The sequence below is a fragment of the Ahaetulla prasina genome, chromosome 1 (assembly GCF_028640845.1).
Source record: "Ahaetulla prasina isolate Xishuangbanna chromosome 1, ASM2864084v1, whole genome shotgun sequence".
Classification (NCBI taxonomy): Eukaryota; Metazoa; Chordata; class Lepidosauria; order Squamata; family Colubridae; genus Ahaetulla; species Ahaetulla prasina.
In genome coordinates, this window is record NC_080539.1 from 303,489,513 (window position 1) to 303,633,691 (window position 144,179).

The 144,179-nt window shown below is 37.6% G+C and overlaps 4 protein-coding genes across 11 annotated transcripts; 3 read left to right on the forward strand and 1 right to left on the reverse strand.

Moving 5' to 3' along the window:
* Positions 1-1,190: 1,190 nt before the first annotated feature.
* GANC (glucosidase alpha, neutral C) lies at positions 1,191-30,363 on the reverse strand. 5 transcript variants are annotated; one of them, XM_058162009.1, is made up of 24 exons: positions 30,293-30,363; positions 28,902-28,964; positions 22,924-23,032; positions 21,565-21,692; positions 20,279-20,461; positions 19,985-20,033; positions 19,563-19,629; positions 18,684-18,780; positions 16,194-16,374; positions 15,786-15,936; positions 15,353-15,591; positions 14,824-14,950; positions 14,405-14,484; positions 12,788-12,931; positions 11,846-11,942; positions 10,231-10,332; positions 9,675-9,918; positions 8,320-8,384; positions 7,820-7,896; positions 5,809-5,883; positions 5,027-5,140; positions 4,419-4,531; positions 3,334-3,437; positions 1,191-1,745 (listed from the first exon to the last, which is right to left on the reverse strand). In XM_058162009.1, the coding sequence occupies exons 1-24, from the start codon at positions 30,316-30,318 to the stop codon at positions 1,633-1,635; spliced, it is 2,748 nt and encodes a 915-aa protein (XP_058017992.1). In that variant the 5' UTR covers positions 30,319-30,363; the 3' UTR covers positions 1,191-1,632. The 5 variants fall into 5 exon arrangements, 4 of the variants coding, with proteins under 4 accessions (XP_058017992.1, XP_058017993.1, XP_058017994.1 ...); XM_058162010.1 differs by lacking the exon at positions 12,788-12,931; XM_058162011.1 differs by lacking the exon at positions 22,924-23,032 and having other exon boundaries at positions 30,293-30,358.
* Positions 30,364-34,498: 4,135 nt separating this feature from the next.
* Positions 34,499-65,473, forward strand: TMEM87A (transmembrane protein 87A). 2 transcript variants are annotated; one of them, XM_058162017.1, is made up of 20 exons: positions 34,499-34,833; positions 40,647-40,704; positions 42,011-42,108; positions 42,953-43,069; positions 44,549-44,596; positions 44,690-44,734; positions 45,043-45,202; positions 46,673-46,734; positions 47,361-47,544; positions 48,011-48,110; positions 48,972-49,065; positions 53,660-53,728; positions 58,644-58,752; positions 59,297-59,355; positions 59,661-59,764; positions 60,133-60,206; positions 61,599-61,660; positions 62,880-62,935; positions 64,169-64,199; positions 65,292-65,473. In XM_058162017.1, the coding sequence occupies exons 1-20, from the start codon at positions 34,672-34,674 to the stop codon at positions 65,331-65,333; spliced, it is 1,734 nt and encodes a 577-aa protein (XP_058018000.1). In that variant the 5' UTR covers positions 34,499-34,671; the 3' UTR covers positions 65,334-65,473. The 2 variants fall into 2 exon arrangements, with proteins under 2 accessions (XP_058018000.1, XP_058017999.1); XM_058162016.1 differs by lacking the exon at positions 53,660-53,728 and adding an exon at positions 49,884-49,955 and having other exon boundaries at positions 34,500-34,833.
* A 2,623-nt stretch (positions 65,474-68,096) lies between these two features.
* On the forward strand, positions 68,097-94,085 carry VPS39 (VPS39 subunit of HOPS complex). 3 transcript variants are annotated; one of them, XM_058162014.1, is made up of 25 exons: positions 68,097-69,393; positions 70,335-70,400; positions 71,460-71,524; positions 72,381-72,423; positions 72,890-72,984; positions 73,583-73,681; positions 74,874-74,966; positions 75,321-75,504; positions 77,350-77,470; positions 77,620-77,740; positions 79,043-79,172; positions 81,253-81,395; positions 82,166-82,309; positions 83,114-83,255; positions 83,704-83,790; positions 84,661-84,734; positions 85,798-85,896; positions 86,143-86,260; positions 86,552-86,680; positions 87,430-87,532; positions 88,245-88,290; positions 89,861-90,010; positions 90,358-90,492; positions 90,685-90,770; positions 92,138-94,085. In XM_058162014.1, exons 1-25 carry the CDS (start codon positions 69,321-69,323, stop codon positions 92,211-92,213), a joined length of 2,622 nt encoding a protein of 873 aa, XP_058017997.1. In that variant the 5' UTR covers positions 68,097-69,320; the 3' UTR covers positions 92,214-94,085. The 3 variants fall into 3 exon arrangements, with proteins under 3 accessions (XP_058017997.1, XP_058017996.1, XP_058017998.1); XM_058162013.1 differs by having other exon boundaries at positions 68,103-69,393; positions 90,679-90,770; XM_058162015.1 differs by lacking the exon at positions 71,460-71,524 and having other exon boundaries at positions 69,340-69,393; positions 90,679-90,770.
* A 16,193-nt stretch (positions 94,086-110,278) lies between these two features.
* Positions 110,279-135,869, forward strand: PLA2G4F (phospholipase A2 group IVF). Its single transcript, XM_058162018.1, has 20 exons — positions 110,279-110,926; positions 112,646-112,718; positions 115,125-115,261; positions 116,203-116,328; positions 117,208-117,248; positions 118,420-118,462; positions 119,263-119,329; positions 120,527-120,696; positions 120,778-120,891; positions 121,189-121,226; positions 122,064-122,199; positions 122,397-122,533; positions 124,167-124,389; positions 125,138-125,252; positions 125,626-125,763; positions 127,182-127,289; positions 129,238-129,432; positions 129,727-129,893; positions 131,940-132,126; positions 133,854-135,869. The coding sequence occupies exons 1-20, from the start codon at positions 110,816-110,818 to the stop codon at positions 134,090-134,092; spliced, it is 2,565 nt and encodes an 854-aa protein (XP_058018001.1). The 5' UTR covers positions 110,279-110,815; the 3' UTR covers positions 134,093-135,869.
* Positions 135,870-144,179: the final 8,310 nt, after the last annotated feature.

The window sequence follows — 144,179 nt, forward strand, 5'->3', positions numbered from 1 at the left end:
TTTTCCAACAATCAGTTCACCAAACTGCTCAGAAAGATAACAAATGGTTCTCCCGAAGTGGTGCAAACTGGCTGAATCCCACCACTGTTTCAAACTATATTTTATCATGCAGAATATATTTAGCAATAATGTTACACCACTTTTACATGATTCTAATAGCTATATCTTTGCTATGTAGGACACACCACCATACAATAGAAGAAAATACACACACACATCAGAGGTGGGTTTCAGCAGGTTCTGACCAGTTCTGGAGAACTGGTAGCAGAAATTTTGAATAGTTCGGAGAACCAGTAGTAAAAATTCTGACTGGCCCCATCCCCATCTATTCTCTGCCTCCCAGGTCCCAGCTGATTGGGAGGGAATGGAGATTTTGCAGTAACCTTCCCCTGGATTGGGGAGGGAATGGAGATTTTACAGTGTCTTTCCCCTGGAGTGGGGTGGGAATGGAGATTTTACAGTATCCTTCCCTTGCCACACCCTCCAAGCCACGCCCACCAAGCCATGTCACGCCCACTAAATCACACCCACAGAACCGGTAGTAAAAAAAAAATGGAACCCACCACTGACACACACGTTCATTGTATGGTGTAAGTATGTATGTGCGTGTGTGTGTGTACTTTTTTCTTAGGTAAGTTCTTCCTCAATAAGCAGGTATGTTCTGAAAGAAGATGCATTTGTTGTGAAAACATAAGACTGAATGTTTTGGACCTTTCTAAAATATGGCCCTTTTAACACTGAAATGGCAATTATGCTTCTCTGCTCTGCAAACAGAAAAAGTTACTTTTGGTAATTTTTTTCCATATGAAATATTAATTGTTCAGCAAAATAAAGCCTGAATTGATTTCCTTATTGTGATACTGTTTTGCCATTCTCTTTCAGTTTATCATATCATTGATCTGATTTCTTTTTGTACATAATGGGAGGATGATTCTTACAATTTTTATGGGGATTCTATAGTCCAACACATCTGAAGCCACAGCTAAAAGAAGGCTAGAGTTCATTAATTCAAGATGTCTTTACTCTATATAAAAATGCATTTATGCTTTATGAAGCAGAATCTCTCTGTGGCAGATGTATACCTTTTATAACTATTCTCATTCCCATTTCTTCTTTCTAAAAATTTCTTGGCAGAATTAATGTGTCAAATTGCCAAACAGAATCCATCAAGAAACAGAGCAGTGCACCAATTAAAATATAAGCGGATAATTTACTGCAAAAGTGTTATAAAAGCAAGAGAACCATTGCACGGATATACAAAAAATATAAACATTTAATACAGAACTGCAAAATCCCGGAAAAGACCAATTTTCCCAAGAAACAGTTTGTGCAAATAATATCAAAAAGTTTTCATCCATGAAGAACATTTTGAATGTGAATCAATTAAATTATACAAACAGTAGTTAGTGGGTCACATTTGAGGTTTGGTCTACTTCAAAAAAATCCATTAAAAAAAACCCATGCTAAATTGTTCAAAGTATTATTTTTCAGTTTTTTATCTGCATTTCTGAATAGCAATAGCACTTAGACTTATAGCATTTCTGAATAGCAATAGCACTTATATACTGCTTCACAGTGCTTTACAGTCCTTTCTAAGCAGTTTACAGAGTCAGCATATCTGAAGCTGTGCTTTCATTTGATACGAAGTTCCCAGTTATTGCCAATGTTTAAGGAAAGTTTTTGAAGTGTCAGCACAGAATTTCTGCTATCATATGTGAAAGCCACTGTCTTGTCTTCTTTTCCATCTGAATTGAAATTAAAGAAATACAAATAAACATTTATTTAAAGTAAGCCATGCATATTGATGTTGTCATATATCTGCTCAAAAAAACAAAGTTGTAATCAAGTTTTCTGTTCTGAAGCAAATGCTTCTAGAGTGAGCACTTGTTAGGACTATCTTCTGTTCTCCACTTTAGGAGAATGTTCTTGTGGTCTTTTGAGATATGTTGGTGAGATATGGGCAAGTTCAGGACTTATTAATATTCAAGCATTCCTTCCAACCTGCTCTGCAAAGCAACTCAAAAATTTACATCTAGTGGATGAAGAAAAGCGGTTGAACTGCTCCAACAACAAAAGTAGCAGCACAAGCAGTACTGGCATGTCCTGTGATATTAATCTGTCATTGCTGCTATATAAACTGCATTAGCTCCAGTTTACTTTTGGAAGCAATTCAAGATGTTGGTTATTACATATCAATTAAATGTTGTCCTCTTCTCTTTAGGAAACAACTTATGAATGGAACTTATTAAAGAAGAATTTTGTTATAGAAATTGCAGGAGTTCCATTTAATTCAGGAATTGTCATCTAGTGAGACCTAGGAAATAGCTACCTTCCAGAATATCGAACCACACAAGATTTAGTTGGCCTCAACTCTGCTCACCTTTAGAAAGCCTTGAAGCTTTCAGTGCAGCCTACAGTGCACTGTAATACAGCATCAGTGAGCCTACAGTGTTGATGAATTGTGTCTTTGGCAACCACTCTGTATTTTAAGTGATTGTGATATTTAGTTTTGTATTGTTTCTGCATTATATTTTTTAAAATCTTTGTCAGCCACTCAGAGTCATTTTTAAGAGCAGGGTGACCATATAAAACAATTAAAATAAATAGATACAGTTTCTTCCAATGAGAGAAATGCAATGCTTCAAATACCCTAGAGCCATGATGGCAAACCTATGGCACGCATGCCACCATATTAGTGGGCATGCGAGCTCAGCTCCTGATTTTCATGCCTTCTGGGCCCACTAGAAGTAGGGAAACAGGCTGTTTCCTGCCTCTGGAGGGCCTGGGGGTGGTAACGAAGGCCCGTTTTTCTCTGTCACCTGGCTCCAGAGCCTCTCTATGAGTCTGGGGAGGCTCTCTGGAGGCCAGAAACTGTCAGTTTCCCAACTTCCAGTTGGACAGGAAGTGACTTTTTTGCTGTCCCCAGCCTCCAGAATCTCTCTAGGAGTCTCTGGAGGCTGGGACAGGAAAAAAGTCACTTTCTGTCCTACCGGAAGTTGGCAAACGGGCAGTTTCTGGCCTCCGGAGGGCCTCAGGGTGTATGTGTGTAAGGCTGTTTTCGCCATCCCTAGACTCATAGAGAGGCTCTGGAGCCAGGTGAGAGAGAAAAACAGGCCTACTGGGCATCACATGCCAGGACTGGGGGGGACTGGGGGGGGCGCACACACATGCATGGGGGCAAGGTGCATAGAATTATAGGTGTGGGCACACGCACGTGCGACCACTCCCCCACCCCCCAGCACGCGATGGCAAAAAGGTTAGCCATCACTGTCCTAGAGAGTCTAGAGTAGAAACAAAAAATAAGCTGGAAATTGGATTATTTCCATCTCTTACCAAACATGGTTGTTGTCACAACAGAGGGCTCCTTTTTTATTCCCAAAATCAGTATCTGTTGAACTATACATTTTGTCTGGAATATCCCTTCTTTACTAGCACATCTGAGAAAACAAAGACAGTGCTTTAATTATTAAAATGTCAACGTCTTTTGGCAATGTTCCATAGGGAATATAGTACCTTCCGTTCTAAATGGTGGCAGGCAAAAATTGAGAACGTTTGTTAACTTGTCAAACTTTTGTAGACTTGGTGCTGCTTTGGAGCTGCCAAGAGAATCTCCAACATAGTGTACATACCCAAATTTTATATGCTTTGGAGGGAGAAGAAATAGGTATAAGTACATCGCTGAAAGAGAACCTGGCTGGAAGACAAGATGAAGGGGATTTTATGGTTCTTCAACAGACTGGATTCATACACCATAGTTGGAATAGTTTGTATGATTTTCAGTGAGTGTGAGGAGAATACCAGCCAATTAAAGGTAGTCCTCCACTTACAACGGTTCATTGAGTGACCAAAGTTACAAAGGCACTGAAAAAAGTGACTTATGACCATTTTTCACACTTACAACTATTGCAGCATCCCCATAGTCACATGATAAAAATTCAGATGTTTAGCAACTGACTCATATTAATGACAACTGCACTGTCCCAGGAATCATGTGATCACGGTTTGCGACCTTCTGACTAGCAAAGTCAATGGGGAAGCCAAATTCCCTTAACAACCGTGTTACTAACTTAAGAACAGCAATGATTCACTTAACAACGGTGGCAAGAAAGGTCATAAAATGGGGCAAAATTCACTTAACAAATGTTACACTTAGCAACAGAAATTTCGGGCTGAATTGTGGTTGCACATCGAGGACTACCTCTATAACATAGAAAACCAAGCATAGTAAAACAAACAATGATTCAAAATAGGTGAAAGAAAGTAATCCTAACAATTCATTTTTAGGAGAAGGAACTGAAAGTTGCAGTTTGGTGGCCTTTATAAGCTAAAGCATGAAACTGATGAGCAATGCAAATGTAAGAGCCTATGATGATCAATACTTTCTGATTCTTCCTTACATATTATAGAATATACTTCACCTGGAGGAGAGGATATTCTCATGGAAGCTGAACTTTCTGAGCAGGAACTGTTTCTCATGGAGATAATGAAATGAGTGGCCATCATCCAGGTATAGTTTACCTGTTGCACATCCCTATATATCAGGCAAAACACAGAACTATTTTATAATCAAATTCACCATCATTTGTTGTACCTTGTTGTACCTTGATGAACGTATCTTTTCTTTTATGTACACTGAGAGCATATGCACCAAGACAAATTCCTTGTGTGTCCAATCACACTTGGCCAATAAAATTCTATTCTATTCTATTCTATTTAGTTATTTTGCCCAGTTGCACATCTGGGCAAGACATGCCAGCAAGCATGCAGGTGCACACAAACACATACACAGATAGACACTTTATTGGGAAAATTTATGATCCCCCCCCCAGCAAAATCCACTTTGATTTACTTTCCTGTAGTCTTAGTTACTGATAATTAAAGAAATGAAAACAAAAATCATATTGGCATTAAAATGGAGAATGAGAGATCAGTACTGAAAAAATGATACTTATTCATTTTAAATAACTTTATATACATTTACAATTAACTATAAATAATAGTGCATACAAAAATAGTTTCATAGGACCTTATAATCTAGGGCAGCACGCAGTTCATATGGAACATCTACCATCCATTCTGTGGATTTTCCTACAGAAATCTTTAGAGGTATAATAGTCCCACCACGTTGAAATACAGGAATCTGCAAAAAGAAAATAAATAATGGCTGGATTCACACATTACACTAAAATGTAATTCATAAATCAAATCACAATGTCTCTGTCACGTTCCTATCATTAACTATCATTAAGTATTGTACCTTAGAATTCTTGATGAACGTATCTTTTATGTACACTGAGAGCATATGCACTAAGACAAATTCCTTGTGTGCCCAATCACACTTGGTCAATAGAAAATTCTATTCTATTCTATTCTATTCTATTCTATTCTATTCTATTCTATTCTATTCTATTCTATTCTATTCTATTCTATTCTATTCTATTCCAAGTTCATAAAATATACAAATATATACTGTATATATATATACAAATATACAAAGCCAAAGCCATACAAACTGTGGCTTAAAATATTGTATGAACCCAGCCAGTAAATAAGTACAATAAAATACTTTTTGGACAAAGGAAGTAAACAATGAAATACTTTTTTGTAGTTAGCTCCTGCTTAGCATATGCTATTTGATTCAGAACATTGGTAGTTAACACGTTTTAGATTTAAATCTTTATAAATTCTACCTTTAAATAAACAGCATTCACTAAACTAGAATTATTCCATTCTCTTTACAGACATCCAGTTTTAATTAAATTAAAGTGAAGATAAAGCTTTAAAAAAATTCTTAAAACAAGCATATACATTGTTCAATGTTACTGGGATCTTCAATATGCCATGACCTTCCAGATGTCTAAATTTTCGGAAGTCATACCAAATCTGTCAAATAATAAAAAGGAAAACAAATGAGCAGGAATTACATTTTAGATACAGAAATCCCATATGAACCCTTATAGAAAAACAAATCAATAAATAATGCATAAATCTTAAACAATTTAGAAGTAGCAAGCAACACATAAAAATAGCATTAAGTTGAGAGTAGTAAGTTTTCACTAAAACAACCAGAATCAATGAATCCACCCTTTTTTATTTTTCTCAAAAACTGATATACATTTATTCAGCTCAAAACTCCCACTCAACAATTTAACCAATTGGCCAGAAATGGGAATCCAGAAAATAAAAACACTAGTCTTCCTAACCCTACCCTGAAGTATCAGCCACTTATCCTGATTTAGAGTTAGCTAGTACAGTAGAGGTACTTTCTGAAGTACAAAAGGGATGCTTTTTGAAGAGGAAGAGAAAATTACTGCCTTATGAATAACCTTTGCTCCTTTCTGTTAGGGAGCAGTGATGAAATCCAAATTTTTTTACTACTGATTCTGTGGCTCTGGGCGTGGCAGAGGAAGGATACTGCAAAGTCTTCATTCCCACCCCACTCCAAGGGAAGGATACTGCAAAATCCCCATTCCCACCTCACTCTGGGGCCAGGCAGAAGTAGTATTTGCTGGTTCTCCAAACTACTCAAAATTTCCGCTACCGGTTCTCTGAACTGCTCAAAATTTCCACTATCGGTTCTCCAGAACCTGTCAGAACCTGCTGGATTTCACCCCTGGAAATGAGGCTACTAGTTTTATTGGCAAAATATGATAAAAGTAAGCTGCATAGAAAGCAGTTTTCATATTAGTATATTTTCCATCCGTTTCAAATAGAGGAGGAAAAGCATATTATTGCTGCTGTCTGGTTGAGCTCCCAGAGATTTTGGAAGTTGAAATCCAGCGATGTCTGGAGTGCAAAAAATTTCCTATCCTGAAAAGTAACCACGAAAAAGAATCTGAACTTTTATGTTGCTTTCTCTTTTAGTAAGTGAGAGGTGTTTCCTGGAATGAGCCGGTTCAAGCTCTAAAGGGCTTCAAAGAATCAAAGCCTTATGTTGAACTGGGCCCAGAAACAAAGTGGTCTTGTCAAAAGCTTTTCGAATTCAATACTGATGGTGGGTATAAGGCATTATAATGATTGCCATAGTTAATACCTTATTCGAGTATCAAGGAAAGCATTTTCTGAGGAATCACAATTCTTTATATCTCCAAGATTATTCTAGAAAAAATATAGGTCTATAAATAATTTAATTAATATGTTATCTAGAAATTTATTTTTATTTATCAAATTTATGTACCACCCATCTCATTATCTAAGTGACTTTTTTTACAGATTAGAGTCATGTAAAAATAGTTAACAAGACAGAATTAAAAACTAAACTTAAAAAAAAGCAGACGGAGTGCTCTCAAGCCACTAACCACCCCTAGGATCAGATACCATTCTTGGATACCCATGCTAGTTGGCAGAAAGATTTCTCCAGAAACGCCCTTCCAGAAGGCTAGAACAGTGGGGGCCAACCTCACCTCTGGGGGCAAGAAGTTCCATAGGTGGGGCAATGACAGAGATGGCGCTCTTCCTAGGCCCTGTCAGTCAAAATAATTAACTGATGGGGTTCATATCATACCCTGCCTGACCTAGAAATAGATAATATAGGATGTTACTGAAGGAACATTAGTTCATATTACTCTACTTTTCACTCTTATAATTTTAAAAATTATGACCAAGTACTGCGTAAGTTTCTTGATAGAAAAACAAAAGTTGGCATGAGGTTATAAAAATAATAGCGCAAGGTACTATTTGTACACTGATAATTTAATTATCTTAACAGAAATGCCTAGCTAACTAAGCTTGGTCCAGATGTTAATGAAAAAATTGTGTGTGTGAGTATTGCATGTGATGTGTGTTTTTGGGAAGGTGGAATTAATTCCATTTCTCTTACCTCTTGTGGGCCTGGCAGAAAGACATTGACTGTACTGATTTTTGGAGCAGTGATTGGATGTACCAATAATGCACTTCCTAAATTAAAAACATAAAAAAGCATCCGTTACATTTTTCTTCTCCTATAACTAGCAGAATTTTAAATACTTGTTTATAAATGTGATCTATGATTCTAAGGAAGATCTTTCTGTTCAGGTTCTGTGTCCATCACTGAACGTCTTGTGCTACTTCATTACATATGCCACCCAAGGAGACCGTTTGTAAATACCACACAGAAAAAAAACAATCTTACATCTATAATACAGAATATAGAATATGCTGAAATAGCAATGCCTCAGCCAACTCAGAGGAGCCATAATCAATATAATGATATGCATTTCCTCCAATTCTTATAAAATTGGCTCTATAAATTGGAATTATAAACAAATTAGGAAAAAAATGGGGTACATAAGGCTGCAACTTCAGAATAAATAGTAGACATTATGGATAATTTAAATTTACCAAGCATGTACTCATCTTCAAGGCCAAAAGTTTCTAACTGCTTTGGAAAGTCCACCCAGAGAGGCCTATGAAAAATAAAGGCATTTTACTATTCATACAAATGCCAAGGAGCATAATTTTCTCTCCTATACTACATCTATTTATAGCTTCTTAAGTTCATGCTTTGGATGTGGGTATTAAAGTTGCTATTTTAACTATTTAAAATATCTTCATTTGTGTGTGTGTGTCTCTGTGTGTATCTATTGTTTATATCTATATCTATAGTTCCATTCTCACTGGAAACCGAACACATAGAACAAATGCTGTGTTTTCAGTTTAAAAGATGCACTGACCAACAAAGAGAACAGCTGAACCCTTTGAATGAATTGGGTTGGGAGAGTTTGATAGCTCAGTCATTCAGCTCAAACATCCTTGGCTGAGGTGGCCTAGAAGCAGCTCTCCTGGATTACTGGTAAATATACCTTAATCACCACTATACCATATGAGTTATAACAATTATAATTATAAAATTATAATGCAAATGTGGTATAAGTAGGAAGTTATTAAATGTATAAGAAAGAATCATAAATGATATTTTATCAACTTTATTTACATATTTAAACAAATCAAATTTAGCTTTGATCCTATCCTTTCCCCTGACTTTTCCTGGTTCAACCAATTTTTTTAAATTTGGTCCCTGGTATGCCAGTCAAAGATCAAGAAAAGCCACCCGTCCCCACAAAGCTAATTTACAATAGTTCCAAGAGCATTAAATGGAACGTTGATTTAAAAATCATTTGCTACCACTTCCTACAGCAAAACTCTGGGAAGCTGTATATATAGAGAATAAAGAAGATGATGGACATATTCAGACTCTGTTGCCAAAGCAACAGGGGATAAAACATTAAGTCCAGAACATCCAGAACACACTGAAAAACAACTCAGATACCCTCCTCACTATAAAAGTCAGAGGAAGTAGTATAACACAATCAGACTTGCAGGACTGCTATCAGCCCTAATAGATAAACCAGGTCAAGAAATCATTACCACAGATAAGCACTGAAACGATCTTTATTGAGATTAAGATAAAGTCTTGAAAGTCTGATTAGGAACTGTATTCCAAACCTCATTTAATCCTATACAATGCAGAGAGTTTCAAGGTAACCCTACCATTGGCTTGTTTTTTTACCAGCTCATGATAAACAAATGGTGTCCTAAGAGATCACAACTAAAATAGTGAACTAGCATCTATGTTAGCCCTGCATTTCAATAATATTTCATTAACATTTCTATGTGTTGTCTAACCATAAACTCTAGATCTGTTACAAATATTTTGGCATAAAACAGAAATTAAATCTTTTCAATGACCGGCTTACCTCATAACTGGTTCAGCCATGCTGTGTGCCTGATAGAACAGTGTATAAAGGTAAGGAAGCAGGGAATAGCGCTCCTTAATAGCTTCCCTGATCATCTTTGTGTTGTTCTCCCCAAATAGCCAGGGTTCACGACGTTTGGTATCTATACTGGCATGGCCGCGGAAAAAAGGCTGCAAAGCCCCAGCCTGATACCATCGAACCAATAGTTCTGGTTCTGGATTTCCAATAAATCCACCTACATCCGCTGGACATAAAAAAAAAAAAAAGATTATTTTGTCAGAAATTGGTGAGAAATTCAAACTTCTTGGGTTGTCCACATTTATTAATGGAGTTATATGCTATGTCCTAAGACCAAACAGATTAATTTTCAGAAAAATGTATACATGTTTTAATTAAAAACAAACAACTTTTGAAATTTCTGAATCTCTTTTTAGACTTCAGAAGCTTCACCTACTACTTTTTATTTTGTTTTAATGGACTGTAGTATGCTATCTGAAAGAGGAAAGGATGTCATTTGTCCAGTTAAATGGAGTTGATAAAGAAATATATATCTTACCTCCACAGAAAGAAATTCCGGCAATGCTGATTGTCAGCAACATTGGAATGGAGATTTTCAAGTAACTCCAATCTGCTGTATTGTCTCCAGTCCAAACTGCACCTTCAAATCACGGGGCAAAATGTTAACACTATCTGTATTTAGCTATAAGGCCAACTGAATTGAACGGGCTTTGCTTGCAAGTATATATCATACTTTATGTCACTACAGATATATGTTGCCTTACAATGTTACATGCCTTACAGTGTTAATGACTAAGTGGAAATTGTATTGCCATGAAAATTGTGTATTGCCATGGATCCACACAATTGCAAAAGTAGAACAGCAAGGGGGGGAATCAGCTGTGGGGTGCAATTTAGCTTTGCTAGAAAGCAGGAAATCCTGCTTTCTAACAAAGCTAAATCACGCGGCACAGGTTATCATTGGATCATAGCTTTTTTAAACTACCAGTTCGCCCGAACCGATAGCTAACTACCGGTTCGCCCGGTAGTTTTTAAACATGCAGCACGTTTGCTGCATACTGCGCATGTGCACACGTTTGGTGTGCATGCACGGCATGCGTGGCCAGCAAACTGGTAGCAAATCAGTTCAGATTTCACCACTGCTGTAAGTATATTTTGGAAAATAATTCAGCAGAGGCCTCTTTGTGCACATTTGTGTTTCTACATGACAAAAGCAATGTTACACTAATATGACACAAATTCCACATCTTTTGTCTATGTGACACAGCACAAATAAGACGAAACCGTGGAATTCACAGTCCGTAAGATCCTGTAGATGTCTCTATAACTAAGTGATTTTCACTATCTTTAAAATCTGACCATCCTAAAAGATTGGAATTTGCTCTCGCATTATTTTTTAATAATTTTCATTATTTATCTCTTCTTTATTTAATTCACATATTTATTTAATTTATATGCCACCCATCTCCCATGGAGATGACCCTAGCAGCCTATAATAATTAAGGTCCAGGATGGATAATACTTTTATTTTTTTAAAAAACCATTTGCCATGTAAAAAGAGGCTAAAATACAACAGCAAAGCATTTATCATACTCTCCATCTGTCAACGTGTCAGGTGCTTTGCATGCCTTCACATTTCAAATTCAACATTTTACAGTGTCTTGCATAGCATAACTGTCATAACTACGGGGACAGAGAGAGCATGATTTATCAATGCATTTAAAAAAAAAAAAGCAATTAAAAAATGAAGTTCACCAATACCCTTCAGAAATAAGCAAACAGAATGGTATGGATCTCATTTGGACTCAAGCCAGTGGATGAAATAAATCCGTATTTTAGTTTAACAGCCTAAATTGTTCTAAATCTGATTAACCAAAGTTCCCTAGAGGTCATATGATTTAACTGTGGATCAGAGTAGGATTAAAGGGGATATGTGCACAGAAAAACGATATACTTGCATCTCTTTTACTTTCAAGCATAAACAATTGTTCAAACCATTGAATAGCCTAGACCAGGGGTCTCCAACTTGGCCACAAAGCTGGCTGGGGAATTCTGGGAGCTGAAGTCCTCCAGGCTTAAAGTGGCCAAGGTTGGAGACCCCTGGCCTAGACAAAGGCAATACCAGACAAAAACCAGCCTTCCTCGACACTTACCATACTTCTGCGATCCAGCAAAGAAAGAGCGGGTAAGAACAAAGGGTCTCTCCAGTCCTCCAGTTCGTTTCACCAGCCCTTCTGCGGTTGCCATTTGCTGAAAAAGTTAATATTACCACTATTGTTGTTATTATACCATTAATATATTAGACATCCCATCTTTACTTTGAACAACTCAGGTTGGTTTATTTTCCTCACAACTGTCCCAAAGGTTCTTGTTCAAAAGGCAACTGGACTCAGTTCAGAACTGAAGAAGCTTCTTGGGTGAGAAACAAAATGTCTTCAAGGAAAAGCAAAGAAAGTCCAGTGGCTTTTTGAAAAAGCACCTTTGGGACAACCATGACCTGGATGACTGAGAATATCTGTAGGCATTTTATGCACAACTGTGAGGTGGGTTGGGCTGAGAGAGTATGACTGGCCCAAAGTCATCCAGCTGGCTTTCATGCCCATTTTTAAGGAGGGACTAGAACTCACGGTCTTCTGTGTCTTATTCAGCACTTTAATCATTATGTAGCACAGTAATGGTAAGCAAAACATTTTTAGCAAATGTTGCAATGAGATTGGAATTATACAAAAGTGAGGGCCAGGAATGATAAAATACAGCAAAAGATATTGAAAAGATATTGAAGCATAGAAGTGACACATTTTAGGAACAAAAAGAAAGGAAAGAATGACATTGTATATAATAAAGTAATGTACTTTCTTTGTAATGTTTTGGAATAAAACATGATATTGCTGAAGTTTGTTTTTAAGTAACATTAATAGTTACAAAGATTTTAAAACAAATTATTATTGTGATTATAATGGCATTGGTTTTTTTTATTAATGAATTTATAATACACTTTGGTTAAGACAACTATAGACAAATTTCAGCAGCCACAGGCAATGCAATAATAAAAACTACCAGTATTTTAATTGTTAATTCAGTTGTAATTGTTTTACCTGGTAAAAGCCATAGAGATTATGAACATCTCGATGTTCCCATTTGCCATAATGTATAGCGTCTTTTGACATGCTTTGTTCTATCCCTTTGAAGACTGAAGGTTCATTCATATCATTCCAGATAAAAACAATTTCAGAAGAACTCTGTAGGCCAACATTTAAGTTTCTTTAATGTATTAGTTCAGTACAAGAACTGTATCTAAATACATTCGAGACAATGACGAATCCGCATATAGACGAGAGGTCGAACGACTAGCCTTGTGGTGCAACCAAAACAATCTGGAACTGAACACACTCAAAACCGTAGAAATGGTGGTAGACTTTAGGAAAAACCCTTCCATACTTCCACCTCTCACAATACTTGACAACACAGTATCAACAGTAGAAACCTTCAAATTTCTGGGTTCTATCATATCGCAAGATCTCAAATGGACAGCTAACATCAAAAACATCATTAAAAAAGGACAACAAAGAATGTTCTTTCTGCGCCAACTCAGTAAGCTCAAACTGCCCAAGGAGCTGCTGATCCAATTCTACAGAGGAATTATTGAGTCTGTCATTTGCACCTCTATAACTGTCTGGTTCGGTTCTGCAACCCAACAAGAAAAACACAGACTTCAGAGGATAATTAGAACTGCAGAAAAAATAATTGCTACCAACTTGCCTTCCATTGAGGACCTGTATACTGCACGAATCAAGAAGAGGGCCGTGAAAATATTTGCAGATCCCTCGCATCCTGGACATAAACTGTTTCAACTCCTACCCTCAAAACGACGCTATAGAGCACTGCACACCAGAACAACTAGACACAAGAACAGTTTTTTCCCGAAGGCCATCACTCTGCTAAACAAATAATTCCCTCAACACTGTCAGACTATTTACTGAATCTGCACTACTATTAATCGTTTCATAGTTCCCATCACCAATCTCTTTCCACTTATGACTGTATGACTATAACTTGTTGCTGGCAATCCTTATGATTTATATTGATATATTGATCATCAATTGTGTTGTAAATGTTGTACCTTGATGAACGTATCTCTTCTTTTATGTACACTGAGAGCATATGCACCAAGACAAATTCCTTGTGTGTCCAATCACACTTGGCCAATAAAATTCTATTCTATTCTATTCTATTCTATACTTGTACTAATTTATTTTGTTCACGCTGCTTTGAAAGGTGTGCTTTTTTCTTTTCCTTGGTCTCCTTGCCTGTCTCTTGTAGCTGAGATCCAACTGAACAGAGAATGATAATCAGATATAAAGGTTTCCTTCTTGGGGGTTATTCAAAATTGGGATATCTCACTTAACTTCTCAATTCAAATAGACGTTAAACCAAATAAAATATTTAAGATGGTACATTCCTTTTATTTCCAACTTTATCTCTAATGGAATTTGCATGAGCTAAAAGTTCTCTAGGTATCTTATGCAGAGATGACTATGCAGAAGATGTCCATCAATTTATATTTTGGATGGATTTTATTTATAATTGCCAAAACTATTTAGATTTTGTTTTTTTCCATATTTCCAAAATTAAGCAACCCAGCTTGTATAAAAATCACATTAATAGATAGTAATCTTCTGTGGAACCTGACCATATCATTACAAAACACAAACCTTGTATGTTTTGAAGTCAAATTGATCTGCATACCATTGTCGGACTTCAGGATTGGTAAAATCCAGGTATGATGACAGACCTGAAGATGTTAAAATTGTATTATATTTGCAGGAAGAAAAAGCAAAACTGGCTTTTCCTTGTGTGTCGTATCCCATTACAGTAATAGAAAATATTAATGTTCAAACCAATGTAACAATACATGAGACAGATATTTATTATTGTCATTTCTGGTTCTAACAAATGTTAAGATAAAAATAAGAAGAGAGGCAGAAATAGAGAGAAACCTGTCAATCGTGAAGATAAGGAACTTATCAATTGATTTCAAATAGGTCAATTACAATTAATGAGAAAATCCATTTTGATCTAACCTCCTATGTGCTTCTTCGAAGTGATTTATAAAACAAAGAGAGTTTATTACCTGGCCAGCAGAGGCCCTCAAAATCTTCACCATTACGATCTTTTATGAAGAATCCTTTCGCTTTTGCTTGTGAGTAGATAGTGTAAAGAGGATCAACCTTAAGATGTGGGTCCACAATGACAACCAGCTGCCAACATGAGAGATAATAACACAGCCTTATTGTTGACTGAATAATATGTTGTGGGAATGTTTAGAATAGCCTTCCATAAGCTGATATTCTCTTCTAGATGCTTTGGATTCATAATCGCCAGAATTCCCAATTAGACTGGCTTTCAGCAAATTAAAGCAGATGGAAAAGCATATGTAAGAAACCAAAAATCTTCCCAAGTTAGCTGGGGAAAAACAGAGAATGCTTTAGACTGTTAAAGGGAATTTGCTAGTATGATTGTTTTCTTCCGTAGATGTATTTCTTTCCAAACAATATTTATTTTAAAAATTTCAAGGAAATGGATGCTTTCAGTAGACACCAATGGATACAAAAAGCCGAGTAGCTACATTACTTTCCCTCTATTTTTAGTGCATTACATACCTTGCGTTTTTTCTTCATAAGTATCTGCTTCTGCATCTTCTCAGGATTGGGAAATCTCTTCTTGTCCCAAGTGAAGTACCTTTTGCCATCAGTGTGCTCAATGTCTAGCCATATGACGTCATAGGGGATGTCAAAGGTATCAAAACCTGCATCCACTTTTTCTACATCATCCTCATCTTCATAATTCCAGCGGCATTGATGGTACCCAAGAGAGAAGAGGGGAGGCAGAGCCTGAGTGCCTATGAGGAAAATAGGGGGGAAAAATTGTGCTGCGATTCAAAATATAACTAAAGTTATATTAAATGATAAATATTTCATTTTTATTCTTCCACTTTTTATAAATAATCAGGGCAGGTTTCCATGTCATATGTTGTATAGTTGATAGATTAATTATGGAAGACTACATAAAGGAAATTTCTTCATAAACCAATACCTGTTAGCTGTCCATACTGCTTAAAAATATCAAAAGGACTGGGTCCCTTTAAGATGAACATGTCAATGATTCCACTTTCTGACATCCAGTGCACATCAGTTTGAGGCACTACTCTCTGCTTGGACATATCTGGAGTTTGGGAAGGTAAAACCTTTAAAACAAACATATACGAATACTTAAAAATAGTGTTAAATGCATTTATTAAATAATAATAAAGGTAGGATTAAAAATGATAAAAAAAAGTTTTCCAGCATTAATGATAATTTCCAGTGACAAAAATGGCTTGAGGTGATGGCTGATATTGTCCAACTCAACATGAGATTTCCAGGTTGGTAGAAGATACTTCAAAAAGCTATTAATTCTTACGCAATGCAGCAGTACCTCTATGCAGAACATATTCCATCTCACCTTCATTGAAGCTTTTGTAGAAATCTCCACCAACGTTTCTGAGGAATTTAGCCAAAAGACTCCAATTGTCTGATCAGGCTTATGGGCTAAGATTAAGGGCACTGAACCATAAATGCCCATTTTGCTGTGGATGGTGTACCCGAAGACATCCAGATTATAAAGCCGGTAGACATCATCATCACTGGAACAGAAAGACAAATGAATTGCTTGTAGAGATATTATTTTATGTCATCCAGTGTGAGAAGAGGGTATTATATTGCAGCAACTGCCTTGTGGTGCTATGGAATAAGTTGTCCACAGTAATAATTTATACAACTTTTCTTTGTCCCAATGTTTTTCCAGTTGTGTTGCAGTTCAGTTATCATAACACATAGTGCATAATGTGACAGCCAGATCGCTGAGTAAGATGTCTGGCTCTGATCATCCATCTATCTGCTCACCCCATTGGATTTATATCCTAACTTTCTATATCGCTGTTGAATCAACCAGTCTGGCTTTCAGTATTCATCTACCGAGACCATTTTATGCAACATGCCTGTATTTGCTCCTCCTTCTCCTTGCTCGCTCACAGCGTATCACATGGTGTCAACTTGATGGTGAGGCTACTTGCAACAGTGGGCACTCTTCAGTGGTGGGTTTCAATTTTTTTTACTACCAGTTCTGTGGGTGTGGCTTGGTGGGTGTGGCATGGCTTGGTGGGTGTGGCAGGGGAATAAATGTATTTTTATTTTTTGTTTATTACAACCAATCTGTCATTTTGTGCACACTTAAAATATCAAAAAAAGTCCCCAACTTGAATGGGCATAATGAAATGCAGATAGTCCTCGACTTACAACGGTTCATTTAGTGACAATTCGAAGTTACATCAGCACTGAAAAAAGTGATTTTTTCATACTTACGAGTATTGTAAGCATCCCCATGGTCACATGATTTACATTCGGATGCTTGACAACTGACTCACATTTATGGCATCCCAGAATCGTGATTAACTTTTGTGATCTCTTGACAAGCAAAGTCAATGAGGAAACCAGATTCACTTAACAACTGTCTTACTTACCTGGCTGCAGGGATTCACTTAACAAATGTGGCAAGAAAAGTAATAAAATGGGGCAGAGCTCACTTAACAAATTTCTCACTTAACAACATAAATGTGTGGCTCAATTGTGGTCGTAAGTCGAGGACTACTTGTATGCATTTTAGTTTTCAACAACAGTTAAGCAAAGCTGTGGATAATGACACAACGGAATATTGAGGATCATCTGTCCGTGTTAACATATTGCTGTTGTGTACATTGTGTTTTGTAAATTGGTTCGAGATATGCTTTTGTATGGAAGCGGCACAAGTTATACTAAATCAGGGGTCTCCAACCTTTAAGCTTTAAGCCTGGCGGACTTCAACTCCCAGAATTCCCCATCCAGCTGGGAGTTGAAGTCCGCCAGGCTTAAAGTCGCCAAGGTTGGAGACTCCTGTACTAAATAATATCAGCTAGGGATTATACAGATTGCTATCCTATGTATTTGGAGGTCAGCAAAACAGGAAAGGGTACTTCATGCTATAAATAGCACATTATTTAGTGAAGTTATCTGACATCAACATCTCATGTCACTGCATGGGTGAATGCTGTTCATACTCTGCTATTCTACAACAGGCAGTGCTGATGTCAGATTATAGTTGGCTGGATGTAGTATAGTAACTCTGGTTATCAGGGAGATCATAACTGTTCTGGTTTAACAATGACAATCCGAATATAAATGTGTTTATTCAGAAATAAATCACACTGTTCTATAAGGCTTGCTTCCTAGCAAACATACTTAGGATAGCAATCTTGGAATTGTATATAGCCCCTTTTTTCTTGTAAAAACTTATACATGTCTAGGCTTTTGTAGGTTTTATAAAGGTATTTGTATAGTCCTTGATTTAAGACCACAATTGAGCCCAAAATGTCCATTGTTAAGCAACAGAGATGTTAAGTGAGTTTTGCTCCATGTAATGACCTTTCTTGACACAGTTGTTAAGTGAATCAATGGAGCTATTAACTTAGTATCATGGTTGTTCAATGAATCTGGCTTCGCTATTGACTTTGCATGTCAATCACACCTGGCCAATAAAGAATTGAATTGAATTTTTTTTTTTTTTGCATTTATATCCCGCCCTTCTCCGAAGACTCAGGGCGGCTTACACTATGTTAGCAATAGTCTTCATTCTATTTGTATATTTATATACAAAGTCAACTTATTGCCCCCAACAATCTGGGTCCTCATTTTACCTACCTTATAAAGGATGGAAGGCCGAGTCAACCTTGGGCCTGGTGGGACTAGAATCTGCAGTAATTGCAGGCAGCTGCTGTTAATAACAGACTGCATTAGCAGTCTGAGCCACAGAGGCCCCTGTGAATTGTGTTGAATTGAATTGAATTGAATTCTATTCTGTTCTATTCTATTCTATTCTATTCTATAAAATTTCACTATCTTTTGATCCTTATTTCATTACCTGGTATTTTTCAAGAGGAGGGTTTCTGCATGCTGAGGTATTCCATAAAGATGTTCAAATCCATGCAAAGAAACATCTAAGCCAACACTGCTAGGACCTGTATTAAGACAGAGTAGCACTGTGAGGAAGTGAAAACATAGGGGAGCATGAAAGAGTAAATTTGAAGCAACACAAAAATCATCGGTCACGCTACCACCCGCCATGTTCATGAGTTCATCAAAGCCTGGAACTCTACAAGCAATTCCATCAACAGTCACATTGAGTTACAACCAGCCTACAAATCCCTCAGAATCCAAATCAACTGCCCAGCCAACCAGAGACAGCACCAACCCTCAACCAACCCATGCAATTCCGCCCCCACCCAGCAGTTCAGCTCCCAGCAATCCTGACCTGAGGTAATCTCATTACAAGACCCATTACAAGACCTATCACAAGACTCACTGATAACTCACAGATGACCTATCCCAAGATCAAATGATTTGACATGTTCACACCTGAAGCCCTTATAAACAGAAGAACACTGACACTGATACCTTCTAAACTCTCCTTAAAATGTTACCTAGCCTGGTAATGAAATGTCAAGAAACTAACCCATAAGCTCAAAGAACGAACCTTCACCCTCATATATTAGTATGATTGAGAGAAAGGACAACATTTTCAATTATTAGACAATAGCTAAACATTGGCAACATGACATGCTATCCTCATTATCCCAAGGTAGCAAGCAATGATCCCCAATATTTTTATAATTACTTTTACAAAAATGGAAATGACCCAAGCCTGCATGATATCCAGGTTTTCACATAAAAACTGATGAGATTTCAATCAAACTGATCATAGTCAGAGCTGAAAAAGAATGATGGTCTCTGAGCCACTTACCATTAGCTTTAATATCTAAAAAGTTGCCAATTTTTTCTTCCCATAGACCTAAATATTCTTCAGTTTCCTTAGATAAAAGGAAAAAAGATGTAACTCTATCATGGACTAGCCAACCGAATTTAGCATTGTCTAATAATACAATCAGTTTACAATCTAGCTCTGAATTACAACTACCGGTAATTCCAAGCAATAGTCTACAATGAAATCACTGAATATTTCAGACCATGTCCTAGTTAATAATTGCCAGTAATTGGCTTATTTCTGTTGTACTCAAATAATGCACTGATCCCTTCCAGATTCATATTATTATTGTTTAAAGCATTTTTTAAATCAAAACTTATCATTTCCACCACAGAACTGATTTGTCCCTTGGACAAACTGACCAGACAAAAATCCATATGTCTATAGTAGATTAAATTTACCTTAGAAGAGTCTGCCAATCCACTTTCCTTTTCTTGTGAAGTAGATTTCCTTTAAAAATCAAATGTATTCAGTGTATAATTACAAGCAGATCCTCAAAAAAATAAATAAAATAAAATTAGAATACAAATCTTAATTATCCCAACCTATAATAATTGATCTGTACTTAGATAGATCAGCACAGATACTGATATTGCTTTCTGTATGTTTAATGATATATTTTTGTCTTTTTTCTGTTTGTTCCTTTTCCTTTTTTATTTATCCCCTTTCTTCTGTATATTGAAGCAATACCATACCTGCTTTGAGGTGGTGACTGTAGGTGTTCCAAATACAACAGGCCATTGGAATTCATGCTCAATAAAATTTCATCCTTAGAAATAAGCTGTATTTGAAAAGGTTTTGCCATTATATGAATCTGCTGGTCTTGCTCAGCACCTATCAGCACAAGTTTGTCTCCATCTTTCTCTGATACCTTCAGCCTTAGAAATGGAAAAAGGAAAAAGACTGGCATGGAGAAAATCTTTGATAACACTTTTCGTTCAAATTACAAATAATAGCAAATCTGGAAACTGTAAATTCCTGTATTTTTGGATATAAGTACCAGATAGTTTTGCCACTTTCTTTTAGAAAGAGAAAAAAAGCATATTGTAGCTGGGAATGGCTAAACATTCTGGGAAAAAAAGAGCTATCAGTTCTAGCAAAAGAAACATTAAGCATGGAGTGTACATATAAAATTATTGGGTTATGATAGAAAAACTGCTCATGGATTGTTTATCAGCTGAATGGGAAGACTGACCAAGATTATTCAGTGTACCCAGGATTAAATGCTGTCTTTAATAACTGAGGTGTTTCCTATATGATTAATAATGTGGATATTTTTAGTTAGTTTTCTAACTGGTCCTCTTTTTCTTTCTGTATTTTTCTCTTCACATGTTAAAGCAAATAAAAATTAAAAATTGTAATACAAGGAAAGGACAAAAGTTCCTCACTATGTACTAGTGGGTGAAATCACTTTTGCAATATTATAAATAAATAATTAAATAAAGCATGCCAGATTCTGCTTGGCTGTGAGTCCTTCCAAAAATCCTTCAGATGTTTTGAACTATAGCACACATTATGTAAAGTATAAGGGTTATATAAAGTATTAAGTATAAAAGTATAAAGTAAATTAAGTTTTTGCTTAATTTTTATTAATCTCCTTTTAAGATCACAGGAAGTGAATTTTATTTTATTTAAAGCAATTTAAATGACAGGGGTGCTAAATAGGAAAAAAAAATACTAAAATGCTAATGTGAAAAAACTCTCAAAATACTATATATGAAGAACATAGATGTATCCTACACAAAGCTATGTGTACTGTTCAATAATAAACAACATGTATTTGAATGATGAAGACCCAGTGTAAGGTCCATATTTATTCCATATGTAATAAAATATCTGACACAATATTCCTTCAAAAAATTCTCCTGATATTTTTCTAAACTGGAGAGCTAAAACTCAATTTATATAAATGCCCCAGTGGCAAGAAGAGGACTTGTTCCCAATCTACATCTGATCTAAGGTATCACTTCCCATAACTTACCTCAAGCTAGCTGGTTCCTTTATGAGAACATCAGGGACTTCGTATCTTGGCTTGAGTGGATTTACCTCATTTATTTTAAGTCTGAAAATATTACCCTCTATTTCATAAATTTCTACTGAAAGAGTTACCTAGTAATTGAATAAACACAGGAAAACGATTAGAGAATACTAATATGCTACACTAGACAAAACACCAATTTCTCACAAAACATCAATTTTGTTATTTTTTTATTATTTATTCAAAATAATAAAAAAGACAGTTTCAACATACTGTAAGTTCTCTACTGAATAAAATCTTATTTGTGAGTGTTTGTTACAAAGGAGATTAGCAGCAAATCAGTAATAACGAAATACAGTACCTAATGGCATTCTAAACTGTTTTCAGCAAGAAAGTTCGCACTGAAAACTTTATACTTTTCTGACCATCTTAAATTAAATGGGAATAGCTATAGCGTTTGCTATTCTAAGTATTTAATACTGTGATCTTCTATATATTCAAACAGGAGCGTGACTGAATTCAGTTGACCAAATATCTGAATAGATATGAACTGCATTGCATTAGATATTTCTATCTATCTATCTATCTGTATGTCTGTCTGTCTATCTTACTTTTATGTCGCCCATCTCCCTTATAAAGTGATTATGGGTAGCTTACAAGTTTTAAAGTAAGTAGAAAAATAATTAAAGTATTGAAACATTTTAGACTCTAGGTTCCCATATTTCCAATATGGGAATATTACCATTCCCATAGTAATATTCTCCTTGTAATTAATCAGGACAAAGAACAATCTGCTGAAGGCACCATTCATGGCTTTAGTAGACTTAAGAAACATCCCTTGAAATCCCTGACCTTTTCTAACTTCAAAGCTAAATACTGCTCTGATTTGTATGCTTTGTTCAACCATATTGAACAAATTAATATTTGGGTTTCCTAACATAACTCTTAAATTTTGATGTACAGACATAATATATAGGTTTCCACAACTTTCTAAGCCCATAAATAAATTGTTTTCTGGCTTAACACAAACATGGATCCAACCATGGTGTTTGGTTAGGCATGATGAAAAATCATGAGTTTCAAAATGATGATGCACACACCAGAATAAACAGGGCCTTCTTTCACATGCTGGGCTTCTTTCATGAAAGAAGGCCCTGTTTATGCTGGTGTGTGCATCATACCACCGCATCTTTGTCATGCAAAGTTCTCAAAGCTAAATAAATACTAGCTAATATTATTTAAATACTTCCCAACATGACGTAAAATACTATCTAACATTCACCAAATCAAAAAGGTAGACTAATTTTACATGCAAACTGAGCATCCATGTTTTTGATCAATCACACTGAGAGGTACTCCTACCTTGCTATCTTCATTAAAAATTTGGAATTTGACATTGCTGTTGAATAGTTCCACAGTTTGTAGTAAGGCTTGGTACGGGGACTTCCCAGGACATAAACGTTTCTGACGCCTGATGTACCCAACAAAGAACATAAAAATTTATATTACCTGTATTATAGATGAGAATGTAATCATATTCAAAGAGTTGACTAAATCCCATGTGATCATATTCAAAGAGTTGACTAAATCCCAAGAGTTGACTAAATCCCATTAGACCAAATGGTCTAAATTACATAATTTCAAATCAATATTAAAAAGAGGCATGTTTCATCTTATTTTTATTTCTGATAGGTGGCCATTCTAATTGAATAAATAAATCTGGAATACAGGGTAGACTTCTGTTATTCAACAAATAATAAAACAGCACTGGATAAAATGCAGCAGAGGGCAAATAAAATCTGATTATTGAACAGATGAAAACAGTTCATTTATTCATTAATTCATTTATTTGATTTTTATACCGCCCTTCTCCCGAAGGACTCAGGGCAGTGTACAGGCAAATAAAAACAGACAAGACAATATTCTATAAAATACAACATTAAAAACCTTATTATAATTTGCCTAAAAATTTAAAATATATAGAAATTAAAACCCCGTTTAAAATTAATAATAAAAACTATAAAATCCATAAAATTTAAGCCAGCCCCGCGCGAATAAAAAGATGTGTCTTCAGTTCGCGGCGAAAGGTCCGAAGGTCAGGTATTTGGCGTAAACCCGGGGGAAGTTCATTCCAGAGTGTGGGAGCCCCCACAGAGAAGGACCTTCCCCTGGGGGCCGCCAGCCGACATTGCTTGGCGGACGGCACCCTGAGAAGTCCCTCTCTGTGAGAGCGTACGGGTCGGTGGGAGGCATATGGTAACAGTAGGCGGTCCCGTAAGTACCCAGGCCCTAAGCCATGGAGCGCTTTAAAGGTCATAACCAAAACCTTAAAGTGCACCCGAAAAGCGACAGGTAGCCAGTGCAGTCTGCGCAGGAGAGGTGTTATGTGGGAGGTACGACTCTCCCTCTATCACCCAGCAGCTGCATTCTGGACTAGCTGAAGCCTTGAGTGCACCTTAAGGGAGCCCCATGTAGAGAGCATTACAATAATCCAAGCGAGAGGTAACGAGTGCGTGAGTGACTGTGCACAAGGCATCCCGATCAAGGAAGGCGCAACTGCCGAACCAGGCGGACCTGGTGGAAGGCCCCCTGGAGACGGCCGTCAAATGGTCTTCAAGCGACAGCCGCTCATCCAGGAGGACACCTAAGTTGCGCACCCTATCCTTTGGGGCCAATAACTCGCCTCCAACAGTCAGCTGCAGCTGCAGCTGACTGAATCGAGATGCCGGCATCCACAGCCCCTCCCTCTTTGCGGGATTGAGCCTGAGCCTGTTTCTCCCCATCCAGACCCGTCGGCTTCCAAACACCGGGACAGCACTTCAACAACTTCATTGGGGTGACCTGGGGTGGAGAAGTACAGCTGAGTGTCATCAGCGTACTGATGGTACTTCACCCCAAAGCCACTGATGATCTCACCCAACGGCTTCATGTAGATGTTGAACAGAAGGCGAGAGAATCGACCCCTCGGCACCCCACAAGTGAGGGCCCTCGCGGTGACCTCTGCCCCCTGTCAACACCGTCTGCGACGGTCGGAGAGATAGGAGGAGAACCACCGATAAGCGGTGCCTCCACTCCCAATCCCCCAGCCGGCGCAGCAGATACCATGGTCGATGGTATCAAAAGCCGCTGAGAGGTCTAATAGGACCAGGGCAGAGGAATAACCCTGTCCCTGGCCCTCCAGAGATCATCCACCAATGCGACCAAAGCTGTCTCCGTGCTGTAACCGGGTCGGAAGCGGACTGGAGCAGGTCTAGATAGACGGATTCTTCCAGGTATTGGGGTAACTGACGCGCCACAGCACTCTCTACAACCTTCGCAACAAAGCGAAGGTTGGAGACTAACGATAATTTCCCAAAATAGCCGGGTCCAAAGAGGGCTTCTTAAGGAGGGGTCTCACCACCGCCTCTTTCAAGGCGGCAGGGAAAACCCCTTCCAACAAAGAAGCATTTATAATCCTCTGGAGCCAGCCTCGTGTCACCTCCTGAGTGGCCAGCACCAGCCAGGAAGGACACGGATCCAATAAACATGTAGTGGCGCGGAGCCTCCCCAACAACCTGTCCACGTCCTCGGGAGCCACAAGGTCAAACTCATCCCAAACAGAGTCGACAAGACGTGCCTCCTCTCCCTCGCTTGGATCATCCCAATTTCGGTCCAGACCATCCCGGAGCTGAGCGATTTTGTCGTATAGATAACCACTAAACTCCTCGGCACGTCCCTGTAAAGGGTCATCCCGCACCTCCTGATGAAGGAGGGAGCGGGTCACCCGAAACAGGGCGGCCGGGCGGTTATCTGCCGGCGCAATGAGGGTGGAGGCGTAGGAACGCCTCGCCTCCCTCATTGCCACTAGGTAGGTCCTAGAATAGGACCTAACTAGTGTCCGATCAACCGAACGACTGGACCTCCAAGTGCTCTCTAGGCGTCTTCTCCGGCGTTTCATCTCCTCAGCCCCTCGGAGAACCAAGGGCGGACGAGATCTCGCCGGGCCAGCGGCCGCAAAGGCCCGACACGGTCCAAGGCCGGGGCCGCGGCCTGTTCCCAGGCCGCAACTAGTTCCTCAGTCGTGCCGTGGGCCAGATCCTCAGGGAATGGCCCAAGCTCCGTCAGGAACCTCTCCGGGTCCATCAGGCGCCTGGGGCGGAACCAGCGTATAGGCTCCGTCTCCCTGCGATGGTGGGTGGCGGTTCGGAAGTCTAGGCGAAGGAAAATGATCGGACCATGACATTGGTTCTGTTACTAAATCGTCTAGTATCAGATCATTTAACCACTGACCAGAGATATAAATCAGATCCAGCGTGCCTCCCCATGTGCGTGGGGCCATCATTTACTCGAATCAGGTCCAAGGCCGTCATGGAAGCCTGGAACTCCCGAGCTGCAGTCGATGATAAGCCAGCTGATGGCAAGTTGAAATCCCCCATAACTATAAGTCTGGGGGTCTCAACTGCCACAGTGGCAAATAACTCCAGCAGCTCGGGCAGGGCTGTGGTCACACAGCAAGGAGCCAGGTACGTGATCAACAAGCCCAACTGATTCCTATGGCCCCACCTCACATAGAGGATTCACAGCCGGCAATCTGAGGAACAGTGGCCTCCTCGGCTCTAGATCTTCCTTAATGACAACCGCCACCCTCCACCCCTACCCTGGGCCTCGGCTGATGGAATGCTGGGAAACCTGGGGGGCACAGTTCAGCGAGGGGCACCCCCCCCCTGGCCCCAACCAGGTCTCCGTAATGCCCATAAGGTCCGCGGACTCCCCTTGAATAAGATCGCAGATCAAGGGGGCCTTATTTGCCACGGACCGGGCATTACATAACATCAGCCGAAGATCCAGGCTCTGAGGATCACGGCCGCCCGAGGAACGGGTAGGGACTAGGGGGCCGGAGCACGTGATCGCTTTCAAACATCGCGCACGTGCTCCCCAAACTCGATACGGCCCCCCCCCTCCGCCATATCTGCCTCTTCCACTCACCGTACAGATTGAACCACCCTCTAGTCCTGGAACAAACCCCTCCCCCCCTGCCTTCAGACCAGGTTATGATATCTGGCACTCCTATCGGAAAGAAGAAAGCACACCCAGGGTTTTAAAGTCATTCATGGCATGGAAAAAGTGGACAGGAGAAATATATTGTCCTTTCTCAAAATGCTAGGAAGAGGAATCATCCAATGAAGATGATTGGAAGGAGGTTTAAAAAAACCAAAGGAAAAAAACATTTCCACAGCTGTAATTTAATTGTGGGATCATACAGGTATATTACTGTACTAACTTGCAACTGCCCTTGCAATATGAGGGCTCTGCATCAAAGGCAGAGATGGGGCCAGGGCCATCTGGGAGCGATGCGTGGACTCCGAAGCCTCCAGAAGCAGACAATAGAGAGGCAGAGGAACAGGAGGAGTCTGTTCCTAGTGCACGCATGTGAAGAGCTGCCAGAAGGCAAGAGCAGCTGAAGGAAAAAGAACAACAAAAAGGCCAGAAGATGATTGGCCACTCCCATAAGGCTTAAAAGAGCAGCAACAAGCTATTGGGTTCTTTGTAGAAAAGCAACGTTGATTTCCGTGTTTCTTGCCAGTGTCTCTTGAACTTTGCAGGGGTTTTGCCAAGAAAAGCCTTTGGCAGGTTGCCAAAGACATCAAAGGTTGGTGATAAGGCCGACGGACTGATTATTAAGAATTTTGTTTTGGATTAAGCTGAGAATGAATTAATTCTCAGCTGTTTTAATATAATAAGTTTGTTGAGGACTGAATTATGTTTAGTAATCACTACTTGGGCCTTGGTCACAACAATATTTTAATATTGTTAAAATATTAACAATATTTTAACGGCCGTCTCCAGGAGAGCTTTCCACCAGGTTCGCCTGGTGCGCCAGTTGCGCCCCTTTCTAGACCGGGATGCCTTATGCACAGTCACTCACGCCCTCGTGACGTCTCGTCTGGATTACTGCAATGCTCTCTACATGGGGCTCCCCTTGAGGGGCATCCGGGGGCTTCAGGTAGGCCAGAACGCGGCTGCGGGTGATAGAGGAGCCCTCGTGGCTCCGTGACACCTATCCTGCGCAGACTGCACTGGCTACCTGTGGCCTTCGGGTGCGCTTCAAGGTTCTGGTGAACGTCTTCAAAGCGCTCCATGGCATAGGGCCGGGCTATTTACGGGACCGCCTACTGCTGCGAATACCTCCCACCGACCCGTGCGCTCTCACAGAGGGACTCCTCAGGGTGCCGTCGGTAGCGACAGTGTCGTCTGGCGGCGCCCAGGAAGGGCCTTCTCTGTGGGGGCTCCCGCCCTCTGGAACGAACTCCCCCCGGGACTCCGTCAACTTCCGGACCTCCGAACCTTTCGTCGCGAGCTTAAAACGCATTTATTCATCTGCGCAGGACTGGGTTAGTTTTTTAAATTTATGGGTTTTAATTGGGGGTTTTAAATGGGGTTTTAAATTGTATCTAAATTTTTAGGCCGTTATTGAATCAGTTTTTTATATAGTTTTTAATTTGTATTCTATGTATTGTGTTTTTTATTGGCTGTGAACCGCCCTGAGTCCTTCGGGAGAAGGGCGGTATACAAATATAATAAATAAATAAATAAATAAATAAATATGTCTGTATCTCCTGCTTTCAAAAGGCAGTTGGCTGGCCATTGTTCGAAACAAATTACTGGGGTAATGTCAACCCTACGAGGTAGTCCACATCAGGAACCGGACTCTATAGGAAGGCTAGAATTGTGTTGAGGTAGACTGTAATAATATAATGTTTCTCAGATACTCAGATACTTTGGTGATACTCTCTTCACTAAAGCATTCTCAGTGTGAAGATTGGAAGATTTTTTTCCCCTCTTCTCCCCCCTTTTTAATTTATATGTTCGAAAAACACTTTTATATTGTTATTTTATATTGGTTTGAGGATTTCTTCATTGTATATTTCACAGTTGTTTTGATTGTAACCTGTCTTGGGAGGCTTTGGCATTTGAGGAAATACATAAAGGGATTAACTATATTTATGAAACGAATTTAAAATTAGAGGTAGAAGATCCTGGCCAAAAAACCCTGGACCACCACTAAACGGCAGCAAAAATTAAGGTGAGGTTTTTTTTATATCTGCATTGTAAACCATCCAAAATCACATTGGTAAGATGGGCAGTGTAGAAATTTAATAAATAAATACATAAAACTCTTTGCTGCCATGTAGAGGTCATATGATTTTTTTTGCAGCACAGATCTAGTAGCCCTTATAAAATTCCCCTCAATGCAAACTTCGCACTATAAGATATATTGCTGCAATTGCTCTTCGGTGAGATACTTTGTGATGTTATATGAATACAATATTTGTAGATAACAAAATATTCATAATCTTTACCTGTAAAAGGCAATTTGCTTGCATGTCTTGAAATGGCTTTTATCCACAGCCTCATCTTGAACGCTAAATACAAGAAAATATAACATTTCTAAAAAGTATAGTGAAGAAACAAAGATTATTTCCTCCTCAGCTATAGACACCGGAACAAGCTTATTCTGATGCATATAATGGAAAGTTCTGAAATAATTGCCTGTATTAATTGCATACTGGTCACACTAAGCAGCTACATGAGAAATGGATTCTACATTATACATAATATTTGCAAGAATGACTCACTTTCAGTTTGTCAATATTATTCCAAAACAATAAAGTGAAACCTTTATTGCCAGTTGACTGAGAAAATCTAAGTCAATTAAGTCAATTAAATGAAGATATTCTTATGTCCTTTTAAAATTTTCTAACGGATTATCTTCTTTTAGCAGATATTGCCTATTCATTCCAACTCTCAAGTATCCAAACCTGCAAAGTCAGCTCAACCAGTAAACACATGTCCAAGGCTGGTATAATGCTCCTTATAAAATTAAGCACTGAACTAATCCATCTCATGTTTTTAATAACATTGTGTTTTTAATATCTTTTTTGTTTTTTATTTTATGCTGCCCATTCTCAATGGTAGTAAATATGGTTGATAAACAAACAAACGAATATCATATTTCTTCACAATTAGGTCAAACAAAACAAAAATAAAACTCTTGTAGGGTAGTAAAATGTATGTTTTCTCACTGCAAGAAACACTAATTCTACTATAATTAAATCAAGGGGTGCTGATTTGATTATATACACACATAGAAAATATTCTGGCATTGCCACTTAGAATTCAACAAGCCAAGCATAAGATTGATTGAAATAGAGAAATGTGAATAAATAATTAACTTCTAAAACCCTAAACAGCTTTGGACCACTTCAACTCATACATCTGCACAACCCTTCGTGTCAAATGACTGCATGCAGTCCATTTCAAAAATATTTGTATTTGTATTGACACGTTGTGCAGATGTATGAGTCTAAACTTTCATTTTCTCAATTAAACTGCTTTTCCAAGTGTCGTGATTTTGTGTTTATGAAACTTCCTCATACTTTATACTTGCTAGTATATTATTTATTTATTTATTTATTTATTATTTACATTTCTATACCGCCCTTCTCCGAAGACTCAGGAGAGAGAGAGAAATTCTCCGTCATTTATTACGTATATTAATTAGTGTCAACGCTGTAAATGTATTATTTGCATTCCATCTATGTTTTTATTCCCAGCTCTGTTCTGTAAGTGTATAGTCTTAATTTCTGTATGAATTCAAACTAACATTTCAGAACTAAAAATTATTCGGATTCTTTTAGAATCATGCACTGTGCTTAAGTAAGATTTGCAAATCATATATATAAATATCTACCTGATTTCTTGACTGCTTGATTCCATGATCCGGAGTGAGCTATTTTTGAACCACTCGTTACGAGACGAAGAGGAAATTCTTTAGCCAATAAGTTTCTATTTCACAGTCCCTTGTTGCATGCTGGGAAATGGAGTTTTTATTTCTGATAGTCCTGCCCACTTCACCAATAACGCGGAAGAGACGGCATATGCTTTGCAGCTAGTATTTCTGTAGTGCTGAGAGAGCTGCATTTATGATAGAACTGAAAAAGTATTACTTCCTATTACTGTTTTCTTCTTAAATCGGTTTAATTGTACAGGAGTAAAGTAAGTTATGCCAATTCCTAGTTCCAAAAATATGAATAAAAACTAAGATCTACTGAGTATTTTGTTCAAATATTAAGGAGATCTCTTAGTTTTTATTCATCTTTTTTTTACCTCCTTGTTTAATTCTATTGTGACTCTGCTTCTCCCTTCTGACAAATTTCCAAGTAATTTCTGTCTGTCCCTTTTGGCACTTTTAAGAGACCATCTGCTATCAACATTTTAGAAAGGCAATTTTCACTGTGCTACCTAAATGCAAAACCATCCATTATGCTTTTAAGTAAGATATGGATGGTTTCAAACTGAAGGCTGTTTTAAATCTACCATAAAAATACTGAATGGGATTAATTACCCAGCTGTGTCACCATTTATAGAAGTCAATAAAATGCTGTCTGTTGTATAGACCAGGGGTCTCCAGCCTTGGCCACTTTAAGACTTGTGGACTTCAATTCCCATAATTCCTCAGCCAGCAAAGCTGGCTGAGGAACTCTTAGAAGTTGAAGTCCACAAGTCTTAAAGTGGCCAAGGTTGGAGACCCGTGGTATAGACAATCTGTTGGATCTGTTAATATTTTATTACAATTCTTAATTACCTTTAGACTGAGTGGATGCAACTCACCCATTCTCCCCCAAACAAGTAGAGGGTCATGTTGTGTTTCCAGACGTGGTAGGATTGAATCCCTAGCCAAGTCTGCACACCTTCCAGGCACTTGGAGAGGATCTTGACAGTCTCACTTTTAAACCTGGGGCTCCAAAATATAATTGGATTAGTAGATGACCTTACCTGGTGGTTCCATGTAGATCAGTGGTAGTCAACCTGGTCCCTACCGCCCACTAGTGGGCGTTTCAGCTTTCATGGTGGGCGGTAGGGGTTTTGTCCGATACTGAAGCACTTTCCTTTTTTTTAATTTAATTGACTTTTCAAAAAAAAATTCATAGCATTATTTAAAAACATTTTCATTAGGTTTTCATAAAATTCCCCGTGACAATTTAAATTGGAACGCTTGGTTCGCCAGTTGCGTCCCTTCCTTGACCGGGATGCCTTATGCACGGTCACTCACGCTCTGGTCACTTCTCGTTTGGATTATTGCAATGCTCTCTACATGGGGCTGCCCTTGAGGTGCACCCGGAGGCTGCAGTTAGTTCAGAATGCGGCTGCGCGAGTAGTAACGGGAGCCACTCATTGCCCCCATGTAACACCACTGCTATGCAGTCTGCACTGGCTTCCTGTAGTCTTTCGGGTGCGCTTCAAGATTTTGGTTACCACCTTTAAAGCGCTCCATGGCTTAGGACCCGAGTACTTACGGGACTACCTGCTGTTACTTTATGCCTCCCACCGACCCGTACGCTCACACAGAGAGGGTCTTCTCAGGGTGCTGTCCGCCAAACAATGTCGGCTGGCGGCCCCCAGGGGCAGAGCCTTCTCTGTTGGAGCTCCTACACTCTGGAACGAACTTCTCCCTGGCCTACGCCAAGTGCCTGATCTTCGGACCTTTCGCTGTGAGCTAAAAACATACTTATTTATTCAAGCGGGACTGGCTTAATAGTTTTATTAAATTTTAATTGGGGTTTACTGTTTTAGGGTTTCTAAATTTTTAAATTTTTAAATTTTTAATGTTGGCCTTTTGTAATATGCTCTGTTTTAAATTTTTGTTTTTAATTGTATATATATTTAGTTTTTTATCTTTTTGGCTGTACACCGCCCTGAGTCCTTCGGGAGAAGGGCGGTATAAAAATCTAAATAAATAAATAAATAAATAAATAAATTTCTGAAAATATACTATTTGTATCGCCCGCGCATAAGTTTAGTTCACGTTACGTAAGTGAAACTAAATGGTGCTATAGTATGACCGCAAACAAAACAGCCTCATCCCAACTAACTGTGAGCCTATCCGTACCAAACCCAATCCACGATGCGCGAGAGGTATGCGCAGACGATGATACACAGCGCAGGCTCTTTTGTTTGCAGTCGCACTGGTCAGTACGCAGTTAGATTTGTGATAGTGAGCATGAACTGGTGGGCGGTTAGAAAATTTTACTACTAACAGAGATACAAAAGTGGGCGGTAGGTATAAAAAGGTTGACTACCCCTGATGTAGATATTAAGCAGGAGGGGAGAGAGTGTTGAGTCCTGTGACATTCCACAAAGGAGCATTGTAGAGTGAACTCTTCCCCTACCAACATCAACTGGAATAAACCCACCCACCCACCAAGAAAGTAGGGAATCGCTATGCCTACAATTCTGAAACCTGAGAGTCAGTCCAGAGGGATACCATGGTCAACAATATCAAAAACCTCTGAGAGATCAAGGAGTGCAAGGATGGATGCATCACTTTGATCCCAGGTCCACCGACCGTCAACAAGCATGATCAAGACTGCCTCCATATTGAATCCCAGCCTGAAACCTGACTGAAACAAAGTGCACTAAAACAGTGGTTCTTAAACTGACTCAATTTACCCCTTTTCTTGCTCTTTAATATCATTATCCCCACAAAACAAATAAACAAACAACATCCCAGACTGTTTTATAGAGATGACTCAGCAGCAGCGGTCCCAAATTGGGTCCTCCACTCAGAAACAAGGAATTACAAATTGCTCAATTACCCCCAGGTTATGTCCCAATTACCACCAAACTTGATTCAGGATTAGCCACCCTAAGAAACCAGCCATTTAAAGCCTCATTACAAAGTTTGTCAGTTGAATGCCTCCATTAGGAAATGTCTGTTCAAAATTTCTCTGTAGAATTAGCACAGAGTGGGTATTTTTTAAGAGTGGATAGAACAGCTATTTTGCACTGAATTAAACTTAATTCTGGCTCCAGATCAAAGCTATGTTGTAGAATAGCCTGTTGTAAATAAATTTTCTTTGGATCCTGCCTGATTTCTTGTGACTTCATGGATACAGCCAAGTACAGATAGTCCTTGACATACAACAGTTTGTTTAGTGACTGTTCGAAGTTATGATGACACTGCAGAACTGACTTATGACTGTTTTTCACATTTACAAGCATTGCAGCACTTCCATGATCAAAATTCAGGAGCTTGGCAACTGACTCAAATTTATGACGGTTGCAGTGTCCTGGGGTCATGTGATCATCTTTTGTGACCTTCTGACAAGCAAAGTCAATGGGGAAACCAGATTCACTTAACAATCATGTTACTTAACAATTGCAGTGATTCACTTAACAACTGTAGCAAGAAAGATCATAAAATAGGACAAAACTCACATAACAAATGTCTCACTTAGCAACAAAAATTTTAGGCTGAAATGTGTTCGTAAATCGAGGCCTAGCTGTAGTTTCCCTAACAACAATGCTTCCGTGGTAGTAGACATCCCTTTTTCCTGGGATATTTTTCATGTCCCATTCTAGCTCACAGCTCATAGCTGTAAAATTTTGCAATGTTCTCCTTTCCAAATACTAACCAGGTCTGATTCTGCTTAACGTTTGGAAAATAAAAAGTAACAGTAACAGAGTTGAAAGGGACCTTGGAGGTCACCTAGTCCAACCCCCTGCTCATGCAGGAGACCTGGGATTTGAACCACCAAACTGCCGACCTTATTGATCGTCAAGCTCAGTGTTTTAGCCAGGCAAGTGGTGGCAAGAGGCCTCAATCTCTCCATAAACATGGATTTTATTCACGGTACAGATGACGCTCACATGAAAACAAACTATTTAGAGGATCTGCCCTCTTAAAAAACGAAGCACTGTACAGAGATTCTGCTTGTTTAATGGAACAAATAATACAAAGGATGCAACGTCAGCATTCTCCAGGACTCCGCTCGGAGCAAATCGAACACGGAACAGAATACAAGTAATCCACGCTCGCCCTCCGCAGAACTTGCTCCCGACCCAGCCGCGCGGAAAGAAGGCAGCATCTCGGCCGCCACCGCCACTCTCGCGAAAGCCCCGTTGGCTCTGCAGGAAGAGCCGCGCTCCCCGCCCATCTCGCCTGGGCGCCGGAGCCAATCCGGCAGTGCCCCATCACTCGCCCTCGGTTCGGAATCTCGGCGGAAGAGCGGAAGGGGAGGCGAGCGCTCCGGAGCGGGTTCGTTTCCTTGTCGATTTCGCCGAGAAGGGATGGCGGTGCCAGGCGCGTCGGGAAGGATGCTGCCGCTGCCGCTGCTGCGGGGGCGCCTCTCTGTAGGACTGACCCTGCTGCTCCTCCAGCTCCTCTTTGCGGAGCTGCCGTGCCCGGCTGGAGCCAGCCAGTTCTCCAAGTGGGAACTGCCGCTGCCCATGGTGAGCTCGCAGGGCAGCCCACCCCGCCACGCCGTCCTTTTGAATGGGCAGGGCGAAGAGGAAGGCAGGTGGCCTGGATCTGAGGGGGCTGGACGCCCCTGCGCGGGGCAGGGTTGCCGTGAAGGCCAGGGTGGTCGGTTGGAGGCTCTGGAGTCACCTGGAGCCTTTCCATCTTTCCTGTCTTCCTGGAAAGCTGCCTTCTGGGATGAGGCAGTTTGGGGCAGCTTGTTGTTTGTTTTGGTGTCCGGTTTGACACATCGGGGCAGGGTTTTTGCCTTTGTTTCGATTTGTAATAACTGAGATTGAACTGGGTCATCGGGAACGATCCATTTTTCAAAATCCTGCCATGTGCCTGTGAATGAAATAAGTAATCCGGGAAGCAGGCCACTGAGCTTCCCATACATTATTATTATTTTTATCTCAACGCTATTACCTACAGGTGTGGGATAGGAGATTTGGTTAAAGAGGAAGAAGATCTTGTGGTTGAAAGGTTGCCCATCCAATTAGAAGGCTAGAAAGGAGGCAGTCACAAAATTGTTCCAAAAAAATCTGTTAATAAAGAGAGTGCATTTCATATTCTATTGCTGAAAAGATTAATCTTAGCAGCAGTATGAGCTAATGCTGATGACATTTGCAGAAAGATTTTAGCATCTACTTCTGTTTTATTCATGGGATGAATGCTATCATAATCTGGGAACTTCCCCTATCTTAATTTCTCACACAAGAAATGGTATAAGAGTTGTATCTTGAAAGTAATTATTATTGGTATCTGATAACAAAATACTGGAACAAGGGGGTTTCAGAACGCCAGTGTGGTGAAATATTAACTAAAAGCTGGTGGCAGGCTATCTGAGCCCTTCTCTGGTTTGGAATTCAGATAGTATATTCTTCCTTGCTACAATCTTTGTGACATATATTAAACTCATTGTGTGAGTTATTGGCTCAAGATAGCAGAGATAAGGGATCAGAACAAGGATTTGAACTTGAACATCAGGATGCTTTCAAATAGACATTTGATGAAAGCAACATGCACTTTTTTCTCTTTAGTTGATTGTTATTTGTGTGGGGAAAAAATCTATAGAAAATTTAGTATATACTGACTGGACCTTCAATTGCAAATTAGACAAGCAGTGCAGGAAAATCATATTTGGGAGTATTCAAAGTACCTATCACACCATGTACTTACGGTATATATGTTTAGCTAAAGCAAATTTTCAGTTTTAATTGGGTGCCATTTTTAATACATTGCACCTACAAAGATCTTTCCCCGCCAAAGGATCTGATATGTATTTTTCTCAGTTGTCTTAATTAAAAGAAAAAAAAAAGACTTATTCAGAGTTTAACTGAACTATTCAGTTTTCAATAGGGTTTGCTTCTAGGAAAGTATGAATAGAATTATAACCTCAATATGTGTAATAATGGGTATTATAAGAGAACTTTATGCACTTCATTTCAGTGAAGCACTTACGGTATGATTTCATATGAAAAATCCTGTTGGTGAGTGATAGGTTTGTCTAAGCTACCCATGAATGATTCTGTGTAGCCTTATCTCTGTTTCTTTCTTTCTTAGTTCGTAATATTTGTACGATCGCCCATTTTACAGACAAGTGACTTTGGGTGGTATACAGTAAAGCTTATATCTGCTTTACTGTATGCCATCAAGCCTGATGAAACAAGCAGATTGTCAGGGATGTCCAGAAAGTTAAAAGGGATGAGCCTTGCCTCACTTCACGGGGAAGAATGTTCAAGGGGCCACAGCAGAAAAGGTCCATCACTAGGCCCCACCTAATGAAGCTTAGCCAATGAGACCCGCAGCATGTTTTTTTCTGCTGGATCTGATGGAACAGGCAGATATTATCTGGGAGAAGCAGTCTTTCAAATAACCCAGTATCATGCAATGCCTTTAAAAGTCAAAACCAGCCATTGGACCCGGAAGCAAACTGGTCACCAATGCAGCTTGTGGCAAATATTTATTTATAAGTAAGTCCAACTAATAACAGGTTTATTCCCAGAAACGGCAGATAAGATAACATTAATATTTACCTTTTATGACAATAATAGAAGAGTATATCTATGTTTTGTGAAGATATATTTTAGGCTAGGGGTTCCTAACCTGTGATGGATGAACTATTGATGGTTTGCAGAGGTACTGTCGGCGGTCCTTGGTTGTTGTACAACTGTTCAGTCATTTCTGATTCTTTGTGATCTACTGAATGTCATTTCAGCAGGATTGTCTATCGTTAATGGCTTTTAAATTCTTCCAATTCATATTTGTTTCTAATCTTGTTTTTTGTTGGTTTCCTTTTCAATTAGCTGGGCATTGGATCTTTTTTTTTTTTTGCTAATGACTGCTGCCTTCAAGATTATGTCAATATCTAAAATATTTAAGCTTTAGTTTAATTATTGCTGCTTCCAGTGAGCAGCCTGGCTTTACTTCATTTACTCTTTTTCATCTTGCTATCTAAATTATTCTCAGCAATTCCTTCTAACACAAGAATTCAAAGGCATCACTTTTTTCTTTGTTCAGCCATTTTGATGGTCTAGTTTTCCTCGCCACATGTGTTGCAACTGAAAAAAAAATGACTCTGTAATATGTATATTTAGTGTTAGTGATTTTCCTTTACAGTTTAACATTTTGTCTAGAAGTGTCATAGGTTTTCGTATAAGTAGACATCTATGGCTACAGTCACTATCCTTTGAGTGTAGGAAGTTAAAGTCTGTTACTTCAGCTTCTCTGCCTATTTGCACTTGTTTGGCCTATTTGCACTATTTGCACTTGTTTGGCCTATTTGCACTATTTGCACTTGTTTGGCATTGCCTGTTGACATAGCCTTTTTTAAAAAAAGAATAGTTTTTTAAATATCAAGTATCAGGCTGGTTTTTACATATTCTTCTTTCACCTTCAAGAAGATATTCTTTAAATATCTTATCTGGACTTAAATATCTGGACTTAAAGGAAATAGTCATTGAACCTTTGTCATGGTCAGATCACTCTCTTCTTCGTCTGGACTTTCTGACCGCCATTCACCACCGCAGGGAGACGGAGCCGACACGTTGGTTCCGTCCCAGGCGCCTGATGGACCGGAGGGTTCGGACGGAGCTTGGGCCATTTCCTGAGGTCTGGCTCACGGCTCGGCTGAGGAACTTGTTGCGGCCTGGGAGCGGGCGGCGGGGCCTTAGACCGGGTCGTGCCTTTGCGACCTCTGACCCGGCGCGGGTCCCAACCAGCTCCTTGGTTCTCCGAGGAGCTGAGAGGATGAGCGCGGAGAAGGCGCCTAGAGAGTTCCTGGAGGTCTAGCCGTTCAGAAGCTGATCGGACACTAGTGAAGTCCTATACTAGGGCTTACCTAGTGGCAATGAGGAAGCGAGGCGTACTCGCCTCCTCCCTCATTGCATCGGCAGATAACCGCCCAGCCGCCCTGTTTGGGTGACCCGCTCCCTCCTACACCAGGGGAGGCGGGATGACCCGATGCAGGGGCGTGCTGAGAGTTTAACGGTTATCTATCGATAAAATCGTTCAACCGGGATGGTTTGGACCAAGATTGCGGTGATCTGGTGAGGCGGCTGAGGGTGGTCTTGGTGACATTGTATGGGATGAGTTTGACCCTGTCGCTCCGAGGACATGGACAGGTTGTTGGGAGGCTGAATGCCACCACATGTTTACTGGACCCGTGCCCCTCCTGGTTGGTGCTGGCCACGCAGGAGGTGACACGAGGCTGGCTCAGGCGATTCTGGCGCTTCTTTGGTGGAGGTGTCTTTCCGGCCGCCTTGAAAGAGGCGGTGGTGAGGCCCTCCTCAAGCCTTCCTGGACCCGGCTGTTTTAGGTAATTATCGTCCGGTCTCAACCTTCGCGGCGAAGGTTGTAGAAATATGGTGGCATATCAGTTTCCCTTGCACCTGGATGAAACTGTCTATCTAGACCCGTTCAGTCCGGTTTCCGACCGGTTACAGCACGGAGGCGGCTTTGGTCGCGTTGGTGGATGATCTCTGGAGGGCCAGGGATAGGGTTGTTCCTCTGCCCTGGTCCTATTAGACCTCTCAGCGGCTTTCGATACCATCGACCATGGTATCCTGCTGCGCGGTTGGAGGATTGGGAGTGGGAGGCACCGTTTATCGGTGGTTCTCCTCCTATCTCTCCGACCGGTCGCAGTCGGTGTTGACAGGGGCAGAGGTCGGCCCGGGCGCCTCACTTGTGGGGTGCCGCGGGGTCGATCTCTCGCCTTCTGTTCAACATCTACATGAAGCCGCTGGGTGAGATCATCAGTGGTTTGATTGTGAAGTACCAGCTGTATGCGGATGACACCCAGCTGTACTTTTCCACACGGACCACCCCAGCGAAGCTATCGAAGTGCTGTCCGGTGTCTGGAGGCCGTCTGGTCTGGATGGGGAGAAACAGGCTCAAGCTCAATCCCTCCAAGACAGAGTGGCTGTGGATGCGGCATCCCGGTACAGTCAGCTAAATCCGCGGCTGACCATCGGTGGCGAGTCACTGGCCCGATGGAGAGGGTGCGCAACTTAGCGTCCTCCTGGATGAGCGGCTGTCTCTAGAAGATCATTTGTGGCCGTCTCCAGGAGAGCGTTCTACCAGGTTCGCCTGGTGCGCCAGTTGCGCCTTTCTGGACGGGAGGCCCTATGCACGGTCACTCACGCCCTCGTGACGTCTCGCCTGGATTACTGCAACGCTCTCTACATGGGGCTCCCTTGAAGGGCATCCGGAGGCTACAGTTAGTCAGAATGCGGCTGCGGGTGATAGATGGAGCCCTCGTGGCTCCCGCATAACACCCATCCTGCGCAGGCTGCACTGGCTACCTGTGGCCTTCGGGTGCGCTTCAAGGTTTTGGTGACCACCTTTAAAGCGCTCCATGGCATAGGGCCGGGTTATCTGGGACCGCCTACTGCGACCAGATACCTCTCACCGACCCGTGCGCTCTCACAGGAGGGACTCCTCAGGGTGCCGTCAGCTAGGCAGTGTCGTCTGGCGGCGCCCAGGAAGGGCCTTCTCTGTGGGGCTCCCGCCCTCTGGAGCGAACTCCCCAGGACTCCGTCAACTTCCGGACCTTCGAACCTTCCGTCGCGAGCTCAAGACACATTTATTCATCTGTGCAGGACTGGCTTAGATTTTAAATTTTATAGGGGTTTTAAATTGATTTTAATATTTATATTTCTATTTTTAATGATAGGGCATTGGAATAAGTTTTTTAAAGATTATTTTAATTTTGTATATTGATGTTTTATATGCCTGTGAACCGCCCTGAGTCCTTTGGGAGATAGGGCGGTATATAAATTTAAATAATAAATAAAATAAAATAAATAAATCTTTCATGCCTGAAATCATCAGAGTGCTATTGGTTTCCAGTTACTTATATTTCTCCCAGCAATTTTAACTCAAAATTCTGCTTTTTCTCATGATCAATAATGTTTTTCACAATAATCAAAATCTCAATAGATGCCCAAATGTTGTAAGATTTTATATTCTTGCTTGAAATCTCAAGACATTTGACATTCCTGCAGACTTTGGCCATTAAAAAGGGTATTTATTTATTTTAAAGTGTTACAGATAACAACTGGAAAAGGTATGTATACAATGTCACTCGTAAGTGCCAGATTGCTGATCTTTAGCTTATGTACTGGTTGGTTTTAAAAGCTGTGGATAATGCTAAAGTCTTCCATATAATAGAAAGGTCAATGCTTTAAAAATTAAGTAGCTACTTGAATTTTGGGAAAACGCATATCTGTCTAGTACAGGTTCCCCTCCAATATTGATGAACGTTCATATCTAGATAGTGATTCTCTTTATTTCTTTTCTCTTATAGAAGACATATTTTCATTTTGGAAAACTTCTCTTTAGCAACACTACTATTTTCCTAAAGTGTAAGTACAGTCATATTGCATCTTGAAGTGTAATAGCTTATTCTTTCATAACAACTAGGTTAGAGACTATGTGTGATTTAGGATGACTTAATGACTTGGGCCTATAAAATTGCAGAGCACATCTTTTTAAAAATCTCTAACCTGTTTTTCCATGGTTGAGATTGTAGTGTCGTAGATTCACAAAGGAGTCATAATATAATGGTGATGAGCTTCTATACCAGTAGACCATTGTCTAATTATTTGGTACAGTATTCGAACATTTCATTAACAACTGTGGCTGGCAGCTTCATAAGTCAGAATGATTGACTTTGTAGTATGTTTTTTGTTTCCTGTGAGCTTGTTTAAAATTGGTAGTATAGTATGAAGTGTAATGATTTGTCATTAGCTGAGAGATATTATGGATGTTGGATCATATATTAGATTGGATGGCAAAATTCTAAATGATCACTAGATAACAGTAGAGACACATCTTTGTTACTAAATAAAGACTGTCTAACACTTATATGGAAGTAGGTCCCATCTATTCAATGTGACTTAGTAGAACTATATAAAATTCTGGGTAGAAGCTCTTTATAAAATAATCTGCCTGGTCGTCTTGAATGCAGAGGCTCACTAACACAGGGGAAAAGGACTAGAGTCACTAGACTAGATAGTTAAACAGTATCATTGTGAAGTAGTGATTTCTTTTCAAATAGTACCTCAGCACTAGAAATTACTTTTTGCTTTCTGGCCTTGCAACACTATTAACTTTAGCTTTATAAAGCTGGTTTTTAAAATTTAACTGAAATAAAAAAGTAGTTACTTCCCAATCTAAACTATACTTTTACAGTTGTAATTATTTGCAAGGCTCCGTTATCTTATAAATTCTTTCCCCTAAATGTAATGCTATATTGTAATAATAATGTAATAATAATAATATATTGATAATCATGATAATAACCTTAGGCATTTTATTATTGATTGATTGGTATGAGATTCATGCAGTTGGTAATATGAAATAGTCCATGTAATTTTCTACCATAATACAGTTGTGCAGTATTTGCATCTTAAGCAAGAAATATGCTTTGGATTCAACTAAGCATGTTTCTTGTATCTGCCTTTGGTATAACTTCTTCAAGGAGTTGATAACAAATACAGGAAGTTCATGCATACTGTATACCTGCAAAGTACCTTTCCTGCTTTGCATCTGAATATTGTATACATCTAGCTGTAATAAATGCTTTAGTCATAAGGTGCCACAAAATTCGCTGTTAGTTTGGCAAACAGTATTTCCTGCATTTCTTACATATTTTTCTTATTTGTTTAGTTAGTGGCAATGAAAGCGCCTGTGATCCTTCTCAAAGTTACACTGTAAGCTGGTACTTAAGATACTCCTATTGCTACAATGAGGTCTTCAATTTTGGGGTAAGAAATTGGTTTTAAAAAGTAATTTAGCCTTCCACATTATGATCCACGTTATACTACTGTACGGGAAAATGTTGCTGACCCTTTACGTAGGGTCTGTTACTTTTGTTTGCTTTTCTTCTCAACAGTTGTTTTGGCTAGCAGTTCTTAATCCATCATACATGAGCTCTGATACATTTGGAAAATGGTGATGTTTGACTTTGCTATGATTTACTAATATTTAAAAATATAATTAGCTCTTAGAATGACAATCGGTATTGACATTTAGGAACATGGACTTTTTTTTGCTTTCCAGTTTCCTCTAAGTAGAGGTAATAATCTTTACTCTTTTGCATGTATACATGCAATGTTTTTTGCATCCAAAGCCAAAAAGAACTTCAGAATGGGTAAAGGAACTCATGCTACACATGTCAGCACCTCTTCATTTAAAACACACTGACTTAAGGAAGCCTTTCTTCCTTCACTTAAACATATTTTCCTGGAATCGAGCAGCTACTATGAGAAGGGGTCGATATGTTTGATGTATGCACCCTTGCCTGCTCTAAAGTATATTTTTGGTTTTAGATTTAATGTATTTGTTCCTCAACAATGTCAAGACAGGAGTATGGAAATTGGCCCCCATATCATTAAATTATTTGTATGTTCTTATTTAACTGACTCCCCTAACTGAATCTTTTCAAGGCATAAAGCGAAGTCTTTCGTATAGTGTATTGCTTGCTCTTTTTAATTGGAGATGCTCTGAATCATTATTTTTAATGAAAAACATTGTTATATTTGTTTTCAGGTTTTTTAAACTGACTTTTGATAGATCAACTAGCTCAAATCATGTCATCTGTCTTGACAGGATGAACAGGCAAATATATATTTTCAAAGCAGAACAGAACAACATCCAAGTTGGGCAGGATACTATGCTATGTCTGAACTCTATTTCCCCAATTGTAGTGAGCTCTTCAAGCCACAGGTATGCTATGGGGACAGTGCAGAGCCTACGGGCAGGTTTATTGAGAAGTGCATTTGTTAGTTAAATCTTAATACAGATAAATCAAGGCTATAGTATATATCTATTAGCTCTTCTACTGGTATTTCTCTATTTGTCTGAAAATCCATGTCCTTTTTTCCCCAAGAACATATCTGAGATACTGAAGCATTTGAGCTTTTCAGGAGGTGAAATAAAACTTTTACGTTTGTAGAAGTTTATGCTTGCAAGATTATTTGGATCTGTTTGATTTTTAATTTAATACTTCTGAGCTCAAGAATTATTACTAAAAGGACTGTATACATGTCGTTATAATGATATATCTATGTAGCAAATATATTACAGATGTTTTATTACCCATCGGTTAGCACTGATGATGTTACCAAGTGTAAGTAATGAAACATGTGCAAGAAAACAAAAAAGGTTGAGAGAGACCCCTCATTTTAATCTTGAGCTGCAAATATTCTCCTCTGTCAAATACCGGTGTATCAGAAATTCTTTCCTGAACTGACCAAAACTAATTTATGATCTAAAATCACTCCATCCTACATTAGTTGTCACCCATATGTTCAATATATTTAAGATCATATTGTCAGTAATCCAGAATTGTGAAGCTCCATTGCATTTGTTAGCATTGTATTGTTTCAAATTCAGCCTAATATATCATTTATGTCTCTTAGGCTATGATTATATTAATGTCCATTGATTCATTCATTAATTGTTGTGTTTGTTCTTGCTTATTATCTGCTTATTACCATCTTTTCACAGCAGATTTTAAAGTTGTCCAGCTGATCAAGTCAGTGTGGCCAACTTTTTATATCTAAAAGAGTTTTTAGAAGTCAGGAATCTGAAGGACCAGATTTCTATTTTTCTGATTATAAGATTTGCATTTTCCCATTGTCACTAGTTGATCCTGATTGGGGAAATAGATACTATAGGTCTTTCCAAAGACTGGGCGGAAGCTTCTTTAAGTAAGAAATTAAAGAAATGCCTGCCATATACAAAAGTTCCTTGCCATATACAAGAATGTTCCTTGTCATCCTTGTTTTATAGTACACATTTGGCTGTAAGCACATGATATACTCTGTAGCAGAAAAGGATCAGAAGAAGTGGGCAAAACATGACTGTAGCAACTGATCTATTCATGGATCAATCTGGGTCGGTCACTGGGACAAGACCAACCAAGGTTCTGGACTTGTGCTGGAGCCCATCCTCAGGAACTTCTCTCTCTGGTGACATTCCCTGATTATGAATGCCTGCATGGTAGAATTGCTATCTCAGACCAACATCTCATGTTGTGTCATCAGATTTTAAAATATACACATGAACATAAATACATTTATTTCCTAAATTCAGTTCTTTGTAGCTCTTTATTGTTGTAATCTCATTAATATTATGTTCTACCTATCGGCTATATATGTGTATATACAATGTAACTAAAAACCATTGTTTATCTTTTATTAGAATTTCTACAGTGAATTTGTTCATCCCGTCCTCTTAGGCAGTAAAGAGGTATTTTAAAAAAAAATAATATTAATGCTTGCAAAATTTTGATTTACAAATATATTTTGGACTTTTGACCAAATCTACTTTTGCCTTAAATAGGATGGGAAAGAGAATGGAACAAACACTACTGCAGTAGAGAATTTTGTAAGTATGTGAAAAGCAATGTATGTGGAATATGGTGTTATATTTGTGTTTGGTTAAGTAACTCTGCTATTTCCATGATTTATTGACTACAGGAGATGCATCCTGTAACTTCTGTACATCTTGCTTCCCAATTAAAATCAATAGTATGTAAATGTTTAATGTTGACAATAAAGAACACCTAATAGAATAACACAACTTACATTGTTTTGTGGTTTAGGTTACATCTGATTTCCTGTTGACACAGGAGAAATGTGTATTCTTTGAAATCTTGCATTGTGTAGTGACTTACAATTGTGTGTTTGTTTTAGGCAATGAATGCTGTAATGCAAACATGGCAAGACGGGCCATATATCTTTATTGTAAAGGTTGATATTTCACCTTCAAAGGATGGAGTGAATATTAAAGGAACACATGAAGAATTGCCGAATGTTATGGCTTCTTCCGATCAACCCAAAGCACCATTAATCAGTGAGCCCTGTGTAGTTCATTTATTTTGGAATTTTGCCTAAACACTTAGATGTTACATGCTAATGTTTAAAAGTGTGTCTTGGAGTTACAGGGATACTTTTGCTTGGTTAGATATAGAAGGAGAAATAAACAAGAGCTTTTGTTTATTTCAAACCAGACTATAGGTGTTTATATATAGCAATATCTGCAAATTGCTTTTCTCTTGTTTTCTCCATGTAAGACTCCTTTTTATCTCTGAGCAAGAGAAAACGTCCTAACTAAATAATGAGATAAAGAAGGTTCCCAGTTTTTTTTTTAATGTGATGTTTATACTGGAGTGTCTAGAAAAAGCTGCTTACACTAACCTTGGCAGTCCATTGCACCACTTGTGTCTTAGGACTGGCAATAATAAGTGAAATTTTCATGATGCCTTTGGTGATTTTTAAAAGAAAACGCCATAGCAAGTAAAAGGGCAGAAAAAGGAAATCAAAATTATTATGTGCTTGGAGTAACTTTCAAGCAAACAAGCAAACTATTTGTGGGACTTTTAGTTCAGTAAAAAAGCTGAGGTGGTAAGATTTTATTCTGTCAAGCATGGTGAGAAAAAAGTGAATATGATGAATTCTTCTTACCTGTACTTCACACTTGGGAAAAGTCATAGGGAAGTAATCTTAGCAGTCACTTGTACGGTTTCTAAATATTCCCCTTCTATTCCTCCTCCATCTTGGGAAGATCTAATTCAGCTGAACAGAGAGGAATTCCAGACCCCAAAAGCAGAGGTGGTATTCAGCCAGTTCTGACAGCTCTGGAGAACCGGTAGCAGAAATTTTGAGTAGTTCAGAGAACCAGTATATACCACCTCTGGTTGGCCCCTCCCCCATCTATTTGCTGCCTCCCGAGTCCCAGCTGATTGGCTGGGTCTTCTTTTGTTGCTCTGCACAGGAGAACAGAGCTGGAAAGCAGGTTAGTGGGGTGGGGAGGGAATGGGGATTTTACAGTATCCTTCCCCTGCAGTGGGGTGGAAATGGAGATTTTACAGTATTCTTCCTCTGCCAAGCCCACCAAGCCACACCACACCCACCAAGCCACGCCCACAGAACCGATAGTAAAAAATTTGAATACCACCACTGCCCAAAGCCATATATTTACTAATGAAAAAACATTATTTAGCCTGTGTGAACGTGGAGCCACAACATATGATGATGATCATCTATTCAGATAGTTTTAAAATATTACCTGAGATAAGGCTGTTGGTGGCTAGTACACATAATAGTCATATAATCCCACTCATGTCAGAGGCAGCATGTGTTTGAAGTTGCTGACGTTGGAAGAATTCTGTTCCCTTATATGTTTCCCACTGACATTTACTTTTTGCTTTGAGAAACAAGTTGCTGTATTTAAAAGATGCTACTACAAAAGGGCTACCATCAGGCAGAGCTATTATTCTATAGTCCTAATTTCTTGTTCTTTTCCATGGTTGTTTTCTGACAGTGACCGTGGAAGTGATTGGACCATATGAATACCTTTCTCTAGCAGATTATCCTCTTATGACTGTAAGTTAATGCAATTATTTGCTGTAAAGTATGTTTAGTTGGATTCAAGTATAAGCAAACTTGAATATTAAGCTGTTGTTGTTGTTAGTTGTGAAATCGTGTCCTACCCATCACGACCCCATGGACAACGTTCCTCCAGGCCTTCCTGTCTTCTACCATCCTCTGGAGTCCATTTAAGCTCATGCCTACTGCTTCAGTGACTCCATCCAGCCACCTCGTTCTCTGACGTCTCATTCTTCTTTTGCCCTCAATCTTTCCCAGCATTAGGCTCTTCTCCAGTGAGACCTTCCTTCTCATTAGGTGGCCAAAGTATTTGAGTTTACCTATATTAAGCTTACAGAGGGTTAAATCACATTTTTACCACATCTGGAAAGAAGATACATATTAATAAGAATAGCAGCTGTAATTCTGCTGGATTTTGTGATCTATAAAACTTATAAACGATTTTTACTGTTATTGAATTTAATAATTTAAATTTAAATGATCATTAATTTAAAAAATTAAAAATTCTATTAGTATCAGAATTAAAGAAATCTAGGAGGAATCTATCCATGTAAATAAGCAGCTAGAAAAAAGAAGTTTGCAATAATCCTTTAAACTGCATCTCATTTTTCTTTCTCTAATAGTTCTTCATGGTGATGTGTATTGTATATGTGTTGTTTGGCGTTCTGTGGTTTGCATGGTCAGCCTGCTACTGGCGGGATCTCCTAAGGATACAGTTTTGGATTGGTACAGTTATCTTACTTGGAATGTTGGAGAAAGCTGTATTTTATGCAGAATTCCAGAATATTCGCTATACAGGAAAATCTGGTAGGTGTGAAAAGCATTTTTAAATATATGCACAAGTACAAGAAAATGAATGATTTTCTACCTGACAGAAAATATTTTCTGTCATCCTTTCTAGGTCATATCTGTCAAATGGAAAATGTTTAACTGATAAAGTCCTTAGAGCATGCATTAAAACAAACAAAAATATTTCTGAAGTTAATTTTTCATCAGCTCAGTCTCAGTACAAGAGATAATAACTGACTCAGATAAATATTCTAAAGATTAATTCAAAATGATGATCATTTAGTTCAGTTGAATGTATTTCATTTTTAAAGCATAGTTCTCATATTTTCTGTATTTTTCTAATGTTATTCAAAAAGACATGTCTTTTCCCATTTATTTTTTCTTTAATATTCAGCCTTTCTTAAATTAATATTTGTTGCAGTACAGTGCAAGATTTAAATGCTAATCAATATGTTCAGGAAGTGTCCTGTCTGTTTATTTGCAGTCCGAGAGGCACTAATCCTGGCTGAGCTACTTTCGGCATTGAAACGTTCCCTTGCTCGAATTCTTGTTATCATAGTGAGTCTGGGATATGGCATAGTGAAGTAAGTAATCCTTGTGTCCCAATTTTTTTAATTCTGTCAAATGACACACTTGGAATCCCTCAACAGCTTTTCCGTATGCTTTATTTGCAATGATTAAACCACAAAATGTCAATCTTGCTACTAGTTTTTCAAGGGGATACATGCACACGGGCATCACATCTTGCAAAGAGAGAGAGAATACCTGAAAGGGTGTTCTGGGAGGATCAGTAGGCCTCTTCTCCAGTAGGAAATTATGTTATTTTTTCTGCTAGTTTTCTTTTTTTGGTAGGGAAAATGCCTTTTGAGATATGCAAAATTTATGATTTAGGAACACAACATTTTGGAGAACTCTGAAATACTCTATTTCCCTCTGGACAATCCTGAATTTTCTTCTGGGCCATGGTGATCTGGGGGCAAATGTGGAAAGAAGTCCAGAAGTTTCTAGAAACAACTGAAGTAATTTACTTCTGGAAACTTCTGAACCATCCCTGGATGGCAAGATCTGGGTAGAGGTTCAGCAGGGTCTAAAGGGTAATGGAATGTTGATGGATTTTGCACATCCTAATCTTTAACATAGTCACTCAGCCCATTTTTGTTTGTTCTCTAGTACCTCTTCTGGGGAGAGGAATATAGGATGCAGAAATTAGTAGTTTGAGTGTGGGCAGCCTGCTTGAGATAAATTGACCACATTTGTTAAATTTGAGATGTCTCGCTAAACACCAGCGAAGTTAGAAAAATAACAGAGATTTACAAATAATATTGTAATAGGCTCACATTTCTTTGATGGAGAAATGATACTGTTAGATAAGTAAATGAAGTGTCATTTGAGAAACCAGTCTGTGCTTTCACTTTCTTTTAAACTTCTTTTATTCCCAATTGCAGACCTCGTCTGGGAGTCACTCTTCATAAAGTAATTGCAGCTGGAGCCCTTTATTTGTTATTTTCTGGCATGGAAGGTGTCCTCAGAGTCACTGGGGTTAGTAATCACTTGTTTCAGACTTTTTTGTATCTCTCATATTCATTAAGCTGGTAGATTTCGCTTGCTGCAAACAAGTTTTGTATAACATAAAATAACCGATTTGTTGAATATTTATGGTTGACATTCTTGACGGTGGCACCTATTTTGTGGAATAATGTCCTCTCTGCAGCAATAAGTTTCTGTTAACTCTCAGAAATAGATCTTTTTTGATTGGCATTTCTAAATTTTTGTGTGTGCCCTTTATAATATTGTGCCCTTTTTAAATTTTTATTAATGAAGTGGATAATACATCCTACTCAAAGGAGTTTTAAAAAACTATTCCTTTTTATAATTTCATGGGCTATCAAATGTTGGATAGGTTAATCTTGACTACCGTATTGTTGGTTTGCATAGTTGAGGTCTATTAACATTCCCAACTCAGGGTATCTAGGTCCGGGGTAAGTTCTACTTACCTTTACTACCGGTTTGCATCGTGCCCGTGCGCTTATGCACATGCGCAGAAGAGTTTTGATGATGTTTGGGTCAATGAGTGGAGCCTCCTGCTGGTTTTACTACCGGTTCTATAGAACTGGTCCGAACCGGGGGCAACCCACCACTGATCTAGGTGATGCATTTTTCTAGGCCACATGGCAATCTCTGACCTGATTGTTATTTCTCCATATTGTTCAGTGTAGACTATGTATATTAAGTCCCATTGAGTTTTATTTTGTATCTGGTAGGGCTAATATTCCTTGTTCCTATGCTGATCCATGTTTAAAAATATTTTTTATTGTATTTGTAATATAAAACCAATTCTCTTTCTAATGCTTTTTCAGTCTTTCCATGGTGTTACAGCTGCTGTAGCTAACTTCGGACTGTCTATCATTGACTCCTGTATTATTTATTGGATATCCTTTCAAAAATTGAGTCTAATGTTTCTAACTTATATCATTGCAATATGTATCCTGGATTTTTAATGGATCGAAAAAAAACTCAACTGTAGATGTATTTGAAAAAATAGTGAACAAATAGTTACATTATCTAAAGTTCATCCTCTCTTTGTTTTTAGGATTCAGCTTTAGAAAAAACACCTTATAAAAAACTTCCTTTTTATGACCTTGTAATCCGTTAATTCGGGGTATGACTTGCTAATAATGTGAGCAATAAAAAGAGGACCCATCTCACAAATCTGAATATCACCAGAGTTATCTCAAAGGTGCTTTTTCAAAAGTCAACTGGACTTTGTTTTTGCTTGAAGACTTTTCACTTTTCATCCAAGAAGCTTCTTCAGTTCTGACTGAATGGTGATAAAAGGAAGGATTTATATTCCTTGCAGTCATTTGGTTGTTATCACTCTTTCTGAGAGTCATTGAGGCCACTTGCACTATTTAGGTGACCCTGAGGGTACAGATAAACCTCCAAGTGTCTTCAAAGACTCTCAGAAAGAGTGCTAAAAACCAGATGACTACAATGAATATAAATCCTTCCATTCTATATATGCTCTATATAATTGACGTTGTCCTCGTAAAACAAGTTTTATGCATCTATTCAATAATATGCCAAAATAAGTTTGTTTGTTTATTTATTTATTAATTTATTAATTATTTAAATTTATATACCGCCCTTCTCCAAAGTCTCAGGGCGGTGTACAGCATGAATAAAACAAATGTACAAAAAGATTAAAATACAATATATATTTAAAAATCTAATTCCATAAGCCGAGAATTTAAAATAGGAAGATAAAATTATAAAATAGCCCTGCTAAAACCCCACTAAAAACCCTCAATTAAAATTATCATTAGGCCAGCCCTGCTTGATGAAAGAAAAAAGTCTTGAGCTCGCGCTTAAAGGTCCGGAGATCGGGGAGTAAGCGTAGCCCCACGGGTAGTTCATTCCACAGGGCAGGAGCCCCCACAGAGAACGCTCTTCCCCTGGGGGCCGCCAGCCAACATTGTTTGGCTGACAGCACCCTAAGGAGGCCCTCCCTGTGAGAGCGCACAGGTCGATGGGAGGCTACTGATGGCAGTAGGTGGTTCTGTAAATATCCCGGTCCCATGCCATGGAGTGCTTTAAAAGTGATGACCAAAACCTTGAATCGCACCCGAAAGACCACCGGCAACCAATGCAGTCTGCGCAGGAGAGGTGTTATATGGGAGCTACGAGATGCTCCCTCTATCCCCCGCGCAGCTGCATTCTGCACCAGTTGGAGCCTCCTGGTGCTCTTCAAGGGGAGCCCCATGTAGAGAGCATTGCAGTAATCCAGGCGGGAGGTAACTAGGGCATGAGTGACCGTGCATAAAGAGTTCTGGTCCAGGAAGGGACGCAACTGGCAAATCAGGCGAATCTGATAAAAAGTTCTCCTGGCGATGGCCGTCAAGTGATCTTCTAAAGACAGCCGTACATCCAGGAGAATGCCTAAGTTGCACACCAATTCCCTGGGGGCCACCAGCCGACATTGTTTGGCTGACGGCACCCTAAGGAGGCCCTCCCTGTGAGAGTGCACAGGTCGATGGGAGGCTACTGGTGGCAGTAGCGGTCCCGTAAATATCCCGGTCCCATGCCATGGAGCGCTTTAAAGGTGATGACCAAAACCTTGAATCGCACCCGAAAGACCACCGGCAACCAATGCAGTCTGCGCAGGAGAGGTGTTATATGGGAGCTACAAGATGCTCCCTCTATCCCCCGCGCAGCCGCATTCTGCACCAGTTGGAGCCTCCTGGTGCTCTTCAAGGGGAGCCCCATGTAGAGAGCATTGCAGTAATCCAGGCGGGAGGTAACGAGGGCATGAGTGACCGTGCATAAAGAGTTCCGGTCCAGGAAGGGATGCAACTGGCAAATCAGGCGAATCTGATAAAAAGCTCTCCTGGCGATAGCCGTCAAGTGATCTTCTAAAGACAGCCGTACATCCAGGAGAACGCCTAAGTTGCGCACCAATTCCCTGGGGGCCAACGACTCGCCCCCCACAGTCAGCGATGGAATTAGCTGACTGTGCCGGGACGCTGGTATCCACAGCCACTCCATCTTGGATGGGTTGAGTCGAAGTCTGTTCGTCCCCATCCAGACCCGAACGGCCTCAAGGCACCGGGACATCACATCGATGGCTTCGTTGGGGTGGTTCGGGGTGGAGATGTACAGCTGAGTATCATCAGTGTACAGTTGACAACTCACCCCAAAACCATGGATGATCTCCCCCAGCGGCTTCATGTAGATGTTGAACAGGAGACTGAGTTTCCCCTCTTCACGCAAGGTTAATTCAACCTTTTGTAGAACACTGGAACATTGTGTCCAGTTTCATCTCAGGAAAGAAGTACATATGTTGCTTCGGCTCTACTAAAAAATATTTTAGATGCTCACTTCTAGTAGCTTGTTTGTTCCCTACAAGCCAATGATCAAAGGAGGAAAGTGTCTAGGCAGCATATTGTTGGCTCATTTAGCATCTGTTCCATCAGGTATCATTTTTCATTTTGTAATGGAAAGCTAGTGTCTCTGCAGCTTTAGAACTAAGATAATCCTTCTGAACATTTCTGAAGTTTCTGTTGTGGTCAACTCTGTGGTTATGAAGCTTATAAAACAGATATATTTTTAGAGGTGGCCCTTAGCTACACAGTTTAATAGAAAGTTTGTAATGTGCTTTTGATCACTTTGTAGAGATACTGCTCTAGGACATTCTTTCGTATCAGCTCTCCTTCGTTGATAGAGAATAAAAGTTGTGTTTACTGAGAAGTGGAATTCCGATTTGCAGAAAATGGAGCTAGCAATGTTGCCTTCTGCTTGGGGGGTCAGATTGCAGCAGTGACGTTTTGGGGTTCTTATCATTCTTTCTCCTATCTGTTCATTCAATATTAATTATTGCAATTGCTTTTAGCTATGGGTCTTATGTACAGGTAGTCCTTGACTTATGACCACAATTGATCCCAAAATTTATCTTGATAAGTGAAACAGTTGTTAAGTGAATTTTGCCCCATTTTGTGACCTTTCTTGCCACAGCTGTTAAGTGAATCACTGCAGTTGTTAAGTTAATGACACAGTTGTTAAGTGAAGCCGGCTTCCCCATTGATTTTGCTTGTCAGAAGGTCGCAAAAGGTGATCACATCATCCCAGGACACAGCAACCATCATAAATATGAGTCCGTTGCCAAGCATCCGCGAGCAATTTTGTTTACGTGAGCTTGGGGATGCTGTAATGGTGTAAGTGAGAAAAACGGACATAAGTCACTTTTGAACTGTCATTAAATGAACTGTTATAAGTTGAGGACTATCTGCAGTTGAACTGAAATCCTGTGAATGACAAGTACTCTTCAAAGGAAAAAATAAAATCCAATACAATAAAAACATGTGAAATACATATATGTATATGAGATCTCTATATATGTACACACACACATTCACACGCTCATATAGAGAGAGAGTGACTGTGACTAGATAGCATTTTATATTAGAATAATAATGTAATAACCGGACCTATTCTTTGGGACTACAGGAAGAAAAATGTGTTCAGTAGATAGTAAAATAACAGGTCTATGCTTTCGGGTGCAATCTTTTCTCAAATCTTAATCTTAATCTTTGTAGGCATGTTTCCTGATCTCAATGCCTTTTTCTCTTTGTCTCTCTAGGCACAGAATGATCTTGCCTCCTTGGCTTTTATTCCACTGGCTTTCCTAGATACTGCCCTCTGTTGGTGGATATCCTTCTTCACTGGTTTATTTGGTGGATTTATTTGGAGCTGGGTTTTCATGGTGGGTGGCATTCTACTTTAGATACTCTGCCTGATCTGGTTATTATTGGATTGATTCCCTAAATATAATAATCCAAGATTTCGCTCCTACCTACCTTTACTAGTGCATTTCAATTAGTGAATTTGAAAGTGCATTCCAAAGATATTTGATTTCAGCATTCTGTTCCTTCATTCAGCATGATAAGTGTTGAATCTCAATATATCTGGAAGGCAGCAGGTTGGAGAAAGTTATAGTACTGAACAAGCCTCATTGAGCTTAGTGGACTTTTTGGGTCAAAATGGTCTACATTTCACTTCAAATCTGGTGACCAAAGAGGCTAATGAAAACTAAATCTTTTGCAGAATAATTTACATAATCAGATGCAGTCAACAATACAGTTAGGCCCCAACGTACGACCACAATTGAGCCCAAATTTTATGTTGTTAAGTGAGAAATTTGTTAAGTGAGTTTTGCCCCATTTTATGACTTTTCTTGCTACAGTTGTTAAGTGAATCACAAGTTGTTAAATTAGTCACATGGTTGTTAAGCGAATCTGGTTTTCCCATTGACTCTGCTTGCCAGAAGGTCACAAAAGATGATCACATCATCCCAGGACACAGCAACCATCATAAATATGAGTCCGTTGCCAAGCATCCGCGAGCAATTTTGTTTACGTGACCATGGGGATGCTGCACTGGTCATAGGTGTGAAAAATGGTCATAAGTCAGTGCTTTTGTAACTTTGAACAATCACTAAACAAACTGTAGTAAGTCAAGGACTACCTGTAGTTACCATTTTTGGAAGTGCTCTTGTTGCAGTAGTAGGGTATATAACTGTAATCTGAATTTCTACAGAGTGTAAGGTAAAGGTAAAGGTAAAGGTAAAGGTAAAGGTAAAGCTAAAGGTTCTCCTCGTACATATGTGCTAGTTGTTCCCGATTCTAGGGGGTGCTCATCTCCATTTCAAAGCTGAAGACCCAGCGCTGTCCGAAGACGTCTCCATGGTTATGTGGCCGGCATGACTAAACGCCAAAAGCGCACGGAACGCTGTTACTTTCCCACCAAAGGTGGCCCCTATTTTTCTACTTGCATTGTTTACTTGCTTTCGAACTGCTAGGTTGGCAGAAGCTGGGACAAGTAACGGAGCTAACCCTGTTATGTGGCACTAGGATTCAAACCGCTGAACTGCTGACCTTTCAATCGACAAGCTCAGTGTCTTAGTCACTGAACCACCTTGTCCCCTATCTACAGGGTGTATCCAAGCTAATTTAGGTACCCACCAGAAGTGCGGATTTTAGTAGTTGAGGTAGTTGGGAATTCTGAAATCTGCAGTTGTACATCACTCAGTTGGGAAAGACAACCTGAGAATTTTCAACTTGGGTTGGAAAATTCCCTGTCTAAAATACTGGAAAGCTGCTGTTTGTTATTCAGCACAAGTAGTAATAGGCTAGATGGGACATGGTCGGACTCAATAATTTGATTCAACATTGCACTAATACAACTTATTTGATTTGGGTCTTTGTGTGTTACGCAAACCCATCTAATTATACCGATTATGTTTAAGCAAACCATGGTTTAAAATGAAGTATGAACCGATCCACTGGAAGGCAATTTACACTGTATTGGCAAAAAGGGATATGCTGTGCTCATTTTAGTAATCCTCTTCAGAGTTTTCATGTACTTGTCATTTATGCCAGAGATGGAACTCCTCTTAGCATACTTTCTGGAAAAATTGCTGAAAACTATGTTCATAAGGACAGTACTTTATACAGGAACCATAAAGCTTGGAAATAGGGTGCCACATGACTAATCTCTGTTCTATTAGTTCAGATTTCTTGCAGGCAGGATTATTTATTATTTTTAATAGCCTTTGGAGCAATACCAGATCTAAATATCTTTAATAACATCTGTGTCAGGGATTCAAGGTGGAAACTAATAAGTGAGGCAGGGTGTAAAATAGGTAGAATATCATTCAGATTTTTGTTAGTTGTTTATTATATATATAAAGGTAAAGGTAAAGGTAAAGGTAAAGGTAAAGGTAAAGGTAAAGGTAAAGGTAAGTTCCCTGCACATGCGTGCTAGTAGTTTCCGACTCTAGGGGCCGTGCTCATCTCCATTTCAAAGCTGAAGAACCAGCGCTGTCCAAAGACATCTCTGTGGTCATGTGGCTGGCATGACTAAACGCTTCTGAACAGCTAGGTTGGCAGAAGCTGCGGCAGTAACGGTGTGCCATGGCAATCGTTACATGGCACTAGAATTCAAACCACTGAGCTGCCGACCTTCTGATCGACAAGCTCAGCATCTTAGCCACTGACCCACTGCATCATTCATATATATATATGTGTGTGTGTGTGTGATCATATATATATATGTGTGTGTGTGTGTGATCATATATATTATTTCTCCAGGATTAATTGGGTAATAATATATCTGGTGATGTCAATTAAGATCTGAAGAGAAACTAGAACATGATTATGTCATAAATGTATATATACTGAATCTTCCCTTGACTTTCTATACATATTTATCAGTTTAACTCAAACAATGAAATTGCTGAAAACTATGTTCATAAGGACAGTACTTTATACAGGAACCATAAAGCTTGGAAATAGGGTGCCACATGACTAATCTCTATTCTATTAGTTCAGATTTCTTGCAGGCAGGATTATTTATTATTTTAATAGCCTTTGGAGCAATACCAGATCTAAATATCTTTAATAACATCTGTGTCAGGGATTCAAGGTGGAAACTAATAAGTGAGGCAGGGTGTAAAATAGGTAGAATATCATTCAGATTTTGTTAGTTGTTTATTATATATATAAAGGTAAAGGTAAAGGTAAAGGTAAAGGTTCCCCTCACACATATGTGCTAGTTGTTCCCGATTCTAGGGGGCAGTGTTCATCTCCATTTCTAAGCCAAAGAGCCAGCACTGTCCGAAGACGTCTCCGTGGTCATGTGGCTGGCATGACTAAACGCTTCTGAACAGCTAGGTTGGCAGAAGCTGCGGCAGTAACGGTGTGCCATGGCAATCGTTACATGGCACTAGAATTCAAACCACTGAGCTGCCGACCTTCTGATCGACAAGCTCAGTGTCTTAGTCACTGAACCACCTTGTCCCCTATCTACAGGGTGTATCCAAGCTAATTTAGGTACCCACCAGAAGTGCGGATTTTAGTAGTTGAGGTAGTAGGGTATATAACTGTAATCTGAATTTCTACAGAGTGTAAGGTAAAGGTAAAGTTCCCCTGCACATGCGTGCTAGTAGTTTCCGACTCTAGGGGCCGTGCTCATCTCCGTTTCTAAGCCGAAGAGCCAGCACTGTCCAAAGACATCTCTGTGGTCATGTGGCTGGCATGACTAAACGCTGAAGGCGCATGGAGTGCTGTTACCTTCCCACCAAAGATGGTCCCTAGTTTTCTACTTGCATTTTTTACATGCTTTCGAACTGCTAGGTTGGCAGAAGCTGCGGCAAGTAACGGTGTGCCATGGCAATCGGTTACATGGCACTAGGAATTCAAACCACTGAGCTGCCGACCTTCTGATCGACAAGCTCAGTGTCTTAGTCACTGAACCACCTTGTCCCCTATCTACAGGGTGTATCCAAGCCTAATTTAGGTACCCACCAGAAGTGCGGATTTTAGTAGTTGAGGTAGTTGGGAATTCTGAAATCTGCAGTTGTACATCACTCAGTTGGGAAAGACAACCTGAGAATTTTCAACTTGGGTTGGAAAATTCCCTGTCTAAAATACTGGAAAGCTGCTGTTTGTTATTCAGCACAAGTAGTAATAGGCTAGATGGGACATGGTCGGACTCAATAATTTGATTCAACATTGCACTAATACAACTTATTTGATTTGGGGCTTTGTGTGTTACGCAAACCCATCTAATTATACCGATTATGTTTAAGCAAACCATGGTTTAAAATGAAGTATGAACCGATCCACTGGAAGGCAATTTACACTGTATTGGCAAAAAGGGATATGCTGTGCTCATTTTAGTAATCCTCTTCAGAGTTTTCATGTACTTGTCATTTATGCCAGAGATGGAACTCCTCTTAGCATACTTTCTGGAAAAATTGCTGAAAACTATGTTCATAAGGACAGTACTTTATACAGGAACCATAAAGCTTGGAAATAGGGTGCCACATGACTAATCTCTATTCTATTAGTTCAGATTTCTTGCAGACAGGATTATTTGTTATTTTTAATAGCCTTTGGAGCAATACCAGATCTAAATATCTTTAATAACATCTGTGTCAGGGATTCAAGGTGGAAACTAATAAGTGAGGCAGGGTGTAAAATAGGTAGAATATCATTCAGATTTTTGTTAGTTGTTTATTATATATATAAAGGTAAAGGTTCCCCTCACACATATGTGCTAGTTGTTCCCGATTCTAGGGGGTGGTGCTCATCTCCATTTCAAAGCTGAAGAACCAGCGCTGTCCAAAGACATCTCTGTGGTCATGTGGCCAGCATGACTAAACGCTTACGGAACACGGTTACTTTCCCACCAAAGGTCGTCCCTATTTTTCTACTTGCATTTTTTATGTGCTTCTGAACAGCTAGGTTGGCAGAAGTCGGGACAAGTAACGGGAGCTAACCCTGTTATGTGGCACTAGGATTCAAACCGCTGAACTGCTGACCTTTCAATCGACAAGCTCAGCATCTTAGCCACTGACCCACTGCATCATTCATATATATATATATATGTGTGTGTGTGTGTGTGTGTGTGTGTGTGTGTGTGTGTGTGATCATATATATTATTTCTCCAGGATTAATTGGGTAATAATATATCTGGTGATGTCAATTAAGATCTGAAGAGAAACTAGAACATGATTATGTCATAAATGTATATATACTGAATCTTCCCTTGACTTTCTATACATATTTATCAGTTTAACTCAAACAATGAAATTGCTGAAGCTTAGAAGGAATGTTGTGAAGCTCTCTCTTTATCGGCACTTCACCAATACACTCATCTTGGCAATAGCAGGTAAATCATAGAAATTATTCCTAATTTTAAAATAAACATTGTTAAACCAGATCTCATAGGGTACTTGGCATTTGGTACTCAAGCTGTCAGGAAACATGTCCACATTTGTTTCATAAATAAATAATCATGTAAGATAAATGAAGGAGATAAAGGAAATAAAAATTTTGCCAGAAGGGAGATTAAACATTGCATTCTTATGACTTACTGATACTTGCCAATCTATTTCAAATAAAAAAAAGCTTATTTCTTATTGTAATTCTGGGATGTAGAAATAAATATTTTTGTTATCTTAGGTTTATTGAACTGAATAATAGGAAGTTAAGGGTAAATATTTTTTGTAAAACTGTTCATTCTTCTTGATTTTTATTTTCAATGAATAAAGAGCAAATTTCAAAGGAATCAGGCAGATGACGAGTATAATAATATGGATTGGTTATAGATGATAAAAATAATTACATTAAAAAAATCATTGAGTTCTTCAGTTTAATCTGATTTGCTAATATTTTGCCATATGTATATGTTTTTATTTTAAAAAAACTTTTAGCATCTATTGTTTTTATCATCTGGACAACTTTGAAATTCAGACTGATGGATTGTAAATCGGTGAGTCTATCTCTTTTCATCAGTTTTGCTAGTTAAGTAGATAGCTAGGAATTTGATAAACTTGTCTTAACTTGGAGGCAGACCTGGGTGGATATGATAGAGAATATCAACATTATAGGCTGATCTGGGAAGATTAGAATATATCATGGAAAAGTCAATGGCAAACAAAGACACTTCTTTATTGTTGCTAGGGAAAAAACATGGACATGAGCATAAAATCACTAGGAGTCAAACTTATCTTTAATTTTGCCTTGCTAAAAATGTTGGGATTTCTTTTCAAAAATGGAACTTTTTATCGTTAACAGGATTGGCAAGAGCTATGGGTTGATGATGCCATCTGGCGGCTGTTATTCTCAATGATTCTTTTTGTTATCATGATTCTTTGGAGGCCATCTGCCAACAATCAACGGTACTATACTTTATACTATATAGTATACTTTGCTTTATAATATATATACTTTGTACTACAAATATTGGCAGATAGGGTGTAAGGCAGGGTGTCAAACTCGTGGCCCATGGAACAGATGGCGTCACACGCTGGCCACGCCCATGCCTGATTTAGCAGGGGGAAGGCGCAATACATCACATGATGATGCGAGTTTGACACCCCTGATCTAAGGCATTTGTTCATTGTTGCTCTCCAGCACTTTCTCTTTCAGCTTTAGATACTACAAACAATCTTAAATATATTGCAAGTTTAAAGAAACTGTAAAAACATTTTATATTAATCTGATGAAGCAAATAAGTAACATTATTTGTTACTTTGCTTTCTGATAGGTTTGCTTTTTCACCATTGTCTGAAGAAGATGAGGACGATGAACAGAAAGAGCCAATGCTGAAAGAGAGTTTTGGTAAGAAAAACATATTTCTATTTTATGAATGCAATTTTTATTCTGAAAGGGAGTATCTGTAGCTTTATGTATTATCACTAGTATCCCTTTACCCCAATTTAAATTTTTATTACATACAATTATTGCATTCTTTTGTGACACAAGGCTATTATAAGCAATTTTCTTGCATTTTTGTCCTTAAGAGATATGATTTTATTTCATGGGATGGTCTCTCCAACCTTTGTATTGGCACTGGAATTCAAGCAGCAGCTGAAAACAGTTATATTTGAGTCAGACATTTATTAAATAAACAAGACAGACTTGATTCTCACAGTATATTGAACTGTGGTTTAATGACTGCATAATACACCATTGGGTGCATCTGCATGTATTAAGTTAGGATCAGGGGTGGATTCTACTTACTTTTACTACTGGTTCGCAATGGGAGTGCGTGCGCAGATCGCCAAATATGACATCAGGGTGGGCGGGCGGAGCCTCCCGCCACTTTTACTACCGGTTCGCAAGAACTAGAGACAACTAGGAGCAACTCACCACTGGTTAAGATCAAAATATCACATTATAATTTACCATATCATGTGAACCAGGAAACAACAAACTTCTAAAAGTTGACCATATTGTTCAGTATGTAAGAAATATATCCTTATATCTTAATGAGAGCATTTGGATATAGAATGGAACTAGAACCAGTTTATTTATTTATTTATTTATTTATTTATTTGATTTCTATACCGCCCTTCTCCCGAAGGACTCAGGGCGGTGTACAGGCAAAAATAAAACAGACAGTACAATATATAATTTAAAATGCAATTAAAAAAACTTATTTTAAAATTGGCCTGAAAATTAAAATATACAGTGAGCTAAAACCCCAATTAAAATTAGTTAATAAGAATTTTAAAAATTTGATGAAATTCAATTTAAGACAGCCCCGTGTGAATAAAAAGATGTGTCTTCAGTTCGCGACAGATTAAAACAGGTTAAAACAGATCTCTCACTTTTTCTCACATCTCCACACAGACCTGTTTTCTCAGTGTTTGGCAGACATAGATACTGAACCTCTGTTCCTAAAGTACTCCAGTGGGCTACTCCAGTTTTGTGCAGTTTAGAAATGCCTTTGTCTCTTTGAAGATTTCTCTCATACTGATTTATTATGGCATCAGAAATAAACAGAATTGAAAACCAGATCTATAGGACCAAATAATTTTTCCTGTGTTATTTTTCCCAGGAGTTGCCTCCACAGAAGTCCATTCCACTTTTCCATAAAACAGTAGAGTTTTTAAACCTGCTCTGAGTTTGGAAAATATATTAAACACTGATAACTATTACATTATATTTTACATACTCAATGAAATGTTGCACTTTTGAATAAGATTCCTCCCCCAATATTTTATGCAGAGGGCATGAAAATGAGAACTTCAAAACAAGAATCAAATGGAAATCCTAAAAGCAACAAAGCAGTAAGTCCTTTGCTAATATTTTTTTAGCTAATGCTGGAAAAATGGAAGATATAAGAATAATGTGCTAAGATGCTCATTAGCAAAGTGTTATTTCCAGTAAATGGACCAATTATAAGTGATGTCAGTTGTTGGGATTAAACTGATATGCTAAAAAAGGGAGATGAAATAGCAAAGACAAGTCCCTTTTAATTTGCACTTAAGCTCATGCCTTTTATAAATGCATATTTTAAGTCTCTTATGGCAAAAATATGTTATGATAACTATTACAAAATATTTTTCATCCATAGTGTGTGTGATGAAAAAAAATTACCATTATGAGAATAAACTCTAATTTCCAAATTACTAATTATTTTAGGAATTAAAGATATTATTTAATGGAATTTGTCCAATGAACAATAATAAATTAAAGCACTTTGAATATTATACAAGTAGTCCTCACTTAACAATTGTAACTGTTGCCAGCAATTCTGTTATTAAGTGATGCAATCATAAAATACATCATGTGACCACGTTAATTTAATATAGGTAGCAGCAGTTGTAGGTTCTGCCGTTAGGTGAATCCCATGTGATTGCAACATCCTGCAGTTACACAATTGCCATTTGCAACCTCTTGCAGGCTTCCCTATTGACTTTGCTTGTTAAAAGCTGACAGTAAATATTGCAAATGATGATCATGTGACCATGGGACATTGCTATGTCATAATTTCAAGCTGGTTGCCAAACCCCCAGATCCTGATCACATGACTGCGGGGTTGCTGTAACAGCTGCAACTATGAAGGACCTTTTGTATGTTCCTCTTGTTCAGTGCCATTATATAACTTTGAATGGTGACTGAATGAGTGCGCGTTAAGCAAGGACTACATGTATATGAATAACCTGAAACTGGAATTTTCTAATGAATAATGGTAAGTTAAAGCACTTTGGATGCTATACATTCTTTAACATGCTGTAAAAGAAAATGGTAATTCAATGAAGTATATCTTTTTAAAAATGATGACCTATGTTATATATAAAGTAATGTAGTAAAATGTTTATGGGCCTCGCTGAAATAGAAAGAGGTGAAAAAGTGTCAGATATAGTTAATGAGATATTCTACTGGAAAAATATGGGGAAGGTAATTTTTTTCTTTATACTTTAGATTGAATGTAATCATAAAAAAAGTATACTATAATTTTAAGTGTACAATAATTCAATAATAACCTAACTTTTAAAAACTTAGCAAGAAGATGATTTGAAATGGGTAGAAGAGAATGTTCCTTCTTCTGTGACTGATGTGTAAGTATTATAGTACCGGTAATACCTTATACATAAAAATATATTTAAAAGCACTAAAATAGTTAATTTGAAAATAAAGATGATGTTGCTACTTGCAATATCCAGAATAGGTGTAACTACTGGATTTGGCCTTTTAAGTTTCCAGTTATCCGTTTCTAATGTAAATTGTAAATGTAACTTTGTTCTTGTTTAAGCTTGTTTTTACTTGATGAAGCAATCTTTAGGAAGCTTTTTGGAATCACAATGACCTTTTGTTAGACTAGACAATATCTACTGGGTTGGCTGCTAAGTAGCAGAAGCACTTAGACATATACTACTTCATAGAGCTTTACAGCCCTTTCTAAGAATTTTAGAGTCAGCATATTGCCCCCAACAATCTGGTCTTTATTTTAGTGACCTCAGAAGGCTAAGTCAACCCTGAGCCAGTCAGGATCAAACTCCTGGCTATGGGCAGAGTTAGCCTGCAGTACTGCATTCTAACCATTGCGCCACCAGGGCTCTTCTGCCCCACATTTTATAGTGTTATGATGATGTCACTAAAAGAGATGGGTTGAAATGGGGCAGTCCTTTTTATTATTGTGAAGATTTGAGGTAGATTAAAGATGGAAATGGGAACAGAAAACTTATTGTTTCTATCACTAAGCTCCTGAACCTTAGGAATGGGGAGATAGGGTGGGAATGGAAGTACTTTTATTTCCCAAAATCCCCCTGCTGCCATCCCAACCTTCTTTTTTTGGAAAAAAAAATAGGCCAGTTTGCAGCCCATTTTTTTAATGTTACTTCAGGATGTTCCATGACCAGGAGGTATTCAGTCTGAGGTTTAAAGGCCACATGTAACTCCCTAAAGTTTTGGATGCAATCCCAAGAGTTAACTACAAAATTGGTGAAGGAAGAAAAAGTGAATATATACATGAAGAACCATCATATTTATTACATTTTAATAAATTCAATTTTTAATTAAATTACATATTTTTTGTTCCATCCATGTGCTAGTCAAATGCAGCCCCATATCTGAAGACATAGAAATCCTTGTCTTACATGGCTGATGTAGACAAATGCTAATTTTGTTTAATGTTCAGTGAAAGAAAAATACAAGGTTTTGTCTAATTATGTGGTTTTTCTTTTCCTGCATTCTGAATCACCAGCATATTTTGGAATATGGATAACTCATGCTAGCACAACAGCAATCATGAGTCTCTCTTTACTATGTTTTTCTTTCCCTCTCAATTACAGAGCTCTTCCAGCATTACTGGATTCAGATGAGGTCAGTAACTAACCCTTAAGCAATAATTCAGGTCCTATGATATGATAGAAGAGTCATGAGCTCAGAATTAGAGAAATGATTCCAGTGATTAAAAACTGAATGCTTTAATTGTTTCAGTTTGTGTATCATGGAACTATTAAATGTCAAAAGGAAATTTTAATATTTAGTCAAAGATTTCATAAGAAGTACCTGATTTTTTAAAAAAACAATCTGCATTGATATACTTATGCTTCTCAAGCCTATGAATGGCATCCTTTAATTCATCCCTGCAATTATCCCTTTATCCTCATCCATTAGCTATTCTTTTACAACAAATCTTAATTTTGTCTGTGTATGTGGGGTGAGGTGAGAATTAAATCTAAACTGGAATAAGTCTAAAATATCTTAAGACTCCATGTCAGCCTTTGGTGAAAAACATCAAGCTGAGAACAATATTTCATTCAAAATGTCTAATACCAGCTTTCACAGGGGTAAATATGAATTGTCCAACCTAGAATTGCTGGCAGGAAAAGCCTTACTTGCATTATTAGCTCTCTAAATAAACCTGATATTTTGTGGAGAGGATGCAGAATACAGTATAGTGTTAAGTCTAATTTTAATGTGAATTGGATGCTATTTGGAAAATGTGCTAAGGTTATCATACAGGAAATAAGCATTCTGAATGACAACTGAAATCATATTACCCATGATCTTAAAATGTAGAGCTATTGTATTGTCTTTTTATTAGACAGTATCACAAGGTGACTTTTACTTGTTTCATGTGGGATTACTTTTGAACAAGCTACTGGGCTTAGATCAAGTTTCCTAGATCTTAAAAGCTTTAAGTCAGTGTTTATAACATGCTAACCTTAGCTTGCATCTAGAAGAGCACATGCAAACGAACTGTATATTTTGTGTATGATAAAAGTTGCATTGTGCTCACTTTATGCTGAAATTGAATGTATGCTTTTTGACAACTTTACAATATCATCAGCAGCAAGAATTAGATTAATAATGGCTTTTTCACAATCACTCTTCAGTTACAATAATGTACTTTTTTTTCAGGGAAGTAAATTGTTATATTTATTGGATTCCATTTGTTAAATCTTGCAGGAAAGAATGATCACACACTTTGAAAGATCCAAAATGGAATGAAAGATGAAATGACTTGTAGCAGAAGCTGTTTGAGAAAGGAAGAAACTTTGTCTATCTTGCAATGTTCTAGTGCCGCTTTCTCTGATATGTTCCATGAACTTTGGAACCACTGATTATTATCAGAGGGAATTTTTTGTGAGGTCAGCATGGAGGGAATTTCGGTCATGAAAAATTTGCATTTGCACTGTTTGCTGCCAGTGTGCTATGGAAATGTCTTTTATTGCAGCAAATTCTTTTAAAATATTTAAGTTAAAAACATTTAACAATTGGCAGAGCAACTTTTAATTCAACACTAGATCTAAATCCCATGATTTAACAATGAGGGGGTGGGAGAAAATAAGAAGTTTCTTCAAGCCAGTAAGGATGAACCATGTGCAGAAGTTTCTTCAAACAAGCCAAAAGTGACCTCTGCTTGTAGATAATTTCCCGCATGGTGTATTCAGTAAGATATTGCACTTAACTCCAGTATCCACTACTTGAGACTGTAAATGGGGTGTGGGGGTGGGGGTCAATTCCTATCTCCATCCACTTTTCTTGGAGGATTTGACACCATCAGAGCTGACAGAAACATCATCACATCTGTAAAAGTGTTTTGCATACAAAAACATGCATGCACTCTGTCGTGTGCGAGAAATCTGTGAATCAGGATCAGTGCCTTTTCTCTTAGAAGCAGTAGCTATTGTCTGAAGATTCTACTGTCCGGCTAGGAAAATAAGAGAGTTTTTGAAGGAAAACTTTTGCCAATAGAAGTATTTGGGAGAAATTATGATGCTTAATATTTTTTAGCAAAATTAAGTGCACTTTTTCATTCCACAGCATAGAAAAATATTTTCAATTTAATGTATTTAAAAGCAATTATTTAATCCCAGGTTTGTTGCTATCTCATTGCTGGCAATGAGGTCTGAGCATGAGCAGTTAACCATTTGAATTGGAACAGTAATTGAATGAAAACACCACTGAACATTATAGCACTTACCAACTATCCCTATTTCCATGTTAAAATTATTTATGCTAGGTTTATTGAACCTAAAAAGATTCGAGCCACTGATGCATAAGGTCATACAGAACCTATCAGCCATGAATTGTGATACTCTAACTTGTCAAAAGCCTTTTTGATTTAAAATTACTTGTGAGCGGCAAACTCCAGTTGGGCTATGTTTGACTTTAAATTGTTACATTGATTTGATTCACCTATCTAAATTTGCTTGTGAGATCTTTGTAAAAAGTAGTCATAAATGGGAAGTATTGTGTTTTACAGTTCTTAAGTGACATTCCTGATTGCTTCCAGTGCTCCTGCTGGTGTAGTGGGGCTGAAATCCCACCCCAATACACCAGCTTTTTAACATGCCTGAAGTACCAGTCTTCTGAGGCCAATGAGATATTTAAAATAGCTACTTACAGCACTTGTTCACTGCTTCTAGGTAAAACCAGAGCCAAGGCTTACAGAAGAGATCTATCTGAGCTGTTTCTTCAGATCTGGAGCTGGCTGTGATGCACAATAAAAATGCAGACTATAATGTGGCAGCTCAGTCCTCAAGTCACTTTAACCAAAGGCCAAAAGGATTTTGTTACAGTACAGTATCAGTAGCTTCATTACTTTCCACAGTTCTTCTACATCCTACCTCCCTTCCAACTATTATCTACACCAAGAGACATTTTTAACACTTGTATAATTATATTTAGATACTGAAATACTTGAGAGATTTTTTTTTTTAAAAAAAAGAGGCTATCCAGAAACCTGACCCTGTTACTGGGTGGATAAACAAATCTTGCAAACAAATTCAGGTTAACCTAATGATAAATACTGTTCTGGAATAATTTATGCAAGTATGTGTGCTGGACCTTTCTTTCCAGTTGCCTAGAGAAGTGCAAAAGAAGGTTTTTTTTTAATCTTTAAATTGTGTTTTTCTAAGTTTAGTGCCAAAACACAAGTCCTACAGATATTTGATAGTCATTTCTTCTGGAAAAACTGGAATTGGGTTTTCACATGGAATTTACTACTGGCTTAATTCTGTTTCCCAGTTGTGTTTTGGTTGTACTTACAATGTATATAAGTGGTTTAGTAAATAGGGTGTCCTCTGTCTTACAGGAACTTTTTCATTTGATTCAGTCTGAATTAGTAGATTTATGTTCTGTATAATAAAATTATTTTTGCCTTTAAACAGTGAAATGAGCTAAGTGTATCTTTCTGATATATTTTATTTGAAATGTCTTATTTTTGATGGCAAAATGTCAGGGACAGACCATGGGTTCAGCTGCAGTGGCAGCTTCTACATTCTAATATATCTGTCATGGTTGGGATGAGTCAAAAGACTGAAGCCAAAAGAACTTACACATTGCTCATCCTTAATAATTTGAGCTTTTGTTATTCCTGAATGCCGCACTAACCATTTAGAGTTTGAAATATATGCTGAGACAAAGCCAAAGAAGCACTGTTGCCTTAGGACTATGTTATGTCAGGCGATTTCAGATTTGATGTATATTAGGAAGGTATATGCTTAACACAAGAATAAGGACCTTAAGTTCATGAAGAATTTATTTATTTATTTAGAAAATTTATATTGCCACCTACTTGCACATGGCAACTCAAGGTGGCTTACAATGACATAAACACACAACATAAAAGGAATAAAAATAAAAAAGGAAAATAACATAGATTTAAATTATTGTATTTAATGAAGTGTGAGAGATGTAAAGTTAAAAGAAGTTAACCTGGGAGACTTGATAACGTGTGATTGTAATTACATAAATTTAAAGAAAATCCAAACAGTCTTTTTTTAAAAAGAGATCAGCCCATTAATTTATTTTATTTTTTCTTTTTAAATTCAGAACAAAAAGGCCAGCAATCTAGGTTTTATTAGGCAAGATGGGCAGCATGTAAGTCAAATAAAAAAGAAGCAAGTAACTTTTTAAAATGTTCCATACCTGCAGCATGCACGTTCGACCCTGAGGATAATAATGCTAACCAAAATAACCAAATTAGTAATGCTGTGATGGAAGTTGAATACAGTATTTAGGATTACTGCGTTGAAAAAAATCGTTCTGCAGCTGAATGAAGCAACTGCAAATACCCAGGAAAAGGAAAAAGGAAAGAGGCTCTGGAGAAAAAGCCAGCATGAAGAACGTATTTTTTTTTAATGATCCACCCACATTTGCAGAGGAGTTACCATGCCTTGTAATATAGTTGCAGGAATGAATTGTATGGACACCACGCTGCATCTACAACAAACACACAACAACAATAATGCAGGATTAAAAAAAACAAAGGCAACGGCTTAAATGTTTTTATTTTATTTATTTATTTTGTCACAACATTATATATAAGCACATATAATGAAAGAAAACAATAGGACAGGAACGGTAGACACTTTTGTGCACTTATGCACTGTTGAAAAGCTTTCCTACCGTCTCTGTCCTAATGTTCCCTTTAATTGTATTCAGTTTATGTATTCAAGTCATGCTTATATTATCTAATATGTACTCAACAAATTAAATTAAATTAAATTAAATTAAAATAAAGAAGCCCATTCAGATCCCGCAGGAGTCCACACCATCCATCCTACATGCGCTTTTGCGCTTTGGAGTTGCCAGTCGCCCTTTGCTGCAGATTCCTGCAGTCCCTCGACCTCCCACCCCCCACTCTCCTCAACGCCTGCTCTGTCTCCCAAGACGGGCTCCACCGAAAAATACTCAAAGGCAGGTGCTTAACGTAACCTCTACGACTGGAACCGGAGCAGCAGGTTTTGGTCCGCCAACGGGAGGCCGGCTTCGCCGAAGGTAGCCGGGAACCCGGCCTGCGCGGCTTGCTCAGAGGCGGAGTCTGGCTACGGAAGTGAAGGGCAACCCGGAAACGTTGCCGCGGCCCAAGCTCGGTTTTTGTGGCTGGGGGTTGTTGGCAGCGTCGTCTCTCGGGCTCTCCTTGGTGGCCCCGGGGCAACAGCCCGTTGTTTCCGAGGAGAAGCGGCCCAAGCCAGGCTTGTCGCCGTCATGCACGACGCCTTCGAGCCGGTGACGATCCTGGAAAAACTGCCGCTGCAGATCGACTGCTTGGCGGCTTGGGGTGAGTGCAGGGGCTCCCCTCCGGATTCGCTCCCCGCCCCCAGCTTGTCCCCTTCTCACATTTCAGTGCCGTTGTGTGTCGAGAGTCACAACCACAAAGTCTTGTTGTACAGGGGTCCGTTTTCTATTGCCCCCTCCCTTCAGACTACCGCGTCTTGTTATGTTGAGCGAACTCATCAAACATTTTGTCCCAGTAAAGGGCGAAATCTTGCCAGTTTCCTCGCGCGTTGATAGATGATGCTGGGACAACTTGAGCGCTTTGCGTGTTGTGATATTTAAACGTGACCCTCACGTGAGTCATGAGAAGGAAAAGCATTGCCTGCCCGCTCCCAGGCAGGGCCGTTGTGGGTCTTGAAAGGGAGAACTAGATTCAAATGCAAACATCCCATGGACTGTCTGGGATGTTTCTCCGTTTCTGTTTCACAGGATTGCTGTTGTGGGGGTTCAATAGAGGAGTGTGTCCATGTTGTCTTATTAATAAATGAACATGAATGCCAAATTCCTATGTGTCTTCTTGTTAAACTGCATTTATTTTAATAAACTCTGATGAGGACTGTGACTTGTTGCTTGTATTTTCTTCCTCTCTGGGAATAGCGAAATTCCCAGAAATTACAAATTTCAAATATTGTACTGTAGGGTATAACACTCTCGGATGCTTTCCAATACTTAAAAAAAGTTTGATTATAAAAAAAACGCACAGTAAAGTTCATTTTATAGAGCCATGAAGAGGTATGTCATATTGAGTTCTAGAATAAGGTTCTGGACATATTTTCCTGGGAATAAAGGCAATTAGATCTGGTGATATGGGTAGGATTGCAAATTTGGCCTTAGAAAATATATGTTAATTGAAAATTACTTTTATTGAAATATTTTTAAAACTATGAATTCCTTAAGAAAAAATAGAATATTGGTGGTGCAAATTAAATGTTCTCTCATTTGTAGAAGAATGGCTCTTAGTTGGGACTAAACAAGGACATCTTCTACTTTACAGAATTCGAAAAGAGACTGGTAAGTTTGTAATGATTTATCATTCTTTTGCATATTAACAAATAGTAATAACTGAGGATAGTTGAGAGACATCTATTACTTCATTGTATATTAGGGCAGATTCATGCAAGATAGGCCCTGTATATAGTTACGACAGAATATCTGCCAAGGATCAGAAACTTGTTTTAGCCTTATGCTGACTGGGTTTATTTATTGTGCTTTTTTATATATATTTTTTTGTTTTCGGTTTAGTGTGTTACATAAACAAATAGTGGTTTGTGCTGTTGTACTATGTATGAACCCTTCCAGTTAAAGCTTATTTGAGAAATAAACTTAATATTATTAATAATCCAATCACTGTGTATAAAACCTATATGATAAAGAGTTTATTGGCTGACCTGAAATACCCTATTTCCTTGTATCATGTTTAATTCCATGCAAAATTTCATTACATTTTAGAATTGGACATAACATATTTTTAAAAGTCAGTCAGATTCATACTTGATTCTTTTGCCTTGAAACTAGTCTGTAAAATATGAATTGGAATAGAAACATATATGAATTAAAACTGTAAAAAAAAGGATTCCCTTAAATCGACAGTTTATTAGGACTAGTTGAATTAGATTTTCATTATATGATCATGGCTGATTTGGGTTAGCCCTGTCCCATATAAATCTCATAAACTTGGGAATCCCCTCATCACAGTATATTCTTATCACAGAGAGGGTAAATATTATGTCTGTAAAACGTAACGTTTAAAATCTGACAGCCTTAAAAGGCTGCAAAACCATTTCTCAATTTCTTGGACTCCCTGAATTCACAGAAAAAGAGATTGTCTTGAAATGAAAATTAATAGTGGAATCTTCCTAGTAATTGGATAGTAGTGATTTTCTGATAACTGGATGTACTGTAATGTACAGTACGATTTTTTTGTAATGTTCAAATGAAGTTGTGAGACTTGCACCTCCTCTAATCTTAGTTCAGAAGTTTTTATGACATTATTCCTTAACTAATAAATGCAAGTTGATTAAATAGTTAGTTTAAAATATGTCTTATCTAAATCCATATATTATTTGATAGGCTGCAATAGGTTTGAAGTCACATTAGAAAAATCAAACAAGAACTTCTCCAAGAAGATACAGCAGGTAGGTATCTTCAAATTCAAACAGCTAAGATTGTTAATTTCTGTGAAACCTAGGCTTCATTGGCTGGTGGGATTGGAAATGATTGTACAATTTACTCTGATTTCTATAATATTTTAATTATTTTCATATTTGATTTATGTTATTTTTATGGGTAATGTGTGTGTGATTGCTGTCCCATAATAAGAAATATACTCATTTTTTCTGTGATATAAAAAATCCTGTTATATGAGAAATAATTTGCTTGGGGAGAAGTCAAACAAGATGGGATTTATTGCCGACCTAAGTTACAAATTATACATAGTCCTCAACTTAAGACCACAATTGAATCCACAATTTATGTTGCTAAGTGACACAATTGCTAAGTGAGTTTTGCCCTATTTTACAACCTTTCTTGCCAAGTTGTTAAGTGAATTGTTGCAGTTGGTAAGTTAGCAATACGGTGGTTAAGTGAATCTGGCTTCCCCATTGACTTTGCTTGTCAGAAAGTTGCAAAAGGGGATCACATAGCTCTGGGACGTTGCAGCTGTAATAAATATGAAACCAGTTGCTAAGCATCCAAATTTTGATCATGTGACCAAGGGGATGCTGCAATGGTTGTAAGTGTGAAAACCTGTCATAAGTCACTTTTGTCAATACCATTGTAACTTTGAATGGTCACTAAATGAACTGTTGTAAATCAAGGACTATCTTTAGTTTATTTCATCAGATATTCCATCATTTTCATTGGAAGGGTACTTTGTTGGAGATGAGGTTCTACTTATAAATCAGTTATGTTTTACAGTCCTTTGGAGCAAGTTAACTTTTAACAAACTTACCCAAAGTTTATTTACATGATTTTTAATTTTATTTTTAATAGATCCATGTTGTATCCCAGTTCAAAATTTTGGTCAGTTTATTAGGTAAGTGAAATAATTGTTCAGATTAATTTTGTTTTGAAACAAGGCATGGCAGTCATTATAAGGCATGGAAACTTTTTAAGAGTTAAATCTTGAATTTATTTCTGAGTTGGGAATGCATGAATTTGTTCTGTTAACCTGAATTTCAGTGTTTTGCTTTTACTTCTGATCTTTAATTTTTTAAAGGTCACGTTAATTTTTAGAAGCCCTATACATTTTGTTATCTTCTTTAAGCATTATTTAACTTCATAGTTTTTTTACATTATCCATCATTCTTAGTGTGGAGATTCTTTGAGACTCAGAATCATTGTAGCAACAAAAACTGGGAGATATTTGTAAAGCTCCCATTTTATTTCAAAATAAAATAAATGTTTGCGGCATTATTCATTAGGACAAAGTTGTAGAGATTTGAATAGCAACATGTGTAAGCCTTAATTTAAGCAGCAATTTTTGTTTTTCTCCCAAACAGAAAACAACATTTATGTTCATGATCTGTTGACCTTTCAACAGATCACAACAGTTTCTAAGGCAAAAGGTGCAACTCTCTTCACTTGTGATCTGAAGGTATGTAATGAAAAGAGGCTTGCCTTCGTGAACATTTGGCGGGTTAGATTAAAATGCAAAAAAACCATTACTTAGTTAATTTCTGGGAAGTAGGTGGGTGGGAGAAATGCTGATCATTCACTACTTTTGAAAATCATATTTTAGAGATGATACTTAAAAATACAGATAGTCTTCATTTATTGACTGCAATTGGAACCAGTAGTTCCATTGGGTCTACTGAGAAATAGATTTTATTTCAGCCTGTTTTTAGGGAGAGAAAAAGATAATCAGGGAAAAAGAATGACAACAAGGCCTGCTCAGGGTTCATTTTTATTCTACTTTTGTTAGAAACAAGCCAAAAACACAAGCTTGCATATACCATGGACTTACATAATACACTAATGAGACTTGTTTGTTTGTGGCACAAATTGAGGGAATGCAACCATAGTACCGTAATTTGCACGCCACAGTTTACTGCTCAGCATATTGAAGGACAGCAATTGTGGTTTGCTGTACAATAAGCCATATTTAAGAGAACAATGAGGTAACATTGTGTGTGAGCAGAGCTTAATATTGTGTTTTCCACCTTTGATGCTTAGAGATATATTTATTTTTACAGCACTCTGATACTGGAGAAGAGGTCCTTAGAATGTGTGTGGCAGTGAGAAAGAAGTTACAACTGTTTTATTGGAAGGACCGAAAATTCCATGAGCTGCAGGTGCAGTATTATTTATTACTTTTTTTATCAAATTTAGGTACTGTTCATCTCACTCTAATCCCCATTCTATCATTCATGTTAAAATATAATTTTTGGTTTGAAAGTGCCACTGATTTGAAAGTGTTGTTGATTTTCTATTCAGAAAACATTTTCAAAAATAATTTGACGGATTTAGTTTTTAAGCCCAATTTAACAGTTACCTATCTTTTTTTCAGAGCTTACTTGAAGTATAACATTAATTAACAAAGAACTAAAAAAAAGGTAGAATTCTACAGAACTCAGGAAGGTTTATATTAATGATGTCTGTTTTTTAAAAAGAAATATCAGCCGTGCTTAAAATATCTTTAAAAAAAATTAAGATCTCATGATCTGTCTTTAATTTGTACTCTTTTAGAATGTAATAGAGCAAAAATTAAAGGTACATTGCCTGTGTTTGTCATCATGGTTTCTACAAACCATGATCTACGGCCATATTAAACATATACTACTTGGAAGACATTTAAAAACACTGGATTTCCGGCAGAAGGAAACAGTTTTACAGAGAAATAGGATTTGGGTGTCAAGGGCTAGGAAATGACCATTTAAATATCTCTCCTTACTAAAATCCCGCAAATAAAGGAAAGGGGATTTTTTCTGGGTAAGGCATAATGTTTAATAACTATTGAGAATATATTCTAAAATCCCATTTGAGAAATGTATTTGCTTGGCTGGAACTGGGGTTGTTGAAAAAACCCCCAACATGTGTTAAAATAACACATAAAATAAAATATCAACTGAAAGAAGGTTCATACCATCTATAATCTGCCTCTTTTACATCAGTCCTTGGGTAATCTGACAATACTTATACATCCATCCTTATTTGCAAATGATTTAATGTGCAGCCTCCATGAAAATCAAGCATCAGTTACTCACAGGTCTCCCACAGTTCTAACATGCTTTTTATATTGATACGTCAATTGTCTGTATGACTTGACACTTTTCCTTGCTTTTAATTGTTTTCAGAGGTACCATTCATCCCTGGCCTTTAACTGTAATAAAAATTCATTTGTTCAGATGTCTTTAATTTTATATATTTTTTTCCCTATGGTTTTTTTTTTATTTTCTGGGAGCTCTTTTTCCTAGAATTAAATATGGAGATTGTGCAGCTTCTTTAATTGTACCTAATTAGACATTTTTTCTTCTTGCTCTGCAGGGAGATTTCAGTGTGCCAGATGTACCTAAGTCGATGGCATGGTGTAAAGATTCAATCTGTGTTGGTTTCAAAAGGGATTATTATCTAATAAAGGTATAAAAAAATTAGACTAAGATGGAAAATACTGATTTTTCTGGATACTGTATGCAGGGGAAATGAATGATTGGAGCATGAATTATGAATTCTCATTTCCTGCACATATATATATTGAGCCTTCTGAGAAAACAGGCATTTTATTGCACTTTATATTTGCTATGACATCAGTGGTAGAAGTTGACTCTTGTTTGGGAAATCCCTAAAGAATTTGGCTATGGTTTGATCTATGGGGTTGATGAAATAAGCTTAGTGACAGGAATACTGGGGAATAGAACAGCTCTTTCTAATAATAAGGAGTAATTTGGTAATGGCTTTTTGAATTGAATGACCAGCTTTTTTATTCATTCATAGGTAGATGGGAAGGGATCGATTAAGGAACTATTCCCTACAGGAAAGCAGCTTGAACCATTAGTAGTCCCATTGGCAGATGGCAAAGTTGTTGTAGGCCAAGATGATCTAACTGTTGTGTTGAATGAAGAAGGAGTCTGTACACAGAAATGTGCCTTCAATTGGACAGATATCCCAATTGCCATGGGTAAGAACAAGTAAAATTAAAAATTCTTAGCGCTAAAGAAAAAAAATGTGTTACACACAGAAAATATAATACACCTTGATTTTTAAATTAATAATGACATTTGACTGTTATCTTTTTGTTATGTTGATATAATGTTAGTTTATAGATAGAAAGTATGTATCTGTAATCCAGTTTTGCGAGTCCAAAGCAACTCTGTTTTCCCTACTACTAGAATAATTATTTTCTTTGCTCAGATTTTAATTTATTACTATATTAAAAAAAAAATTGTATATTCTGTGGTAATAAATTTTTGGCATGTATTTCCATTCTTTAAACAACAGTGATCATATTACAACTTTGTGAATTATTAAAGAAACCCATGAATAAGGGTTCCATCTATTTTGATATCAGCTTTTTTTGTACATTTGAGGAATCTGGTAAATATAGAAAATAAGGACTTGTTGAGTTTTTTCTTAAATTCATAGGAATTATATTTAATATTTTAAACACACTTTATAATTAATTTATGATATACTAGAACTTTATTCCAAAGTTTTTTAAGATAAAAAAGTAACAATCGTTTAAATAAATTTGATTTAGGTTTAGATGTAACTAAAACACATTCTGGTAATGGTAATTCAGGAGATTTATTTGAAGCCAATGCATCCAGGCCAAACAAGTGTATGTGATGTTTAATTGACTATACTGCCATCTCATATTTTATACAGCTTAAATGCATCTTGGAAATAAATCAGTTGGCTTAAATACTGTTTTTGTGATAAGCTGATTTGAAGTATTAATGATGTTAATGACTCATGATTTCCAGAAAAGAAAGGTTTACTAGCTCTTTTAAAATCTGTATTTTTCCTAGGGTAGATGTTAGTTTTGTGAATAATAAAGGTGGAATTTTATTTGTGTCTCAGCATTTCCTTGTGGACTTTAATACTGCATAAAACTGTGTTTAAAAGTAGAGACAACCTACTTCAGGAAGGCTGCATAATACATTTTTCGTTAAGATCATAATGGACTGCTGAGTATAAGTTCTATGGAACTACTTAATAGTTGACAAATGATATTCTATTTACAATAGGTCTTTTACAAAGAATGCTAAACCAATACCACATATTAATTCAGTTGATAAAAAAATTGAGAAAAGACCATGCTTTGGCAAAACTTCTTTCAAGCATTTCTAATGTAACATGTCCAAAGATTTCTCTATATCCTATTAATCCACTGATTACAGGATTTCTGAATGTATAGCCAAAGATACCACTTAGTAAGCTAACAATATCAAATGTTTAACAACCTATTATAAATCAGACTGTACATTCTGTATAATTAAAGATTTTGTCATTTGTTGTGTGATGGTTAATAAATTTGATTAGGATTAGAGAGATGAAATGCAGATTTTAGTTTATCTTTGGCCTTGGATACTCATGGAGTGACTATGAACCAGTCATTCCTTTTGTCCCATCCTATTTCACAGGGTTGTTGTAGGAAAAAAGTAGGAAGAATAAGGGAAATGGCTAAGTTACGTTCTTGGAGGAAAGACGGTGTATAACTCTATTACATTCCTTGTGTGTCCAATCACACTTGGCCAATAAAAATTCTACTCTATTCTATTCTTACATAAATATTGTAATCTGTATACCAGAAACCCAGTGACATTAGCAGTCTCTTTTGAATCCAATAAATACGATGGTTTTAGATGAGGTTATGGTGTTCTCATAAAGTACAATAGTACTTTATGTACAATAGAAAGAGAAATGATTAAAAAGCCAAGGGGGATAAAGAAAGTAATAAAACATTTTCTACTCTTGAATGGAAAGTTGTTTAGGTCTGTATGCTGTTTTGTTTCCATAATAGAACATCAGACTCCATATGTGGTCGCAGTATTGCCAAGATATGTAGAGATTCGTACGTTTGAGCCCCGTCTCCTGGTTCAGAGTATTGAACTACAGAAGCCACGCTTCATTACGTCTGGAGGGTAGGAAAGCTTTAATTGCCTACTTTTCTCCTATTTTGCATATAAAATACTGTTGAATTATTAATTTTAAAGAGTTGTTGAGCAAAAGGGAGTGAGCCCTTTAATCTTATTAAGGTACATTGCTGACTGTATCTTTTTCCTTATTTTAGTCCTAATATTGTATATGTGGCCAGCAATCATTTTGTTTGGCGCCTCATTCCAGTTTCCATTGCAACCCAGATTCAGCAGCTCCTCCAAGACAAACAGTTTGAATTGGCTTTGCAATTGGCGGTAAGTGAAAGGTTAAATATATTTTCAGTCTATCATTGGGATCCTGTGTCATACTAAACCATAGTGAGATATCAGTTGTATTTGGTTTAATATGATGTGTGAACTTAACCAATTGTGTTTTAAACAACTAACTGGGACTCACAAAGCCATACATTAGTATGTTGACGGAACTTGAGTGAATCTGTGACAAATAATTACATTTATAAGTTGCTATCTAGTAAAAGTGCTATTTCAAGACTAAATTATTTATTAATTAGGTATATAATAATGAGTAACTGTAGAATTTAGTGCTTATCCTCTAAATCTGTAAAAGTTGGTTTAGTTTGATTCAGGTTGATTATAATAAGCTTTGGTTGAAACGTAGTGGAGATGAACAAATCAGGATTTATTTCATTAAATAAGAAAGTGTGGTTATATTTGGGAACAAGTCACAGTATGAAGCTATTCTGGCTTGCTTTAAAGTCTATAACCATAGTCTTTAAATTTGGAACAAACTTAAAATAAAAAAACCCTTAGTTCTATGAAAAATTTAATTAGCTTGACTTCTTATGCAAAATAAACAACTTGTGTGGGATAAAAAGGTTTATTAATATTACCTATGGAGAGGGCTACAAAAACACTTAAATGATAGTTAATACTGGCATCTCTTGTTTGTGAGAATCAATCATGTGAGCACTGCCAAAGGTACACAACATTTTTGAAATAATAGTATCACTTGCCTTACATTTATTTAAATCATGTTAATATTGTTGCTCCTCATATTTAATATTTTTCTCCTGTCACATTAGTTTACAACTTAGCAGTAATGTTGGGAGGGGTTTGGAGGACTGCATTCAAGGCTTTGGAGTGTAGTGATATGGATCTCAGGAATTGGAGACTGTATACTGAGAATAGTAACTGTGAGTTATGTCACTGTTGGATCCATTCAGTTTTGAATGCACTGGTTTTTTGTATTACTTATTTAAGCCTACTATGTTTTACTCAGATATTTATTACAGTCTCAGTGTTCATGGACTACAAATGTGACAACAAAGGTTACCACACTCAGGAAACTTATTTGTGTTCTTATTCTTGGATAGCATAACTGAGATAGCATAACTGAGATAGAAATATATCTCCTGGATTGCATGAACATTTTTTTCTATAAGTGTATTCAAATATACTTTTTCATTACCAAGGATCAATTTCCTTAAGAGCCAGTGTGCTATTTCCTAAAGGTTTGCATTTTTTATTTTTTATTTTCTACTTCAAGAGTTTATGGTGAATAAAGTATTTTTTTCTGCTTCTGTTTAAACTTGTTAGGATATGAAAGATGATTCTGACAATGAAAAACAGCAACAGATCCATCACATTAAGAATCTTTATGCCTTCAACCTTTTCTGCCAAAAGCGCTTTGATGAATCAATGCAAGTCTTTGCTAAACTTGGGACAGGTAGATTTTCATTTCCAGCCTCACTTTAAATTATGCAAGGAGAATTAAATACTTCTAAAAGATGTAAAAAGCTATAAATAAGCATTAGTGTTTGGATTTTTGTAAGAACGTCCTGTGGAATGTTTCTTTTTGTTATTGCAGAGAGTACAAGAGAGGTACATTTTCTCTTGTAACTTCAGTCCACTATGAATCTTCCCGGCAAGATTCTTGAAAATGCATAGCTGGACTGTAGAGCAAAATACTTTTCTGCCAATAGTCAACTTATAATGTTACATTTATCTTGCAATGTTGTGAGAGTACCACAAAAACATAGAAGCATTTTTAGTATGGAAATAAGTATTTCATGTGAAAACTAGCCATGGATGCCACTGGGTAAAAAGTAAATTTATCAGTACCAGTAACTTGGTATCTTTTTAAAAAAAAATCACTATTTATTTATTACATTTGACCCTATATTGAAAGAACACACTTTATTATTTTATATTTGGAATTTCAGTAGTACTGAACTGCAACAAATTCTTTTAAATGTTATACATAGAATAGTAGTATAAATAGTTTTAGGAAAGAAAAAAAAATAGACTAAAATTGGCTATTTAGATAATCAAGTCTCCCATTTCATGTAGGAAACTAAAGAATTAGTGACAAATGGACATACAACTACTTTGTATACTTTGTATACTTTATCTACTTTGGATAATTGGTTCCACTATGAAGCTGCTATTATTGTTAAAATGTTTAAACATTCAATTGGCATCTGTTTTTATGTCACTTAAATCTATTGTTCCATGTCCTGTCCTCCAGAATGATAAAGAAGAGTCTTTGGCTTTTTGACAATCCTTTCAGGCTTGGAAAATATGATCATGTCCCCCTTGGCTTTCTAAAGACTAAACATTCCCAGTTTCTTGTCTCAAAGGACTTAATTTTGACCTGATCCTCATTATTCTTTTTTTTTTATTTACATTTATATCCCGCCCTTCTCCGAAGACTCAGGGCGGCTTACAGTGTATAAGGCAGGGGTGTCCAAACTTGGCCCTTTGGAGAGTGGTGGACTTCAACTCCCAGAATTCCCCAGCCAGCATGAGCTATAAATTTAAGCAAGTTGCTAGTTGGAGAATTCTGGGAGTTGAAGTCCACCACTCTCCAAAGGGCCAAGTTTGGACACCCCTGGTATAAGGCAATAGTCTCATTCTATTTGTATATTTACAAAGTCAACTTATTGCCCCCCCAACAATCTGGGTCCTCATTTTACCTACCTTATAAAGGATGGAAGGCTGAGTCAACCTTGGACCGGGCTTGAACCTGCAGTAATTGCAGGCTGCTGTGTTCTAATAACAGGCTTCTTACCAGCCTGAGCTATCATGGCCCTTTTTCTTGACTGGTTCAGTTTGTTTGAGTTTCCTTCACTATTCATCTAAAACTGGATGCAATGGTCAACAAGGCTTTGACTAATGAATGCAAAAATCTAGTAAAGATATTGCTTCCCCTGCTTTGGAAACTACTTCTGTTGATGAAGCCTAAAACTGCAGCCACACTGCTGCTGACTCATTCAGGTTGTAATCCACTACTATTCTGAAGTCTTTTTTACTACTACCAAGCCAGGAATCCCCCATCTTATTCCTGCATATTTGAGTCTTGTTTCTTAGGTGAAAAAACTCTTTGTTATTGTTAAATGTCACTGTTATTTACAACCCATTTGTATAATCTATAGGATGGTGTATCTGTTAATAATTATCCTACTATGTTTAGATTGCCTACAATTTTGAAATGCATTATTTCAACCCCTTCGCTCAAGTTATTAATTAAAATGTTGAAGAATACAAACTTCATGACTAAGCATAGTGGAATTCACTGTTATTTCTTTCCAGTTTAATTGACACTGTTTATGATTTTCAAGCCAGCCATATATCTATTCATGTTGTTGAATCCATAATATTTTACTACTGATATAGATCTTAGTCAAATTAGTTTCTTTGTGATAAAAGAAAGTTAAAGAGATAAGTATTGTGAATTTAAATTTGTTATAATTTGCATTTTTGTTGAGAATATTTTGACCTACCATATTTGTGGGGTTTTCTTTCAGATCCCACACATGTGATAGGTCTCTATCCTGAACTGTTGCCCGGTGATTACAAAAAACAGCTCCAGTATCCGAATGCAGTGCCAAGTCTCTCTGCAGCAGAGCTAGAAAAAGCACATCTAGCACTTATAGATTACCTAACTCACGTAAGCATTTAACTCTTTATTGTGTTTTCCCAGTGGCTGTTTATGTTAGACACCACCTCCGGATTTGTTTAAAAAGTATAGAATGTCATGTTCTTGTTTTATTTAACATTTAAAATGGATTTGAGGGAGGGCAAGTTATGATCTGCTGGTTATGAGAAGTTTTGATATGAGAAGTCATCATGCTAAGAAAATGAAATTGCAGTTTCTCTGAATGAGCAATTTTCACTGTCTTGCTCTATATCAGGGGTGTCAAACTGAAGGCCCAGAGGCTGGAACTGGCCCGTGGGGCCACCCTGGAAACAGCGGAGGCCCCTGGTGCCTCTGACAGCAAAAATGGAGCTTGGAGGGCTGCATGTGGCCCTCCTGAATTCCGTTTTCCCTGGCAGAAGGCTGCAGGAGGATCCCCCCCCCAGCCCTCCCTGGACCACCACAGGTGCCCCCGACATGAGTGATATTGAGCTGGCCATGCCTACCCGGCCTCCTGAGGTCAAACACAACCCTGATGTGGCCCTCAATGAAATCGAATATATGCCCTATATAGTGCAGAAGATGAGTCCATGTCTCTGGAAGCTTGCAATCAAGATTTTGGCCATGGATAGAGAGAAGAGATGGAGTGGAGAGTCAAATGTAACAAAACAGTGGAAAAGAAGACAGAGATCTGAGTAATAAGAAGTAAAAAATTCAGAAAAATTAGAAGAATGAGGCTTCATTGGTTTTTATTTTGAATAATGTCGGCAGTGTGTAACCTTAACTTTATTTCCTCTTCACAGAAACGAAGTCAGTTAGTGAAGAAGCTGTATGATTCTGACCATCAGTCCACTACATCTCCCCTCATGGAGGGAACTCCTACCATAAAATCCAAAAAGAAATTGATACAGATAATTGATACTACACTGTTGAAATGCTTCCTCCATGTGAGTACTCTTCATCTTTTGAATTGGAAATTTAGAGCAGAAGTGAAATGTAAGTTTATAGTGAAATACTAATTGGGTATTAGAAAGATCTAAAGATACATACAGGCAAATATGGAGGAAGGGAACTGCTTTAGAAATGTATTTCTTTTTTAGTTAATTCCAAACAAATCCTTTGTCTTCAGGGGAAATTCTAAAACATGGTCAAGCATAGTTTGCATTAAAGTGCTGATGAGATTCCATGTCTAATATTGAACTAAAAAATTCTTGTCCCAGTTCCTGATGGAATTGCAACTAAAAATTATTTTAAAGTATAATTTGGAGGATAGTGAAGAATCGTATGAAATCTAATGGGCAGTTCTTTTAAAATAATTAAAATCAGAAAATATGTTTAATTGTGGCTAAAATATTGTTCAGGTCATTAATACGTATATTAGCTTCACTTTTTTAAATAGTAATTTTATTAAAAATTAAAACTACAACGATAAAAATTAATACAAACTAACAAAAATAAAAAAGATGCAAATAAAAGCTATTGAAAAATACAAAAGAAAGAAAAAAAATAAGAATATAGTAAAGAAAATGTATATATAAAGAAATGACAAAGGGATAAATTGTCCCTTTATCATAATTATAAACCATTTTAGTAATTTATCACCTTTTCTTAAAATACAATGAATCCAATTTCTATTAATAACGCCATCTCATTACTTGCAAAATAGTTTCATTACCTCATTTCTTTGTTTCACGGTTCATTTTGGTTATGTGAATTTGTTTCCAATTCCATTAAATTGCTTCTTGTTACAGACAAATGTAGCCTTAGTGGCACCATTATTGAGACTGGAGAACAATCATTGTCATATTGAAGAAAGTGAGCATGTGCTCAAGAAAGCTCACAAATACAGTGAATTAATCATACTATATGAGAAGAAAGGTCTCCATGAAAAGGGTAAGTCCTGAGAGAGGAAAGAAGGAACCAAAGGGGTTTCCATATCATTTTAAACTATTCATTTTTGGCGGTATAATGTATGAGCAAATTTTGCATAGAGTGAATTAGCAAGTGAGATCAGTATTTTTTTGATGGGAAAGGAAATTAGAGATTGCAGTGTGATGTTTATACTGGGCTATATAGTTTATAGTACAGCATTGTCAGATTTCCCACCAGAGGGAAACTGACACCTGGCATGTATATTTATGTTCAGATATTGTGGATGGCCCTCAAAGCAGCTATGTTGAGCCTTGACTGTGTTGAAGCTATGTTGAAAAGGATTCCACACTATAATGCTTTGAACAGCAAGTTTGGAAGGATACTTCACAGCATAGTCCTTCAAATAGTTTTTGCACAATCCTACTGTTTAACTTAAAAGATAATGAAATAGAGTTTTATTTTGCTGAAGCCTTGCAGGTGCTAGTAGATCAGTCCAAGAAAGCTAATTCTCCCTTGAAGGGCCATGAAAGAACTGTTCAGTATTTACAACATTTGGGTGAGTAAAGTTGATTTACTTTCTTTGCAATTGGTGTTGTGGTATATAGTATTATTTCATGTATCAAGAAAAATGGTTAATGGTTGTCACAAAAGTAAACAAACAAAAATGTAATGATTGGGTTTATTCCCATCATAACAATATTTAAGTTCACATTATAAAATAAGAAATTAGACTGAGAAGATAATGTTTACATGAAAATCGGTGAATAACATTTTTTTCTCAGTGCAAGTGAACATTTTCCTAAAAAAATGTCCACCAAGCACCAACCATCAAGCTCAGAGAAGCATCACGGACCCCACAAAAGTATGTCTGGCAGGAGTTTTTATAGCATCTCCAGAAATTGTTGTGATAATCATGGTATGTGTAGCAGTAAGAAAGCTGTGACCTAAAAATCAGGACTGGGGGAAGGTATTTAGAACCTCTTTGGATTCTGCAGAGTGTATGCTGTGGGTTCTTTCAGTTAAGCAATGCCATCTCTCAGGGCCCTAGAAGCTCACCTTCTCTGTCATGCAAATATATTAGCAAAAAAAGTCCTTAAGTTTCAAAGGGACTTGATGAACTTGCTAATAAAGGAGGGCTGGATAGTTCCTTTCTCACTTCTGAAGATAACAGCTAAAATTTGATATTAAAACTAATGATAGGAAGTATTTGTGAATCTTGCTTCCTTGATAGTCCTCTGCAATTAAGAACCTTGAAGGTGTCTGTATGTTCTCTCCCTCCCTCTTTCTCTCTCTCCCTCCCTCCCTTCTTCCCTCCCTCTTTAAAAAAAGATGTGTTAAAAAATATGTGTCTAGTCACTTGTACCATATTCTGTCATTGTGTTACCTTTGTAGTTCTTTAATATGACACCTTTGTTTTATACTGTAGGAACAGAAAACTTGAATTTAATATTTTCCTATTCGGTTTGGGTACTTAGGGATTTTCCTGAAGATGGATTAAAAGTAAGTACACTTGGATACATTTAAAAACAGAGAGGAGGAAGAGTTCTCTTCGCTGACCATTATGATAGCAAAGTAAATAGTCTTAGGCAGGTTGCTGCCAATTTGACTAATATTCTTAAACCTTAAATAGGTTAAGGATTACTTTGAATTATTATGACTATGTACTCCACATGGAGACTACTTTGAATAACAAGTTATCCTTGAAGATAAATTATAAATTATATTGTAATCAATCCAAAAATAATGAAGCATCTGTTTGGTAGGCAGAGCTATGTAGCATCTAATTGACCTCATTCACAATATTTGCAGAGTTAATCTCAGGTTTTAACAGAATATCTTGCTTTTCTATATATCACACTAAGTTTGGATTATAATATTGACTATACAAAGAAACTAAAAACTATATAAAAAGTCTCAAGACTTTCAAGTAGAAAGGTCATTTGGAATTTGGGGACAAGATGGGTTTTGCTTGAAACAAATGCTTTGTGTTCCAATATGCTAATTTTCCATTCTTTTTTGTTAAAATTCTTCGTTAAAGCAATTTGGGCAAAGAGCTTGACAGAGCTAAAAACGTGATGGTGGGTATACTGTTACCTTCAGGCTCTATATTAAGGCCCTAAGATAAATAAGGTTCATCAGCTCCATAATAGCAAATCAATAAAAATACAAATAGAATGATGGATTGATTGGAAAGATATTGATTAGTCTTTGAGAAGGTTAAAGAAAAAATAATTGTAGATATTTGATCAGAGAATATTGCATATTTCTTTTATTTGTTACTACTTCTGCTTCTAGGAGCTCAAGGTGGCTTAAATAACATTCCTGCCTTCTTGTTTTTGCCTAACTCAGTAGTACCGTGGGGCAGGATGAGTTGAAAGATAGTGACCTCCCCAGAGTCACCCAATGAACTTTTAGGGTTAGGGTAAGCTAATGTAGCATCCCAAGTCTTATCCCAGTATGGTAGCCCTTATATATAATACAGTGGTCTTGTTATTTGAACTTTAATAAAATCAGAATAAGTATGCAAATATCAGCTTTGGCAATTCAACCATTTGTTTGGCAGATATTTACAGAAGATCTTCCTGAGGTAGAATCCCTCCCACGAAAAAGGATTCTGAACTTCTTGTTAGAGAATTTTAAAAACCTCACCATCCCTTACTTGGTAAGAGCTAAAATTGCAACAATCTACTTTTTAAAAATCTCATACTTTATTTCCCATACTGTCTAAATTATTTACAAAAGAAGTAATTTTAGCCATCTTTTTAAAATTAAAAAATAATTTCTAATAGTTAAATAAGGGGCTACATAGTCATTTTGAATTCCTGATGATCACATTTTGAAATATTACAAAATTCTAGAGATACGTAGCATTAACTTTTATATTTGGTATATGTACATATATTTCCAGGAGCATGTAATTGATATCTGGAACGAGTCTGGTTCAGAGTTTCACAATTGTCTGATTCAGCTCTACTGCGAGAAAGTACAAGGCCTAATGAAGGAATATCTCACTTCTTTCCCTCCAGGTATTTTCATCTGTGATTTATATTATTATGCATAACCAGAAGCAAGAGTAGAGTTGGGATTGTTGCAGAGGGGAGCTCCAGTGATTCTGGATTATATGGGTAGCGCTGTTTGGTTAGTTAAGTAAGAGAACATTTTTAAAAGATCTAGGGAAACCTTAACTTTATATTGATCATTTCCAGTCAAGGGAGAAAAAATGCTTATGTGCATTTTTAGTAGAATATTACAGAGAGCGAAACATAAAGAACAGCAGTAAGACATATTTAGTCACATATGAAATTCTTTCCTGACAGATGAAACGCCAGTGCCAGCTGGTGAGGAAGAGGGGGAGCTTGGAGAGTACCGAAAAAAACTTCTTTCCTTTCTTGAGAGTTCCAATTATTACAATGCTGAGCAACTCATCAGTGACTTTCCCTTTGATGGTAAGAAGTAGTCATTCACCCATGCTGTGCAACATTTACAGTATTTTAAGGGATTTTTTTTTTAGTATTTAACTAAGAGGATTCCCACATATGTCTGCATCATCCTGTTATTTAACAGCTGTTCTATAAAAACCATAGGCTTTGGTCTGCAGATTGACAGCAAAAATGCCCCTGCAATCTTTGATTAATCTTTGATTTCATATATGAAAAATGGCTCAATAGGAAATCATTTTGGTGTGCAATAGAATAAACTAATAAATCTGTGTGTTGGAAATAACTTCTAAAATAGTTAAAATATAGAATTGTCTGGCTAGCTAGCTAGTTAGCTATCATTTATATTATATTCTTTAATTCTTGTTAGCCACCCAGAGTTAGATTTGTGAGATGGGCAGCCATATGAATTGATTTAAATAAATAAGGAAAATGCAACTAGACATGTCTGCAAAAATAATCAATAGTTTTCTGATTTATGATTGCAATTAAAGATTTTGATTTAGTCAGTAGTCATTTCTGAACTTATATAAGTCTTGAAAAAGACAGAGTAGTTTTTAAACATTTGATGGGTGCTTTGCAGAGCCTCTCTTTTGAATGATTTGCACAGTTCCATAATTTAAACAGCAATGCATATTTTATTCCAACCTCCTTCATTGGTTCTTTCCTTCTTTCTTCTTCACTACTATACATATTCTTATAGACTGCTTTATAAACTTTATTTCCACTGAGTGCTACTTTTCTCCTACTGTCCTCAGGTCTCCTAGAAGAACGTGCATTGCTCTTGGGACGGATGGGAAATCACGAGCAAGCTCTATTTATATATGTTCACATCCTGAAGGACACTAAGATAGCTGAAAAGTAGGAGCATGCTTTGTAATCTTTGAAACCGATAATGATCAACTTATTGGCAACTGTTATTAGACCATCTTGTTTTCAACTACATAGCTTCTCTACTTTGTTGTTGGTGCAAAACTAAATTTAAAGTTTATGTAACCCCAGTGCATAATAATAGCTTAAGTGTTACTGTAATGAACAGGAATGTTTTGGTAATCTTGGCAGTTCACTCCAACACAGTCTAGAAAGATTACAATTTGCATACAGTTTCAAAGACGTATAGCTGACCTATATGGTTTTGCTATGAATTTTTGTTGACACAGATTTGAAGGGGATTCCAAGAAAGAAAGAAATATAGGCAGATTCAAGTTAAAATCTGAAATCATTGTCCAAAAATTTTGGAAGTTTTTAAAGAGAGTTGTGAGAAATCGATAACATTTAAGAGATTTTGAACTTGTTTCTTTTGCAGTCATGTTGGAATTTATAAGTAAGTCTTCAGTAAAATGCATTCAGCAGAATTTACCAGATCTCTAATTTTATGAAATTAAATATTCTCCAATAACTCTTGTTTTTTCCAGAGTAATTACACCTGTCCAATGTTTTGCCAAATGAGAAATCTGTTTGAATAGCTTTAGCATTTGCTATCAACTGATTGATTAAAATTCAAATTATATAGTTTATAATATGCTAGGCTTCTGTTCAGGTTTTGCTCTGAATTTCTTCTTGTTGTTTTCAGTTACTGTCACAAACACTATGACCGAAACAAAGATGGCAGTAAAGATGTGAGTAACTTATTTTTCAACAACTTAAAGTTAATGCCCTGTGTTTATTAAACACATAGCTGATATTTACTACATAATTAAATGCAGATAATAGATAAGTACTATTAAAAATAATAAATAGGCAGCATGGGGATATGGAAAGAAGATCAAAATGAGAATGAATCTTTAAACCATTGTCCTTCCTGCAATATTAATTATAATACTTTTATAATACTTTTATAATACTTTATAATACAACTACTGTTCCACTTGCTGTTGCAATGTATGACTGTGAAAGCTGGACCATAAGGAAGGCTGAGCGCCAAAGAATTGAGGCCTTTGAACTCTGGTGCTGGAGAAGACGCCTGCGAGTCCCTTGGACTGCAGGGTGAACAAACCGGTCAGTCCTAGAGGAGATCAACCCTGACTGCTCTTTAGAAGGCCAGATCCTGAAGATGAAACTCAAATACTTTGGCCACTTAATGAGAAGGAAGGACTCACTAGGGAAGAGCCTAATGCTTGGAACGATTGAGGGCAAAAGAAGAAGGGGACGATAGAGAATGAGATGGCTGGATGGAGTAGTCGGTGTGAGCTTAAATGGACTCTGGGGGATGGTAGAGGACAGGAAGCCTGGAGGAACGTTGTCCATGGAGTCGCGATGAGTCGGACATGACTTTGCGACTAACAACAACAAAAAAAATTCGATCTATTGATTTTGTCTGAAGAAATTTGCAGATTGAGACTGAATTCACAAATTGAAAAGACATTATGCAGTAATTAGATAAAAATAGTAAAATAGAGCAGGGGTCTCCAATCTTGGCAACTTTAAATCTGGAGGACTTCAACCTTGGCAACTTTAAGTTGAAGTCCTCCAGGCTTAAAGTTGCCAAGGTTGGAGACCCCTGAAATAGAGGAATGCTAATTTAATTTGGCAAATCAAAGAATACAATTTTGCATTGGATTAAAAAATTGCTTAAATGCTATAAAGAACATAATAATGGATTGTTATTATTTGGTTAGCTGCTTTTTGGTACTGGTATTCAAGGTCCAATCTAGAAGCCAGTGTAGTTTATAAGATCAGTGTTACATATCCCAAGCTATCTCTGTAAGTTCCTACCAACTGTGTTCTGCATTAACTTTCTACATAAATAGTTCCATATAGAATGTTAGGCCACAGTCATTTTTCTCCTTAGTTCTGTTCTGGCAGAAATATCTCAATCTACTGAATGAAACATTGGTTTCACACACTTTAAGCTAAGAGTGCTTATGGCTATATGAGACCAGTTAGCATCCATTCTACAGCCCCCAAAAGGGTCAAACTTTTTTTTCTTCATCCTGGCAGTTTGGAATAGATATATTTATTTTTTTATTTTCAGTGTTCATATATCAGCAATACATGAGGATAGTTTACCTGCTAGTACCGAAAATCATATTTTCATCCCATTCTCTGTCGCTCTACCTTTTTATACAATTGTATAGAATTATAGCTAGAATAGATTTCCCTTTGTTGGAGAAAGACACACTAAATAGCAAGTTATTTTGGAGGGTTGAAAAAAAGACCAACCACAATGGTTTGTTTTGTGTGAAACAGGTATACTTGTCTCTGCTGCGAATGTATCTTTCACCACCTAGCGTTCATTGCTTGGGACCAATCAAGATGGAACTCTTAGAGCCACAAGCCAATCTTCAAGCTGCACTGCAGGTTTTGGAACTTCATCACAGCAAATTGGACACTACTAAAGTAAGGTTTTCTTAATTTTGCTTTTTTAGACGGGAAACTTTGTAGATTGTAGTGCTGGATAAAAAGAATGCTGTTCTAGTTGAAATGCTTACTCTCCATCTACAAGCATTCTTCAAAGGAGAGTGAAGGAGTTTATGAAACATTGTAACATTCATTCTATTATCTCCAATCTGTGGACATATAACTTGTGACTGGAGATCTCTCCTATATTTATGAGCATGCTTAGTTTTGGTGTAAAATAAAATGTAAGTTAGAAAATTGAAACCATATTTTTATTTAGTTATTTGCTTGTTTGTTTATTTGCTGATGTGATTTCTTCTTTCATTATCATTTTATTGTATTTCTAGGCAATAAATCTCCTTCCAGCCAATACTCAAATTAGCGAGATCCGAATATTCTTGGAAAAAGTCCTTGAAGAAAATGCCCAAAAGAAGCGATTCAATCAGATACTTAAAAAGCTTCTCCATGCTGAATTCTTGCGAGTATGTTTCAGATTTTTTTTCCTTATCAATGATTATCAGAAAGAAAGCTAAAACATGGAACAGTATAACATGAATGTTATTCCAGAGATCCCCGTATCCCCATATAAAGGGCTATATCTGTTTTTTTTCCCTCAAATGCTTTTGCAGGAATTATTCTTTTCTAACCTTATTCTTATTTTCCGAAAGGTGCAGGAAGAACGGATTTTACATCAGCAGGTGAAGTGTATAATCACAGAAGAAAAAGTTTGTGGTGTGTGTAAAAAGAAGATTGGAAATAGGTATGTAACATTACTATTAGGAAACTAGAAGAAATTGCTGCCCAATCTGTTTTTGCAGATTGTTGAGTTCTGACAGTATAGTCTTTCCTTAGTTACTTTTATGGAAATGTCCGTAGAGAGATTGGCTTCCTTTTATATAGTTTCATAACTGATCTGGTAAAATGGCAGTTTTTCTCACTTGGCAGCAGTACAGGATATAAGCCTTTTAAATTTGGTCATATATGAAAGATGTCATTCAAGTGAAGGACTTAATGACTTTAGATTTTATATCCTTTTAAATGATGTCAAGATCCTTTAATTTTGAAATAAGTTTTTTTAAATGATTCTTTTCAAGGTCTTATGCTTGCAAATCTCTGTTTCTTATTTTATATTAGAAATGTGCTTCAAATATGTTCAGATTTACAACTGAGTCATAAATGATTACTTTGTTAAAATGTTCTTGAATGAACCAGTTCTTTAATAAGCAGTACAGCTAGTTTACATTCTTCGTTTAGTCCCATATTTTGTTCTGAAGCTCTATGGTAAAAACTAAAGGCTCCTTCAGGTCAATCTCAGCTTCTGGTAACTCCTGACATGTTCAGTTATAAATTTTGTGGCAACATTACAGAGCTGGTTTGCTGTTGCTTTCTAGGGTGTTTTTTCAACTTCCTAGTCAAGTCTGTAGCTCAGGATTCCCCGGTGGCCTTTCATCAAAATGTTAACAAAGCACAATCTTGATTAGCTTTGGAGCCCAGACAGGATCAGCCAGATGCTGCAACCTGTTTAGACCATTATTATATAACTTAGCATTTTTACTTTCAAAAAGGGTGCTAGTTTCACCATATATTCTTTATTATTGAGCTGTTTAAACATGGTAGGATTTTGCCTTCCTTCTGTGTCTTCTAGACTGCACTTTTCATCTTGTGTTCAGTTTTTTAATCTGGTTGTTCAGTGAAAAATTATTCTTATGTCCTTCCATATTATCTTATAGAGTCCTGCTTCACAACATTATAGCTTCCCACATTTATAGCTTTATAAAGTTGGCAGTATTTGTCTGGGATCCAAACTTTCTTCCAAATAGCTTTGTAATTAAAAAAGTAAAGTTGTTATTTGCAACAACAGAAGAAAGCACTATTGTACATAAAGTACATAGTACTTTACACAAACACAAAGGGACAAAGACACTGGAGTAAGGCATTAAAAATTTCAACAAAAAGAGATATTATTGCAAATATACCTTTGGAAAGAATTGATTTATGTAAGAGGTATCTGTCGCATATGTGTAAAAATGGCAGGACAAACTAGTGCTGTTTTATAAGGAGCACCAGAAATAATTAGTATAAAATTCTATATTTAAACTGATACACTGTTTTCTTTTCTGCTTATAGTGCCTTTGCCCGGTTTCCTAATGCAGTTGTTGTGCATTATTTCTGCTCCAAAGATGTTGGTTCAATGGATACCTGAAAGCATTGCCACACATTACATGAACTAGGTGGTCACAATGTTCATATGGAAAGAGAAAGAACATTTGATAAGCAGTTTGATTTCTCTAAAGAATCTTCTGAGGCATGTTGCTTGCAAACAGCTTGAGCCCTCCATTGCTTCACTGGATGATTTCTAATTTGCCCAGCGTGGACTGAACAACAACAAAAAAACAGGTTTAAACTATAGTTAGATACACTTAGCGGCAGGTTAACCTCATAGTACTTCAGTTTGAGGAAGAATGCAAACTAAATATGTAATGGCTTGCTATTACACTCCAGATTTATAGGAATTCCTATTAAAGGAAAAGTGATGCTGAACATTAATGACAGGAGCAAATAACATTTTGGGTACAAGTCATCATTCAGATCCAAGGCGAGAAAAAAATCATATATTTTATCAGTGTTGTATTCAAATCTACTTTCATCAGCCATTTGGAGGCAGGTACTACCAAAAAGGCTGTACTTAGATTTTCTTTCCTTCTAATATTGGAAAAAAGTAGGTACTGATAAGAAAACTTTGTATCTGAAGAGTTTATCAGCAGTAATAGTTCCAAAGGAACTAATCTCATACAATATGATCAGAATTGGTACTTTTGGTTTAATTTTTTGAAAATACAAATGGGCTTACTATTTGCACTGTATTTTGTCACTAACATTATGAGTGTAATAAAAATGGCAACAGTTTTTGAAGGAAAACTAGCACTTGCACTTTTACAGAAAAGAGAAAAAAGTGATCTTTTGAGATTTTAAAGAGGGCAGGTTTTCATATTGCTGGAACATCTGATCTCTGTTTAAAAACAACATTGTAGTGAAATATTTAAGCCTTTTGTGCACTTCCCCCTTCAGGTAAAAGCAGATGCTTATTTAATGTCAGTATTTTGAGTTTCTTATACCTGTTCAGATTGGTGCTCTTTGGTTGCTTGATGTACCTAAATCACGTTTTTATGTTGGAAGTAACTGCTTACTGTTACATACTGGAATTTAAATCTTTGTTGGGAAGGGGATAAGGTTGTGAGTATTCACATAAAGATAAACCCAGGAGCTAAATGTGGAATTACTTCAACTTAGTTCGGTTTTGTTTTACTTTATTGTATTTTGTAAATTTAATAATGCAATTGAGGCACATGATCCATTTACTGAGCTGGCCTAAAATGTAAGGATGGCCCAAGAAAAGTTGGTTAAGATTTTCTTTTTATAATGTTTGAATTTCAGTTATAATATATGCTTGTTACGGTTAGAAATGAACAAGGAGAAATTTAGAACATAATACACTGCAAAAACAGCTTGGTATTTTGTAATATTTGTTTTCCTGATAACCTTTATTCTATTTCCAATAGAATCTATTGCAGAGAGCATATCTCTTTCCGATTATGTGCAGTTAATTCTATATTACTGCAGGTTTTAGGATTCATTCATTTGTAAAATTAAGTACCATTTTCAATGTGTGTGTGTGTATAGAACAAAATAATTCTCTTCTTCACATAGAAGAAATACAGAGCTATTGGATTTTGCGCATTTATACTCAAAAACCTTTATAAAATAGGGCAGATAACTTTCGGAGATTAACAGACAAAGGACAATTATTGCAAAACAAATTACGAGCTTTGCTGACCATTCTGACACACTAAATGTGTTTGCTGCCAAGAAAATAATGAGCCACTGAGGCTTCTGGTAAGTATTTTGCTTTTCCTTCACAGCAAAGTTTTTATGTGCCTTGGTTCAGCTTCCTGTATCCTTGGAGGAGATGTTGCTTGTGTTTTTATTGCCTGCTGGTAGCCTTGTATAAGAATATGGGACTCACCAATTGTACAGCGGGCTCCTTTAAAGCAATAAAGTATAACATTTTGAGAAATTGGTACTGCTATCTGTTTTTCCCTGTATTTTCTCTTAGAAATCAGTGGTGTGTGTTTAAGTACTGTCCAAGAGTTTAGTGTGAAATAAGTATTGTGCTGATAGTGAAAACTTCTGTTCAGGAATATCTCTCTTAAACTGCTGTACAAGTTTATGAAGTTCAGTTTAACTTATAAAGTCTTGTTCAGTTTGATCTCAACTCCTGATGGCGTTATTTAAATGTCTGGCCTTTTGTTCTCCACAGGAATACAGAAGTGGTTTGCAGCTTGTCAGTTGGTTTTCACCTGCTTAGTCTAATTTATAGCCCTGTAATCTATGGCAAACTGAATATTGTTATATGGATAGACACACATAAAAGCTCTCCTTTCCAATTATTAACCAGACCTGATTCTGAACCCAGATAAGGGTAGCTGTTTAGTTTGTATTATCTATATTTTTAAGCATGGTTTTATTATCTTTTTTAAAAGATGCTGTTGATGTTGAAAATAAATCCTTAAAGAAACATTCCCTTTACATTTTTAAACCAGTTGTATTATAAGATAGAAGAGAGGGAGAAAGTAGCATTCTAGGCAGCCTATTGATCTAGTGAATCTGGTAATTCAGGGTGAAATGAGCGGAGTTCTTTAGGAAAAATACTATGATTTCTGTTTTCATATTCAGAGCATTTAATGTGCATAAATATAGTAGATATGTCATTTCTCACCGTATATCTGACCTTGTGTTCTATATACAATATTTTTAAAAATGAAGATCAGGCTCTGTTTTTAGAGGCTGAGCATATATTAAAAGTAAAATCAATGAGCTATTGTGAAACTGCCAGGAAATACAAATCGGACCCAGCCTATTCATACCCTGTAATGAAGTGAGCAAGTGGGAGCTTTTCTTCACTTGAAAAATCTCGTTTTATTAATCATTTTGGTTCAGGATCAGTTTATTTTCTTTCAGTGTTGCTTTTTTCTCCTTTGGAATATGAGAAGCATCTCAGTTTCTATTTACAAATGTATTTTTTTAAAAACCCAGCTGATTTATGTGTCCCAATCACTTCCCTAAGCTGATAAAGAGAGTTAATCTTCAGATTGTGATGATTCATTTAGTAACCATTTGAAGTTATGATTGCATTGAAATAGGTGACTTAAGACTAGTCCTCTTCAATGGGAATGCATGTGGGCAAAGGATTTAAAATTTTACATTAATTAATTAATTAATTAATTTATTATTTAGACTTTTATACCGCCCTTCTCCCGAAGGACTCAGGGCGGTGTACAGCCAAATTAAAAATATACAATCTACAATATTAAAACAACAAATTAAAATAACATATTATATAACGGCCGAAAAATTTAAAGGTTTAAATGTAAAACCGTCCAGTTGACCCCAATAAAACACAGTACCCCAATTTAAAATTATTAAAATTCAGATTTCAGAGTTTAAAAATTAAAAGTTAAAAATTAAGCCAGTCCCGCTTGGATGAACAAATACGTTTTCAATTCACGGTGAAATTATAACTTAAAAGAATAAAATGATTAACCATTGGTAGGTAACACCTGATAAATTGTCAAAGATGTATGCTAGAAATGTAAAAGGAATTTTCTACCATCTTTGGTGAACTTGTGACAAAGCAAAGATATACTGGAGAAAGATTCATATTTTAATACAGAAGATTTTTGAAATGAATAAAGAAATAAAAGCAGAGGCTTTTCTTCTAGACTTAATGGATAAAGAACTTGAAAAAAAAAATGGAAATTAGTTGTTACACATGTGGATAGCAATAAGAATACTTTATGTTTATAGTAATGTAATCAACCTCGAGGTACCTTATATCATGCTTGGTGGCTATGTCCTGAAGCGAAAAAATACTGGACTATGATACAAGGATGGCTCCAAGATATAATAAAATGTCAAATCGAACTAAATCCTGAAAGTATTCCTAGGAATACTTAAAACAAAATATGATAGAAAAATAAGGTATCTGATTTTATGCATATTAACAGCGGCAAGAATTACATTCGCACAATATTGGAAGGAACGCAATATATCATCAGAAGGATTGATTATTCAGAAGATATATGATTGTGCCGAAATGGATAAACTTACTCTAGAACTAAAAGAAAAAGACGATTCAGAATTTTATGCAGTTTGGGAAAAATGGTATACTTGGACAGATAATAGAAATAAAAATTGGAAATATATCTAAGGCTATTAAGCATTAGATATTGAATGTATATAATGTATATATCGTATGGAATGTTGATCTGAAGCATATAAAAATGACACAGTCTGCTGATTATGTACTAGAGTTATGTAAAGAAAAAAATGTAATAAAAATTATTTAAAAAGAAGAAGAATGTTTTACGTTTAAAAATGGAAAGGTACATTAATTTCCATAGTGGAAAAGTGGTTGGAAAAACTGCTGGAACTAGTAAAGATGACCAAATCAACATTTTTAATCAAAGAAAAGAATAAATGTAACTTTTGTTTCTATCTGGAAACAGCTTCTGAATTTTGTGCTTGCGATAGAAAAAAAATGAAACTTTGGGATTTACTGATTAGACAAGGTTTTCTTGTTATAGCAATGGCTAGTATAGACTGAATATGCAAAGTAAAAAGTTGAAGCTAAGATGTTGTTATGACCATTCTGCTGTGGTGAAGAGTTGGAAGATAATGCTTTCTTCCTCCCAGCAGCTTACATTTCTTTCTTTCCCCTTTTCTCACTATTTTCATTTTCATTTGTATTTGATACTGAGATACATTTAATAAAATATTTTTTAAAAGACCAGTCTTCCCATTTATGACCATCACAGCATATCCAAAGTAGACACACTGTAATTGTTATGTGACAGTAACATCTGTTAGTGGGTCAGCTGTTCCAATTTTTTTCTGTCTAGTGGAGAAATAGATGCTTTAGAAAGTAGTGCAATAAATAGCTTCCGAAAAAACAACTTCTTTGCAATTAATGCTCTTGCTGAAACTATCTCCCAATAAAGACTAACTACTGAGTGGCTATATTTATACCAAAAATAACATAGTGGCTTCAGAAGCCATAGGCACCAGTCAAAAGTATCAAAACATTTTTTTTCTTTGATTTCCTTGGTATGCTTATAAATGACCTTATTTCTCTCAATCTAACAGCTAGTTGAAAACTGAAGTATGCTGTGTGTTATATAGTAATATATTTTTGTGGTTTACGAAAACAATATGATCACACAACACACTATTAAGATTCATACATCATTGTGCCAGGGTTTTGCTGTTGTTATTTAACTCTGATTACCTTGTGTGAACTCAGCCATTGTGGTTTAAATAATGCTTTATAATTTACTGAATTATGGTAACCAGCCAATTGTATTTTGTTCAGTAAACTAGTTAGCAAATTACGATTTAATGTGGTATGCAAATCTAGTCACTGTTGACTTACCTGATTTCTAAAATTAATTGTACCTGTTAAATATACCTGTGAAATATATAGTTCTACAAGTATCTAGTGAGTTATAAGCAACATTTAATTATTTAAATGTAATTTATAATTATTGAGGTAGTGATTGCTTAAGGCAAATGTTAATTTTAAGCATAACACAAGTAGGCCAATATAAGTTAACTTGTTGAATATATTGAATAATTATTCAAAACATATTGAAACATTGAATAATTTATTATTCAATATATTAGTTAAAATTTTCTTCTTCAGGATGTATTGACTAACTTTGAGGGTCCAACTTGTAATGCATTTGTTATAACTTCAAACTTTATCTAATGTTTAGCAATGCCATCTCTGAACTTCTCCAATGATGTCATTGCTCTGTATAAGATGGGGATTCATCATATTGCACTGACATGGTGCAAGTATTAACATGCACTTCTGTTCCTTTATCACATGGGAAATTCTTGAGTGAGGTAACAGTATTGCCCTTTGTATTACTTTGTCTTTGAATTACCATACTTTGCATAGATTTTAGTTCTGAAATTATATGACAACCTCAATGGGACAAATATTTTTACGGGACAAATGTAATGTCATTACTTGATTTAACGAGGTGGCAAAGAATAAAAGTCAGGATTCAAAACAAATACATTGAACTGTTTATAAGGAAAGTAGAGAACAGCTTCTCTACAAAAACAGTACAGTCTCTGTAGCTTTATCAACTTCTCCATTGCATTTGTGAGGAAAAGATTCACTCTTCAAATTATCATATGGCAAATCTAGACAGCGTACTAAAACGCAGAGACACCACCCTGCCAACCAAAGTGCGTATAGTCAAAGCTATGGTTTTCCCAGTTGCAATGTATGGCTGTGAAGGTTGGACCATAAGAAAGGCTGAACGCCAAAGAATTGAGGCCTTTGAACTCTGGTGCTGGAGAAGACTCCTGCGAGTCCCTTGGACTGCAAGGCAAACAAACAAGTCAGTTCTAGAGGAGATCAACCCTGACTGCTCTTTAGAAGGCCAGATCCTGAAGATGAAACTGAAATACTTTGGCCACCTAATGAGAAAGAAGGACTCACTGGAAAAGAGCCTAATGCTGGGAAAGATTGAGGGCAAAAGAAGAAGGGGACGACAGAGAATGAGGTGGCTGGATGGAGTCACTGAAGCAGTAGGCATGAGTTTAAATGAACTCCAGAGGATGGTAGAGGACAGGAAGGCCTGGAGGAATGTTGTCCATAGGGTTGCGATGGGTCGGACACGACTTCGCAACTAACAACAACACAAATTATCATAATAGTGTAAAAATGAAATTGGATATACTTAAAAAATTAAAGTAACCTTTTGCAGGCTCTAGTTTTGTATATAAAATTATTATTTTTATGTAATTAGCAATTATTGCTGTTATTTAAAAAATACAGTTTGCACCCTACCCTTGTTCTGGAACCAAGCCACCAGAGTCACTTTGGATAGTAAGATGGATAGTGTATAAATGAAATGAATAAATAAATAAATAAATGAAACCCTGATTAATCTTATTCCTGATGTTTGAATTTTGTTGAATAAATTACTACACTAACATTTTATTTTGCTCTATGTATTTTAAGTTTTATACATGTGCTTTATATTGCTAGTTTGAAATTTTGTTTAACTACAGGTTTTAAAAATGTTTTGTAAGCCACTATGAAGAAAAAAAATAGGTAAAATAATATTTTTGAAGCAAAGAAAAAATAAAGATAAAAAATGTTCCGGATACAGAATAACAAGGCACTAAATATGTATAATTTATTAGAACATTTTTAATTTTTTTTCTGTTTGATGACCACAGATCAGTGAAAGCTTCTGGAGAAAATCTTTCTCTATAATTAGGTTTTGTTTTGTTTTAATAGAAAAAGTGTTTCATCTGATATTCAGAATATTTGAGGCTGTGAAGGCTTACATTAGTATTTGAGACCCAGGTTGCATTTTTATAAGGTTAGTGTTACCTATTCCAAGCAATCTATGAAGTTATCAACACTCCATAAGAAGTTCTGTTAGCATGCTGGTTATTTTTTTCAATTCCAATTTGGCACAATTCCTTTATCTCTATTTACTGCATAAAACAATTAGGTTCTTGTGCCTAGTGATGCAAGCTCTTGTGTTTGATAATGGAAGATAGCAAATCTGACTTTGGAATAAAGAATTACTTGACTCATTTCCAGAGAGCTTTGTTGAGACCTATTACATAGGTGATAATATTGTTTCTACTCAAGATAGTTAAAAATATAAATTGAAATCTGATGAAAAATATCTTAGAGAGCACATTGAAATAGGCATGGATAATTTACCAGGTTTAAGTGGCTGAGGAAAGCTCTCAAACATTATCATGCCAAACCACTTGTTGCCACTACCATGACCTGAGAATCTTTCTTCACCTCAGCAATTTTTAAGATGTGGACTTCAACTCCCAGAATTCCCTAGCCAGCCATGCTCTAAATATCCTCCTTAACGAAGAATGCAATAACTTCAGAACAGGTTGAACTCCATTCCAAAGGTCCACTTACAACACCTCCATTCTAGATTTAATTCAGCTGGCTCGCCTTTATACAACTTATTATTGAGTTGAAACATCAGCCGAAGGAATTGCCACCTCCTGAGTTCTATGGCTAGGAACAGTATATACGAGAAGATATGTGACCTAAATCCTTGGTGTTTGAATGGTATCCAATCTTTTCCAGAGAATTTTCAGAGGAAATGCTTGCCAGTATCACTGAAGAAAGTGCATTAAAAAAAGATAGCTTTGAAAATAGTTTTGAAAATGACTGACTCACCGTGTAGAATATCCAGTTTGTGCCATTTCACAATTCCCTGAAAAATCAAGGTAGTGAGTTCATTAATGAAGTTATTACCAATCCCATCCTTTTCATGAATGGCTGACTGAATCCAATGGCTTTGGGTTTTAAATAGGGACCTCACATTTAAGTGAAATCTTAAGTTAGATATATTAATAAGCTGATTAAGAAATTGTTGGGCCCAGGAAGCCTAATAATAACATAGATTGTCTTCATTACCACAAGAGCATATTCAAACTTAAAGTTACTTTTGGACAATATTCTTGGAACCCATACAGGGGTGATAAAGTTTAGTTTCAATTCAATTTGGAATAAAAACAAACATTCTCCAGGATTGGCTATCTGCCAAATAAGTTTTTAATTTCCAGGCTATGCTGTTCACAACAGAAGCAAATTTCTAATTAATGAGCCATCACAATGCCTATTTTCCTCACGGTGTGCAGTTCTTAGTTTAAATCGTAACAGCAAAGCTTGTATTTAATAAGAGTATGCTTTTGGTAAACCCAAAATGGTGATCAGTCTGGATTTAGATAATACAATAATTCCAGGTTATAATTCAAACATCTCTACACAATGGAAAAATAAGATAGCAGTGAGTACACACTTGTTAACTGGACATTGTGTAAACATAATCTCGATCAATAAATGTGAAAATAATATTGTGCCCCCTTCTATAGGAATCCCAATCCTTGTTCTGTTCCCTCTTTAATTTACTCTGCATTTCCCTTTTTACTAACATTTGAGCTACTACTTGTTTCTCCAGTAACCCAATCCTGATACATTTCAAATAGGTTTTTTGGACACGCCCTACTCTCCATCTTTTATGTTTTAAAAATGACAATATTGTTATGCTGCATCATGCACTAAACATTCTAAACAAACCCCTTTTCCTTTTATAATTTGTTCTGCATGTGTTTCTGTGTTCCATGTGCATAAAATAAACCTGGAAATTTAATGTTAATAAAATGAGGAGGCAAAGTTACAGCTACAGGCCTGCCTTGGCTGCCCTGATTGGAATGTTTTTGAAAGTACCTCTGCAGACTTGGATGAACTTACAGAGATTGTAACATCATATGTCAGCTTCTGTGAAGACCTATGTGTACACATCAGGAACTTGCAAATATACAGTAACAACAAACCTTGGTTCACAGTTAAACTTTAAGCAGCTACGTCGTTCCAAAGAGGAAGCCTACAGAAAAGGTGATAAAATGCTGTACAATCAGGCCAGAAATGTATTAACAAGGGAGATCAGAGCAGCAAAAAGAAGCTACTCTGAAAAGATAAAGAATCAGTTCTCAACAAATGAACCAGCAAATGTGGAAAACTTTTAAAAATATCACTGGCTACGGCAAACCTCCTTCCTAGGCTAAAGGAAATCAGCAACTCTCAAATCTCCAAATCTCCAAATCTCAACCAGCAAATGCTCTGTCTTACACATTGGAAAAAAGAATCTAAACACTAAATACAAACTCGATGGACATAACCTTACAGATGACCCCCACCCTGTTAAAGACCTTGGAGTTTTCATATCCAATGATCTAAGTGCCAAAGCCCACTGCAACTACATTGCAAAAAAGGCTTTAAGAGTTGTAAACCTAATCTTACATAGCTTCTCCAGAAACACTACACTACTAACCAGAGCTTATAAAACATTTACTAGACCAATTCTTGAATACAGCTCGACTGTCTGGAACCCATACCACATTTCAGACATCAATACAATTGAACGTGTCCAGAAATATTTTACAAGAAGAGTTCTCCACTCCTCTGAATACAACAAAATACCTTATGCCACCAGACTTGAAATCTTGGGTTTAGAAAACTTAGTGTAGTGTATTTGAATTTTTGGAGGGAAATTTGGGCGGGAAAATACACGTTCCTGATTGGCTGATGCCTCAGCCAAAACACTATATAAAGAGAGATGTTTGCCTATTGTTTTTGCTGGGTTCTCACAATAAACCAAAGAGCTGTAGTCACTAAGATCGTCTCCTGCCTCTTCATTGCCCATACATAACATTGGCGACGAAGGTGGGATATTGAGGGTAGTGAGACTAGGAAAAGAGCTGAAGGAAAAATTTAGCTTCAAACCCAGCCAGTTGATGATAGCAATGTCTAGCTATACCCCGCCAGCACCATTTGACCCAGCCAAAGAGAAATGGGGGTCATACATGGCTCGTTTCGAGTGTTTCCTCGAAGCGAACGAACTGCAAGGAGTATCGGATAATTGGAAGCGGGCATACTTCCTGAGCCACTGCGGACCAGAAGTCTTCGATACCGCCGAATCGCTGTCGGAACCAACGCCCGTCCAGTCGATACCGTGGCCCGTACTCCAGACAATGCTCCGAGCGCACTACGCCCCGGTACCATCGAAGTTCATGCAAAGGTTTGAACTGAGGAAGAGAGTTCAACGCGAGGGCGAATTGATCAGCGTTTATATGGCCGCCTCGAGAAAAGCCACGACTCACTGTGAATATAGGGATTTGGAGGACACTCTACTACAGGGGTGTCCAAACTACGGCCCGCGGGCCAACTGCGGCCCGCGGGTCAGTTTTTTTTGGCCCGCAGCAAATTCTGGAACTATAATTTAAAATGGCCCTTTTCGCGCTGCGAGGCTCGCGGCTCCTCCCCATGGGCGGGGAATAATGAAGGGAGGGGGCAGAGGAGGCGGCGAGCGGGAAAGAGGCTGCTGGCTGTGCCTGCCCCCAGCAGTTCTACCCTCACCTTCCTCGGGCCGCCATCGAGAAACAGGTGAGGAGGGGTTCTGTCCTCGCCTTCCTCGGGTGGGAATAACGAAGGGAGGGGGGGGGAGGCGGCAGCAAGCGCGAAAGAGGCTGCTGGCCGTGCCCGGCCCAGCAGCTCTGTCCTCGCCTTCCTCGGGTGGGAATAACGGCGAGGGGAGGCGGCAGCAGCGCGAAGAGGCTGCTGGCGTGCCCGGCCCAGCAGCTCTGTCCTCGCCTTCCTCGGGTGGGAATAACGGGGAGGGGAGGCGGCAGCGCGAAGAGGCTGCTGGCCGTGCCCGCCCAGCAGCTCTGTCCTCGCCTCGGGTGGGAATAACGGCGAGGGGAGGCGGCAGCAAGCGCGAAAGAGGCTGCTGGCCGTGCCCGGCCCAGCAGCTCTGTCCTCGCCTTCCTCGGGTGGGGATAACGAAGGGAGGGGAGGCGGCAAGCGCGAAGAGGCTGCTGGCGTGCCCGGCCCAGCAGCTCTGTCCTCGCCTTCCTCGGGTGGGAATAACGAAGGGAGGGGAGGCGGCAGCGCGAAAGAGGCTGCTGGCCGTGCCCGGCCCAGCAGCTCTGTCCTCGCCTTCCTCGGGTGGGAATAACGAAGGGAGGGGCGGCGGCAAGCGCGAAGAGGCTGCTGGCGTGCCCGGCCCAGCAGCTCTGTCCTCGCCTTCCTCGGGTGGGAATAACGAGGGAGGGGCGGCAGCAGCGAAGAGGCAGCAAGCGAAAGCAGCGTGTCCCCAAAAGGAGAGACCCGACAGTCTTTAAATCCGGTGTAAAATTGGAGGCTTGGGTGGAATTTTAAATCAAAGGAATGCATTGATCAAACCAATATGCAATTCGGGGGGAAAAATCCTGCTGGGCGTGTTGCACGAACTGGACACATCAATCCACGCGCCTTGGTTGCACTGAAGTAAATTCCGCGCAAATCCCGAGTTAAAAGCTCGGAGGGTTAACAGCGCCTGCCGTCTAGACAGGGGAAAAAGGGAGCGCGCTCCATTTCTAAGGGTGGGTGGGAAATGAGCGGACTGCTAGGCGGCGCAAGAAGAAATCTCAGGAATAAGAAATGCAAAACCCAAATCCGAGCCAAAGTCTTTCCAGGGTTTGAAAACCTGGGCAAGGCGGATTTTCTGGCTTCTGCAGAAGCGGGAACCAGGAGTCTGCCGGGGAAGGATCCGCCGAGTATCTTCCGGGTTTTTGTCCAGTTTCAAAGAAACCCTCTTTTCCCCCCGGCGCGCTTCTTCCAATCTGCAGGGCTCGAATCGCCAGCCTGGGGGCTGATCGCCGCCTTGCTGCTCTCTTCCGGCTGCCCCACCTGCTCTCCTCTGGCAGCAACCAAGGCCCGACTCCTCCGGCCCGGAGACTGCGGGCTCTGCCTCCCTTCCCCGGCGCTTCCTCTTCTTCCTCCTCCTCTTGCTTTTACCGCACCCGCGGCTACCGCTGCAGCCCTTGACGCAGCTTGACCGACGGGCGGAGCGGATCCGGCCAGTCTTGCCTCCTCCCTCCTTGTGTCCCGGGGGAAGGAAGGATCCAGTTTGCTATGGCGCTGTGCCGGTTTCTATGGCTACCCTCCGATACTGGAGCCGCCGCCGCCGCCGCCTCTTGCCAAGACAAACCACTCGGCGGCGGCGCCTGCAGCCACCACTTTTCACCCTAAATCCCTCCGCGGGCTGATCCCTGCAGGAGCCATAAGCATCCCTCTCCTGTACCTCTTCCTTCTCCCGGTCTGGAGAGAAAAACAAAAGTATCCAGGTGGGCCTCGATGGGAGAATTGCAATTATCTTGAAAAGGAATAGCCGGACTAGGGGACACCCCCGAGGGGGTATCTTAATTTTTGGATAAACTTCTTTCTTTTGGATGCTTCTGGGTGGAAATTCCTGGGGAGAACACCAGACCCCAAAGAGTGAAGCTCATACCCTGGGAGTCCATGAGGTTACTCGACAGATGCTCAGAGGTATTGGGTTTTTTCCCCCCTTTATACAGATTCTGTATAAAGTCAGCACCCACCCACCCACCCTCCTACAGAATGAAGTATTTTGGGGGATATTAAAAACAAATAGAATTAGAATAGAATAGAATAGAATTGAATTGAATTGAATTCTTTATTGGCCAGGTGTGATTGGACACACAAACTCGGTAACTTTAAAGTAGGTGGACTTCAGCTCCCAGAATTCCCCAGCTATCAATGGTACTCATCAAGAAAATTGAATTGCATGTTGTTATGTTACTACAAACTGAATGTGACTCAGCCATATAACATGATGCCCAGAGTTGCATTATCACAGAGATGGAAGGCATATAAATTCAATAAATAATGGCTGCGATATAAATAATGCAAATGTATTTTATCTTGCATTATCAGAAATAGGTCTTTTTTCTGCATTAATCATTCTTTACTTTCAGTACAGGGTCCAATTTTGAGTACCACAAATATGGATTGAGACCAATTTAGATACATTTGGAGAGAAGCAACAGGGATGATCGAGAGTCTAGAACAGGGGTGTCCAAACTTGGTCTCTTTGAGACTTGTGGACTTCAGTTCCCAGAGTTCCTCAGCCAGCTTTGCTGGCTGAGGGACTCTGGGAGTTGAAGTCCACAAGTCTTAAGGGACCAAGTTTGGACACCCCTGGCCAAGATGAATGAATATGAAACATTTTCCCCCCTTAATTGAAGATGATATCCACATATTGTTGCTTTTTAGTAGACTGACTGTATCCATCTGTATTGTAATGTCCCAGGTTTTCAGGCCTCTGATATAGTCTATTTACCACGAGTCACCAGAAATGGCAGCACCGAAGAAACGCAAGATAGCAAGTGAGTGTAGAAGATTTCAAACACGGTGGGAAAATGAATATTTCTTTAAAGAAATCAACGGAAAGTGTGTCTGTTTGATTTGCAATGAAGATGTTGCCGTGATGAAAGAGTATAATGTCCATCGGCACTATGAGACCAAGCATCAGAGCTACGCATCGTACACAGGTGCCAAACGAGCACAGAAATTCAAGCAAATGGCAGCTAGCCTGCAAGCTCAACAACAGTTTTTATTTCGTGCTAACAAAATACAGGAAAACGCCACAGCAGCAAGCTATGAAGTCGCAAAACTTATTGCCCAGCATGGCAAACCGTTCTCAGACGGTGATTTCATAAAGCAGTGCCTCATCAAAGTCACAGAAGTAATGTGCCCGGAAAAAGTGCAGGATTTCAACAACGTGACCTTATCCAGAAATACAGTGGTGCGGAGAATCGAGGACTTGTCAGCTAACCTGAAACTTCAGCTGAGAGAGAAAGCTTGTGCTTTTGATTTTTACTCGATAGCATGCGATGAGAGCACAGACGCCACAGACACCGCACAGCTTTTAATTTTTTTGCGGGGAGTCGATGATAATTTTTGCTGTACGGAGGAGCTGCTTGATATGATGAGCCTAAAAGGCACAACGACAGGTGGAAATATTTTTGACGCTGTGTCAGAGGCAATTGAAAAGATGGGGCTTAAATGGGACAAGCTCTGTGGAGTAACAACGGATGGAGCTCCGGCCATGACGGGTGAGCGCAAAGGAATGGCATCCATGGTGTGCGTCAAGGTAAAGAGAGCGGAGGTGAGGCTGTTAGGATGCACTGTATAATCCACCAAGAAGCACTGTGTGCCAAGACTGTGCAGCTGGGCGATGTGATGAACACTGTTGTAAAACTGTCAACATAATTCGAGCTAGAGGACTGTACCACAGGAATTTCAAGCTTTCTTATCTGACATGGATGCTGAATACGGGGATGTACTCTACCACTCTGATGTGCGCTGGCTCAGCCGTGGCTCTGTTCTGCAGCGGGTTTATTCGCTGAGATCAGAAATCGACAATTTTTTGAAAGGGAAGGACCGACCTCTTCATGAACTGAGTGACCCTCTGTGGCTGGCAGACCTGGCATTTTAGTTGATCTTACTCATCATCTGAATACACTGAACAAGAACCTACAAGGCAAAGAACAGCTGGTATCACACCTGTATGCGCACATGAAAGCCTTCTGTGTAAAGCTCCGCCTGTTTGAGACACAACTACGAAGCTTTAATGCTGTACACTTCCCTCGCTGTCTGAAATCAAGTCTGCTTTTCCAAAGGCAGACCTTTCTGCTAAAAAGGAGAAATATGTTTCTATAATTACATCTCTCGTGACAGAATTCAACCAGCGTTTTCAAGATTTTTCTGTCATTGAAAAACAAATCAAGCTGTTCTCGACCCCCTTCCTGGTGGATGCAGAAGAAGTGGAGGAGAGTCTGCAGTTAGAACTGATTGAAATGCAATGTGATGATTCTCTGAAGAGTCAACATCAGCTTCTCTCCTCCTGACTTCTATCAGAATTTGGATCATGCCAAGTTTCCTCTGATGAGACGCCATGCAAAAGAATGATGAGCCTGTTCGCTCAACATACATATGTGAACAAACATTTTCTCTGTTAAATCAGAACAAAAGCAGACTGAGATCCAGAATGACTGATAGCCATCTCTGTGAAGTCCTTCGTGTCTCAACCACCAAACTTTCTCCTGACATCCCAGCCATCCTTCAATCCAAAGGACAGCATCACTGCTCCCACTGAGAGCAATGTTCTTCACATTATAGGCGAGTTAGAAATACACACAGTAATCATGTGTCAATATGTTACCTCTTGTGTGTGGCCCGGGCCACACATGAATTTACTAGGCTTATATACTGTTTGTTGTCCAGTTGTGAAGCAGTTGTGAAATGAGTGATATGGTTGTTAAAAATGCCTACAATCGAAGAATGGACAAAACAAAACAACAAATGGACACTCAAAGTATCAAATCTGGCAGAGATGACAAAAATCTCCGCTTACTTGAAAGACTATATACTAGAAAAATATATTTTAGAATGGAAAATGTGGATTGATTATATTTAAAATAAGTATCAGATAAAAAAAAATATCGAATAGCATATGAGTAAATTTAGGAAATATTTTGTATTAGATATATTTTTGAAGGAGAGGGGAATTGAGAGTGTGACTAAGTGTGGTGTGACTAAAGATTATAATTTAGGAATTATTTTGGATTATGATTGTTAGTTTTGATACCCTGCATTTTGTTCTGGGAAGTCGGGGTGGGGGTGGGGGTAAGGGGAGGGAATTGGGGGTTTGGTAGAGATGGAGTGATGGTTAATGTACAGGGATTATTGAAGAAATATAATTAATGTAGGGTCGGGTCTGCATAGTTACCATTTTAGAACGGTGGGGAGGGAGAAAGAGAGAGTAGGAGGTAGGAAAGAGGAGAAGAGGAAGGAAGAGGGATAGTAGAGGGAGAAGGAAGGTGTAGGGTGGAGGGAGGAGTGGATGTAGATAAGAGAAGGAGAGGAAGGTTTGGAAAGTAAAAGAAGGTAGAAGAGGGAAGAGTGTTAAAAAGGGTGGTGGTGACTGGGCAAGCCCGACTAATTGTATATAACTGTACATTGGATGAATTATTTGATATGATTGTAAAAATAAAACTTTTTATAAAAAAAAAAAAAAATGCTGCAATGGGCATAAATGTGAGGATGGTCATAAGTGTGAGGACTGGTCAAAAATTACTTTTTTTAGCCCTCTGAGTAGTTTCTATGCCCATAGCCACATCCACTCAGTCACATGAGCAGTTAGCCACGCCCACCAGTCACATGACCACCAAGCCACACCCCAAAATAAGCCACGCCCATCCCCCCCCCCCCCCGTGGCCCGGGCCTTTGCTTATTTTTCTGTATTTGGCCCTCACTCAAAAAAGTTTGGACACCCCTGCTCTACTAGAACAACTCATTTGCGGGGTCAGGGACATCAGACTACAGAGGTGACTACTCTCAAAAAGCAACCTGACCCTAACGATAGCCCTGGATGAGGCTAGGGCACACGAGATGTCCACCAAAGCGGCTGAAACCTTGCAAAGCCAAACACACCGAATTCCTCAGCGAAAGCGACACCAGTCCACAGCGAGGAGATCCAGGCGGAATGGGAAGGCAAAGATGAGTAAGAGGTTTTCCAAACCGGGAAACCGGAGAGAAGCGACCGTGACGAGTGTGTGAGTTGCGGAGGCCAACACCAGTGACAGAACTGCTGTTTTAAAGATGCCATTTGTTGAAGGTGTGAAAAGAAAGGGCACCTAGCTCAAGTTTGTCGAGCTACCCAACAATGCCTCCAAAAATTCAGGGCTGAATTCAAACCGGCCTATCAGCAAAACCCCAGTTCTGCGAGACGATCAGCGATTGGGCCATTCAAAAAAGGCGCAAAATCAAACCACACAACTGTATAAGTGGGCCACGCATCAACACGACTGGAGAAAAAGATATTCACAAGGACCTGCATAGAAGGAGTATCGTGTAAAATGGAGGTGGACACCGGATCATCAATTACAATTATGTCCTGGGACACGATTACCAAGAATATTCCAAGAATTGCAAAGTGCCAACTGCAGCCTCAGAAGCTGAGAGTACAAGACTACCAGGGAAACCGGATCCCTGTCCGAGGTACCACTACGGTTCGAGTTAGGTATGGACGGTTCAACAAATCTCTACCGATCACCATAGTTGATGGAAACCTGCCCAGCTTGCTGGGTCTCGATTGGTTCCGAGCCCTGGGAATTGGCATCACCGGAGTTCACAGCGTCGGCGGCGACCTAAAGGAGGAGCTGTTGCAGGAGTTTGAGGACGTCTTCCAGGACAGCCTGGGCAAGTATGTGGGGACTCCCATTTCGTTTAATTTAGACCCACAAGTAGCCCTGATTAGACTGAAGGCGAGGAGGGTTCTGTTTGCACTAAAGCCCAAGATTGATAAAGAGCTAGACAAATTAGTAAATCAGGGCATCCTAGTCCCAGTTTTTGCCTGTTGTTCTCTGCTGGGATCACAATAAACTAAAGAGCTGTTGTCACTTGTATGGTCTCCTGCCTCTTCATTGCCCGAACTTAACAGTGCATATGCTCTCAGTGTACATAAAAGAAAAGATCATCAAGAATTCTAAGGTGATAGGAAACAATCAATATCAATATAAATCCTAAGAATACGAGCAACAAAGTTACAGTCATACAGCCATAAGTGGAAGGAGATGAGTGGTGGGAACGATGAGAAGATTAATAATAGTGCAGACTTAGTACTAGTTTGACAGTGTTGAGGGACTTATTTGTTTAGCTGAGTGATGCGTTCTGGTTTTCTGGAAGGTACTGAAAATCATCCCAACAATGAATAATAGTCAAACTTTTAGTTACATTAATTCTATTTAGTGAGGGTTGGGGAATGCTGTGATTTATTGATGAGTGGGGTGCATTGTACAGCCATCGTAAAGAATTCTGCTGATCCGGACAGTTCGGAAAAGTAAAGTAAAATATATAAATAAATACATTCTTATTGTGTATGTGCGTTCGTGCGTGTATGTACGTACGATAACACCTCGCAAACGCCGCAACGCTCTTGTCATCTTGAATTATTATGTCACGAATCCAAACTTCCGGGGAGGCGGTTGTTTGGCAGGAAAGGTAAAACCCCGCCGCTGCTAAAGTTGCCCAAACTCTGGAAGAACAAGCTTTACCGAGAGGGAAGAAAGTGAAAGGGGACTCCTGCCGCCTCCCTCTCTCAGTCTCTGCCGCTGAAGCTTCCCCGCTGAAGCCCAGCGCGCCAGCCAGAGCGGACCCGCACTTGCTCGGCTCGAAACCACGCCCCCCCCGCCTCCCCGTCGGCGCCTGGAGTCCTTGGCCGCGAAGTGGATCGAGAACCGCCAGATTCCGAAGACGGAGGCGATCCAGGTCTCGTCATGTTCCGCCAAACGCTGTTGGGTCGGCTGCCTCCCCGAATGTTGCCCCTCGTTGCCGCAGCCCTCCTCGAAGGGAAGGAAAGGAAAGAAACTGGCCTCTATCACTGGCGGGTAATGTGGGCTGTGATGAGACGGGCAGCTTTTCCCAAGCAGAAGTCAGCGCACTGACTTAAGAAATTGACGGCCGCGTCAGTTTCTTTCTTTCTTTCTTTCTTTCTTTCTTTCTTTCTTTCTTTCTTTCTTTCTTTCTTTCTTTCTTTCTTTCTTCCTTCCTTCCTTCCTTCCTTCCTTCCTTCCTTCCTTCCTTCCTTCCTTCCCACCCTCCTCCGCTTTTTTTAAAGTTGAAGGACAAGGAAAAACTGAGGTAGTTTGAGAGAAAAGCAATAAACCTTTAGGAGCAAGTAAAGGCTTAAAAAAAAAAAATCCGGGAGAGTGGATCATAACGCAGCCGGTCTCGTTTTGGCTTCGCGCTTTGTGCGAACTCACTTTTTATCTTCGCCGAAGGTTGAGCCTTGAAGAAATTGGGTTGATCCCATTCCTCTTTTTTGGCGAGCGAGTTACGGGAGCTCAGCCGTAGACTCTTCACACCAAACAGATCGGCTGCTTCTTTAGTTGATCAGGTTTTGTTCTAAAGGTATAATCTTTACATCTAAAGATTGGTCTTCAGAATTTAAAAATATTTCTGGAGAATTACATCTGATGCAAATTGCATAATGACTGCTGTTGAAGTCAGCGTGTCCAAACCTGACTTTGACTCTTCTGCAGCCTCCACTTGTTTATAATTTACAGCCCGTGTATTTTGAATATTTCCTTATGTTTTTGTTAGATAAATTGGGAAGTTTCATAATCCTTCATAATGCATAATGTTCAGTACATATTTCCTTTTTTTAATGCTGACTTCAATGAAAGCTACTCCTAGCCAATAGTTTTTAAGGCAGATTCCACCATAAGTTGCTGCTGGCCTGCCAGTTTGGCCAGTATCAACGCCATTCTTCTCAGTGGATGGCTGGGCACCGAAAGGAGCCCCTGGTCTATTTGCTATTCCCAATGAAGGGAATGAAATTGAGACATGAAATGGGGGTAAGGAGGTTTATCTTTTTTCAGATCTTTCCCAGGATCATAAACGTGTTAACATTACAAAAACAATAGGAAGATTTCCACCTACCGTATCTGGTAGTGTTCAGTATTATTTCGATAAAATGATTGAGTAATCATAACTTTCACTGTAAACAGTATACAAATGGCAAAGTGTCCCTTAGGTTAAGACTGACTTTCAATGATTGAATGAATAGAAGTATCCTTAAAGTTTTCTTAACAGCAGTAAAGGATTGGTTTGCCACTGACTTTTTCAAAGTTCCCGTCTAGCTTCAGAGTCTCCCATCCTGATACCAGTGTGGTCCAACTATGCTTACCTTTGCTGGTGTGGAAGGGATTACTTAAATCTGGAAGGATTTCTACCTGCTTAAGCAAACTCTTGAAAGAAGTAAAATAGATATGGTAAAATATAAACAGAATTACTGACAGGAAAGTAAATAATGAATGCATGGCCATGAGCAATGTTCATGACTATTGCAATATGCCTTATAAATGTCCTTGCCTGGGAATTTAAATAAGTGGATTTTAGAAACCTTTGAAGGATATGTACCCACTTGATCTATTTCTGTTTAGCATGTGTTTAAACTTTGGATGGTGTTAGGTAAAAATAGCAGGGGATTAATATTGAAAATACATCCATGTGTGTTATTTTCTACGGAGAGGTCAATAAGATAATTAAGGTCACCAGATATAGCAGTCCTTCCATGTTAATATTTGGACTAATTATTTTTGCAGCGTGAAAAGCACCCTTATTACAATCTCACTGTAAAAGTCCTCAGAGCCAGGAACATTAAAGGAACAGATTTATGTAAGTATCTGGAGATGTTTAGTTTTTCATTTGGATGTACCTTTATAATATATTTGATAGAAAACCAACTGTGATCAGGGATGAACAGTTCCTTAAATCAGTAGTCCTAGTCATAGCCAATATTGAGGGATAAGTATTTTCCATGGATTTCACAGCTGTTGTGTGACCTCAGGAAAAGGCAAAGCTTTTTAAAGAAGGATTAAGAGGTGTACCATGTTTGCCATGTGTGTGTCTGTGTCTTTGAATCAGTTTTTAATTTTCTGGCAATTGTCTGCAATGGTCTTGACAAGGTGTTCAAAAGTGATTTGCCACTGCCTACTTCCAAAGTTCTGAGAGAAAGTTAGTGGCCCAAGATCACACAGCTGGCTTTGTGGCTAAGGCAGGATTAGAACTCACAGTCTCCCAGTTTCTAGCTTGATGCCTTAACCACTACAATCAAACTGGCTCTCTGTTTATTTTTTGGGTAGTCTATACCTGCTCTGAAAGCTTTCTTTTGGCATATGATCTGAAGTGTTGTATAGGACCATGATGGCGAACCTATGGCAAGCGTGCCACAGGTGGCATGCGGAGCCATTTCTGCGGGCATGCAAGCTGTTGCCCTAGGTTAGCATGCTAGCCAGCTGATTTTTGGATGCGTGCATGCTGGCCAGCTGATTTTTGGGTCTCTGCCGTACATGTGGGAGACACATGCACACGCCCCTCCTCTTCCAGGAGTCTCCACGTGGCCGTTTTGGATGCCAGGTAAGTACAGGGCTCGCGTGGAGGTTCTGGGAGAGCGAAAAAGGAGCCTACCAGACAGTCCAGAAATGGGCCATTTCGGGCCTCCGGAGGTCCTCTGGAGGTCCTTCAGAGGTCCAGCGGATGCCATTTTTGCTCCTGGAAGCTCCAGGAAAGCTTCCAGAGCCTGTGGAGGGTGAAAAACGGGCCTCCCGGAAGTCCAGAAATGGGCTGTTTCCAGCCTCCGGAGGATTCAGGGAGGCCTGCTAGGCCCAAAAAGGGGCACGGAGGTTCACAGATGCCTGCGCAGGGTGGTGGGGAGCACGTGAGGGTGGTGTTGTACATGCCTGTGCAGAGGGTCAGGGCAGCGTGGGGGAATTACACATGCATTCGCAGGGTGGTGGTGTATGCATGGGGGTTATTGCATTATGGGTGTGGGCACACATGCTATCGTGCGCACTTGCGCTTTTGGCACCTGAGGAAAAAAAGGTTAGCCATCACTGGTATAGGAATAGGGAAGCATTTATAGTGTGAGAATTGGTTGAACATGAAGGACTTCAGATACCATATACAGGAATAAGCATCATTATTCTCCTTTAAACTTAGTCTGGAACTTGAATATGGTGTAATCACCAAGAGACAGCCCGGCTCAAAGCTATCTTTATCTTTAATTTTCAAAAAGAAGTGCTAGGTCATAACTCTTTCTGGGAGTCCTGTCCCTTATACAGAGATCCACCCCCACCCAGTGATGATGAGGGGCTGGCTATGATGTTCCTTTTCTTTTAGGATGTTCACACATTGTATACTTTTTAAAAACTTTTTTTTAAAGCTATGCCTTTTCCTGTAAGAATAATCTGACATTTAAATACTGCAAAAATGTACCTAAATACGGAATGAAGTTAATAAGTAAAAAGAAAGAAAAATGTAAATATGCTTTATATAAGTTTGACTACTTAAATATGCCTTTTTCTGATGCTCAGTATAAGCCATGGTGAATAAATGATAAATAGTTTTTTTCCCTGTAACAATAGAGTCGCAGTATGAAACAATATTTGTATGTGACTACTAAACATGAGAATTTCAAAGAATATATTTTAAACATTTAAGAAAATACTCCATTTTTCCATTCTACCTATTAAGAAATTACTCAATGTGGCTTAGAATATACAGAAAACATAAAAGCAAGTTCAATACTAGTGAAAAGCAGTAGCAAAAGCAAGGGACCTATAATTATGAGTGAATAAATTAAATTAATATAACCAATGCTTAATTAAGGAGAATTATTTTCTATTGTTAGTCGAATACAGCTGATGAGGAAAACAAAATACTGTAATTGATTGGATTCAAAACTTTTGAAAGGTCCACTAGAAGCAAAAGAGAAGTAGAATTCTCTCCTTTTCTAGTTTCTGGAAAATATAATCTTACGGGATTCCAAAACTAAGCTTTAATCTAAATTGAACAAAATCCGGACAAGTGTGATCAAGAAATTAATGAAAATTGAATCACCATCTTCTTAAACATCATTCGCAAATAGAATGTGACTGCAAGTGATTTAAAATGGGATTTGAAGAGTTATCAGTTTTCAACTATCCTTTTAGACTGGTCTGTATAAATTAGGAAGGACCAAATGTAAAAGTAGATGACTTTCTTAATTTAACAATCCTGTCCATATCTCTCCTTTTCATTTAGTGTCCAAAGCTGACTGCTATGTGGAATTGCGTCTGCCAACTGCATCACCTGTTATTTATCGAACTCGAGTTATTGACAACTCCAGTGATCCAGAATGGAATGAAACTTTTCAGTACAGGATACACGACGCAATCAAAGTAAAGGATTCCACTCTTGAAATGGAACAATAAATAGAAGGAAAAAAAACTTATATTTTTGGAAACCAAAAAAAGGCCTAATAGAAAATCACATATCACTCCTCTGGCTTTGGTCTCTTGTGGCTGTTTCTCACATTCATTTTTCTGTTACAAAGTTCTCTTGGTGCATGTCATGAGCCATTATAACTAAGTCAGATAATCCTGATAGGTCATGGCTGTTCTTAAAAGCAGAAGAAAGAATCAGAATCAGAATTTGGCCTGTTTATCCTGGCAAAATTCATCCGGTGTTACGCATACTCTGTCACCATCTCTTATTGGCCTCATGATTTCAACTTTCATCTTAGTCCAAGTGCAAAACCACCTTACATAAGTGCAAATCCACCTAAACAAGGGAGAAGAATCTATAGCATATTGTGTCTTTTAGAAAAAAAATTAACAGAAAAGTTATTTAACACACATTTAGGTTCACATTCTGTTAGCATTATAGACTATCATGATATAATCAATTAACTTAAGACTTCAATTTTTGCTACAAACCAGAAACAACAAAACATTTTGTAAAGGACAACTTCCCTAGTTCACCTCTTTAAACATATTGTACCCTACTGCAGATAATCAGGTTGCCGTGCAGTTAACATAGGAAAGCTTGCCTACTTCTAAGTAGGACCTATAATGCAGAAATGCAGTAATTATGATTTAATTAGTTTTTTATTTTTATCCACTCCTACTTATCAAATTATGTACCTGTGGAGTGGGCTGGCATGTTAAAATATGTTCTATTAAAAACCCCAAATCTATAATGGAGTATGTAAAACTGGCAATTTGTATGTTTTTGAAACTCAAAACATTTTACTTTTTTTCCCTGGAGCATCATACTGTACTGTCCTTAATGCACAACATTTTTCTCTACTTGTTACCTTTTGCCCTCTGTTTTTTTTTAGAACACTATTGAACTGACTCTGTTTGATGAAGATGTTCTTATAAGTGATGAGCTTACTTCCGTCGTGTTTGATGTTACAGGGATTCAGGCTGGCCATTCACTGAAAAACACTTTCAAGCTAAAAGAGGTTAGGTTTTTTTTGTTGCTCAGTGCATTAAAAAGTCAGGTTTAAACTTGATTTTGCTTCTGAATACTTAATATAGGCTATGACTAATGAATATTTTAATCCTCACATTAGCTGTCTTCCTCCTATAGCAGGGAGCAATCTATAGCTGAATAATGTAATTTTTTAATGAGTTTTGATGCTTGGAGAACCAAATGGGATCCGTCAATTTGGATGTTCATTTGCACTATTTGGAAATTATGGAGCCCTGCCTACTCTCTATTGTTGGGAGAGCTCATGGGTTGATTTAATTTTCAAGGAATATAAAACTGGAAACAATGGAGTGGTGGGTTGCTCCCGGTTCTGCCTGGTTCTTGCGAACGGGTAGTAATGGCTGCGGGAGGCTCCCCACCCCGACGTCATCACTGACGATCTGCGCAGAAGCGTGCATGCTCCCATTGCGAACCGGTAGTAAAGGTAAGTGGAACCCACCCCTGAAACAAGATCTTCTTTACTATGTGAAGTTTATTTGCACTTTTTATTAACTTTGCAATTGATGTTGCACAATATATTTGGCAACAAATATATATATATATATATATTGTTTTACTGAAACCTTGTTTTATCAAATTTATTTTAACGTCTGGATCAGAGCAGCCTGTGAAAATTATGTTAAGAATTGTATCTAGTCCTTTAGTCTAATGTATTATTATTATTATTATTTACTTTATTCATTAAAAATGAAACTCAGTCAACTGAACATTCAAAAATACATCACAAATAGCATTGACTGATGCTAATGGTTGATACGGGTTGCTGCCAGCATCCTAGGTATCAACCAAGTTGTTGTTGTTGTTGTTGTTGTTGTTATTATATAGTAATATAATATCTATTTATCTCCAGGATAAGGAAGAATTGGATGTAGAATTTTTTATAGAGAAAAGGTAAGGACTGTTGTATTTTGCAACCACACAGTCTAGAGTTCTAAATTGGGAAGTGCTCTAATAAATTCATTTATGCATCTAAAAGATTATAGGACTAATTAATTTTGAGGTTTTTCAAGTATCTTGTGGTTTCCCTCCCTGAAAGGTGTTTAAGCACACAACCTTTATAAAATAGAATTGTGAAGTGATGCCGCACTTGTAAACAGAAATACTGATGTGTTACTTTATTGGATAGGAACAGTTTCTGTGAAGAAGAAGCTCCTAATATCAAACCAAAGTACCTTGTTGAAATAAATTGGCTTTGTTTTGATCTCTGCCAAAACAGATTGGTGAAGCAAATCCTGACTGATCTGTACAGGCTTAGTTAAAAAAAAAATCAGTGTTTGCCAAAGTAAAATAATAGGGCACAAATGCTTATTAACAATACTTTGATGTTGTCTGTGCAGATAAAACTTTGTGGAAAAAAAAATATTATGGTTCTTTCCTCTTCAGAGGCAAAAAGAGCAACATCTTGTTTATAAATGGTATAAACCATATTGGTCCATTCATAGAAAACAATCTTAAGGTTTCACTTCTGCTGATCCTCAATATGCAATATTTGCAATTTTTTAAAAAAATGTTAATGGCAAAACATCTGCAGGAAATTAAAGACTAGAATTTTGGACTACAGTGTCTCTCATGTATCCTGGCTGGGACTTAATGGAGTTATAGTATCATTCATGGAAAACAACTATCATAATCTTGAGCAGTGGTGGGATTCAATTTTTTTTACTACCGGTTCTTTGGGTGTGGCTTGGTGGGCATGGCATGACATGGTGGGCATGGCAGGGGAAGGTTACTGTAAAATCTCCATTCCCACCCCACTCCAAGGGAAGGGTAAAATCTCCATTCCCTCCCCACTCCAGGGGAATGATACTGCAAAATCCCCATTTCCTCCCGATCAGCTGGGACTCGGGAGGCAGAGAATAGATGGGAGCAGGGCCAACCAGAGGTGGTATTTACCAGTTTTCCAAACTACTCAAAATTTCTGCTACTGGTTCTCCAGAACTGGTCAGAACCTGCTGAATACCACTTCTGATCTTGAGATATAAATTAAAGAGCTCAAAATGTAACAGAATAATTCATGTAAAATATTTTTTTGCTGTTCATGATAATACTTTTATATTCATAGTTCTGATCCTCCTGGTGAAATTATCACAAATGGGGTCCTGGTGGTAAGTCTCTAATAAATTGGGGTAGTGCCTACTTTATAATTATCATTTTTTTGTGGCATTGTAAAGTTAGGGCTTGTAGACTTAACAGTAGAATATTTCTCAAATTCAAAGCATTCTTCATCTGCTGCAGCTATTAAAATCTTTTGTTAAGCACTCTGAAATGTATAAAATTCATAGTAGGAGTATTTATTGTCATTGACAAAGAAAAACCTGTAATTTTAATAAAGCATGACAGAACAGTAAATTGATTACAAAAATCCTCTCCAGTTTTTTCATATCTCCATATAATCTCTTCTAGATTGATTTGTCTGTTTTGGAAAACTTCTGTATTAATAATAATAAAAAAACCTTTATTTGAATAGTCATTACACTTAGAATGATATCCTCATTAAGCTCAACAGACTCAACTGCCACAAAACATAACATGAAAACCATTGCTCTATAAATGAATTTTCCAAGTAACTGAATTATATTTCACACAGACACAGATGTAAATATCCTTTTCTTTGAAATGAATGTTATTTTAGTAGGCTTTTTCCAAATGCAAAGCATTGGATTGTGTTACCTGTGTCAGATAGCTATTTTTTTTGAAGTGCAAAAAACATGAGAACAGTAAACATTATTTCCAGTGATCTTTAAATATAATTAATTAGCTAGCCAGTGGAAAAACACACTTAGTTTACATTCCCAAACATGACAATTCAAACTATTCTTTCTGCATTAATTATTCTAGAACTTAATCGAATGGAGATCCAGTTTCCAAAACCAATATTCATTACTCATTATTTCTTTCCACATAGGCTTATCCTTGCCTTTACTTGCAAGGGAGAATTACCAATGATCAGAATACAAAGATGAGAGAACAAGGTAGGGCTGTTTTATTATGTTTTCTCTTTCCTCATAATTTTCTGATAAATAATTCATTATTCTGCTTGTATCTAGGGACTTAGTGAATTAATACAGGTGCAGCACTTTAAATGAAGGGAAATTCAAGTGTGGTAATTCTAAAAAAGAACAGTGGAATCAGATCAAATGAAGTATAATTATATTGGTTACGACGAGTTTTCTCAGACTAAAAGAAAGCTGAGGTATGAATGAATGTAGGTGTAGGAAAGGTGTAAGAAAGAGAAAACAACTTGTGCTCAGTTTTGTGGATATGTGAAATTTTCTTTTGAATCAAAGTTATGTTTGTTTCAGTGGGCTTCTTCTGTTTATATGTATGATGTAACTGGGTGAGTCTGGATGAATTTCTTCCCTAAAATTTCCATCATGTTGCTTCTCCTCCAATCTGTAAGATAGAGATAATCTTATTTTTCTATTTTACTTTGCATGGATGTGTGGTCTTCTTCGATAATTTATTTTCCTTTCCAGTTGATGTATTCCCCTGGTCTACCATTTAGGAATTAATGAAATGTTATATAAAAATGGAAGAGAGATGATAATCCATTTATTTGAGAGAAAACATTAAAATTTACAAGTGTAATTCTATTTTTTCTTGATTATAATACTATTGTAAAGAAAAGTTAATTAACAGAATTAGCTTCTAGCTTAAATTTAAATAAAGTTTCTTTATTTCAAATACAATGAAAATTTTAATTCATAAGTTGTCTGTTATATATTTTATGAATTAATGTTCTGTATAATGTAACAGAATGCCTCAGGAAGTCTTTCTCAATCTTTTTATCCTGAAGGAATATTATTTGAAATAATATTCAGGTTGCAGGGAACCCTGAATAAAAATGTTTATAGTCTAGCCTTGTGGTGGAATATAGTCTGGATTCCCAGGAGAGAGGGATTGCATTCCAGAGGACCAATAGACGGCAAAGTTTAGATTGAGAGAGTTTGGTTGAGAGAAAGAGGGTCAAGATATCTCCTCTCTAGACGTTCTTAGAGTATATCTTTAATGATGCAAGTAGTTGCTTTAGTTTGGCAAGATTTCTGTCTATATGTGAAAGCTACTCAGAAGAAACATTGCATGTCTTTCTTGTTTTTGGAATCTGACAATCCTGTTTTTCCCCTCAATTATATATATATCTATATTCTAAATTCTTACTGTCATTTTAGAAAGCAGTCAGTTCAGGCTTTCACTTCCTGGATCTTATGAGAAACAGTTAAGTGAGCCATGCAAGCCAAACTCCGATATGGCCTGTGGGATCCCACTTGTCTTTCACATAGGCAAACAGATGTGCTCAGAATTGAGTGTGGAGCTGGAAAGAACTATTACAGTCTTTCAGGTGAGAAACAGACTGCACATTCAGTTTTTAGGATGCTTACAAACATGCTTTCCATATGAAATATGCTGTGTCTGTTTTCAGGATGGAGTGAGTCCTGAATTGGAAGAACATAGTACTGTTCTTGGATCAGGGACTATTCCATTGAATTTTCTACCTCTGGGAAAGGAAGTTGATATAACTGTACCACTTGGAAAGGTAACATTTTTTTTCTATTATAATGTATTTCATAGATTGTAACACCTAGTCAGCAATTCATTCATTCATTCATTTATCAAATTTATGTGACTTTGCCAATAAAATAAATAAAAATAAATAAAAAGCTTATTTTAAAAAAAATCTAATAGCATAAAGCACACATAAATCTATTGTCATTCTGGCCCCAGCTCCTGGAGAAAAGCTAGGCCAACAAAGCCTTTTGTAAAATTAATGACTGAATCAGTGTTTTTTTTCTTCCTTGTAACCTCTTTCAGAATGTCTTGTCTTTCCTTTTAGGGACTAAGTGTGGATCTAAAAGTGAAAGCTGAAGAAATGTGAGTGAATCCTCCTTTGCAGATGGGTGCTGGCTTGTACTTACAAACATTCCTTGGACATTTCTTTGACTTCATTTTCAATTATTATTATTTTTTTGGAATTACAGCTGTAAATCAAAGAAAAGTCGCTAGGAGCCAAGCAACCTTTACCTTTAAATTATTATTAAAATTTCTCAATGTCACTTCTTTGCTTGTCGGATAGATTTTCTGATAGATCAATAGATAGATCAATAGACAGATAGGTATCCCCTTTCGCTTCCCTCTTTTCACTCTCTCTCTGTTTCTAATGTCCTGTGTATATGCTTTTCACTTTGTTTTTTTCCCGCCTTTTGATCATGGTCATGATTTAGTTTTAGGATTTTTACACAAGACCTTTGAGCTTTTTGTCTTCTGATAATCCACAAAGTGGGATTTCTCATTTTTTATTTACATGTATTTTTGCTGCTTAAGAATCTTATCCAAAATGAAATCTTATTTCTAATAGTTTTGGTCACAATTCAGTTCCAAATTTTTAAAGTTAGAATGATATACTGTAACACATTGCAAATAGTTGCTGTCAACTTGGAGTATTTGTTAATGTTGTTCTTTCACTAAAAGTGTTTATATGATTTTATTTGGCCTAACACAATAGTGGATTGGAGTGACTATTACTTGATTTAATTCACTATTATCTATCAGCTGGATTTAGGACCAGGGATCTTTATTTATAAATTTCCCATTTTCTAAATTGAGAAATAATTGAGAGATCTTTCTCCAGTGGTACTGCATGGAGTATAAAACTTTTAAAACAGACATTCTCATTTCCTTGCCTCTTTTTAACACTACTCTCTAAACTAGCACCAAGGATCTTGATGTACGTCTTGGTTTTGATCTTTGTAAAGAAGAGCGAGAATTTTTGGAAAAAAGAAAGAAAATCGTATCTAAAGGATTAAACAGCATACTCAAATTGAGAGAGGACCTCAGTAACAATGAGGTATGTCACTTAATCAGAATTAGTGAAATATGTATACTCATTTATTATTACATATAGTTTAAGTGAGACACTGTCTCTCAAAAATACTACTTTTTGTAAAAGTTTTCAAAGATCTATCATACTATTTTAATAAGAGGTGTCTTCACTGACTTTTACATAATAATTTGAGCTTTCTCCCCCTCTCCTTTTTTCTCAAGGTACCTGTTGTAGCAGTCCTTGGATCTGGGGGAGGCATAAGAGCACTGTCATCATTTTATGGAAGTTTGCTTGGTCTCCAGCAGCTAAATCTTCTGGATTCTATTACATATCTTTCTGGAATTTCTGGTTCTACATGGTATGTATCTATGGTAGGTATTTCTTATATTGAAACTATAATAACAATATATTGTTTTGATCTTTGGAGCATTTGCTAAAATCATGTTTCACCTTACTGCTTGAACAATGATTCTCCTGTATTTTCTCATTTTGGAGGCCAATGGTATGATGGATAATATGATGCCCATAAATATCATGTCAGATAGCATGACTTGGAGAGCCCATAAATGGTAAAAATCAGGGATGGGCAATTAATTTCCCCAAAGGGCCACATGAGAATCTGTGACTGATTTGGAGGGCTGCTGCTCTGCCTCCCCCACCTCCCTGGGTGCTGCTGCCCTGCTGCTGCTGCTACCTCTTACATATTTTGTATGTTATGAATATATCACAAATACAATTTAAGTTATGAATATAGAGGGCTGGTAATACAACCATAATTAGCCTTTTCATGAACTCACTGGGAAACTCACGTTGCTGGAATGTGTGTTCTACTGATAAGGAAAGATGCTGAGTGTGTGTATGAATGATTTATTGTTGGTGATACCAGGTGGGCGTATGAATGTAGTGGCTTGCGCTTTTCATGGAGTCGTGAAACAGGGAGTAAGAATGCGAAGTTCCTGAGAAGACAGGGGCAATATGTACCATGCACATGAATTCAGAGTAAACAAGCTGGGTATAAAGAAATGACTAGAATAAACCCAGACCCCTGAAGTTCGAGATGACTATTGTTGGAGCAGGGGACACTCTGCTTCCCAGCCTACTCTAACACAGCCTGATCACCTGTATTGAGAGTGTATGTGTGAATGTGTAGCCTAGTTGGGCAACAATACTTAACGGCAAGCTGAGTAGCCTTGTTGAGCATAGTAACCTGAATAGGCTTGTGGAGCCTTCTTGGAACTGTTGAAAGACATCCTCTATCTCCAGTCCACAACACAGTCCTTTCAACAAGAAGGCTCCACAGTCATTTGCACTACTCAGGTGACCCCGACGACACAGATAGGCCTCCAGGTGGCCTCAACAACTCTCTAAAGAATGTAAATGACCAGCTGTCTGCAAGGAGGATAGATCCTTCCATTCCCCACCATCCAGTCAGATCTGAAGAAGCTTCCTGGATGAGAAGCGAAACGTCTTCAAAGAAAAAATAGAAAGTCTAGTTGCCTCTTGAAAAAGCACTTTTGGGACAATAAGACATGGGGATTCCCCCCCTCCCATGAGAAGTTTTGGACTTGGGAAACATGTTTTCAGTTATACTTAAATTATTTTCCTGCACTGTTTCAAAGTGTACCCATCTAATGCTAAAGACCTGAATCAAAATAAAAAAACACACACACTCCTTAATGCCAGTCATACACTAGACCTGGCAAGGACATGGTTTTAATATATAGTAAAAATTGAGTCATAGATGTTTTTCAGAAGCTCAATAGCAAACAAAGCAAATACAGGTATATCAACAAAAAATTAAAATATGTCTGGATTAATTTTATTTCCTCTTAAGAATTTTAGGAGTAGCCTTTCAGCTTGGACATTACTCTTCAGGAGTGTTTTTTTAAAAAAGGCATTTGTATCTCTCCAGGATTTCTATTTTTATCTATTAAATACCGGTAGCTAAGCTCTATGCTGTTGTATTGAATTTGTCATCAATTTTTTTGTAGGTGTTTATCAGTATTGTATCAAGACCACGAATGGTCACAGAAGGATCTCAGGCATCCAATTAGCAATGCCCAGGATAAAATATCCAGCAGTAAAGTAGCAGCTTTTTCCTCAGAGCATATGAAGTACTATTTCCAAGAATTGAATGCTATGGAAAATGCTGGGCGGAAAGTATCTTTCACTGATCTGTGGGGCCTTATTGTTGAGTACTTCCTGCAACAGAAGGTGAGGCTTATAAATTTGGAATCTTTATTATTTACCTTCTTAGAAGACTTAGTGTTTTAAATTCCTTCAGATTTGTTCCTGCTTGTACCATACTTATACTCTTTTCTCCTTGAAATCCTAAAACAAACAGAGATTCTAGTAATTGCTTATTTTAAAAACACTAATCTCAGGTATTAGTCCAATTCTGAATTGAATAGTTAAATGATTGAAGGCAGGATGTAGAACATGAATATGTGGAAAAAACAGTTTTTGCCTTGGACTGTGTTTCTTCTTTTGAGGCAAGACTTTGTCTCTACATGCCCATAGAGGATAGAACAAGATAGATGGAACAAGGCTTTCTCTTTGAGCACTGCGTGTTGAAAAGCTGCAGATTTTCATTAGACACATTTTGCTGCTTTACTTATAAATGTAGAAAATATTGCAAAGCCACTGCTAACTCTCCAGACACTTTTTCTATCTAAAGGAATATTAATAGAGAACTGTGGCTTTCTATCTAAATCCAAACAAGTGCTGACCATTGGTTGAGAAGAGTCCTGTGCAGAGGCACTATTACGAGCAACACATCATTCTAATTGGACCTTCATGTCTGGACCTGATTTTTTATGCCTGACCATCTAATCAGTAGAAACGTATTGGGTGTATCTTGTTCTCTTATTGAGAATGTAGGTGTCTAATGTGTAAGCATAAGGTATGAGCTCTAACTTCACTGCAAAAATGATATATCCTGTGATTCATTTCTTTGGTTTAGGAAGACCAGTCAAAACTGTCTGATCAGCAGGAAGCTGTGAAATATGGGCAGAATCCCTACCCAATCTATGCAGCTGTAAATGTGAGGCCCAATATTCGTGGTGATGACTTTGCAGGTATAATAAGGCAGGTGTATTTCTTTCTTATAAAACCTGGGGCAGATTTTATCTTCTACGACAGGGCTGTCAAACTCACAGCCCATGGGCCGGATACATCATGCTCTGGCCACTCCCACACCCGGTTTAGCGAAGGGGGAAAAAGTCACGATATGTCATGTGACACTGCTGTGACAACGCGAGTTTGACACCCCTGTTCTAGGTTGTCTTTAGAATTAGCAGTTTTGTAACAGTTGCACAATATTTCATAGTGGCCTTGTTTTATAATTTTTATTCTAATGATCATGTGAATGTAAAGACTGGACTTTTGGCTTGAATGGGAAAACAATGATTTTGCTTATTGTTTTCAGTATGCTGGTGTTTTTCTTTTTAGAGTGGTGTGAGTTCACACCATATGAGGTTGGATTCCGCAAATATGGTGCTTTTATTCGAACAGAAGATTTTGATAGTGAGTTTTTCATGGGACGACTGATTAAGAAGCATCCTGAGCCCAGGATCTGCTATTTGCAGGGTATGTATTTCAGAGCTTACTGTACTTAATCCAAAGACAAATATATTCATAAAGTTTTCTTATAAAGCTTTACTTCTGGCTCAGAGGAGTTTTATTGAATAACTTTTTCTAGGATTAGATAGTTCAAATTGAAAAAAATATATCTTTGCAGATCATATTGGCAATGATACAGATTTGTTTGCTATTAAACTTTTTTTATTATGGGCATTATAACAAAGAAACCTCTGACAACATAGTCTTATCTGCACTCCTGATAATATGTATATTGTATGTTGATCTTTTATGGGTGAGTGAATTCATAATTCTTTTTAAGAGTTGGCAAGAAGTATCTCTTTTAGCTCCATAATTGAAATACTAACTTTCTCTGAGGCTTAACCTTAGAAATACTTGTCAATATATCTAGCATATCCTTGGCCAATTGACATTCTGTATCCTTCATTTATCCCTAAATGATATTTTTTAGTCCTGAGCTAGGTTCATACACAGCATTAAGCCATGATGTGGTTTATTTTATTTCATCTTATAAATAAGCTATAGTTAAAATAAACCATGGGTTAGTACAGTGTGTGGAAACTAGCATAATATTAAAATCTGAAGGCTGAACTCATTCCAACTATAGCCTCTGAATACTTTTAGCACTTCACCAGCTATTTTAAATTATCCTTTATCACCCTGCTAAATTTAAATAAACCAGAAATCATTTTCACATTTCCACATTGTTTTATAACAGCACAATAGCCACATGTTTCTAATGGCCAGGATAGTAAATAGATGCTTTGTTTGAGAATAAAAACAATTTGTTTGAAGTAGAAGTTTCATCTCAAGCACTAGTGAAACTTGCATAAAGTATTTCTTATTTGATTTTAAAACTCTCCTTTATTAAACAAAATAAAATCAAATATGTGAAGTTGATGAGAGTTGTAATTCCAATATTTGGAGAATGAAATTGAGGGAAGGATATTAAAATTATACAGCTGTCGGGGTAAATCTCAGATAGAAACTAATTCTTTATATCACTTTTTAAAGCTTGAATGTTTCACTTTTAATAATAATAGCTGCTGGCAGACTTTTTGCTATCTCTTAATCAATACAATACAGCATATTGTATTATGGTGTAATACAATGCAGAAAGTGTAATCTGCATTTATTTTTGAAGTGTAAACATGGTGCACTAGGATACATAATCTTTGAAAGTAACCAAGCAGCTAGTTACATCCAGTGTCAGCCATTAAAATTATTTTTAAAGTCAATTACTGAAAACACAATGTATTATATTTGTTAGTTTATCTCTGTCCCTTTGAAATAACCTTGCATGATAACTCTTGAAGTTTCAGAAAGACATGCATATTAAATTAAAGTCTAGTTCACAGTGCCACTTACAACATGCCTCGGTCCAAACCGTTTTGTGTACTCTATAGGGATGTGGGGAAGTGCCTTTGCTGCTAGTTTGGATGATGTCTGTCTGAAGGTTGTTGGCTCAGGATTCAGCTTTCTGGAAACATTGGGAGATGTAGTCAAAGTAATTGGTAAGTAAGGCCAATTTGCATACTAATTAATACTGTAATGCTAGCTTTTTCATAACTATGACTTTGCCATGGACATGGGCTGATATGAATGATCCAAGCAGAGTGAGGCATATACCTATGAAATAGCTTCCTTTCTGTCAAGTAATCCAAGTAATCCAAATGGAGCTTGCTCCCACCTAAGCAGTTCTGGGCTTATGATTTTGAGAAGAACAGAACTGCTGCTCTAAATAATTGCTCCCATGTTTGTTTTCTAACAATCCCACCTTTATTATTTTTATACATAATTCAACATAATAATAACTCAGGAACATACCTAATACTCCTTCCTTCTCCTATTTACCTCACAACAATAACCCTATGAGGTGAGTTGGGCTGAGAGACATGACTGACCCAAAGTTACCCAACTGGCTTTCATGCCTAAGGCAGGACTATTGAGGAACTGAATTCTAGCCTGATGTCTTAATCACTAGATGAAACTGTTAATTTTGTTTCTTTTTATTTAATATAATTCTTGAAAAACTGCTCCTCCTTCTATCCTTCTACCTCTAAATCCCGCACCCCACCTTGCTACCCAATACACAGGTGAAAGTTGACATGTTCATTATTTATTCTTCACTATTTTTTTTCTTGAATTTTTGGGTTATAATTTTGTTATAAAATGTTTTTCTCACATTTTACCTCTCAGAGGACTTTTACTCCTTTTTTTTTTTTTTTTTACAATTGGCCAAAGTGTGTATGTGTGTTGGGGGAACGTTGAAAATTTGGTTCCAACTCTTAAGCTACTTGGGGAAAGATATTGCCTTCCTAAACCCAGAAATTGCTGATCCCTGCTTATGTCGATGGCAATGGCAATAACAACAGCACTTATACACTGCTTCACAGTATTTTACAGCCCTCTCTAAGCAGTTTACAGAGTCAGCCTATTGCCCCCAACAATCTGGTTCCTCTTTTACCAATCTTGGAAGGATGGAAGGCTGAGTCAACCTTGAACCGGTCAGGATCAAACCCAGAAACTGCCAATCCCTGTTTGGATGATGCAGCTAAAATCCAGTTGTTGCAGTCCCTCATAAAAATCCTCATATTAGTTCAAGAAGAGGGCCGTGATTCCTCACATCCTGGACATAAACTGTTTCAACTCCTACCATCAAAATGACGCTATAGAGCATTGCACACCAAAACAACAAGACACAAGAACAGTTTTTTCCCGAAGGCCATCACTCTGCTAAACAAATAATTCCCTCAACACTGTCAAACTATTTACTAAATCTACACTACTATTAATCTTCTCATCGTTTTCATCACCAATCTCTTTCCACTTATGACTCTATGACTGTAACTTTTTGTTGCTATCATTAAGGGTTAAATTGCAACCTATGACCATCATTTGTGTTGTAAATGTTGTACCTTTGATGAAGGTATTTTTTTTCCTTTTTCTTTTATGTACACTGAGAGCATATGCACCAAAATAAATTCCTTGTGTGTCCAATCACACTTGGCCAATACATTCTATTCTATTCTATTCTATTCTATTCTATTCTATTCTATTCTATTCTATTCTATTCTATTCTATTCTATTCTATATATGTTGCTTTTCTATCAGCTTTCTCAGTACTACGAGGAATGTATCTTATTCAACAATAAGAATATACTGTTTTAGTAACAATAAATACATGTGTTAATAATAAATAAATACGTTTTAGTAAGATATTCAAGAATATAGTAGCCTTTAGCTTTGATTCTTCTTAGAAGCTTAGTGGATCTGCTAAACTTCCAAGTCCAGATGAGATCAGAAAATGATTTGCTCACCAAAATCATTATAAGGGACCAAAAGATGTAACTAGTGTTCATAATAGTTGAAATACCTGATTAATTATTAATCTCTTACAGGGTAGATGCAATAAGTAGATTTAAACTGTTTAACCATATTTGGTATTGTCTGTGACTGCAGATGACAGTCGACGATTCCATTTCCGGGATCCTATGAGGTTGAAGACACGTCTGGTTATACCAGGTGGACCCTTATTACAGATTTTCCAGGACTTCTTCAAGTCTCGTGTAACTGCTGGTGAAACATTTAATTTCATGCAAGGCTTATACCTCCACAGAGATTATATCAGTCTCAAAAAGTTTGTCATCTCAAAAGGTAATTTTGGATTAGCAAGCTTCCATAGGTTTGTGGTGTAAAAATTATGTTTTGGGTATATTTGTGTATGAATGGAAGGAAGAGAGCAATCTGAATAACACAAGGTTTTCAAATTAAATATTAATTACATGCACATTAGGCAAATCATCTTAATGAGATAATTTAGCCTGTTACACCATCCCAATGTAAATATTTTTCATTCAGTTCTAAAATATTTTAGATTACATTGAAGGTTGTAGTTTTTGTGCCATTTCATTGTTAAGACTAAAGTATATTGCTTTTTCCCCCCCTCAGAAACACACTTAGATGCTTTTCCTAACATGTTGACTCCGATGGAAGAGAATCTTTACTTGGTAGATGGTGGTTTTTCTATCAATTCTCCCTTTCCATTGCTAATTCAGCCAGAAAGAGATGTTGACGTGATTTTGTCATTTAATTATTCTTGGGAAGCACCATTTGAGGTAAGATATATAAGTACAAAATGAATTTTTCTTTGTTCTGGTCTCTGTGTGAAATTTCCATCCATACCATCTCAAAGTCCATCTTCCTTCAGGATGCTAATTTTATTTTACATGTATATTAATTTGAGTTAAAGTTAGTACACATAGTCCTTGACTTACAACAGTCATTTAATGATTGTTCAAAGTTACAAAAGCACTGACAAAAGTGACTTATGACCGTTTTTCACAGTTATGACCACTCCAGCATCCTCATGATCATGTGATAAAAATTCAGATGCTTAGCAACTAGTTCATATTTATGACCGTTGCTGTATCCCAAGGTCATGTGATCACCTTTTGCAACCTTCTGACAAGCAAAGTCAATAGGGAAGCCAGATTCACTTAACAACCAAATTACTAACTTATCAACAGTGATTCACTTCATACTGGCCAGAAAGTTTGTAAAATAGGCAAAATTCGCAACAAAAGTCTCACTTAACAACAGAAATTTTGGGCTCAATTATGGTCATAAGTTGAGGACTACATATATATATATATATATATATGTGTATATATATATATATATATATATATATATATATATATGTGTATATATATATATATATATATATATATATATATATGTATGTAGGTCTTTGGTTATTCGGGTTTTCTCCCGCATAAAATTGGAAGTGTCTTGGCGACGTTTCAACGAAGTCTCATTCGTCATCTTCAGGCTTCAGCTTCGTGCTTCTGGGAGCAATGTGTGATTGCAGCTGTTTAACTGCTAGTGGGGGTTTGAACTGATTGGGTGGGAGCTTGGCTTCCAATTTTATGCGGGAGAAAACCTGAATAACCAAAGACCTACATATAAACACCCGTGAAAACCTCAGAAAACAAATATATATATACATGGCATAGGGCCGGGTTATCTACGGGACCGCCTACTGCTACCGAATACCTCTCATCGACCCGTGCGCTCTCACAGGGAGGGACTCCTCAGGGTGCCGTCAGCGAGGCAATGTCGTCTGGTGGCGCCCAGGGGGAGGGCCTTCTCTGTGGGGGCTCCCACCCTCTGGAACGAACTGCCCCCGGGACTTCGTCAACTTCCGGACCTTCGGACCTTCCGCCGTGAGCTCAAAACATACTTATTTCATTGCGCAGGACTGAGTTAGGTTTTAATTAATGGGTTTTAAGTGGGGTTTTATTTTTTATATTTTTAATTATTTTAATTGTTAGGCTTTATAATAAGTTTTTTAATTGTTTTTTAGATTGTATTTATCTGTTTTTTTAGATGCCTGTAAACCGCCCTGAGTCCTGTGGGAGATAGGGCGGTATATAAATTTGAACAATAAATAAATAAATAAATATATATATAACATTTTGAGTTGCACTTATTTTTTCAAAAAAACTTAATTGAACAGTGTAAGAAAAATAAAGAAATAGAAAATAACAGCTATTTATAAGAGAAAAGAATAGCATTAGGTGAATAAACCCGAGATATATAGATACCATTAAAGACATTTTTTATTTCATGGAATGATTAAAAGTATATTATATTGGGAGGAAAGGATGAATATTTTTACTGTTTTAAAAACCTGAAAATCACTATTAAACTGTAATCATAATACAAGTAACAGGAATAGTGGATGATAAATTATGTCCATTGTACTAATTTTCATCTTTTAATAATATTATTTATAATATACTTTTAATTAATTTTCTAAATTAAAAAGTCTCATAAAACCAAAATATTAAGACTTCCAGAGAGCATACCCAAATTTTGAATGTGGTAGAAATCCATATATTAAATGGCTTCCCACTTAAATTAAATTCAGTGTTAGATTTTCTGTTAAGATGTAGATATGTTCTAGACATTGAAGTCTAGTTCCAGAATTTAGCCATTCTTCCTGCCCAGTAAGATGCATGAAGTATCTTTGTAGCATTAGACATGTACATAGCTGGTTCAGTATACTTTGTAGGAATATATGCTTTAATGAAACTTATTCAGAACATTGCAAATTTTAAAAAGTCTTTAATAATTATTTTAAAACTGCATGACTACAGATCTTGGAGTTAACTGAAAAATACTGTAGAGAACGGGACATCCCTTTTCCACAAATAATTTTTAATAAAGAAGATGAAGAAAGTCCTAAGGAATGTTACCTGTTTATGGATGCTGAGAATCCAAAAGCTCCCATAGTCCTTCACTTCCCTCTGGTTAATGATACATTCCGTAAATACAAAATGCCAGGTATGAAATTTTTAAATTTTTATTGTATCTTTGCACTTTGATGTGGCCCGAGGGCTAATCAATAAAACTGATGTAATATAATGTATCTTGCTATAAATTATAGCAGAACGTTAGTTTGGTTGAATATTTTGAATTTAGACATTGATTTTGTCATAAATTCGTTGTACAAAACATCAAAAGCTCTCTATTTGGATGAAGAAATAAACTGGGTGTCATCACAGCATTCTTTTATAAAAGTGCAAATTTGCAAATCAAATCCAAGTAGATTATTCTTATGTAAGAAGACACTAATTTTACACACACTCACACTCAAATGTGTGTTATTAAATGTTATTAAATCTTATATGAATAAGGGTCTCATAATTATGGATTTACTATTTCAGCTGTTAATTAATGAGACGGTATAGCATATATTCATGGTGGCCCCATGATCATGAAAGAGTCTTTGGATGACTCTGGTTCCTTCCACTAAGAATCAGAGATGAGCACCACTTCATTGTGTTGGGACATGACAGGATAGGGAAACTTATACCTTTTTTAGTTAATTAATGAGATGTTGCAAAGCAACATCTTTCAATCTTTGATATTCAACTGATATTGGAGTGTAGTCCCTATGATTCCATCTTCACTATGCTGATTTGAAATAAAAATTGTAGTTCAATATTTGCGGAATTGAGGTGATGAAAGGCTGCTCTAAAAGCACCCGTATTTGCACATTATAAAGGATCTATCTGTAAGGTCCTGCCTCTCCTTCCCGTTCAAGAAAGTAGAACTCTTGAAACATCATATTTCAAAAGGATTGTTTTATTGAGTAGAAAGTGATAGCAGAACAAAGGCAAAGCAGACTCTAAATCCCCTCAGGCCATACAGTTAGAAATAAGACATTAGAAACCCTTCCCTCCAGTCAGATGTGGATTCAGCCAATCCACAAGTCTGAAGATGTTGTTGCAACGGCTGTCCTGAGAACTAGATAAGGCAGCATTCCCAGGGTTGTCTTCCGCTAGCTTCATAGTGAAACAATCCACATAACCCTCTCCCCTTAATACATTCCACAAAAGGTGAGAAAAACCCAAAGCGGCCAGGCGCCAGGATAAAGGTAATAAAATAGCAGCTGTCAAAGGAAATAGGAAGAGGATACATTCAAGGGTCTTCCCCGCAACCCCCCAGTTGTATGGCAGTATCATTTTACTGACACTATCCCATATACCTTTTAACATTGTGAACAAATTTGTTCTATAAAGCGGAACTACATATGGGACACAGAGCAGGGGTAAAATCTAGTTACCTTCCCAACCGGTTCAGAAGTGCACGCACCATGTGCGTGCCGACCCTCTGTGTATGCGCAAACCCTTCTGTGCATGTGCAGAGGGTAAAAAAACAGGTTGACAACTGGGCAGGCGGAGCCTCGCGCCACCATTGTTATTGGTTCTCTGAACCATTGCCTGCCATTGCTATTGAACTGGTCTGAACCAGGAGCATTTCACCCCTGACACAGGGGAATTGCTTCCTTACAAATAATGATGTTAAGAGCTTTTTCACAGGGGTGTTTTATAAATGAAATGTACTTGTACTGTGTTTTAATCAGGCACATCATTGTCTTGTTCCACTTCGCTTAAACATGGTTGTGAATTGAAAGATAGATCTAAGCATTGATAATATCCCCCTCTCAGAGCACAGCTAACATTTAATGCTCACAGAGTATATATTCTTCCCTCCATTATTTCCAGGAATAGAACGTGAATCAGACGAGGAAAAGACTTTTGCTGATTTTCAAATTGAAGGAAAAGATTCACCATACAGGACATTCAACTTTACCTACACATCTGATGAATTTGAGAGACTAGTACAATTGAATTGCTATAATGTCCTTAACAACATGGATGCTATTTTGAAAGCATTAAGACTGGGTTTAAGCAAACGAAAACAAAAAGCAGGACCTAAGTGCATCTTTGAAAACTTACTGTGAATGAATTTCAGTTCTTTATGGAAGATTTAAGAAGGCCTAAATCCATTGGAGTAAAGGGTGCTTTTATATATTGAAGAAAATCCAGAGACATATGTCAGCTGCAGTTAATTATTGGGTAGATGTACAGTGAATTTTTCAGCCATAGTTTATTTAAAAGTCTACTAGAAGTTCATTTAAGATATTTCTTTACTCATGTGATCTATGGAGTCTTGTTTTCTAATGAATTGGGTGTTAAACTCTAATGAAAAAGTTTCTGGTTTCCTGAGCTTCCCATGATCAAAAGAGTCTCAACATCTAGAAAGAGTGCAGAGAAGAGCAACAAAGATGATTAGGGGACTGGAGGATAAAACATATGAAGAACGGTTGCAGGAACTGGGTATGTCTAGTTTAACAAAAAGAAGGACTAGGGGAGACATGATAGCTGTGTTCCAATATCTTAGGGGCTGCCACAAAGAAGAGGGAGTCGGGCTGTTCTCCAAAGCACCTGAGGGTAGAACAAGAAGCAATGGGTGGAAACTGGTCAAAGAAAGAAGCAACTTAGAACTAAGGAGAAATTTCCTGACAGTTAGAACAATTAATAAGTGGAACGACTTGCCTTCAGAAGTTGTGAATGCTCCAACACTGGAAATTTTTAAGAAAATGTTGGATAACCATCTGACTGAGATGGTGTAGGGTTTCCTGCCTGGGCAGGGGGTTGGACTAGAAGGCCTCCAAGGTCCCTTCCAACTCTGATGTTATGTTATGTTATGTTAAAATGTGAAGAAAACTAGGTGCTGAATTAAATTTATTTTTTATTTTATAACTGAAAAAGGTTCTTCCAAAAGTTACCTTTCCCCCCCTCCCAAGATAGCAGAGGCAGACTTTTAGCTGAACTCTGCAACTTACGTTTTTTAATTAAGAAAAGAGTAGAAATTTATTTTGTTTTAATTATCTCAGAAGTTATATTTTGGTATAAAGCTATATTTTATAAAAAACATTAGCTTTCAGTGCCCACTCTTACATAGGTAGCTATCTCCTGAGAGAATGATGTGACATGGGTGGTGAGGTGGGGGGAAAGAAGAAAAGTTTGCAGTCTAGCTTTGGACAAACCAACCTAAGGAAAGCCTTGAAACAGTTATAAATTGATTTGGTTCCAGAACAGGACTGTGTGCCATTAAAAATAAAGAGAAAATGGACTGGCAAGACCCTACTTGAAAAACAGAAAGGCTGTGCTGAAGATTGCATGCATTTCTGTTATTTTTCCTGTAGGGGAACAGTAATTCTTTAGTAGGAAGAAGAAGAAAAATGTTATTTGAATTAAATGTTTTACTCTTTACTGTGCATTTTGTTTAAGGCAGTTTTAATGGTTAGCAAATCCTATGAAACTATGAATAGTCAAATTATGGTTGTGATTTGTGGTGATGCTATTTATGTCAGCTTAAGGAGTACAATTAGTATTCTTTGAAGATGGAAATGTTTCAAACATTCATCCTGTCAAGTGTAATTTTGCAGGTGGTTATTTTAACCAATTTTTGATTCTTAAAAACCATTGGGAAAGAAATCTTGACACTTTTCTTGAAATTACAGGAATTGACGATTTTGCTTTTCATAAGAAGCCTTATTTCATGTTTTCCACAAAGATTTGTTCCTTTTGTTACTGAAACAGTACTTTTTCTACCTAATAAAATTATTTTTTTATATGCCAAATTGTAATTGTGAACTTTTGGTGAATTTGAATTTTCATTCAGTTGATTTATGTCAGAGTTGTACAGTCTGAAACCTTAATCCTGCAAGCGGCTTGAGGGCAATGTGTTAAATACTTCTGAATTATGCTAATTATATTTGATTTTAATGAAATGTAAATCAGATTTTGTTTTTGTCTGAGTTCCACCCGATAGATTTTGGAATAGGGCAGCAAACCAATCACAAGCCAAGTGAATATTTTTTCACTGAGAAAAAGCTGAGCATCCTTGATGTATTTTGAAAACTATCCTAACTGCAGCTTTTAATGACTGTATTCACCTTTGTCAATAATAGACATTACTGTTCAGGTATGCTGGCCTGCGACCCAGTGAGATTTCGGCACCTGAGGCTGTGAACAAATACCATTTTTACTCAATCAATAGTTTGACTTGGTGAATCTTAAATTGGAACAAGCAGATAGTTAATGCAAAAAATAAAAAATAAACTTTATTAAAACTGGGGGAGGGACACTTTTTACACTGCCGTGCTAAACATTTCTCCATCCATTCACGAGTTGGCAGAAAACTATAGCAACATAGAGTCATGTTGCCAGTTCTATCCTGCCTGTATTGTTTTTATTCTGATACAGTCCTGACTTCTGCCTGCTCCCAAAGTATGTTCCATGCCCCAGGGACTTGTAATTCAAGAACTAGTTTCCCTTCAGTCAGGAAGAACATGGCCTGTACTGAATCTCACTGCTTAGTGACCTGTCAGGGAATTTAATAGGTGTGGCAACTGCTAACAACAGCAAGAGTAAAACAGCAAAATAATATGTTCTCAGATGCCATCATATGTTTTACTTGCTCCAGCCCACTGTTTTGCCTTCTTGGGTGTGAATTAATTCATTTTTATACATTTAAATATTCATATTGTCTTTAAGTGTTTATGCAGTTTTATTTTATACAGTTCTTTGTAGCTTACCCTATTCAACAAAGGATACAAACTGATTTACAGTCAAACAAAATAGTCAAAAAAATTACTTCATCAGATCCCAACACTTCTCACTTCTTGCAGAGTAGGGATACTCAGAAGAACTGTCTTCAGTGATTGGATGGAGTAAGTAAAAAGCTGAGTGGAAAAGGTGTTCCCATCGAAACCCTAGTGCCCATGCATTCAGGGCTTTAAAAGTGATTAGACTGCTTTATGATAATGCTTCTGTCATAAAATGCTTCATAACATTTGCCAAATTTTAATTCCAAGCAAGTAATGAGTCCCAGATATTGGACACAATCTGTAAATTTTTAAGAAAATGTTGGATAACCATCTGACTGAGATGGTGTAGGGTTTCCTGCCTGGGCAGGGGGTTGGACTAGAAGGCCTCCAAGGTCCCTTCCAACTCTGATGTTATGTTATGTTATGTTAAAATGTGAAGAAAACTAGGTGCTGAATTAAATTTATTTTTTATTTTATAACTGAAAAAGGTTCTTCCAAAAGTTACCTTTCCCCTCCCAAGATAGCAGAGGCAGACTTTAGCTGAACTCTGCAACTTACGTTTTTTAATTAAGAAAAGAGTAGAAATTTATTTTGTTTTAATTATCTCAGAAGTTATATTTTGGTATAAAGCTATATTTTATAAAAAACATTAGCTTTCAGTGCCCACTCTTACATAGGTAGCTATCTCCTGAGAGAATGATGTGACATGGGTGGTGAGGTGGGGGGAAAGAAGAAAAGTTTGCAGTCTAGCTTTGGACAAACCAACCTAAGGAAAGCCTTGAAACAGTTATAAATTGATTTGGTTCCAGAACAGGACTGTGTGCCATTAAAAATAAAGAGAAAATGGACTGGCAAGACCCTACTTGAAAAACAGAAAGGCTGTGCTGAAGATTGCATGCATTTCTGTTATTTTTCCTGTAGGGGAACAGTAATTCTTTAGTAGGAAGAAGAAGAAAAATGTTATTTGAATTAAATGTTTTACTCTTTACTGTGCATTTTGTTTAAGGCAGTTTTAATGGTTAGCAAATCCTATGAAACTATGAATAGTCAAATTATGGTTGTGATTTGTGGTGATGCTATTTATGTCAGCTTAAGGAGTACAATTAGTATTCTTTGAAGATGGAAATGTTTCAAACATTCATCCTGTCAAGTGTAATTTTGCAGGTGGTTATTTTAACCAATTTTTGATTCTTAAAAACCATTGGGAAAGAAATCTTGACACTTTTCTTGAAATTACAGGAATTGACGATTTTGCTTTTCATAAGAAGCCTTATTTCATGTTTTCCACAAAGATTTGTTCCTTTTGTTACTGAAACAGTACTTTTTCTACCTAATAAAATTATTTTTTTATATGCCAAATTGTAATTGTGAACTTTTGGTGAATTTGAATTTTCATTCAGTTGATTTATGTCAGAGTTGTACAGTCTGAAACCTTAATCCTGCAAGCGGCTTGAGGGCAATGTGTTAAATACTTCTGAATTATGCTAATTATATTTGATTTTAATGAAATGTAAATCAGATTTTGTTTTTGTCTGAGTTCCACCCGATAGATTTTGGAATAGGGCAGCAAACCAATCACAAGCCAAGTGAATATTTTTTCACTGAGAAAAAGCTGAGCATCCTTGATGTATTTTGAAAACTATCCTAACTGCAGCTTTTAATGACTGTATTCACCTTTGTCAATAATAGACATTACTGTTCAGGTATGCTGGCCTGCGACCCAGTGAGATTTCGGCACCTGAGGCTGTGAACAAATACCATTTTTACTCAATCAATAGTTTGACTTGGTGAATCTTAAATTGGAACAAGCAGATAGTTAATGCAAAAAATAAAAATAAAAAATAAACTTTATTAAAACTGGGGGAGGGACACTTTTTACACTGCCGTGCTAAACATTTCTCCATCCATTCACGAGTTGGCAGAAAACTATAGCAACATAGAGTCATGTTGCCAGTTCTATCCTGCCTGTATTGTTTTTATTCTGATACAGTCCTGACTTCTGCCTGCTCCCAAAGTATGTTCCATGCCCCAGGGACTTGTAATTCAAGAACTAGTTTCCCTTCAGTCAGGAAGAACATGGCCTGTACTGAATCTCACTGCTTAGTGACCTGTCAGGGAATTTAATAGGTGTGGCAACTGCTAACAACAGCAAGAGTAAAACAGCAAAATAATATGTTCTCAGATGCCATCATATGTTTTACTTGCTCCAGCCCACTGTTTTGCCTTCTTGGGTGTGAATTAATTCATTTTTATACATTTAAATATTCATATTGTCTTTAAGTGTTTATGCAGTTTTATTTATACAGTTCTTTGTAGCTTACCCTATTCAACAAAGGATACAAACTGATTTACAGTCAAACAAAATAGTCAAAAAAATTACTTCATCAGATCCCAACACTTCTCACTTCTTGCAGAGTAGGGATACTCAGAAGAACTGTCTTCAGTGATTGGATGGAGTAAGTAAAAAGCTGAGTGGAAAAGGTGTTCCCATCGAAACCCTAGTGCCCATGCATTCAGGGCTTTAAAAGTGATTAGACTGCTTTATGATAATGCTTCTGTCATAAAATGCTTCATAACATTTGCCAAATTTTAATTCCAAGCAAGTAATGAGTCCCAGATATTGGACACAATCTGTAAATTAGCCAATTTGCTCTAAACGTACAATGTTCATTTGGCCAATGAAATATTACAGGAATCAGAGTATTAATAGTATATACTGAATTTTTTGAATTATAAGATGCACCGGTATATAAGACACACCAAGATTTTGAAGAGGTAATTAAGAAAAGAAGTTTTTGGCCTCCCCAGCCCCCAGGAGCACTCTGCAGGCCTCCCAAACCCTCTGCGCACCCCATGGGATGAGCGGGGTAAGGCTTCGGGAGGCCAAAAATGGCTGTATTCAATATATAAGATGCACCAACATTTCCACCCTCTTTTAGGGGGAAAAAATTGCATCTTATACTCCGAAAAATATGGTAGTTTATCAGCATCTTGAATTGGACTCAGAATCAGAATCTGCCAATGCAGGCTCTTCAGTATGTAACACTGCTGAATTTGTTAGTTCTAGTTAACAGACAACCTTGCATTTTGGGCCTATTTAAGTTCCAAGTCATCTTCAAGGGGAGTGCCCATGTAAAGTACATTACTCTCAGTTTTGCAAAGTAATCCAGACAAGAAGCGTGCCCAGATGAACTAATTCTACTTTATTGTAAAGTTATATTAACAAAACCTTTCAAGTCTGAAAGTACATTTTTTCCCTATCAACTTTCTACCCAAGAGACTAGGGAGGGTCCCTTCAGAAACATTTGTCAAACCCAGATTCCTGCTGCAGGTTAATCTGCCTCTTATCTGAGGTTCCTGTGGCTCTGGCTCTTTCGTCTGTCTCCCAAGATCATCCTCACATATTACAATTACAGTGATATGTACAGGAGGTGACAAGGGCAGGAATTCTTGTTCCCAGTGCATCTCAGGCTAAAAAGCCTGCAATTATCGCATCAACTGGAGCTGGCAAAGGCCTCTTGGCCACAGCTTCCACCTGCTGTTTTTGGAAGGGCTTAAGTGGAAGTGGGATCCATCCAGAGACAAAGTTGGAACCAGGATCAGGTCAGACAGATTACTGACAGAATAGAGGTACATTATCTTGTATGTAATGGGATTTAATGTGAGTTTGTTTCAATCAATCCAGTTTATTCCAGTTCAAGGAACTGGGCCAGGTCTTTCACAGTGTCCCCAATCCAGCCCTGTGGTGAAAATATATACCTGCCTATTATAAGCATAAGAACATCTAATAGGAGTAACAAGTTAGCTCACATTCTAACTCTTGCAGGTAATCCAGAAGGGTACTATGGTGAATAGCACTGAAAGCCACAAAGAGGTCTAATAATTAAGGGGCTTATTAAGGCATTTAATTAGGCACCTTAAACTATTTATTAGTAAATATTTATTCTAAAACCGGAAAGGAAAATACCATATTAAACACTAGCCTCAAAAAGCACTCCAGTCATGAGACGACAGTTGAGAAAGACAGTTATGGTGACAGTGGGAGCCAAATAATTTCCAGTGGAAAGTAGGTTTACAGAGACCGCCAATAATGTTGCACTTGCCTTCCAGGAACAGAGCAGTGTCAGGGTCCTTCACTGGCATTATATCCTTACATCATTTTGTCTCGGAAGGCCCAAACATGCAGCCATTTCCAATAACCAGGAAAGTTCTGGACAAGTTTCTTGATAGTTAATTTTGTCCTGTTTTGCTTGAAATAGGAATTCAGAATCCCCTAATTCTCTCCACACCTAGACACAGATAGAATTTTCATAAAGCCAAATGGCCAGAATTTGCCAAAAGCCTCGACAGTATCATACAGTGGATCCCACCAACAAGTCAACATTACCATAGATTTGTGAAGGCTGTACTTGCTTCAGCTAAAAGATACATCCCTCGAGAATTCAGAAAAGATTATATTCTTGGATGGAACAAAGAGACTGAAAACCTCTACCAGCCTTTTCTACAGACTGGTGACCTAGAGATGATCTCTTACACAGCCTGGATGCAGCTCGTCACAAGACATGGGAGCAACTTACAACCTCATTAAATTTCAGCAAATACAGCAGGAACATCTGGAGCCTACTAATGAAAATGGGAGCTGCCAGACAACCTGTTTGACAAATACCCAGTGTAACTGCTGACCAAGTAGCCTCCTGAGTTGTCTCCCTCTCTAAAATCCCAAGGGTGAAAGGGCCCTCAGCTGCAATCAAGAAAGCACTCTCAGTCTTTGGACGGTCAGCTCCATCACACTCTGAATTCACCCAGTCTTTCTCTGTGGACGAAATCGACGCAGCCATCAACAGTCTGAAGTCTGTCAAAGCACCAGGTTTTGATGGCATCCACCCTGAATTTCTAATTCATTCTGGGAGACTAACAAGGAATTGGCTTGGCAAACTCTTTTCAAACATACCTTCTAGCGGACACCTCCCACCGGAATTCAAAAAAGCCAAAGTAATATCACTTCTGAAACCTGGCTTTTTCCAATATAGACAACCCTTTTCCTTGAATGACTGGGTGGATTGGACATTAACATTTGAACCACTATAAGTCCATGTATTTGCCATATGCTAAACAAACAAACAAACAAATACACAAACAAACTGGCATTACAGTGCAGAAGAAGAAAAGATGTTAAGCAGAGTTACTCATGGTGCAATTTCAATCTAAATCTGATATGAGGATTGCACTTAGCTGCAGTTAATTGGAACGGATGCTTAAATTTAGGGCATAAAAGCTACTTTGAGGCAGGTATAATGTCCATAGAATTTTCATTCATTCATTCATTCAATCATTCAATTTCTATAACTGCCTAACTCAGTAAATGATTCTGGGTAGCTTACAATTAAAAAGATACATTACAATTAAAATACTAAAAACAATTTTTAAACAATAAAAACATTCAAAATAAATATACTTTGGTTGCTGCCTATCTTATGTTTCTAGATTCTAGGATGACTATCCTTTGAGTAGAAAGCATTGATTGCTAGCTTTTCAGTCTTGTAAAGTTTACAGATCCATTCTCAGCAACCAGAAATGCCATTGATCCAAAATGAAATGACAATCAACATTGTAATTACAAATATGACCAATAGAGGGCAACAATATTTATTTTTTAATATAGAAAATGGTAAAATTCACTGTTACAATCTACTACTAGATTTAGTATAAAGATCCCTACATTCATCAGAAAAGTTCATCTCATTTTTATTTATTTTGAGTTGGATTATCATATACTGATTTAGGAAATGAAAAAGAACAAAATTCAGTTTTGCACAAATAATGCACCACAGTTTTTAAAACTATATAATGGTAACAGGGCATATAATAAATACATTTTATTTTGGATTACCAATAGTCCAATTAATTCAATGTAATGAATGTAACTATTATTCTGAATAATCCAGGAAGGAGAATTTGTAGCATATGAAGCTATCCAAAATTTAGTACTAGTCAAAAGGTATGCATAATGGTATAATTTAAGATTCAGAAACTGAAATCCCCATCTGTAAGTGACAATTGCATCTTTTTAAAATATATTTTTGGAACTCAAGAATTCCAGAGAAATCTATGGAACAGTGTACTGAGTTACTAGGATCGTGCCTGGGCAAGAAAGATAAATTCTCCATCCTACTGCATTGCACTAGAAATTGCCTTATAACTATGACCTAGCTTTAATACTTCCTGTTCGCTCTGTATTTTTACAACTGTTATAAAAACAATAACAATTTGTCATAGTAAGGCCTTAAAATTGGATAATATTTACTCTATACACAGGGCAACCCAAGAAAATCTACTGAGGCCACCAATGAAGGGACCAGAGAATTACCTTGTAAACAGTTAAACCATTTTATAATAAGTCACTTTTATGACCAGATCAGTTACATTTGCTGCCACATGGTCTCGGAGGCGGCAAATTATAAAGCGTAGGCAACGTGGGGTAAATGACTGCATGTGCTTGATGATTTCATCACTGAAATACAGTGACCAACATAGATCAGATACTATGTTACATTTGCATGATGACAATTTCCCCTCATAAAATCTTTTAGGTCACATTGCAAGTTGTTATGGATGCTATTGCAAGCTAATGATTGGGAGGTTGGCCAATGAGTTGGCTGCTTTATTACACATAGTGATTTCGCTGACTCTGCCCATGTGGTCCTTTGAAGCTTACACAAATTATTAATAGTAGGATATGTTTATTACATATGTTCCATGACTGTAGCTAAAGTTGTATTGTTCCATTGACATTTGAACAATGACAGTTAGAATTTCTAGTAAAGCAGTATTCTATTAGAACTCTCTATTGAAACTCACTTAGTTTCAGTTAGGAAACTTGAGCCAACTCAGTTTCAGCACATCTCTCTTAAGGTCTGTTCTTTTGCTTTATGGTATAAGTCAGGTTTACCCAATAAGAAGGGTACTAACAATCCTGGTATTCTGACTAGATTGGAAACTATTCAGGAAAATAGTAATTTTTACTAAACTCATTTTTTGTGAGTGCGAAGTATTCTCTCTTCAAATATGGTTGAATATTGTTTGTTTTTGCTGATGCCTCTCTTCCACTTACTGTGAAACTCCTTGCCAAACCCCAAACTGTAGGAACACCTTTTGAATTTAGTGGGGATAGCATTGAGTAGGAGAAACAGGAAATTTCCATTGTAAAAGTAGATTGTTTTCCATTACTGCAGAAGTACATTCAGATATGAGGCTCCTCATTTTAAGCACTGCCTGTAGAAATGTCTATGAATGTTGGAAGTCATGGGAGGATTCAGTTTACCTCAAAGAAAATGTCTCTTTGAATAAAATGCTTGAAACCAGCTAGTACAGCTCTCAAATATCAGAGAGCCCAACAGAATTTCAAACTGGGCATTCTCAAATTTTAATTCAA

Excerpts from the sequence above, each read along its gene's own strand:
- GANC (XM_058162009.1), bottom strand. The coding sequence starts at position 30,318 with ATGGAATCAAGCAGTCAAGAAATCAG. Across the intron at positions 23,033-28,901 it reads AAGCAAATTGCCTTTTACAG|GCGTCAGAAACGTTTATGTC; the intron begins GTAAAGATTATG and ends TGGGTACATCAG. Across the intron at positions 14,951-15,352 it reads TTATGAAGAAAAAACGCAAG|CTGGTTGTCATTGTGGACCC; the intron begins GTATGTAATGCA and ends TCATGTTGGCAG.
- TMEM87A (XM_058162016.1), top strand. The coding sequence starts at position 34,672 with ATGGCGGTGCCAGGCGCGTCGGGAAGGATGCTGCCGCTGCCGCTGCTG. Across the intron at positions 45,203-46,672 it reads ACCCAAAGCACCATTAATCA|TGACCGTGGAAGTGATTGGA; the intron begins GTGAGCCCTGTG and ends GTTTTCTGACAG. Across the intron at positions 64,200-65,291 it reads CATTACTGGATTCAGATGAG|GAAAGAATGATCACACACTT; the intron begins GTCAGTAACTAA and ends TAAATCTTGCAG.
- VPS39 (XM_058162013.1), top strand. The coding sequence starts at position 69,321 with ATGCACGACGCCTTCGAGCCGGTGACGATCCTGGAAAAACTGCCGCTG. Across the intron at positions 72,424-72,889 it reads AATTTTGGTCAGTTTATTAG|AAAACAACATTTATGTTCAT; the intron begins GTAAGTGAAATA and ends TCTCCCAAACAG. Across the intron at positions 85,897-86,142 it reads ACCTCACCATCCCTTACTTG|GAGCATGTAATTGATATCTG; the intron begins GTAAGAGCTAAA and ends ATATATTTCCAG.
- PLA2G4F (XM_058162018.1), top strand. The coding sequence starts at position 110,816 with ATGTTCCGCCAAACGCTGTTGGGTCGGCTGCCTCCCCGAATGTTGCCC. Across the intron at positions 110,927-112,645 it reads CTGGCCTCTATCACTGGCGG|CGTGAAAAGCACCCTTATTA; the intron begins GTAATGTGGGCT and ends TTATTTTTGCAG. Across the intron at positions 120,892-121,188 it reads TAACTGTACCACTTGGAAAG|GGACTAAGTGTGGATCTAAA; the intron begins GTAACATTTTTT and ends CTTTCCTTTTAG.